At 46.1% G+C, this 144179-nt stretch overlaps 1 long non-coding RNA gene across 1 annotated transcript; it reads right to left on the minus strand.

Moving 5' to 3' along the window:
- Window positions 1–95758: 95758 nt before the first annotated feature.
- Window positions 95759–98784, minus strand: LOC129653675 (uncharacterized). The gene is made up of 3 exons (XR_008715192.1): window positions 98645–98784; window positions 97677–97788; window positions 95759–96040 (listed from the first exon to the last, which is right to left on the minus strand). It is a non-coding gene; the product is annotated as an uncharacterized LOC129653675 (long non-coding RNA).
- Window positions 98785–144179: the final 45395 nt, after the last annotated feature.

Raw genomic sequence — 144179 nt, forward strand, 5'->3', positions numbered from 1 at the left:
ACAAGGACAGATTAAGAGAGAAAGCATATTTAAATGTCAACTCCCCAAATCATAGAGAATGTCCATGTTATTTCATCAGCAAATATACTGGAGATATCAGTTCTATCAGGGGCTTCCCTGGTGGCTCAGTGGTAAAGAATCCACCTACAATGCAGGAGATGCAGGTGACGAGGGTTTGATCCCTGGGTCAGGAAGATCCCCTGGAGGAGGGCATGGCAACCCACTCCAGTATTCTTGCCTGTAGAAACCCATGGAGAGAGGAGCCTGGTGGGCACAGTTCATGGGATCGCAAAGAGACACGACTGAAACAACTGAGCACCCATATGCTCTCACACCAGTGCTATCATTAGACCAACTCAGAGGCATTTTAACCAAACCAGAGTCCAAGACACAAAGATTCCCCTCTTTCCTTCCCTGCTTTCCTCATTGATCCATCTGTTTACCTGTTCCTCTCTTTTTATTGGGTGCCAACTGTGGACCATAGTTGGATATGGTCCATAAATGGATATAAATTCACTTTTTTCTTTCTACCCTTTCTCAAAGAACTTGCAGTAGGGTGCAGAATAGAGTTCAAAGTAGATAGGTATAGAGCGGCATAGTGAGACCCAAGTCTCCTTGGGTAGGCATGGAAGGCTTTTTGGAGGAGACAATGCCCAAGCTCACTCTTACCAGTGGGGCAGGTGTTTGCTGTTGCACAGGTTTAGGGAGGCAGTGCTGAGGGAGAGGGTGTGTATCTTACTGCTATTCGGTCATGATTTCCCCGCAAAGTTCCTTTTTTACCCCTAGTCTCAATATTTCATGTCATGCTCATTTTACAGGTGGGTAAATTAATCCAAGGGAAGCCAAGTGATTATCTGACACCAGAGGGAGGTTGGAGTGAGACCCAGAATTGGGATGAGATCAAATTGCCAACATCCGCTGGATCATGGAAAAAGCAAGAGAGTTCCAGAAAAACATCTATTTCTGCTTTATTGACTATGCCAAAGCCTTTGACTGTGTGGATCACAATAAACTGTGGAAAATTCTGAAAGAGATGGGAATACCAGACCACCTGATCTGCCTCTTGAGAAATTTGTATGCAGGTCAGGAAGCAACAGTTAGAACTGGACATGGAATAACAGACTGGTTCCAAATAGGAAAAGGAGTACGTCAAGGCTGTATATTGTCACCCTGCTTATTTAACTTATATGCAGAGTACATCATGAGAAACGCTTGGCTGGAAGAAGCACAAGCTGGAATCAAGATTGCCGGGAGAAATATCAATAACCTCAGATATGCAGATGACACCACCCTTATGGCAGAAAGTGAAGAGGAACTAAAGAGCCTCTTGATGAAAGTGAAAGAGGAGAGTGAAAAAGTTGGCTTAAAGCTCAACATTCAGAAAACGAAGATCATGGCATCTGGTCCCATCACTTCATGGGAAATAGCTGGGGAAACAGTGGAAACAGTATCAGACTTTATTTTTCTGGGCTCCAAAATCACTACAGATGGTGACTGCAGCCATTAAATTAAAAGACGCTTACTCCTTGGAAGGAAAGTTATGACCAACCTAGACAGCATATTGAAAAGCAGAGACATTACTTTGCCAACAAAGGTCCGTCTAGTCAAGGCTATGGTTTTTCCAGTAGTCATGTATGGATGTGAGAGTTGGACTGTGAAAAAGGCTGAGTGCCAAAGAATTGATGCTTTTGAACTGTGGTGTTGGAGAAGACTCTTGCGAGTCCCTTGGACTGCAAGGAGATCCAACCAGTCCATTCTGAAGGAGATCAGCCCTGGGATTTCTTTGGAAGGAATGATGCTAAAGCTGAAACTCCAGTACTTTGACCACCTCATGCGAAGAGTTGACTCATTGGAAAAGACTCTGATGCTGGGAGGGATTGGGGGCAAGAGAAGGGGACAACAGAGGATGAGATGACTGCATGGCATCACTGACTTGATGGACGTGAGTCTCAGTGAACTCCGGGAGTTGGTGATGGACAGCGAGGCCTGGTGTGCTGTGATTCATGGGGTCGAAAAGAGTCGGACACGACTGAGCAACTGATCTGATCTGATCTGTCCTGATTCACAGCTCAGGCTTCTTAAAATTTTGTTTGGCCATTCCCTATAGCATGTGGAGGAGAAGGCGATGGCACCCCATTCCAGTACTCTTGCCTGGAAAATCCCATGGACGGAGGAGCCTGGTCGGCTGCAGTCCATGGGGTCGCTAAGAGTCCGACACGACTGAGCAACTTCACTTTCACTTTTCACTTTCATGCGTTGGAGAAGGAAATGGCAACCCACTCCAATGTTCTTGCCTGGAGGATCACAGGGACGGGGGAGCCTGGTGGGCTGCCGTCTCTGGGGTCGCACAGAGTCGGACATGACTGAAGTGACTTAGCAGCAGCAGCATAGCATGTGGGATCTTAGTTCTCCAATCAGGGATTGACCCTGGGCACCCTGCATTGGAAGTGAAGATTCCTAACCACTGGACCGCCAGGGGAGTCCTCAGCCCAGGTTTTTTAACCTTTGCTCTGCCTATGAAGAGCCTTATACGGAAGGAGCAAACTTATTCAACACACACTGACCTTCCTCAAGATCTTCTCTCTTTTAAGCCATAGTGAGAAATGGATTGACATAAAGATGGAAATGATCTCAAAGTGAGACATGCAAATAGCTAATAGCAGTGCCATTTAGTTGAGAAGGAGTTTTCCTGGTGGCAGACTGACGCGACTTAGCAGCAGCAGCAGCAGCAGATGGTAAAGAATCTGTCTGCAATGCAGAGACCTGGGTTTGATCCCTGGGTTGGGAAGATCCCCTGGAGAAGTGAATGGCAACCCACTCCAATATTTTTATCTGGAGAATTCCATGGAAAGAAGAGCCTGGGGGGCTACAGTCCATGGGGTCACACACATGACTGAGTGATTAACACTTTTAGTTGAGAAGGGGTAAAGCAGAGTACCAGGGATGCACAGAGGAAGAACAATCTCCTTTGTGGGTTGGGAGAAGACGTCCCAGACAAGTTGGCACCTGAGGAGCTAGCAGAGCTATCTTTGCTGGCATACACATAGCTCAGCTTGCTGCTGCCTTGAAGTAACAAGGAATCCTAAGATTCTACAATTCAGCGTTGCTCCTGTTTGTTACCCAGTGGCCCACCTTCTTATGTGGGCTTCCCTACTGATGAAAACTGAAATTTGCTCCTTATGAAAGTGAAAGTTGCTTAGTTGTGTCCAACTCTTTTTGACCCCATGGACTGTAGCCCACCAGGCTCCTCTGTCCATGGGATTTCCCAGGCAAGAATACTGTAGTGGGTTGCCATTCCCTTCTCCAGGGCATTTTCCCAATCCTACTGCATGCTGAAGCCTTCTCTATCTGTTTCCTTCTGAGCCTGATTCTGGATGGTTGGCAATAGTGAAGGAACCAGGCATGCGTGAGAGCAGGTCTCTGCCTGTGGAAGAGTGTTTTATTATGATTACAAAACGCAAAGCCTCACAACAATCCATATTGGTCATTACGTGCTGAGGGTCGTCAGCCCTGTGCTCTGGAGGGGGCAACATCATTGTCAAGAGCTCTTAATTGCCTGCCTCTGCTTTTACAGCCTTGGCCTGCACCTTAGACTCCATCCTAAAGATCAGTGGGGAACCCAAGAATGAGACTGGGGCAATTCAGAAAACTTGAGTGAGCTTCCCCCACAGACTCCTGCTCCCTGTAGAGATGGGCAGTGGGATGACTCACCTAGAATGGGCAATGTAGGAGACCCGGGTTAGATCCCTGGGTGGGGAAGATGCCCTGGAGAAGGAAATGGCTACCCACTGCAGTGTTCTTGCCTGGAGAATCCCGTGGATAGAGGCACCTGGTGAGCTACAGTCCAGACACCGGGGCTGGAGAGTGAGGACTATAGAGAACAGGACTTCTGGACGGAGAAGTTGGTGCCCAGAGAGGCATCTGCATGCCCAGGCAGAGACTCCGGTTGTTCAACATAATTGCTGTTTCCCCAGCTTCCTTTTGAATTTATTTTCCCATTGGCTAAACACCCTGAAATTCCACCCCTGGACAACCATGGGTTCAAGGGACCTCACTCTTATTTTTTCACTTTCTCTTTTTTAAAAAACACTTTAAAAAATATTCACTTCTACTTATTTGTCCATGCCACATCTTAGTTGTAGCAAGCAGGCTCTTCAGTGTTCATTGTGGCGTGTGGGATCTAGTTCCCTGACCAGGGATCGAACTCAGTCCCCCTGCATTGGGAGTGCAGTCTTAGCCACTGGACCACCAGAGAAGTCCATATTCATTTTCTTTCCTCCTCTTTGTCCCTCACTCCTTCCCTTTCTTCCTCGCTCTTTCTTAACACAAATGTGGGGATTATTTTAGTCCTAGTCTTACAAAACTGAAATCGAATAAATACATTTTTCTGTAACTTGTTTTTCTCTGAACCATATATCACAGAAATCCCTCTGGGTCAATAGATACAGATTGAACAAGACCACATTCTTTTTATTAGTTGAAGAATATGTTATGGTGTGAGTTCTCCAGGGCATTTAACCATTTCCAGCACAGAGTGTGTTTTCACTTGTAGTCACTACCAACTCTGCTATAGTAACCATCCTGTGCACACTCTTTGACACTCTACTTTCATTTCTAGAGCTAGGTGCCTGCAAGTGTGATCTAGGGGGCAAAGCAGATGTATATTTGGAATTTTAGTAGATCTTGCCTGGTCATTGTAGCCGTTCACATGCCCAACATCAATGTTTGAGAAGACCTTACCTCCAGAATTCTTACCAGGGTAAACCCTCTTTTAAAATGCAAATACTTCTGGAAAGGTGTTGAGCTAGCAGCAGAATATGACAAGGCCTTTAATGTATATACTTCTTTTTAGCAGTTTGCAAAGTGTTTTTATCACATGTTTTATCCCATCCACCCCCACGAAAGTCCTTAGGAGTGGTTTTTATAGAAACAGACTTTAAACTTAGAATGCAGAACCATTGGCCCAATGCAGGGCCAGAGGGACCTCAGATCCAGAACCAGTGACTGATGGGACCTTCACTTACACCCACCCCATCTTTACAAGGAAGTGTAGGTGATTGGATCGCCAGGTGTAGGGAACACTGTCTGTCTATGCGCCTGTCTGGGCCTTGCTACTAAGGACCTAGCTGGCATTGGACAAGTTGCTTCACTTCCTGTGCCACCAATTCCTTGTCTCAACCTTGAGCCCAAGTTCTGCCTCTATACCCAGACCCCGGATTGAATCTTGAATACAGTTTGGGTGAATAGTAGAAAGGGATAGCTTTGTTGCTTTGCCAGGCAACGGGAGCTACGGTGGGCTAATGCTGTGTATCCCAACCTGGAGGGGGAGGTGAAGAGTTTATAGTCATAGTTCAAAGAGGCTGTGATCAGCTCATAAATGTTCTTCTGATGGTATGGTGGTGAGGTAAGTGGGAGTCAGCATCACCAACCTTCGGGTTGCAACCGGTCTGGGGTCTCCGTGCTTGTGGGCAGCACTCAGTTAACTTCTCCCATCTGGTGGGGGTTTCTGTATCTGCAAAACAGCTCAAAGATCATTGTTCTGTGTATCCCTTGAGGGGGAAGCAAGATCCTGGCCGCCAAGGCTGCTTTATTGTTTCCTGACTGCTCCTCCCTTAACTCCGTATCCCCCTCCCTTCCCTAATTAGTGAGTGTTTGAACTTGCCCATTAGAACTTAGGAAAGGTCAAGGAAACTGAATGAAGCCTATTTCCTGTAAACAAGCAATGTGGGACACAGAAAGGCTTTTGTGCCCCACAGGGTCCTGCTTGGTTCCAATGTGAGGGGCTGAGCCCGGTGCTCCCCAGCATCCTTCCAGCTCTCAGTGGAGTGGCTCAGAGGAGGGGGTCCTGCTAACAGGGAGGCAGATGCCTAAGGAGAAAGGAATTCTGATGGGGGCAGCGAGCACACTGGGGAAAAGATGTAAGGGCTTCTCTAAAATCATAGGACGGTGTACAAACCACAAGTTTTGTATATTGAAGATTAAAGCCATGTAGTTTGAATATATCCAGCATAATGCCCAGCCAGCAGTCTGAGGCTTGTTCACCTCTGGGCTGACTGATACGGTCCTGGCAGCAGAGCAGGTGAGGCCTGGCAGGAACTCAGGAAACTGGGTTTTTTCTTTCTGCACCTTGAGGCAAATACCCAAATGACGCTGGAGCATGTGTTTGTGAATTATAAATTCTGCCATTTAAAGACTTATTGTGTGCCAGGCAGACTGTTAGTAGCTTCATGTCCATTGAGCTATCTTCTCTGGAGGATGGTTGTATCCTGTACAACGGCTTTCCTGGCAGATTTTTTAGGTCAGATGGGCTTTGATCTGCTCAACCTACCACTGAGGTGACTTTAGAAGCCTCATTTTGAGGCAGGATTGCGGATGGCTGTGACATCCTTGTTTATAGATATGGCAGAGGGCTTCCCAGGTGGCTCAGATGGTAAAGAATCTGCCTGCAGTGTAGGAGACCCAGATTCGATCCCTGGGTTGGGAAGATCCCCTGGAGAAGGGAATGGCTACCCACTCCAATATTCTTACCTGGAGAATTCCATGGACAGAGGAGCCTGATGTGTTATAGTCTGTGGAGTTGCAGCCTGCAGAGGAGGCCCCGAGAATTTTAGTCCCCCTACATGTGTTTCCCTGACTGTCCTCAAGAAGACAATCCAGACTGTTGGGTAGAGAGGTCTTGATTGGTTTTATTTCCCTACGAAAGGTTTCAAGATCTGGGATGACTGGGTTAAAGATACATATTTTAGCATTTCTGCATATTTGTTCAATTTAACTTTAAAACTAAATGTAAGTGAAAATAGTTTGAAACTGAAAAGAGACATCCAAATAACACTAGGATTTATTGTTATTAAATTGAATTTGTTTGGGGACCTGATTTTTCGTCTTTATTTAAATAATCAAGCATGTGTGAATATAGATTAGTTTCATCTGTTTTTTTTTTCATCCATAAAGTGAATATGAGAATAGTGCCCACTTTGTGGTTTTTTCCCTTGAGGATTGAATAAGATAATGTAGAAAAAACTGCTTTGTAAATTGTGAAGTACTAATCAGATATTAATAATAATATTTATTATCAAATTAGTCATCCTGCCTACCTTTCCAGTATCTGAAGACTTTTAAAGCAAGCCTTCAATCCATTTCTACTGAGGAGTATTGGAGATGTCCCAGGAGAGAGAAAGCTGGAGGCTGGTCACAGTGAGTGAGTCCTTGTCCTGTTGATGAATGGACAGAATGGACACATTGATTGGACACATGATTCCCCATCTGACACTTCATGACTCCATGGCTGGGACACTTAGGGTAAGCACCTATAGCTTCCGGATCCAGGTAAAGCATATAACCTGTAGTCCATATGGTGTGTGTGTGTGTGTGCATAAAAACCAAACAACGAGGCTTGCTGTATCATCGTGGCTTGTCAATAATTGCTCTCAGTTGAAGGTTACCCTTGGCTTCATGATAAGAGGCCAATTATCACATGCTTTGGCTGAGCAAGTAGAGCAGGTTCAGACTGACAAGTCAAGGGACCGAGGCTGCTAAATGATGTTTCTCTAAGACACCCTTATACTAAGCTCCTTTTTTTTTTTAAAGACACGAATGGATATTACTACCTTTATTCATAATAATGCAATGAAGCAATTGCTGATTCTGGGAATCATATTATGAGAATCTGAACTTTTTAAACATTCAAAATAGCAGGCAAAGCATCAGAAACCAAGTAGTCTGGGGGGGGGTGGGAAGCTCAGGCAGGGAACAGTGGTTGGCTCTGGTTTTGGTCTTATGCAGGGAGAAGCAGAATCTCACTTCTCAACTTGCATAAAGCTGGCTCTGAACTTGGATTCCCCTTGCAGCACCCTCCTGGTTTGTTATCCTACTGGGTCTGACCCCGATTGGGTGGGGTGGGGTGGGGCTGCCCTAGGACTACAGGGGGCTCCCAGGCAGAGAATTCTGTTAAGTTCAGAGGAGCGGAGTTCCATCCAAGGTCAGGTTTCTCTTGGGCAGGGAGGGTGTAGAGCTCTGGGAATTGAAGCTGTGTTTCTGAGCATCGCGGGCCAGTGAAGCTGGGATGGAAGGGTGGAGACGGCATGGAGGTCAACCCTGCAGAGGGAGGAGATAGAAAGGGAGGCAGATAGAAATCTCTGGCGCCTGTGTTTAGCTGTAATCTAACATGACTTTCCCCTCTGTTGGCAAAGAGGGCCACATGATGTTAACATTCATTATCATGTCATATTCGATTGACTGCCAGGATTTATTATACTTTCTGCTGTTACACCCGGAATACTGACAAAACCCATTCCCGTGCCCAAGAAAGGTCTCTGCTTTCTAATCTTCACAGAATAACAGGGAGGTGGAAGGCCATCAATACCAGAGTAATGAGTGTCAGAGTGAGGCCAGACCAGCAGCACCTTCATTCCAGAAGCAATGGGAAGAGAAGGGAAGAGGGGCTGGGGGAACGTGAGCCTGCCTCCGGATGATGAAGCGTAGAGCTTGGCTGGGTGGCTTGCTGGGTCCAGGGGGGCAGCCGAGGGCTCCCCATGGGGGTGTCGGTGCAGACAGCCAGTGTGTGGCTTTGCAGTATCATCCAGGAATAGTTGTGCAAGCAGAGAGAGGGAGAAACCATTTCCACCATTAAAACAATCCAGCATTTTACCCAAGTTAATTAATTAGCTCTGAAACTGTTTATTGAGCATCCCTTAGCGACCAGGCACTGTACTCAGCTTCTAGGGATCCAGGAGATAAGCAGAAATCTCCAGAAAATAGCAATCTCATGGGGGCTGGGGACAGACAACCTAACAACTAGTGGACAATGTGCTAAACTCGGTCGTAGAGTTTCAGTAGGCCACTCGAATATTTATTAAAGCTGTTTAAGACACTGAGCTAGATGTTAGAAATATGAAGATGAATAAAACAGGATCATTGCGGTCTGGGACATCACAGAGAGTGTTCGGGGAGCCCAGAGCAGGGAGGGTCTAGAGTAGACTCCATCTGAGCAGGGAGGAGAGGCACGGGCTGGTGGCAGGGCAGCTGGTAGCCAGGAGCCAGGCAGGTGTGGGGCAGCCGTGGTTCCTGGAGAGGGACCACATGTGAAAGGGCTCAGAGCCAGGAAGAGAGCATCAGGTTGAGCAACCTCAGTGAGTTCTGGGTATGCTGGAGCATCCGGGTCTGTGCAGGGAGCTGGATGGGGAACCACCAACCCTACCCTGAAAGGTGCCGTCAGGGGAGGTCTCTCTTCCAGGATGCATCTGCCTCCCAGCTGTCCATGTTCTTCTGTTTAGGATTCCTTTTCCCATTTCTGCCGTATCTTCTCCACCTCATCTCCCTTCTCTCCATCTTATCTGTCTCCCTTACTCTACCTTCTCTCCACTCCTCCAGCAGCACTTTCATCAGAGTTAGATATTAGATAACCATAGCTAATGAGCCCAAGGGACTTCCATTTCAGTGGAGATCCCTAAACGTTGGACAACTTCGACCTTTGGATCCCCGAGGCCTGGGTGAGATGTAGTGGGGGGAGGCAGTCAGTTTTCCCGCATCTTTCAAAGTATACTGCCTGGGTGCCAAGTCGCTCAGCCATATCCGATTCTTTGAGACCCTATGGGTCTGTGGAATTCTCCACGCAAAAATACTGGAGTAGGTAGCCATGCCCTCCTGCAAGGTATCTTCCGGACCCAAGGATTGAACCCACATCTCTTATGTCTTCTGCATTGGCATGCAGGTTTCTTGCCACTAGTACCTCCTGGGAACCAAAACTCATCTGCTTAGGGGAGGGAAGTATGAGAAAGTGATTTCTGGGTGCTCAGAATTCTGGTAAACGTGTGATTTCTTTATTCACATTGTCCAAGACCAGAGCTGTGCCAGCCTGAATCTCAAAGGGTGGAACTCAAGCATGGGTTCTGTGTTCCTTCTTTGGAGGGAGAAAATGCCAGAGAGTTTTGTTTTTTCACATTTATCTCAGCCCTGAAGAACATCATGAGGAATCTAAAATATCCTTGATGGGGGGCCAGAGACTCAATGATTTAAATTCTGAAGAAATAGCTCTCATATGGAGAGTTGGGGTTTTATTTGTGTTAGAATGACTCTGATTTGCTAGAGCCCTTGGGATGGGTCAGCTGAGGTTTTCTGTAAACTGAAGGGTACATTTGCATCTTTGTTTGTATAAATTAAAATAATCATTTACATACACATTTGCATACTGTAAGAACTCTGTGTACACAAGATTAAGTTAATTAGTAGCTCTGATATGGAAGCTGTATCTAAAAGCACCGACCATGCTATCTCGTGGAAAGAACTCGGGTTCTTGAAGCCTTTGAGGAAGAATTGGGCCCAGATCCTGCATGCACTACCTGTTGGCCCAGTGGCTTCTCTTTGAGTCTTGATTTCTCGTGGCTCAGACAGTAAAGACTCTGCCTGCAATGTGGGAGACCTGGTTTTGATCCCTGGGTTGGGAGGATCCCCTGGAGAAGGGAATGGCTACCCACTCCAGTATTCTTGCCTGGAGAATCCCATGGACAAAGGAGCCTGGTGGGCTACAGTCCATGGGGTTACAAAGAGTCGGGCACAACTGAGCAATTTCACTTTCACTTTTCTTAGTGCATAAAAATAGGTGAAACAACATCTGCTTCACTACCTGTTGTTTAAGGCCCTGGCAGTTGAATAGTGGATAAAAAGTCCCTAGTGCAACGATGGTATAGGGAGGATGCATGATGTAAGTTGGTTTTTTGGCAACTCAGGATCGTGGCCCAAACTGAGAAGCTGGTGAAGAGCAGTCTGGCAGGCCTCTTTCGGTTTTCTCTAAAGAAAGGGAGGGTGAGCCACTGGGAGCTCATGAGATGAAAATAAGAACAAACTGACCTGGGCGTGGCCTACTCTGCAGTGTCTAGGGACCATCATGATTCCCAGGTCTCCCTGCTCTTCTTCATCTTCTTTTTTTTAATATTTATTTATTTATATTTTTGGCTGTGACAGCTCTTAGTTAGGGTTTGAAGGATCTTCCTTGTGGTACGTAGGCTTCTCTCTAGTTGTGGCATATGAGCTTAGTTGCCCCTCGGCATGTGGGATCTTAGTTCCATGACCAGGGATTGAACCTACATCCCCTGCATTGCAAGCTGGATTCTTAAGCAGTGGACCATCACCTCACCGCTCGTCTTAACCAGTGTGACTCCATGTTTGGTGATGAGTCTGCACCTGAAGGGAACGCCGTTCTGTGGCCCTGCCATCCTTCCTTTATGGTCACCCGGAGGAGGCTGCCCTCTGCTTGTTCATGTGTGGACCGTGATGGAAGCAAGGGCAGGTGTCTGGAGAAGACCCTGACCGTGTCATGTTAGCTGGAGTCACTGAGAGGCAGCTGCCAAGCTGGAGCTTTAGGTGGGTGGGCAGGGCTGATCTCTCTGCAGGATGCAGCAGGGAGGGGTCAGCAAGGGAAACTTGCAGAATGGGAGGGGCCTGCCACCCCTGGCAGGGTAAGGAGAGCCTGAGATTATTCAGAGAAAGGCTTGGCCGGAGCAGTCAGGAGCCCTGGGGCAGTCCTGCCAGGGGCCACCCTCCACTCAGCCACTGGCTCGGTACTACCTGGAAGAGCATGGCTTTGGCTTAGATGTTCTGTCAAATCCTGAAAGCACTGCACGAGGAGCCAGTCAGGGAGCTGCCCTCCTCCAGCTGACCACAGGTTTTCTCTTGAAAGGGAGTCTGAGTGACACACCTCCCTGGCTGCTGCACAGACTGCTCCCGAGGTTCCTTTAAATGAAGACCAAAAACATCAAATGGGGCTTTAGCGCCGCTGGCCAGCCCTACCACACGCCCCTCGTCAATGCACTATCCCCCACCGATATGAACACTTCACATCCTCATCGCGGGCCTCAAAGTTCTGAAGCTCTCCGACTCTCAGATAATTTCTACACTTTATTACCCAGAGGCACCATTGGAAATAACCCAACACCTGAGCTCCATCACAAACCCTGCGTCTGTACCCAAGTCCTGCCCATCAGAGGGGCTGTGCCTCTCCCGTCTGCAGCCCTCCCCTCACACGCGTGCCACATCCCCTCCACTGGACGCTCAAGACTCTCAGTCTCGTCCAGCCTCAGCCCGTCAGTTCTTCTGTTCTCAGCCTTCGTTATGGGCAGACTCACACACTTGTGGCTTTGGTGAACAGACTTGCACTGGTTCACAGACTCAGCCTAGCAGCTGAGGAGGAGAGACCTGTTGATCCAGCTGTTATACGTGTTTATTCTGAGCAGAGCAACTGTGGTCAGAAAGTGGAGTCAGGTAAGAACACAGTGGGTCACGTGACCAGTACTACCAGGGGAAGTAAGGAGATGGTTCTCAAAGAAGGGCTGAGCCCTGTTGAGTGGACAGAGAGCTGCTGAAGCCCCCTTCTGGGTGACACTGACCCATGATCACTACTCTGATGAATGGATGTAGCTGTGTTTGCTTCCACATGGTCACATCTTGGCTGGACCCTTGGCTGGAGGGCAATCCATCTATATGCTCTGTAAGCTATGCAAGAGCCCAAAAGGAAACATGGGGCCGAAGTAAATACGAGACCGCCTTACCTGCCTTCTGAGAAACCTGTATGCAGGTCAGGAAGCAACGGTTAGAACTGGACATGGAACAATGGACTGGTTCTAAACTGGGAAAGGAGTACATCAAGGCTGTATGTTGTCACCCTGCTTATTTAACTTATATGCAGAGTACATCATGTGAAATGTCAGGCTGATGAAGCATAGGCTGGAATCAAGATTGCCAGGAGAAATACCAATAACCTCAGACATGCAGGTGATACCACCCTAATGACAGAAAGTGAAGAGAAACTAAAGAGCCTTTTGATGAAGATGAAAGTATGAAAAAGCTGGCTTAAAACTCAACATTCAAAAAACTAAGATCATGGCATCTGGTCTGATCACTTCATGGCAAATAGATGGGGAAAAAATTGAAATAGTGACAGACTTAATTTTCTTGGTCTCCAAAATCACTGTAGACAGTGACTACAGCCATGAAATTAAAAGATACTTGCTTCTTGGAAGAAAAGCTCTGACAAACCTAGACAGTGTATTAAAAACCAGAGACATTACTTTGCCGACAAAGGTCTGGGTAGTCAAAGCTATGGTTTTTCCTGTATTTCCTGTATGTATGTATAAATTTCATGCCTGAATGTGAGAGTTGGACCATAAAGAAGGCCAAGTGCTGAAGAAGTGATGCTTTTGAACGGTGGTATTGGAGAAGACTCTTGAGAGATTCCCTTGGACTGCAAGGAGATCCAACCAGTCAATCCTAAATGAAATCAGTCCTAAATATTCATTGGAAGGACTGATGCTGAAGCTGAAACTGTAATACTTTGGTCACCTGATGTGAAGAACTGACTCATTGGAAAAGACCCTGATGCTGAGAAAGATTGAGAGCCAGAGGAGAAGGGGACAACAGAGGCTGAGATAGTTGGATGGCATCATTGATTCAATGGACACGAGTTTGAGCAGGCTCTGGGAGAGAGTGAAGGACAGGGAAGCCTGGAGTGCTGCAGTCAACGAGGTCGCAAAGAATCGGACATGACTGAGCAACTGAGCAACAGCAAATTATATTTTAGGAAGTGTGGAGCTGGTAAATGTGAAGATCGAAGGAACTTGCATGGTGACAGAAGCTGAAAGGCTGTCTTGGAGATGATGTAGTGTAGATTTGGACTCAACAGCCAAAGCCACATGGTGCTCCAAGTTATCAGGAGGAAAAGCCAGATGTAAGCAAAGGGAAAATGCTCAGAGGCATAAGGCTGGAGTTGAGACACAAGCAGAAACAGATGGCCGTGACAGAGGTGGAGAGGAGAGATGTGACCTCCCCCGGAGAAGAACTAATTCTTACCTCTTACCTGTCCCTGGCATCCAGGTGCCCCTCTTGCTGAAAAAGAGCAACCTTCGCCCACGCACCTTCTCTCTGCCACTCGGCTGGTTTCAGCTCACGTCTGTGTTCTGGGCCTTCCCTTCAGTCTGAAATGACAGGAGAGGTAAATGGTTCCAATGTGGCACGCCCCAACTGTCTCTTTCCAGCAAGGTAAGATTATCCTACAGGGACTAGTCTTCCAGTCTCTCTACCATGTCCTTCCTCTCAGCAAACAGATTAAATTAATTCCTTTTTGCACCTGATACTAGCATCATCCTTTAGATTCTTCAGTGAAAGAACACTGGCGATTGTATCAGAGGGTTAGCACTAGGCTCGCTCTTTCTCTCTGAAACAGTAAAACATTAGATCTACTGAACATTTAAAATGGAATCTGAGTAAAGGGGAACACTTTTGAAACACACTTACACAGCAGTTTTCTTCCATCATACTTGTCTGGTTAGCAGGAAGCCTTAACTGATTGTTTTCTTGGCATAAGCTGTTATTTTTCCAAGTTGATAGGAAACTGAGCAGAGCAATGCAACATTACCAGCCCTTCCCCGGGACCCTGTGAGGTTTATTCACATGCATGTGCTGTCTAGGGGGCCCCTAGCTGTCCTTGTCATCAACAGTCTCCTTCTTGCCAATGTCCTCATGAGCACTATGAAGGCTATTTCTCCTGAAACACTGAAAAAGCAAGAGATAAAAAGTAAGTATTATGGCTACCGTTCTTAATGTTCAGTTGCTAAGTCATGTCTGACTCTTTGTGACCCCATGGACACCAGGCTCCTCTCTCCTCCACTATCTCCCGGAGTTTGCTCAGATTCATGTCCATTGAGTCAGTGTGCTATCTAACCATCTCTTCTTCTTCAGTCCTGTGGCTAATGTTAGCCTTAAATTAAAAATACCACTTCCTCTCCCATCACACACACACACACACACACACACACACACACACACACACACTCACACACACATATACACTCACCCCCATCCCCCAGAATTTTTTTTAAAAAAGAAGTGTGTGTCTAGTCAGGATTATTTATGTAAATGCTTTAAAGAATGGGCCTAAAGATATTTTTCTTCTTAGCAGCCTTTTGAGCAGTTTCTATCTTTTTCATCTGTTTTCATCTAAGCTGTACTTTAATGCCTTTTAACTGTATAGTTTTATGTGTCACCGCTGATGCTAGTCGCCAGATAAATACAGCAGAGAGCTGGCATAGATCTTCTTTATGGGGGAAATATATACAAAGTGGCTTCCACACTTGTACACGTGCTCCATATTTTTGGAACCTGAAGCTGACAGGAGAAATAATAAACCAACTTTGTAAAGTAACAGATTCCCAATAGTTTAAGGCATTGAAGAAATCTTGACAACCCTCTTTATTATGATGTATCGACAGCATTCATTCAGCAACAAACATTTATTTTCTTGCTACCAAGTTCTGGGCACACTGCTAGGCATAGTGGATGCTCCCTTGACTATGATGGGCCAGGCTTGAGACTTTTAAGGTCTTGAAAGGCAGGCCTGGGTATAAATGAACCGAAACAAAGAAATGTGATAATTTAGAGCATTTTAGGAGGGCACAGGAGAGAGCAAGCCACATTTTCCAGGACTGAGGCTGACAGAAGCTTCAGAGCATGACCAAATTCACGGGCTTCCTGGGAACAGAGAGTTAATGTCGGTAACTTCAGTGCTGAAAATAGCATGTATTCTACCTGAAAAAATAGGACAGTAAGTGGGTGATAAATTGCTCCATGTTTATTTCTTCCTTAAGAAATGGAAATATTACAAGCCACTGTGAACCATTTTTCGTGCTCGCTGAGGTCTGCCCTTAGCTCATGTGGGAGAAAAAAATAATGAGAAGTAGAGATGATAACTGCCTTCAAATATTTGAGGTCCTGTCAGGTGGAGAAAGAATAACACTTGCTGAGAGCTACTTCAGAGGGTCATGGCGGGGCCCCCAAGGCAACGGGCAGAGAAGGGAGATTTTAGCTTCCTGTGGAAAAGGAAGTTGCCTCGTGGAACTGACTGCCTTGAGTGGCAGTGATTTCCCCATCACCAGGAAGATTTGAGCAGATAGAGGACTGTGTCTGGAGGAGTAAGGAGTCTCACTTTCTTCTACCCTATTGAGTTTTTCCAGTGGTCTGTATGGATATGAGAGTTGGACCATAAAGAAGGCTGAACGCCAAAGAATTGATGCTTTCAAATTGTGGTGCTAGAGAGGACTCTTGAGAGTCCCTTGGACAGCAAGGAGATTAAACCAGTCAATCCTAAAGGAAATTAGTCCTGAATACTCACTGGAAGGACTGATGCTGAAGCTGAAGCTCCAATAATTTGGCCACCTGATGCGAAGAGCTGACTCATTGGAAAAGACCCTGATATGGGAAGATTGAGGGCAACTCAGTGGACATGAATTTGAGCAAACCAGGATATAGTAGAGAATAGAGAAGCTGGCATGCTGCAGTCCATACTGAGCAAAACAAGTGAGTTCTTCACTGGATGCCTGCTTTTCCACTGAATTCGAGAGTAGAAGGAGGTTTGGGTGAAATGGTGGGGTTTAGGACAAGATCTCCAAGTGTAAGAATTCTCCTGTTATCTACTTAAACTTCTTCACAGAAAACTTTCTCCATGGGAAGGAGGCTTGGATGTCATCATTCCAGTCCCACAGAGGAGGAATCCTCTAAAACTCAGCGAGGAGAATGTCTACCTTCCATTAAGGTCAGTACAGGAGGCTTATTTCATTATGAGATGGTGGGGCTTACAGATGCTCAGAAGAAAGGGAAGCAGAAGGTAACGTGGTGTGTATTTATAAAGCCGGATTTTGCATACACGCCTGCTGAGGATTTAGTGCCATGCTTCTAGTGAATAAATCCCTCCAGTGTCAGAGACATAAGACGTTGTCAAGCTGCCTCTGAGACAATGTGATCATAAAGTCTTAGAACCGAAATACCTCCAGTCACCTTGGTAAGAAAATAATCCTCTCTCAAGTGATGCTTTGAAGTTTAATGGAGTCTCTCCCTCTCTGGTAGATGAGCTGTGCAGGTGCTCTGTGGCCGAGGTGTGCTCCCAGGAGCAGGGCTGCGAGCTGAGGAAGGTCGCTTCTTTCTCCCTCTTCCCGACTCCCCCCCAGGCTGACCCCAATCTGCTTTTATAGCCCCATTGCCCATAACTGTCCTCCACGAAACACATGCCTCATCCAAACAGCCTCCTCCATCTGCCCAGGAAGGCTGTGGTGAAGAGTTTCAGTCAGTGGAACCACCAGGTAAGGGCAAGGAGCACCCCATCTCTTGAACGTGGGTTTGACTGAACAGGTAGGACAAAGGGGAAATGAAGGCCAGGCTGCATTTTTTTTTAAACTTTTTATTTTATATTGGAGTATATCCTGGCAGGCTACAGTCCATGGGGTCACAAGGAGTAAGACACGACTTAGCGACTGAGCACACACAGGCACATAGCCTATTGTGATGGTTTCAGGTGGATGACAAAGAGACTCAGCCACGCATATACATGTGTCCATTCTCCCCCAAACTCCCCTCCCATCCAAGCTGCCACATAACACTGAGAAGCGTTCCCTGTGCTGTTCAGTAGGTCCTTGTTGGTTATCCATTTAAAATATAGCAGTGTGTACCTGTCCATCCCAAACTCTCTAACTATCCCTCCCTTGTCCCCCATCCCCTATGGGAACCATAGCTCCTTTTCTAGGTCTGTGAGTCTGTTTCTGCCTTGTAAATAAGTTCATTTGTATCATTTCGTTTTAGATTCTGCTTATAAGACATGTCATACAATATATTTCAGGTGGCATTTGTTTCCATAGCCAGAGTTGAAGTCGATGATTAAAAGTGCATCTATACTGTCTCTGTCACAGTTGCCCAACCATTACGGCACCAAAGCTATAGATAGTATATAAGCAGGTGGGCGTGGCCATGTTCCAGTAAAACCTTATTGGCAAAAACACAATCACTGGCTTCAGCCCAAGGGCCCTTGTTTGCTGATCTCTGATTTAAGTGGAAGAAAATATTGCAGCTATTAAATAAATAAAATTTCCTTTTTGGTTCTAGTATACTGCATTCTAAAAACAGAACAATAGGAAGCACTAAAGGAAAAAAAAAAGCATCAGGCCAGGTTACCAGGGGTAGGAGCCTCGGAGGAAAGACCCATCCCGACCGTGAGCTCCTGGCCCTGACACAGTTGAGTCTGTGTGGGTACAGAGAAAGGGACAGGGGACTAGGGTGTAGTCTGAGGTCAGGAAAGAAGTGTTGGAGGCAAGAGATGTGGTATCAGCCAGCCTGGGGTCCATGGCAGTCATGCAACTCACCCCAGAGATAGGAGTTTTCCTGAAAGAGCCTTGAAACCAAATGCCCTCTCAACATGGCATTGACCTGAAGGGAACTCAACCTCATTAAGACAACATTCTGAATGGAAGTGAAGACCACACCTGTTCCTGCCGCCGCTGTGGGACCCCATCTTGACTCCAATCATCAGGAAGGATCTGACCTCATGGACCTGGCAGCTCAATGTAACAATAGCCAGAGAGATTCTTTAACGTGGAGCTTTGTGGAAGTGACAAAAGGATTGAAGTGTGACAGAACTCACAACATGTAATGAGAACTGCCTACAGTTCATCTTACACTGTAGCGTAGAGTGGGGGAAGAACAGTGGCAGCTTCTTTTCACTGAGGAATTGATGATAACCCTTACTGTGGTTTAACCCTTTTGGTTTTGATATAATCTGGATCCCTCTTGAGTATTTCTCCTCTTGACCTTAACTCACAGTACTTATGCTCGTGTTAATATTCCTCACTAAAGGAGTTTATTTGCCAATGCACTTGTTCCAAAGGACAGTGTTTAAGGCCTGAGTCATTATTAGCTGAGTTCTATGGAAAGCTAAACTTTTCCAATATGTCTCTTTAGTAGCTGGTTGTGCTGACATGTCTCTGAGGTCCTCTAGTCTGAACACCCTTGGACCCCTACCTGAGATGGATGAGGCTGGGTAGATACACAAGCGCCAGACCAGAAAGAGTCTGCCAGACCCATGTTGAAGACCTAGCCTTGAGCTGTATTATGGGCATTGGGAGTCACTGAAGGCTATTAAGCTGGGCAGTAGAAGAACCTGGAAGGAGAACACTGAGAGTTGATGTACAGAAATGAAATCCTATGGAATTGTTGTTGTTTAGTTGCTAAGTCATGTCTGACTCTTTGTGACCCCATGGACTATAGCCTGCCATGCTCCTCTGTCCATGGGATTTCCCAGGCAAGAATACTGGAATGGGTTACCGTTTTCTTTCTCCCAGGGGACTTCCTGACCCAGGAAATGAATCCATGTCTTCTGCGTTGCAGCTGGATTCTTTACTGCTGAGCCACCAGAGAAGCCATGAGTTAGGGGGTTCATTATTAGATTTCTCTTGAGTCTGGACTCATTTCATGTATCTTTCTTCCACAAGCAGCTCATCTCCCAAGCAGAGCAGGATGCTAGCTGTGAAATACCAATTGCTTTCATAGCACATGGACATAAGGAAAAGGTTTTCAAATACTTGAATTTGGAGCTTCAGAGTAGAAATGAATGAGAAAAAGATTTTGAGGATGCCAGTGTACTTGGTGATGGGAATGGAGTTACTTTTATCTTTGAAATGTTGGATTAGAAGGAATGATGACACAGAGAAGCAAATTGTTCTCTATTTGCCTGGGAACTGATGTTTTTGATTTAAACCCAGTGCAGTTCTTTGACCTTCTGAAGCTTTTGAAACTTCACATTTCTAGGAAGAGTCTGTCTGTGGCTGGCCCCATGGTAGAGCCATGGAGGAAGTAACCTGACTGCAAAACTTGTTCTCTTGTTGTGTGAAAGCCCAGATGACCTTACAAGAGATAAACATGGTGCTTGGTTTGGAGAGCCATTCAAGGTCATTAGTCCTTTCTGTCTTCAGCCCAGGATGAGGAGGATAGGATGGGTGATAGAAGTTGTAAAGTGTAGATAGAGACACATTTCTGTCAAAGCTGGAAAACAAGCAGAGGCCCTTAGATCGAGGTGATTGGCTGGGGTAGCTTTCAGAGGTGGAGTGTTTCTTGGATGAACAAGCAGAATTTCTTACTAAGAATAAAGAGGGACATCTCACGAGTGTGCCAGTGACTATAAAACTGATATTGTTGCCTCTGTTATAGGTGGTGTCAGTGATAAAACAAGCCAGCTAGGGTCAAGTAGAGTTTGGCAATGATCAGAGGAGATTTAAAGATTCCTAAATCCTCCTCAGGCTCAAACAGATCTTTCAGAGATATTTTGGGTACTTGGGCATGTTCTTGATGGATGGTCACTAGATTTCTGGTGCTGATATCCAAAGCATGAGTTTGAGCTAAGGAGGCAAGGCGTAGGGGGTGATAATGAGTTAATTCTCAAATATTCTTACAAAGAAAATGCTGTCCAAAAGCCCAAGAGAAGAAATGCGGTATTGCTTTCAGCATGTCAAAGTTGTGACATGGTCAAAGAATCATGAGAAATAGGTTCATGAAAATCCTTGTAGGTCATTTTAAATAATTTAAGCAAGGAAGATCTTTAATACACTTTCAAAGTGGAGAATAAAGTGGCAGATTTGGAGTTCTGGAAGCTAAGGTGATGGGGGATTTGAGATGGGGAGACCTTGAAGAGACCCTGGAATTGCACATTCAGAGAAGATGACTTTCTGAGCTCAGGCCTCAGCTGCAGTCATGGAGGAGATGAGACTGATCTAGAAAATTGAAAGTATGACTGGCCTGACTTGGTGGTTGAATTAGTCAGGGTTCTCCAGAGAAACAGAGCCAATATGATATATGTGGAGTTAATAAGGAGAAGACTTATTATGGAAATTGGCTCACATGATTACGGAGACCAAGAAGTTCCATGATCTGCTTTCTGCAGGCTGGAGCCCCAGGAAAGCCAGCAGGATAATTCAGCCTGAGTCAGAAGGTGTGAGAATCTGAGGTCTGTGGTGTGAGCCCTGGTCTGAGTCTGAAAGCCCTGGTATCCAGTGTCTGAGGGCAGGAGATGCTGGGTGTGTCTGCTCAAGAGAATTAACTCTTCCTCTGCAGTTTCTGTTCTATTCAGGCCATCAGTGGCTAGGACGATACTGCCTTCATGAGGGAGGGTGGTCTTCTTTACTCAATCTACAACTCAAATGCTTATCTTTTCCAGAGCCGTTCACACAGACACACTTAGGAACAAAGTGTGCCAGCTATCTGAGCATCTTTTGCTCCAGTCAATATTAACACAAGATTATGTTAAGTCAAGACACATAAGATTAACCATCACTGTAATGAATTAATGCAATTAATTAGTTAGAAAAGTGAAAGTGTTAGTTGCTCAGTCACATCTGACTCTTTGCGACCTTATGGACTGTAGCCCACCAGGTTCCCCTGTCCATAGAGATTCTCCAGGCAAGAATACTGGAGTAGGTTGCCATGCCCTCCTCCAGGGAATCTTCCCAACTCAGGGATTGAACTCAGGTCTCCTGCACTGCAGGCAGATAAAGATGGTGGCCAGGTTTCTGATTTGGATGGTGGGCCCATCAAAGCAGATGCTGGAACAATGAATGAGGATAAGAAAATTAGGCAGAGAAGAAAGTTTTGGGGAAAGAGAGTCGTCCTCATTTAGATATGCTGAATATGAGGTCTTGAGGGACAAGCTAGAAAAAATATCCATCTGTAGCTGTGGTGAGAAGTCCAGACTGGAAATCTGGGTTTAGGAGACATTAGTTTATGAGTGGTAACTGAGATAATAAAAGGGGATGATGTGTTGTCTTAGGGAAAGCCTCAAGCATGTAGAGACAGAATACATTGTGTCTGTGGTGGTCAGGTGATCTGGGCTTTGAAGACTCATTCCCTCGTTGTTGTTGTTTTTTTTTTCTAATATTTATTATTTATTTATTTGGCTGTATTGGTTCTTAGTTGTGGCATGTCTCTGGGTGAGGAAGGTTGAGGCTGCCTGTTCTCTGCCACTGCTTTCTTATAGGGTTTTCCTCAATCACTCTTTTTTTTTTTAAGTTTTCAAAATGGGATACTGGTGTTGGTGGTGGTGGCGGTATTGAGTGTATGTGTGTTTGTGTATATGTCTGTGCCCACTTTGTATGTCATCTATCCTTACCTGAGGGCTTCACTGGTAGCTCTGCTGGTAAAGAATCCACCTGCAATGTGGGAGACCCTGGTTCGATCCCTGGGTCAGGAAGATCCGCTGGAGAAGGGAAAGGCTATCCACTCCAGTGTTCTGACCTGGAGAATTCCATGGACTGTATAGTCCATGGGGTCACAAAGAGTCAGACATGCCCGAGTGACTTTCACTTTCACTTTATATCCTTACCTGACTTGGGGTAAGTAGACTTAGGTCAGTGAAATTACCTCAAGACTGAGGTTCTGGCTAATACACCCAGGACTCACTGGGAAAGAGCCGGAGATATTAGAAGCATGTAATTTATTCCAATCAGAAGTCAGTATAGGATTTTATGCAAGAGGATGACATGGTTTTCAATTTTCTTTTGTAGGATTGGCATGAAATTCCATAATATAATGAAAGTAAAACCCAGACCTTTGAAGACTGTCTTAAAGGAGAAGGTCATGGTAAGAAGGGTTCCTGGAACTCAGGGCTCTGATTTTTCTTCTGGAAACTCCTTTTGCAAATTTCTTTCTGATGTCCATCATCTTGGCCAGTTCAGCATAATGGGGACCTTTTCACTCTCAGACCCTTCCTTTCACATCCCTTCCATACAACCCTGCAGCAAGGTCCAAGGCTCTCATTCATTGTTTCAAAAAATGTTAACCACTCAATGAAATTTACTAAAATTAAGGAATTTTTTTAAAATGACAAATCTTTTATAGCAAATCACTGTGGGGTGTTTACTCCACGCAAGGGGTTATCTGGAGTGAATTGCATACAATAACTTATTTGATCTTCCCTGCAACCCCATGAGGTAAATGCTGTGTTTATTCCCATTTTAAAGATCATGAAGGGAGGCAGAGGGAGACTAAATAATATTTCCAGGAGGACTCAGCTAATTAGTGATGGAGTCAGGATATGAAAAAGAGCAGTTTGCCTCCAGGCTCTGGCCCTTAACTACTCTGATACATTATCTCCAAGAAGTAAACAGAAAATAACCCACCTCAGGAATCTTGACCTCAGTGGCTTGTCCTTATGAAGAGGATTCTTGTCCAAAGAATCCTCTTCATAAACAGTCAAGGGCAGGTAAGAAGTAGCTCCTCCCTTTGCCTCTAGACTAATACCTTGTTCTGGACCTCAGTCAGTGCCCGCTGTTGTAGTTGTTTAGTCGCTAAGTTGTATCCAACTCTTGTGACCCCATGGACTGTAGACCACCAGGCTCCTCTGTCCATGAGATTTCCCAGGCAAGAATATTGGAGTGGGTTGCCATTTCCTTTTCCAGAGGATTTTTCTGACCCAGGGATTGAACTCACATCTTCTATGTTAGGGAATGGGTTCTTTACCACTGAGCCACCTGGGAAGCCTTCAGCCCAGGCATATATACCTGGATTGCGACTCCTAGAAGCCCAGGCCCTAGAGACTGAAGACCAGACAGGGAGATAAAGGAGCCCTTTCTTCCCCACAGCCTGCTTTCTATAGTCTGGAGTTCAGCCTGAGGCACCTGCTCTGTCTGGGAGATTGTCAACTGCAATTATGTCCCTTTTCTGTGTTGGCCCTACCTACCTTCTGTCTCAGCCCTGCAACTCCATCCACAGAGCAAACCCCAGTATAGACGGGACTTCCCACTTGCTCTCCATCATTGTGTAGGTTGCTATGTGGGCTTGTTGGGAGTTCTCTGATCTCTCTAGGTAGAACTTCTCTCTCTCCGCCCCCTCCCTTTGACCTTGACCGTAGCTGCTCCTGATTCAGTCATGGTGCCTGCTGTATTCTCCTCCAGGCTACTCTGTAGGCAGCTTGAGGACTGTGATTTGCTGTCTGCTTCTGTTACACCTCTTGCTTTTCTAGGTGGTTCTTACAAAGTACGCATCCAGTGGATGAATGAGTGAACCAGTCAACTTAATGCAGTTTTGTCCTATTTTTAAACATCCAACCTCCTGCCCTCAGGTCCCTCTCTCCAAAGGTCTCCTTAAGTTTTTAATCTCTTGAATATTCTAGAAACTACATCACACAACTCAGTGGTAAAAATATATTCCTGTAGACTCTTCTATTAATTAACTTAGAGATTTAGCCACCCTGGACTTTATTGTCATTTTACAGTGCTTTGCTAATCCGTCATTTTAATTCTCATCCTATTTCCCTGCCCCTGAATCTGAAATAATTTTTACTACCTTCTGTGCACTGCTTTTTATCCCTTGTAATCAATATCAATTTCATTCTAAGATCATATTTGGAGATGGAACTGTTTGCTTGGTTCAGGTTTGGAGATCAAGAGGTAGTTTGTGAAATCTGTGTTTTCAAAGGAAATTTATTAAGATAATTATCTGCCAGGTTAGCAGGAAAAATTCCATCTCATTGTTGCACAGCTCACACTGATAGGTTTCTGCTTCAAGGTGACTGGGTCACTGTTGGAGGGAGGTTGCCACAGCCTGGGCAAAGGGAGCATGTGGGGCGGGCGGGAAGGAGATCCAATAAGCAGGTGGCGTTGGCCCCGGCACCCTGGATCTATGTACGGTTGGCACGGCGGGGCTTGGCGTTGGGAGCCCGGAGCACCGCTCCAAACTCTCAGAAGCATTTGACACTCTGCGTGGAGTGAAGGTTCTAGGATCAAAGCCACCAATAGGAGGGGGCTGATGGGGGAGGAAAGTGGGGGATGCAGGTGAGCAGATTTCAAAGCTAACATTCAGGAGAATCACAGCGATCTCAGAACACCATTTAGAAATTGGTGGGAACCCATGGCCCCACATTCCAAGTACTTTGTTAATTCAAGACACCCCATGTGTCATGAAACTTAAAAGGGTTTTGGTATAATTATTTTTATTAAGATGAATAATAGGAATTACTGATCTATCGTTTATTTAAAAAGCCAGGGTTTTGCTATACAATTGCAGTAACGGGAGCCAAATAAGAAATCACTTCTGTTCTGTCTGGAATCAGCATTCTGGAAATTCAGAATGAGCCTTTCTTTTCTTGGCTTTTTTTTTTTTTTTCTGTTGGGAGAATGTTATCAATTGAGTAATTATGCAGAGGTTTCCCATGGGGTAAATGTTTAAAATGGAGATAGCTCTTTAAAAAGGGAACATAAATAGCACCATGGCTTATTCACAAAAGAGTCCCTCTGTTTCATAAATAGATCCAGGAGATGATGGGACTGGAGGCAAAACCCATATCTGGAGGATGGGAATGTACCTCCGTCTGTTTTCTCCATGTTCACACATTAATCTGTTTCTTTTTCCCGTTCTCTGAACAGCTGAATGACGCCTGCTCCAGCATCCTGCCTCTTCCTCCCTCCTCCTCTTTCCCATTTTCTTCTCCTTCCCCTTCCCCTCATCTTCCTCCCTCTCTTTCTCTCTCTCCTGTTCAATATTCTCTCCCAGTTTTCCTCTCAGATTCCTCCCAGAATACAAGCTAATTTAAAAATTTACATTATTTTCTTCAGGCTTTTTTTTTGGAGTGGGCTCACATACTGATATATTCATACGGCATCCGGTCCCACCGCATCATGGGAAATAGATGGGGAAACAGTGGAAACAGTGTCAGACTTTATTTTTCTGGGCTCCAAAATCACTACAGATGGTGACTGCAGCCATGAAATTAAAAGACACTTACTCCTTGGAAGGAAAGTTATGACCAACCTAGATAGCATATTCAAAAGCAGAGCCATTACTTTGCCAACAAAGGTTCGTCTAGTCAAGGCTATGGTTTTTCCTGTGGTCATGTATGGTTGTGAGAGTTGGACTGTGAAGAAGGCTGAGCGCCGAAGAATTGATGCTTTTGAACTGTGGTGTTGGAGAAGACTCTTGAGAGTCCCTTGGACTGCAAGGAGATCCAACCAGTCCATTCTGAAGGAGATCAGCCCTGGGATTTCTTTGGAAGGAATGATGCTAAAGCTGAAACTCCAGTACTTTGGCCACCTCATGCAAAGAGTTGACTCATTGGAAAAGACTCTGATGCTGGGAGGGATTGGGGGCAGGAGGAGAAGGGGACGACAGAGGATGAGATGGCTGGATGGCATCACTGACTCGATGGCTGTGAGTCTGAGTGAACTCCGGGAGTGGGTGATGGACAGGGAGGCCTGGCGTGCTGCGATTCATGGGGTTGCAAAGAGTCGGACACGACTGAGCGACTGATCTGATCTGATCTGATCTGAGAGCAAGAGATGCCCACTAATAGCATCTTTTAACTGTGCTTTTGCTATGAAGGTCCTATTCGGGTGTATTTTGCCTTCTATTTTCATTATTGACTTTGATCTTCAGAAGCATAGAGAGTGAAGTAAGTTAGAAAGAGGAAAACAAATATTGTATGTTAACACATATGTGTGAAATCTAGAAAAGTGGTACAGATGAACCTATTTGCAGGGCAGGAAAAGAGATGCAAACAACAGACTTGTGGACACAGAGGGAAAAGGAGAGGGTGGGATGCGTTGGGAGAAGAGCGTTGACATATATACACTGCCATGTGTAAAATAGCTAGCTAGTGGGAAGCTGCTGTGTAGCTCAGGGAGCTCAGCTCAGTGGTGCTCTGTGCTTTGTGATGACCTGGGGAGGGGATGGGGGGTGGGTGGGAGGCTCAAGAGGGAGAGGATATATGTACACATAGAGCTGATTCACTTCTGTGTACAGTAGAAACTAATACAACTTTGTGAAGCAACTATGTGAAAGTGAGTGTTAGTCGCTCAGTCATGTACAGCTCTTTGTGACCCTTTGGACTGTAGCCTGCCAGGCTCTTCTGTCCAAGAGATTTTCCAGGCAAGACTACTCGATTGGGTTGCCTCCAAGGGACCCAGGGATTGACCTTGTGTCTCTTATGTCCCCTGCATTGGCAGGTGGGTTCTTTACCACTAGCGCCACCTGGGAAGCCTTGTACAGTCCTGAAGCTGCATCTCCAGCCCCACTCAGCTCTCTGAGGGCAGGGCCATGTTGCATTTCCACTTACCTGTCCACCTCCCCACATGGTTGCTAACGTAGCAGGAATTTAAGTAATATTTGCAGAATAAATGAGCTGTACTGATGGTTAAGCAAAGTCAACCCACACCCATGTATTACAAGAGGAACTCACTGAGCTAGTGTTCTGTGAGGGCTGACGGGTGACAATGGGTCTCAATGCCACAGAAGGTCCCTGCAGCATCTTTGGTTCTCTCTCCCACGTCTACATCTGCTTCACTAAGGGGAGGTGAACAGTTAATCACTGGACTCATAGTTCTTATTTTTATCATCCCAGATGGATTTCATCTCTTCCATTGTAGGGTTTGGTGGAAAAGTGGTGGCTTTTTCGCCAAATGCGTCTGCTTCTTATATCATCACTTATCAAGTCTGTGTCCTTCCACAACTCTCCTGGGCTTCGGATGTCCCATCATGGAGTAAGCAGAACAATTTCTTCTTCTCAAGGTTGTCACATGGCCCATGAGATGGGGACAAGTTTCACCAGCGTGTGAGTGTCCCCTGCCCCAGCCACAGAAGAAGCCATTGTCTTTATCCTTAGCTGCAGGACTCTCCTCTGTCCTTATGAGAATTCAGTCTCTGACAGTGAGTTCTGCATTTTTTTTTTTTTGTGATGCCGAATCAAGTGAAAAGATAAACAGAGATGTTACTGGAGACCTAGGAGATGACAAGAAAGGAACAAAGGACCAGGCAAGTCCTGTGGCCGGAGTGCGGATGTCAGGGGAGAACGTGGGGTATCAGAGAGTCTCCCCAATCTCAAGGCAGCAGTGGGGCAGGAGAGAGCTGGAGCTGAGAAGCAAGGTATTTTGTTTGTTCGTTTTTAGGAAATAATGCTCTGTCTTATGAACTGAATTCTCTTTACGTTATTTAAGAGGGTTGAAATTATAATTCTTTCAAATGCTTATTTATAATTTTTGGACTGTGATCCTTTGAATACATCACTCTCCCAAGACTGGACCACCCAGAAGACCAGACCTTAATGGACATATCCTTAGATGCCAAGGATGAGAGGCCCCACAAGCACAGCCTGGAGCATAATAGATACTTAATAAGTTACACCCATGTTCCCCACATCCTTGGCCATATGACACTTCCTGGGTCAGGTAGACAAAGTAATGAAACAGATGGAAGAAGCCGTTGATGTAGTTCACCTCAGAGCCCCCATGGCTGCAAGTATTCTAGTGTTTCCAGGGGAACTGTGTTTGGAGCTTGAATTATTTAGATAATTGATCTGAGTCTCTGGTACACTTGCCCTCGAGTCAGAAAGCTCTGCAGGGCTCATTGCAAAGTTGGCTTCTGGGGTTTACTTCTCTTTCCCAAGTTGTTTATTGAAAATGCTGAATAAAATCTGATGTCTTCCAGCCAGCTGCCAATCACAAGAGTGATCTGAGGTCCGATTGTCTAACCTTAAGTGGACGTATGGGTCAGCCTCGGGCTGGTAGCGACGTGTGGATGCTCCAGACTGCCAGAGCCAGACCGACCTTTCCCACTGACATTGGCAGGTCCTCTGTGGAGAGGATGGCGCTCTGAATGGCAGTTAAGACAAAAAAAAAAAAAAAAAAGGGAAGAAGGAGAAATCAAAACATGAATAAATAAAACACAAATAGATAGAGGAAATTTCAACTTCAAAGGAAATAAATACTATGAAAGATGAAGAGCTGTTTATGATGGTTCAGACTCCGTTGGTGGCTCCTGTCCTCTCCCTCTGTGCCTGACACTCCTCAGTATTCTGGGGGAAATGGAGGGAAACTGAACGATGCTTCATATGGTAATCAGCCCTTTCCAAGGAGGATGTACGTGGAAGCACAGCCCAGCAGCAAGGATTATCCAGTCCCTAATTGTCTCTGATTTTGGCTCAGACCAAAAACAAAACAAAACAAAACAAAACAAAAAAGCTGGAGGAGAGAGGGGGAACTATCCAAATAGGAAATTTTCATCATGTACCAAGAGGCGTTCTGGACTTCCCAAACCACAGGTGGCAGAGTGGGTGGTGGAGAACTGGATGAATCCTGGATTTTTACGTTGATGCTCACTGAAACTGACCCTGGATCATAGCTTTCCATAGCTTGATTTCCCTGGATGGACGTGGGCATTTACTTAGAAACCCATGTTGAATCCCAATCAGCCAGTCTCCCCCCCAGGCCTAATGGAGGAGGTGTCAAAAGGCTGGAGGGATAACCCTGGAATGGGAACCCCTGCCTGTGAGCCCGGCTCAGGTGGCCTGGCCGTGGCCTTGCTGCTGACCCCTTCATGACTGGTTTAGGGTTTTCTCTAGGCTCATAAAAATGTGCCTTTACTCCCAGAAGAGGATGGAGAAGTCCTTTCAAAACCAAGCCTTGCTCAGGAGCCCTTGATGGCCTCTCGCCATCATCACCTGCCCATTCGGCCCTGTCCATGAAGAGGACATGAGGCAGAGAAAGCAACCTGTGCTTCAGAGCCAGTGACCTGCTCTGTTACCCACCAGCTGTGCCACCTTGGGAAAGCAAGACAGTTCCTACCCATTAGGCGGGACTGCTAACTGCAGTGCATACCTTTCTAGAGAGTAGACTGACCCAGAGAGTCTACTGGGGTAGAGAGAGAGTGATTGCGCCTAATGCACTGTCTGGCATCCAGCAGGCGTCGCTTTCGGCAGACACTGAGAGCCGGCTCCCTGCTGGTCACCCGTCCTAGCACTCAGGTCATAGGAGGAGAAGTGTGATCCCATAGAGAATTGCCGGGAGTCTCAGATTCTTCTCTGTCTCTTGCACATGGACACCATAGCCTGCACTTCTTCGGGAAGGTGGCAGCCGGGCTTGGAGAGGGATGTGTAGCCTGAGAAGCAGGCATCAGTCTTTGCTGTGTTAGTGATATTCTTCCGCCACAAGGCTTCTTCCGTGTGCCTCTGAGCCAGTTCACATCGCTGGTGATTCAAGAAGCAAACCCCTGGGCTTGTAATAGGCGTGTTGTGTGAGGGCTGCTATTGTGGAGTATACAGAAAGCCCTGTGCGTGACACAGAAGGTCCATGGGCAAATCTGATGCTATCATTCGTGAAAGGTCTGCAGAAATTTGAAGCCTGCAGAAGTGGTACTCTATTACTAATGTAATATTGACTCTATATTGCAACCTTTTTCAAAAAACATTTCTAGTCTTGATTGAAAGGTGATTCATGTATAAATTGCAAGCATCCCAGGTGGTGCTAGTGGTAAAGAACCTGTCTGCCAATGCAGGAGACCTAAGGGATGCGGATTTGATCTCTGGATCGGGAAGATCCCCTGGAGGTGGGCATGGCAACCCACTCCAGTATTCTTGCTTGGAGAATCCCATGGACAGAGGAGCTTGGTGGGCTACAGTCTATGGGGCCGCAAAAAGTCAGACACAACTGAAGTGACCGAGCACACATGTGCTAGCATAACTTAATGGAAGGAGATATTTGGTGGTGGGAAAGGGGTTAGGGTCTTTATTGCAGGTCCCATGCTTCCCTGATACCTCAGATGGTAAAGAATCCACCTGCAATGCAGGAGACCTCGGTTAGATTCCTAGGTCAGAAAGATCCTCTGGAGAAGGGATAGCCTACCCACTCCAATATTCTTGGGCTTCCCTGGTAGTTCAGCTGGTGAGGAATCTGCCTGCGATGTGGGAGACCTGGGTTCAGTCCCTGGGTTGGGAAGATCCCTTGGAGAAGGGAACGGCTACCCATTCCAGAGAATTCCATGGACTGTATAGTCCATGGGGTTGCAAAGAGTCGGACACAACTGAGTGACTTTCGCACACACATACATGCATGTATCATTGCTTCTGAAATTGCATTGTATAGGGATCACTATGGAATTTTGTTAAAATGCAGATTCTGAAACAGTTGCTCTGGGGTAAGGCCTGAGAGACTGCTTTGCTCAAGCTACCTTGTCTGCTGGTCCATGGACCACACTCTGAATAACAGCACAGAATTTCAGTGTTTTGCCTCAGCTCCTCCCCAGGGTCCTGAAGACCCCTCTCTCAGAAACACAAACAAATACCGACTCTGGGGGCTTCTGTCCAGAGCTTGGTGGGTGAGAGATGCCACAGCTCCCCAGGGTGCCCCCCTCAGCAGGAATTCTGTCTCCAGGCTGCTGCTTTTCCTGAGTTTGGACAACGATGATTAAAGGCCCACACGTTTCCAGCTAAGTGTTGGAGACTGGCTGGCAGGCTTGAAAACGCCAACCTTTCCAGAGGTTGATAAGCACCTGGGAAATAATTTTCATGCTGAGCAGGACTATGGGAATTGCCCAGTATCTGGAACAAATTGCTGTATGGGTAACCTGGGCTGCTGAGGAGCAGGTGAGAAAAGACTGCCGCCAGACAAAGAGAGAGCCTCCCGATTGCAGGCAGAGGAGACGTAGCTGCAGCCCACAGGGATGCGGCCTGACCTGCGTGTTAAGTGGAGGGAGCAGCGTCTCTTGGTGGAGCTAGTCCGTTCGCTGGCAGCTCAGGGAGGAGGGGTGTGCAGAGTGTGGGACAACATGGATTCTCATCACTACCGATTAGAGTGCACGGACCATGCTGAGCCCCACGCTGCACAGGTGACAGTGGCTTGAGCTAACATCTTCCAGGGCCCTCCATATTCCAGGGCTGTGCCCTAGTCCTGTATGTGCTAGACTGTGAATCCTCAGTACAGCTCTTTGAAGTAGGCAGTTTCGTTGTTATCCCCATTTTATTGATGAAAAAACTGAGGCCTAGAGCCATGAAGTGAGTCACTCAGGAACATACCCCTGGTGGGTGGAGTTGAGGAAAATCACAGCCTCCTGTGAACACAACAGATGGCAGAGAAACAGAGGAGGGGCTGCCGACAGGGTCTTCCTCGAGGTACGTCCTCCAGCTGGCAATGCCTGCCTCCATACTTGGGGCTCTCCGGCAGGGACTTGTCTTCTCCTCGCTCATCCCTCTCATCCCAGGTCCACAAAGGCTGCATCCTGCTCTTGGTCCTTTTTCCTCAATCCCACCCACACCCATGGCTCCTGGAGACCTGCACATCCTGCTGTCCTTGCCTCTTAGCTGCATCCTCTGAACTGAGCACAGCGACCACTAGCATGGCTGATGGTGCTGGTCCCCGCTGGACCCCTGCTGGGAGTGGGCTGGCTCAGGCCACCCTGACCGTGTATCCTCATCCCCTGCAGGGGGACCCTTGTAGAATCCGATGCTGATAGTGCTGCTGCTGCTGCTAAGTCGCTTCAGTCGTGTCCGACTCTTAGCGACCCCATGGACTGCAGCCTACCAGGCTCCTCCGCCCATGGGATTTTCCAGGCAAGAGTACTGGAGTGGGGTGCCATTGCCTTCTCCTGCTGACAGTTCCACTAACTAGCAAAGCTCCAGTCCTGAGTTAAGGATACACAGGGTTACTCTCACCCTGGGTCAGCAGGTGGAGCTGCGGCATAAAACCCAGTAGCTGCAATGATAAGGGCTTCCCTGGTGGCTCAGACGGTAAGGGATCCGTCTGCAATGCACGAGACCCAGGTTCCATCTCTGGGTTAGGAAGATCCCCTGGAGAAGGGAAAAGCTACCCAGTCCAGTATTCTTGCCTAGAGAATTCCATGGACAGAGGAGCCTGGTGGGGTCCATCAGATCGCAAAGAGTTAGACATGACTGAGTGATTAACACTTTCATTTTTCTGAATGGGTCACATTGTGCCCAGATATTTGCCTAAACATTATGACTGTGTGTGTCTGTGTTGAATCGATAAGATCACCACCACCCACCGCCCCCAGATACGGGAGGGCATCCTCCACTCCCTTGAGAGCTTAAATAGGCCAAAAGAAGGGGGAGAGTCTGCCTCTCTGACTACCTGAGTAGACATCAAACTCCTCCTGCCCTGAGACTCTGCTGATTTTCAGGTCTTAGACTCAGATGGAAACTAACCACCAACTCTCCCGGGTCTCTAGCTTGTGGACCGCAGACTGCATGGGACCTCTCAGCCTCCATAATCAGGTTGCTATTGTTCAGTTACCCAGTCATGTCCAACTCTTTGTGATCCCATGGACTGCAGCACACCAGGCTCCTCTGACCACTATCTCCAAGACTTTGCTTAAACTCATGTCCATTGAGTCGGTGATGCCATTCAACCACCTCATCCTCTGTCACCCACTTCTCCTGCCCTCAATATTTCCCAGAAGTAGGGTCTTTTCCAATGAGTTGATTGTTTGGATTAGGTGGCCAAAGTATTGGAGCTTCAGCTTCAGCATCAGTTCTTCCAGTGAATATTCAGGGTTGACTTCCTTTATCTATGATCTGCCTCTCTATCTTCTATCAGTTCAGTTTCTCAGGAAATTCCTGAGTGATTCAAATGTCTATTTTTGCCTTCTCCTCTGTGCATCTGTCTCACGAGGTCACTTATGACTGGATTTGGGCCTAACTGGATAATCCAGAGGAATCTTCCTTTCAAAAAATTTATCTTAATTCCATCTTTTGCCCTATATGGTGATATTTCCTCTCTTTGCCATCTAAGGTAACACTTCCAGCTTCCAGGGATTAGGAGGAGAATATATCTTTGGGATGCCATGTTTTCAGCCCACCACATGGGGAGCAGTGTACCTCCAGGCAGAGGAGAAGAACTCAAAGGAAATAGTTAAAGGAATGGAAAGGATTAAAATACCGGAGAGAAATTCTAAGAGGTGGGGAGCATCAGGAGAAGGAACTGACCAAATGTAGGTAAAAGGCTGGGGGAGCAAGTTAACTTCTGAGAAAGTGAAAGTTTTAGTGGCTCAGTTGTGTCTGACTTTTTGCAATCCTATGGACTGTAGTCCACAAGGTTCTCCAGGCACAAATACTGGAGTGGGTAGCCATTCCCTTTTCCAGGGTATCTTCCCAACCCAGGGTTGAATCTGGGTCTCCTGCACTGCAGGCGGATTCTTTACCAAGTGAACCACCAGGGAAGCCTAAGTGACACAGAAGATTATCCATAATGACATATGAAAGTGATACAGCCATGAAGCAAGGATGCCAACTGCCCCCCGAGGCTGGAGGAGGCAAGGATCAGGTTTTCCCTCAGCACCTCTGGAGGGAGGAGAGCCCTGCTGACACTTTGATTTTGGAATTCTGGCCTCCAGATACCTGAAAGAATACATGTTCATTGTTTCAAGCTGCCCTCTTTGTATAAAATCATCTTTCTTACATGCTGCCTCTCCTCGAAGCTGCTGACTCTCTCCCACTTTCAGGACTCATATTTAATCCTTCATGGCCCCCTCCACCTCTGCACCTCCTGTGCTTCTCCTTGCTGCCCTGCATGGGGCTTCTCCCCCCTCAGACAAGGGGACCAGCATCGTCTCCACGGTCCAGCCTGCATTCCTGCCACCTTCCTCTCTGGTCATGTCTGCTTCTCTCTTTCCTTCTCGTGAGGCTGCTCCTTCCTCCTGGCTTCCCTTCTCCTACCAGCCTTTGAAACACGGTTCCTGGGTCTGGATTCCTACCTCTCCTATCAGTCCCCCGGGGACCCCCCAGGTTTGAGCTACAAGGCAGGTGGTTGTTTGAGAGGGCTCTGCTCATGTCCTGTTCCAAACCTCAATCACTTTCCCCCTTCCACTTCTAACTTGCACAAACCAAGCAGACTTTACCTCCTCTAGGTTTGTTAAAATCAAAAGGAACAATCACACATGGCCACTAAACTAAAGTGTATTCAGTTGATCACAAGAGACTATTGACACAGCAGGATTCATATGCACAGCTTTAATCAGAGCCCTGTTGTCAGCTGTCCGTGCTTTCCGAACATTCTTTGTCCTACGCTGTGATGGCACAGGCAGAGGGGGGACCAGAAATAGCTCCCCTGCAGCTGGGGTTGTGTGGGAATCAAGTGGAATCACAAGGTAATTCCATCGGTGTTTCAGGCTCTTTCAATTGCTCTGAAAAACAGGATGCTCTCACAGGGGCGTGAGCCCAGCTCACTGGCCACTGGCTCCTCTGACCATGTGACCCACCCACTCCTCCAGCTGCTGTCAAACGAGAAAGGATCAGCAAGAGGACTTTGAGGGCACTGAATAAGGGGGTCAGCTTCTGTCCAGCTCAGCTGGAGAGGTGGTCCAGGACCCTGGGGAGTACAGTGATATGTAACAGGCCAGGTGGAAGCATTTTCTGCATTGAAACGGGCTTCTGTGATCAGGACAAGCTACCAGCTGTGTAGGGGTGACTCCCAAGTCCTTTCTTCTTCCCGAGACACCTCTCTAAGCTTTGTCTTTCCCCTGCCTGCCTGGGTCCCCACTTATACCTCATGCTCAAGGTTCCAAACTTAATTTATTGTCTTTCTCCTCCTACATTTTAAACTTATTTCCTAATTTAATTACCATATTCGTTAGTAACCCTATCCCCCAGTGACTGTGTGGACTACCCAGGAATCATTCTTGATTCCTACCCACTCCTTAGCCTATCTATCAGTAATTTATCTCAGCTGGTCTTCTAAAAATCCCACGGACAGAGGAGGCTGGCAGGCTACAGTCCATGGGGTCACAGAGTCAGACTCGACTGAGCAACTGAGCACGCATGGCCTTCTAGATCTTCCTTGAATCCTCCTCCTCTTCTTCTCCACCTGTTTTGATTGTATGTATGGCCTGGAACAAGCTCTTGCCCTCTCTGTGCTCTGACACAGTGAACACATAACGTGGAGGTCAGTTAAGGCCACAGGGGCTGCTGCTGGAATGCAGAAGGCTAGCATCCTTGGCTGACACAGGTCTGGAAGGCGAGATTGCTGTGGGGGTGGTCACATGGGCACAGCTAAAGGGGTGAGCACAGCACCTGGTGTGGCCCCAACTACAGTAGATGGTGGGGTAGAGAGTTTCTACTCAAGGACATCTTCTGTCCTGGGCGGGCATATGAGACCAGTCTCCCAGCCCAGGAAGGCACATGAACGTGAGCAGAGCAGGGTAGCGATGCCACTCGGTTGCTAGGTGGGGTATGGAAGGCCACTCAGTCCTGGCAGGAGGGATAATCAGCCAGAACCAGGGAGAGGTCACCCAGGCAGGCTCTCTGGCATCTGAGCCCAGCATGGCAGGGACAGCAGTTGGGACAGACCAGGGTCATGTGATGAGTATGCCCTGGGCTGTCCTAAGGTGCTGTATCCCACAAGGGAGTGGCAGCTGGAAGCCATCTGGAGCGACAGGGTGGTCATCAGGCAGCTGGGTGGGTGCTGGGTTCTGGGTTGGTGAAGGCGGCTAATTCCCAACTCCACTGGGTTTCGGGTACACTGCTGATGGTCATGGTTTCTGGTTCTTAGACACAGTGTTGTCTCGGTGATAGGTTGCAGCTTCATGGTTTTTTTTTTTTTTAAGTTTTTTTTAAAAATTTTATTTTATTTTTAAACTTTACAATACTGTATTAGCTCCGCCAATCATCGAAATGAATCCGCCACAGGTACACCCGTGCCCCCCATCCTGAACCCCCCTCCCTCCTAAAAAATAATTTTACTTATTTATCTGTGGCTGTGTTGGATCTTTGCTGCTATTCTCTAGTGGTTTGAGGGCTTCTCATTGCGGTGGCTTCTTTTTGCTGAGGAACACTGGCTCTAGCTCTCAGGCTCCATAGTTGTGGCACAGGCTTGGTTGCTACGTGGAATGTGGGATCTTCTCGGGCCAGCGATTGAATTCGTGTCCCCTGCATTGGCAGGTGGATTCTTTACCTCTGAGCCACCAGGGAAGCCGGCAGCTTCATTTTGAAAGTAGCTTCTTTTCCCTGGAAGATCCAGGGAAAGAAGACACACTTCCACATGGAACGAGCACATGGATTGTGGGAGGCGTCCTGATTTCAGAAATATTCAAAAGTTGTCCAGGGAGAGGCATGGCAGCTCTCATTAGCTGTATGATTTGTGCCTCAGGAAGTGGGACAAGATGGTCCCCCAGTGGGCTTCCCCATGGGGGAGGCAGAGGCAGGCAGCCCCCGGAATTTTTCTGTGCCAGGGCTTGGGGGCCCTTTGGTGTCAGGGGGGAGAGTGAGGAAGATGGGGAGCCCCCTGCCCTGGGGACCCTTCCATCCTGCTGTGCTCGCTTCTGAAGCCTGACTTGGTCCAGCTGCCAGGCCCCAGGATGTCCCTGCTCTCTCTCCTCCCTCCAAGCAGTCTGGGCAGTTTCTCCTTCTGCAGTGATGCTGTCCAAGACTTCCGGGAGGTGCCATCGTCTTCATTGCCTGTCCAAGGGCTGTGCATTCTTCTTTGCCAGAGACAGGCTTCCCCATCTCCATGGGCTGCTGTGTGAGCTTAGTCGTCTTCTATGAGGAACCCCAGAGCAGCTGTCTGTCCCTCTTTAGGGGTGTTTTTATGCTGGGTCTTCATCTTTTCCTGGGTTCACTGCCCCAGTTGATGGATATTCCATAGGAGCCCTCTTCACCTCCTGTACACTGTCAGGGAAGCAATTTATCACTGTATTTTAAAAAATCCTCATTAAGGCAAATTAAGGCAGCAAAGCCAGCAACAGAGGGTTTTTGAAAAAAAAATAGTGTTCATGAAATATTTATTAAAACAGCCATTGTAATAAATATTTGAAAACCAGTTATTAACATTAAATCATATCAGTGTCAAGCATACGTTATACGCCGTCTGTTCCGCTAATTGAGTGTCAGGGTCAGACGCTTCGTCTCCCAGAGGGTCAGTGGGAACTGCACGTCCATGTGCTCTGGTGGCTTCCCTGAAGTCTCCACCAGAACTGAGTTCACCCTGAAACAGAGCAGCTCCTGGGATGCTCCCTGCCCAGCCACAGACAGGAGGATGGAGCAGCAGCAAATGTGGCCACATCGGCATCAACGGGGTGGGAGTGTGGCAATCAGGGGTCCCCTGAGACAGAGGACTGTATCTTCAGCGTTTATGATTCATCTGGAGATGAGATTAGTAGCCTTGAAGAACTATCTAATGCTAGGAAATACTGAAGACCTATTTAATGCTAGGAAATACTGGAGACCATGTGGACAAGCCGTGAGCCCAGCCTGGTGCGAACTTTGCTGTATTGAACAACCTTGTTTTTGCTTCCATTTGATTTGCCTTCTTTTCTTGTAAATGTAACGTGTCCATCCAAGACCCCAGCCCTGCGCATCCTGCCTCTGCCCACGTGACATGCTCGACCATCATGAAGACCACACATGAGCCCTGCCTGCATGTCCCCCTGCTCCGCCCCTCTGTGTCTGTGCTCAGCTTCCTGGGCCACTGTCTCTTCCACATCTTCTCTTATTTCTATCTTCATCTTCTGCTTGGTTGTTTGTCTCCTTCTTTAATGAAAAATAATTGTGAAGAGGAAAACTCACACAATCCATGAGCCCCTCGCCAAGAACGAACCTTGCCACGTGACCCAGCTCCATGGGTGTTGTTGATATTGCTGTGGGCTCCCTCTGTTTGGACCTCGGTCTCATGGCCTCTCCCCGCTGCAGTGTCCTTGACCCTTCTTCAGTTCCTCATGCTCTCTGAGCTCCTTCCTGCACTGGGGCTGTTTCCTTGGCTGGAAAGTTTTTCCCTGCATCTTAGCCAATAGCTTCCTTCTCCTCCTTGGTCAGTCCTCTGCTCAAGTGCTGCCTCTTAGGGTGACAGCCCTGTGATGGGCTTTCAGAGCTCTTAGACCTTACTTATCACAGCTGTGGTTTTGTGGTTGTGGGACTATCCCATCAACATCTGTGTTTCCACCAACTTCTGAAAGATCCACGAGCAGAAGAATCTTGTTTTACCCACTCTTGGAACTTCAGCACCTACTGCAGAACCTGACACCCGCTTGAAGATGCAGTTGCAAAACAAATACTTGTTGAGTGGATCAGTTGAAGGGGAATGACTAGGTGGACATCTCCCAGCTATGATCCCTCTGAACATTTTGCATGAGCTCCTACGTTTTGACATCATATAAACCACTATAGATAATATTATTTATTACATAAAAACCAAACAATAAGTATATTCCTGTGTTTAGCCTACCTGTGAAATATTCCAGTGCAAAAGCTATAGTGAATATATGTATATAAATATTGGTTTTGTAGTGATGTGCATAGACCTGGAGTCTATCATAGACAGTGAAGTAAGTCAGAAAGAGAAAAACAAATATTGTGTATTAACACATATATATGGAACCTAGAAAAATGCTACAGATGAACTTATCTGCCGGGCAAGAAGAGAGATGCAGGCATAGAGAATGGACACGTGGACAGAGCAGGAGAAAAAGAGGGTGGGACAAACTGAGAGAGCTGCAGTGGCATGCACACACCACCATGTGTAAAACAGAGAGCTAGTGGGAAGATGCTGCACAGCACAGGGGGCTCAGCTCAGGGCCTGTGATGGCCTGAGGGTGGGGGTGGGGGTGGGAGGGAGGCTCCAGAGGGAGGGGACATAGGTATATGCATATAGCTGATTAACTTTGTTGTACAGTAGAAACTAATATGACATTGTAAATCAATTGTACTCCAATAAAAAAATAAAGAAAAAAGATTTGCTTTCTCGGCGCTATCTTCTCCTCCAGTCACTCTCTTGATCACTTCTTATGAAACCACCCCACAAGATGTCTTGCATTTGGCCTAACATATGTTCCTTGCATCCATTAAAGCACAAGCCAAAGACAGTGAGAGAAAGTGGATCGGGAAAGTGGAGCATTGGTGCCCTTTGTATTGTTCAAAGCAGACGAGGCTCCAGGAAAGCCAGGAGTGGGAACTTCCCTCAAATGGATTCAGCTTTCTGAGTCCCTGACAGTTCCAAAGGCTGAAAAGATGTTATCGCATTGCACCAGCAAATATAATAACAATAAAGCCGTTCGACCTGATGAGGGGGCAAAGCCAATGATTATTTTTCAATACAATATAAGCTGAATGATCTGCCAGTGGGACAAGTTAATTATCCTGTGAGCTTTCCTGAAAGGCGAATAGCACACATTCTATAAACTACAATCTCATGCAAAGCAAAGGAAGAAAATAAATCTTAATGTCAGGATAATAACAGATACAGTAAAATCAATATTGATTATTTGGAGGAAAAGGCAGTAAAAGTGTTAAGTTCTAAGGCTAAAATTATACCAAAAAGCTGGAGTTTAAACACAGAGTATGGCTCAGGAATGCATATAAAGCATTTTCTGAGAGCTGGTACAGATGTTTTATTTCTGATGTCAACACACTCTGCTTTATGGGAGGAAGAGGCTGCGTGTCTGGGGCCCTCGGAAGTGGAAGCGGGGCATCACCCAGTGGCTTCTATTAATTGGGATCTCGTGGGGTCTATAAATCTCTTACCTTTGTTTTTGGCCCTGTCATATTTCTCCAGGGCTACGGGGGAACGATGAAGATATATGTGTCCTTCATGTTGATATAAGCAGCAAAGAAGAAATGAAGAGTAGGAACAGCCAGGAAGAAGGTAAACTCAGCTACTCCTCTTGTGCCATCTGACATCAGGTGGGTCACCATTCGACTCTCTTCCTCTGGGAGGCAGAGTTCTCTCACCTGCAGTAGGATGAAGGACCGTTTCTCCACGAAGGCTCCAGGATGGACAGAGAGGGCCCTGAAGACCAAGCAGAAGGAAAACGCCAGAAAATTTGGTTTACTTTGAAAGAGATAGTGGCCTAAAGCAGATGAAGCAGATCCAGTTCAACAGGAGAAAACACCCCCTAGTTCAGTGAGTCAGAGCCCTGTTTCCTAGAATGTGCCATCTGTGTTCCCTCACAGCGCAGGGGAGTGAAGGGAGCCAGGCAAAGGGGAAGAAGAGAGAAAGGCAAGGCTCACAGAGTGGACTGGCAGGGCAGGGATGAAAGCGAGAGAGGGAGGCAGCCCAGCAGTGGGAGAGACACAACCCAGAGAAGTGTGCTGGCCACCCCCACCCTACCCCTGTGACCAGCTGGTCTCATAACCTGTCAGTCAGTCCCCCAGGGACCCCAGTGTCCTCTTCCCTAAAGCAGGGGAGGAAGGGCAAGGGAATGGCTGAGGACTCCTCAACCCCACAGCCCTAGAGACTGCAATGCTCTGGACCACAGCCTGCCCATCACCTGGACCCTATGTCTCAGAGATGCTCCCTGTCAACTCAGTTTCTGTTGAGAGGATACATGCATATGGTAATAAATCCAACTGTGTAGAGGGCTGATGGTGCAAAAAAGTCCTCCCTGCCCCCTCCCCTCCATTCCCAATCCCACTGATGTCCTTTCAGGGCAGAGACTGTCAGCCTTGACGAGCTCCTCCAATCACCTGATGGATGAAAAAAAATCTCAGGGAATGATAGCAGAGTTGGACCAGACATCAGTGATCTTTGCAGCCAGCCCTCTCTCCCAACCCCCAGTGATTGTCATGTGACTTCGAGATTGAGAGTAGGTTCTAATCTAGAGTTTAACAGTGACTAGGACATACATCTAAAACTTGATTTATTGATTTATCGATTTTAGTCAATATTCGTTTACTTCTTATATGCGTGCATGCAAAGTCACCTCAGTTGTGTCTGTCTCTTTGTGACCCTATGGGCTGTAGCCCTCCAGGCTCCTCTGTCCATGGGATTCTCCAGGTAAGATACATGCCCTCCTCCAAGGGATCTTCCCAACCCAGGGACTGAATTCGCATCTCTAACATCTCCTGCATTGACAGGTGGGTTCTTTACCGCCAACACCACCTGGGAAACCATGTATGAATGGTGAGAATTTCGATTCTGGATGCTCCCCTCTCACACATACACACACCTCTCAGTGTTTGAAATGTCCAGGGCAGGAACAGAGATGCAGACAGAGAGAACGGGCATCTGGACATGGGGATGGGGAGAGGATGGGATGAATTGAGAGATTAGGACTGACATATGTACATGACCATGTGTAAAACAGATAGCTAATAGGAACCTGCTGTACAGCACAGGGAGCTCAACTCAGTGCTCTGTGATGACCTAGAGGGGTGGGATGGGGGTAGGTGGGAGGGAAGCTCAAGAGGGAGGGGATATATGTATACATATGGCTGATTTACTTTGTTGTACAGCAGAAACCAACACGACATTATAAAGCAATTATATCCTGATTTTTAAAAAAAGACTAAGCAAAATTGCTGTGCCAAAGTATAAAATAAATGTATATATATCTTTGACAAGCCTGATACATCATTTACATTCGGATCTGCAACACAAACAAGACTTCTTCTGGTTTTTGTCCACAGGTTTTCTTTAAAGGTTGAAAACTAATCAAGAGCATTTACATTATTGTGACCATGAAAACTATGATTCAATCTCTGGCCAAGGAGGGGGCTGAGACTACATTTCCTTCTCTCTGGGAGGGCCCTTAGGAGACTGTTCCTAGATTAGAAGTTGAATAGATTCTCTTTTCTCAGACCCTATCATTTACTGAAACCCGTGCCTCATTTGACACTGCTTCCTATTTAGAACATGAATGTCTTATGCAATATTGTCTCATGAGGAATGAATGACCTTGTCTTGTACCATTGCCTTTGTCATGCCTTCAATTATTCTTCAAACTCTCAATGACACCTGCCCTCCTGGGTCCCCGTTTTCCCCACTCACCTCCACCTGCTCCTCCATCCTCCTCCTCAGTCTCTGTGGCTGATGCTTTTGGCTTCACACACAGCAGCTGTCATGAAACATCCTTTGTTTCTCTCTTAAATGAAACCCTCTGTGTCTTGGATCATGCATTTGTCTCTTCTGGAGTTATGGAGCACATTCCAAAATAATGTTCCCCCAAAAGGGTAGTTTAGAAGTAAACTTTTTTAGCCCTTACATTTAAAAAATGATCTTACTCGACCCTAACAGTTGATTGACTGTCTAGGTAAGCATGAAGTTCTGGATTAAAATTATATTTCCTCTGAATGCTAAAAGCATCACTACACTAGTATCCTGCATCCAGGTGGCTAACTGGGAATCAGATGATTGCCATGTCTGAATCTCATAGCTTGGTGGGTACTCTTTCATTGACTCTCTGGAAGTTTTTACAGTCTTCTACCTAGAAAGTGACAAATAGATTCAAGGGATTAGATTTGATAGACAGAGTGCCTGAAGAACTATGGATGGAGGTTCATGACATTGTACAGGAGGCAGTGATCAAGACCATCTCCAAGAAAAAGAAATGCAAAAAGGCAAAATGGTTGTCTGAGGAGGCCTTACAAATAGCTGTGAAAAGAAGCGAAGTGAAAGGCAAAGGAGAAAAGGAAAGACATACCCATTTGAATGCAGAGTTCCAAAGAATAGCAAGGAGAGATAAGAAAGCCTTCCTCAGTGACCAATGCAAAGAAATAGAGGAAAACAATAGAATGGGAAAGACTAGAGATCTCTTCAAGAAAATTACAGATACCAAGAGAACATTTCATGCAAAGATGGGCACAATAAAGGACAGAAATGATATGGACCTAACAGAAGCAGAAGATACTAAGAAGAGATGGCAAGAATACACAGAAGAACTATACAAAAAAGATTTTCATGACCCAGATAACCATGATGGCATGATCACTCACCTAGAGCCAGACATCCTGGAATGTGAAGTCAAGTGAGCCTTAGGAAGCATCACTATGAACAAAGCTAGTGAGGTGATGGAATTCCAGTTGAGTTATTCCAAATCCTAAAAGATGATGCTATTAAAGTGCTGTACTCAATATGCCAGCAAATTTGGAAAACTCAGAGTGGCCACAGGGCTGGAAAAGTTCAGTTTTCATTCCAATCCCAAACAAAAGTCAATGCCAAAGAATGCTCAAACTACTGCACAATTGTACTCATCTCACAATAGCAAAATAATGCTCAAAATTTTCCAAGCCAGACTTTAACAGCACGTGAACCATGAACTTACAGATGTTCAAGCTGGATTTAAAAAAGGCAGAAGAACCAGAGATCAAATTGCCAACATCCGTTGGATCATCGAAAAAGCAAGAGAGTACCAGAAAAAAAAACATCTATTTCTGCTTTATTGACTATGCCAAAGCCTTTGACTGTGTGGGCCACAACAAACTGTGGAAAATTCTTAAAGAGATGTGAATAACAGACCACCTGACCTGCCTCCTGAGACATCTGTATGCAGGTTAAGAAGCAACAGTTAGAACTGGACATGAAACGACAGACTGGTTCCAAATTGAGAAAGGAGTACATCAAGGCTGTATATTGTCACTCCTGCTTATTTTACCTATATGCAGAGTATATCATGAGAAATTCTGGACTGGATGAAGCACAGGCTGGAATCAAGATTGCCAGGAGAAATATCAATAACCTCAGATACGCAGATGAGACCACCCTTATGGCAGAAAGTGAAGAAGAACTAAAGAGCCTCTTGATGAAAGTGAAAGAGGAGAGTGAAAAAGCTGGCTTAAAACTCATCATTCAGAAAACTAAGATCATGGAATCTGGTCCCATCACTTCATGGCAAATAGATGGGGAAACAATGGAAACAATGACAGACTTTATTTCTTGGGCTCTAGAATCACTGCAGATGGTGACTGCAGCCATGAAATTAAAAGACACTTGCTCCTTGGAAGAAAAGCTATGACCAACCTAGACAGCATATTACAGAGACATTGCAGACAAATGTCTGTCTAGTTAGAGCTATGGTTTTTCCAATAGTAGTCATGTATGGATGTGAGGGTTGGACTATAAAGAAATCTGAGCGCCAAAGAATTGTTGCTTTTGAACTGTGGTGTTGGAGAAGACTCTTGAGAGTCCTTTGGACTGCAAGGAGACCCAACCAGTCCATCCTAAAGGAAATCAGTCCTGAATATTCATTGGAAGGACTGATGCTGAAGCTGAAACTGCAATACTTTGGCCACCTGATGTGAAGAACTGACTCATTGGAAAAGACCGTGATTCTGGGAAAGATTGAAGGTGGAAGGAGAAGGGGACATCAGAGGATGACATGGTTGGATGGCATCACCAACTCAATGGACATGAATTTGAGCAAGCTCCAGGAGTTGGTGATGGACAGGGAAGCCTGGTGTGCTGCAGTCCATGGTGTTGCAAAGACTCGGACACGACTGAGCAACTGAACTGAACTGAACTGACCTAGAATCTAGCTGGAGTCTATTTTGGCTAATTTTTTTGTTACTTACAAGATTTTAGAATCTTCTCTTTATCACTGATAACGTATCTAGATGTAGATCTTTTTGTTTTTATATGAAAAACTCATGTCCTTCAGCTCTGGGAATTCTCATCTGTTATTTCATCAATAATTCTTTCCTTCTATGTATTCCATTTTTTAATGTCTAGGGCTTGTATTAGTTGGACTTTGTGCTTAGTCGCTCAGTTGTGTCTGACTATTTGTAGCCCCACAGACTGTAGCCAGCCAGGTTCCTCTGCTCATGGAATGCTCCAGGCAAGTATACTGGAGTGAGTTGTCCTTTCCTTCTCCAGGGGATCTTCCTAACCCAGGGATGGAACCAAGGTCTCCTGCATTGCAGGAGGATGCTTCATCACCAGTGCCACCTTGAACTTTAAATCTTTTGAATTGTTACTCTTCAGCTCTTAGTTTTCCCTCATAAGTTCTTTTCTTTAACTTTAAGAAAATCTGGGAGATTTTCTTAATTTTGTTTTCCATTTATAGCACTTAAAATGTGTCAGTTGTATGTTTAATATTTATGAGCTCATTCTTATGCTCCAATTACTCTTTTTCATAAAGAAGAAAGTATCTTCTTGCTTCTCTCTGAGAAGATGATAGTGATGGTGATGAAAGTTCTTTTCTGTTTTCAAAATCACGTCTTTTTCGTCCATGGTTCTTTTTTATTTTTCTGTTTGGTTATCCAAGCCTTACTCTTTTGCTGCTCTGGTTCACATATTCTAAACAATCTTTGCTTACCTATTAATAAGTAAGAGAATTACTGGGGATTCTGACTGTGGTCTCTAAGCAATGTGGGGCAGAACCACAGAGTACCAACCTGATTAACTAAAAGCCTTAACTTTCTACAGTCTTCAAACTCTTGAGCATTTTTTCTCATTTGTTTTCAGTCTGACTTTTCCTTCACTCCCTCTGTTGTGCCTGCTCACTGCCTGCCCAGGACCACGTTGGCCTCCACGGGACAGCGGGGCCGCATTTCACTGTAAGCCCCTTGTAGGCTGTGGCTTTGGTATTTTCTTCATTACCGAGCCCTGTTCTCCAGATGCATTGACGTGTCTGTTAGTGGCATTCTCATATCCAAGCGACCCTTCTCATGGCTCTTCCACGTGATGTTACTGCTTGTGACATTTCAGTACTTGTATTTCAACTGCATCTTAGAGGGAACTGAAGGCATAGTGTTCCATTTTAACCCTAGCTGAATTCTTTAAGATGTTAAATTATTGCTGGATAAAAGGTCTTCAATTCCAACTTATAGTTCAGTCTTCTGAGTTTCTGTTCTGCATCAGATGGCTTTCTGAGAAAGAAACATTTCTGGACTCAGTTGTCAGGGATCCAAATGATATGACCCAGTCAAGATAAAACTCAGTCAAGGACTAGCACCCGCCAGTCACAGAACCGTAGCCCCAGAACCAGAGAATCAGACAGAACTGCTCAGATTATCTGGTGATAGCTTCTCATTTTAGTTTTTCGTTTTTGGCTGCATCATGCAGTATGCAGAATCTTAGTTCCCTGACCAGGGATCAAACACTCACCCCCTGCGCTGGAAGCACAGAGGCTTAATCACTGGACCACCAGGGAAGTCTAGCGTCTCATTTTAGGAATCAGAGAAATTAACAAACTACCCAAATCACACAGCCAATGATCCTCAGTCTTCTTTCCTTTCATTGTCCTTTCCACTCTATCTCCCTTAATTTTAATTAAACTGGTGTTGTGAGCACGTGCTAAGTCACTTTAGTCACGTCTGATCCTGTCTTCCAGGCTCCTCTGTCCATGGGATTCTCCAGGCAAGAATACTAGAGTGGGTTACCATGCCCTCCTCCAGGGGATCTTCCCAACCCAGAGATCAAACCCACGTCTCATTATGTGTCCTGGGCTAGCAGGTGGATTCTTTACCACTATGCCACCTAGGAAACCCTAAATTGGTTTTGATTAAAATATAATTCAGATGCTCTACCTGGTTAAGCTTCCCAGGTGTCTCACTAGTAAAGAATCTGCCTGCCAATGCAGGGCACATGGGAGATGTGAGTTCAGTCCCTGGGTTGGGAGGATCCCCTGGAGGAGGACATGGCTACCTGCTCCAGTATTCTTGTCTGGAGAATCCCAAGGACAGAGGAGCCAGGCAGGTCCATGGAGTGGCAAAGGTTTGGACATGACTGAGCACTCATACTTACCTAGTGGTTAAAAGGTTATCTTTGAATAGGCCCAGCTCAAGAAGCACAAATGAGATCATATAAGAGAACCACAAATTCTAACAGTCACTTTTTCTCAAACTTTTTTAGTATGTTTCTGTATGGACCTCACGGTGGGTTCAAAATGTAGTAGTCATGACTCTCTCCCCTGGTTGCAATGTGGCATTTTGGGCACCTGCTCCCACAGCGTAGTCAGGGCTGGAGGTGGCCTCAGCAGAGCAAAGCTGAGTGGTCCAGAGATGCTGGCCGTAGCCGGATGAACACAGCACCTGGAGGATGGTCCAGGAAGGCGCCTCTAAGCAGGTGGCAAGTGCCATCAATGAGAGCAGAGACCATGGGTCCCAGGAGTCCCAGGAGATTTTCTCTAAAGGAAAGTGCATTTGTGTTATTTACAAACCAAATCATCTGAGGCTGCTGGAGATTCCATTTTTTTTAAGTCCAAAAAAAAAAAAAAAGAAAAAAGAGGATAATGAAGCCCAGCCCAGGCCTGGCTCGCAGGCTCACATAAAAGCCGAAGTAAAACAGATTTGCAGCAGCACGCTGCCGTGCTTTTATGTGAGGCTGAAGCTAAGGAGGGGCCCATCCATCTCTGAGGAAGCTGAAGTGAGCGAGATTTAAAAGGCGGCCTTTCTTTCTTCCATAATAGGTTGGACACTTCAGAGTAAAAAGAATCAAAAGGTGTTAAGCATGATATTTATAACAGCAACACTGCACACCTATTTTGGTAATAGGCTTTAAGTACTTAAGACAGAATCACCTTATGTTTCATGTGCTAGGCTGTGTCTCTTCCTTTGTCAATTTGACACACAAGAGTTGATGTCAACACAGCCTGCCAGTAAATGGTTGTTAAACCTGAGAGTTGATGTCCAGGGCCTTCATTAGCTTAGTATTCAAAAGGCCTTAAATTCCAGGGTGATTCAGAAGGCGTATAACTAACTGGATCGTTTCATGGGAGAGAAGGGCTGATCTAAAAAAATGGGAAAACCCTGGGTCATAATTACAAAGTTTACATAGCCCTCCAGAAGTTTAGTCTACCTATCATTGTTCTGGCGTGCTGCGATTCATGGGGTCGCAAAGAGTCGGACACGACTGAGAGACTGATCTGATCTGATCATTGTTACTGAACCCAGGGCCGCTTCTTGCCTCTCTAAAGCCAATCAAGAGGCCAGGTTGGTGGAAAGGGAAGTTTGCTTTATTTTGGATGCTGGCAACCCTGGGGGAGGGGAGGGTGGAAGCCTGTCCAAAGGCCAGTTCCCCCATCTCACAGTCAGTTGGCAAGAAATTTTATAGATGGAGGGAGGGGGCTACATGCAGAAACAGCACAGTCAGCTCTGACAGTCATCTTGAAGTTGGTCATCCGTGGTCTGACCAGCATCATCTTGGTTGTTTAGGGTCAGTTTGTTTCCATTTCTTGAGGCCAGTTGTCCAAATTGTGGAGCTTATGTCATGGCTACAGTCTGGCTAGTCATCGTGTAGTTTACTTTTCCACCTGGTAGGGGTTTCCGTATCTATAAGAAGACAACTCACAGGATACGGCTCAGAATATTATCTAGAGCCCTGGAGAAGGAACTAAAGGTCCTTGACTTTGCAATGACTGCATTATTATTATTTTGTCTCCTTTGTTTCTGCATTTTCTTATTTCTCTGAATAAACTTACTCTTTGGCCAAAATTTTTCCATAGACAAAAGGCAGGCTGAGGATGTGTGTGTGTGTGTGTGTGTGTGTGTGTGTTGGGCAGGGCTGGTGGGGGGCGGTGGTCAAGGACCATAGAGTCCTGCTCCGTTTCATCATGAAATAAATTGGATATGAAAGTATCCCCCCTCGACGTTTTTTGTTAACCATGTAGACAGAATTGGAAAGCTCTGCAGTGGTTTTTACAGGAAGGTTATCGCTTCGTAGGTGTAGTTAGACATTTCTTCAGAGCAGTCACAAGGTCTGGGCATCACTGTCACCAGTGACTTTGGACGCTTGGGTTTTCTTTCAGGTGCCTGAGAGAGGAGGGGCGGGGCTGTTGAGTCCAGAAAGGGAAACTGAGAAGTGTTTCCTGGTGTGACCCAGTGCGAGATGAAGCTCCAGTATTGCGCTCACATCCTGAAAGAAGCTGAGCATTTTCCCCATTCATTGCTGCAAAGCTAAAGGCAGGTTTTGCTGGATGAGGTGAGAGTGAGTTTCAGAGTCAGATAAGGACACCTGAGCTTTGTAGGGAAAGTTGAAATGAGAACAATGCCTTTGTCCATATTGAGTGCAAAACAATTAGGTGAGACAGCAGAGGAGATAGGCAAAGACATACTAAGAGAAGAAAAGTTGATTAATTTCCCCACTTCTGGTGTGAAAAGTTCATCAACTGAAAAGCCAAGAGTGCATGAATAACTAGGGAATAATGCATTTCACTGTCATATGATGCCTACTTCAATTCATTCCTCCCCTACCTACTCCTCCCTCCTGTCTTAGGTTTATCGTATTAACATACAGTTTTGTGTGTCTCTTTGGATCCCTAAGTTTTCTTTTTACAACCTCCTAGCAAGGGTCAGTGTCAAGTTCCCACTGTTAGAAAGAGAATAAAAATATAACACAGCTGAATAAAACCAGATCCACCCAATATTCCATAATAACCTAAATGGGAAATGAATTTGGAAAAGAATAGATATGTGTATATGTATAACTGAATCCTTGTGCTATACACCTGAAATTAACACAACATTGTAAATCAACTATACTCCAATATAAAAGAAAAATTAAAAAAAAATCCAGACCCGCCTAAGCCTGTGCTGTCCCACAGGCCAGGCGGAATCATCTAAGACAGTGGTCCTCAAGCTTTTTGGTGCCACTGAATGGTTTCGTGGAAGACAGTTTTTCCACGGACCAGGGTGAGGGTGATGGTTTCGGGGTGATGGTTTCGGAGTGATGGGGATGATTCAATCATTACATTTATTGTGCACTTTATTTCTATTATTACTACATCAGCTCCACCTCAGATCATCAGGCACTTGATCCTGGAGGTTGGGGACCCCTGATCTAAGAGCACCAGACAATCTTGAGGGCCTTAGTGATTTCTTCACATGCAGAGAGGGAATATGACTTAATACTTTTTTTTCCTTTTCCTATAAGAATCTTCAGCATACCACGCTTTGGGCTTACAATGAGAGCCCACAAATGTATATTAATAAATCTATGTATGCTTAAAATTTTGCATAAGTTTAATGCCATCTTCCTTCCTTGTCAGTCATGGATCCAATAATAGTAGCAGTGAGCATAAGAACGATGCGTGCTTTTATATATGTAAGAGTCATATCCTCTTTTTCTGGAAGATTTCTGAGTAGACAAGATAGCTATTAGCCTACCTTCATCTGTAGTTCTCCGTGGTGAACTAAGACCAGATATTCATAACCTTAAACTTCAGTATACATTTGGTAATTTGGCCAGGAAAATATTGGATTTTGCTTGGTTGGGACAGTTCTGGATATTTTGCTCTAGTCTTGTCCAGCTTGGGAGAAGGACATGGCAGCCCACCCCAGTATTCTTGCCTCATTAATTTCGTAGACAGAGAAGCCTGGTGGGCTACGGTAGTCCCTGGGGTCGCAAAAGAGTTGGATACAACTTAGTGACTAAACAGTGTCCTGTTTCAGCCCTGAATGTCTCTCCGAGTCACCCTCAGGGCTCACTCTCATCAATTGATGTCTCATCTCTCTTTGGTTCTGTGCCTAATAATTGCTCTCTTGCTTGGCCTGTACATCCCCCAGGTCCCCAGAAGGCTCCACGCACACCTTCTGCTGTGTGAATAGCAAGGGGAGTTTCATTAGAGCGACAGAATTTAATTATCCATTTTTAGAATTGGGCGAGGATGTGGGGCTAACAACTCAACACTCGCCACGAGTGCCCAGGGACCATCTTCTCCGATGATGAGCCTGTGTGGTGTGTTCAAAGGCTGGGTTTTCCCGATCCTTCTTCAAACCCACACAGGCTGTTCCATCCCCGCCACACTCCCTTCTAACCCTGCTGAGCACTGAGCCTGAGTCCAGGGCAGAGAATCCCGATCCTTAGATCTCAACAGAGCTTTTATTTTGATCATGTTTCCATTTATCTTTTTTTTTTTTTTTTTTGGTCGCATGCTCTTTTATCCTCAGTCCTATATATGACCGGGTCGGTTTATGCCGCCTTCAATCGCTGAGCTCCGTTTTTCTTTGAGTTATTATTATTATTTTTTTTTTACAGCTGGATTAGCTAGAGTGAGGGAGGAAAGAGAATCATTTCAGCTCTGCCCCCGTTTGAACTTGCTCTGTGCCCCCGCGCCTCCCACTGAAGCAGTGGGCTGGTGTGCTGCTGTGTTTGACGCCGGGAGAAGCTGCCTGCCTCGATGGAGGGCTGCCAGTGGCCCCGCCCAGTGAGGCCGCCCTAGAAAGGCCTTTCCTCCCGGCTCCCGGGCTGATGTTCATGGGCTCACAGAGATTGAATAGCACATAACATGTAGGCACAAGGGCGTTTAAATGTGCCACACTTGTTACGATGCTCTTGGTTCATGCATTTCTCCCTGACAGTCTGTTTGAGTTTTCTTTGTGCAACCTTTGTGATGTTGTGGGACAAAGGGAAAAGAAAGGGCCTTGAAGTTTGCCAGAGTCCCTTTTAAAAATATCTTTGCTTCTGACAATTGGGATAACTCTTGACTTCAGAGCTCAAAGCCCTAAACTCTCTCCTGAACCTCAGGTTCGTCTGCTGTGTTTCCTAATAGAAGTTTCTGTGTAAGGGTCTACAGGCCTCTCAAATTGGACGGTTTCCGGCATCTTCATTCTCCCCACCAATCCTGCTCCTTCCTGGGTCATTTTCTTAGTAGAGGGTACCACCGTTGACTCAGTTGCCCAGGCAACTATATCTAATTACATAAGTGAGGATGTCTCCTTGCTTCCTTGTTGTCCTTCATTTCATTGCCCCAAATACAAAATCTAACAGCAAGTCCTATCAACTCTATCTCAGAAATATGTTCCCAAATCTCTCTCCTCTTTACCCCCCTGCCACTTTTGTCCCGTAAAATTTTATTGAGCCTTCTGCAAGAGCCCCTCATCCCTCTTCTGCTCTCTCATCTACCTATCAATCATTTATTGACCTAATTTGAAAATAGAGACTAAAAGAACATTTTCTTGTGGTATAATAAAGCATAAAGGGGCATAAAGTGCAATGCAACTCACAACACTGTTCCATAGCTATTCTCTCTCCTTTAACAGATACCAAATAAATAACCAGAAAATGAGTAACTGCTTGGGTCAAACCATATGCAATTGCCAATGTCTGATCACTTTTGACCTCTCAAAATGCAATGGAATATGATTTCATCTATGTGTTTCTTGGTCTTCCCTGGTGGCTCAGTTAGGTAAAGAGTCTGCCTGCAATGCAGGAGACCTGGGTTTGATTCCCTGGGTCAGGAAGATCCCCTGGAGGAGAAAATAGCAACCTACTCCAGTATTCTTTCTTGGAGAATTCCATGGACAGAGGAGCCTAGTGAGCTTCAGTCTATGGTGTCACAAAGAGTTGGACACAACTGAGTGACTAACACTTTTCACGCGTTTCTTACAGTTCCACTTAGCTCTTATGCAATGTATAGACAAGCAAACACAACAAAATGTAATTTGTGCCCCACTCCTTCATTTTACACAAAAAGCAGTATCTTTTACAATCTGGTTTGTACCAACTCTTTTTTCATTTAATAATTATCTTGGGGGTATTTTGTTAACAGCAAGTGAAGTGACTTTACTTTTTTTCTAAACAACCACTGAGCAGTTCCATTATATTGATAGACCCTTATCAATTGTTTTTCTCTGCTCTTGATGGGCATTTAGGCTTTTCCCAATTTTTTGCCATTTGCAATGCTGCAGTGAATAACCTTGTATGTACATTACTTTATAAATGTAAATTTTTAGCCGAGTTATTTTCTGTTATTCTTCACTTCCTCCAATCCATTCTCTAACAACCAAGGTGATGTTTTTATAATTCAAATTATAATATCCTCGTGCTAAAGACCTTCCAGCAACTTCCCATCACATCCAAAATGAAACCCTCGATTTCATGTCAGGCTGACCTAGTCCCAAGTGACTCAGCTTCTGATGATCTCCATCCTCATCCTGTAACTGCACCCCCAGCCCGTCCCCCGACCCTGGGTCACTCCAGCCTTCTCAGTGTTCTTTAAACACACCACATTCATTTGGCATCATAGGGACTCCACATCAGTTTCCTAGAATCCTGTCTCCTAGATTTTCCCACCGCTGTCTTCCTGCCACTTAGGTTGTAGTTTAAATGGTTGGTGTTCAACATCCAGCTTTCTGGGGGAAAAAAAAGAAGCCATGATTTGTGCATTGGAAGCATAGTATTTGTAGATTTGTGGCATTGACTACATGATGCTATTCTGTTTTGGCCTACTTAAAGCTGCCAATGTAATGTCAAACAGCTCACACAACTGTGGAAATATCTTCTTTTGAATTGGTAGCTAGCTGCAGCATAACAGGGTTTTACATGTTTCTTTTCCAGAGCACCAAATTTAGATAGAGTATGCTCCAATCATCATTAAATGGGTTTCTTTTATGTTTCACTTTAATCATACCACTGTCTATCTCATCTTTTCTTGTTTCTTTACTCATTTGACTGTTGAGTGATTCCTGAGCCTCCTCTCACCCAACACACAGATGTAAAGAAAAGTGGCCATTTCTTTGATGGCTTCAGTAGAGGACCTCAGTACTCTGCTCCCATGTGGCTGTCCAGTTTCACTCTGGACTACCCTCCACATGCAGCCACTACCCCGTGGGCTAGGTCTGCTGGGCACTGCCGCCCATAAAGAGCTATTCTGCTTCCGTGCCTCTGCGTTGTAATATTTACCCAGTCCTATTCCTACTCCTAGTTGAACATTTCCTCCTCTTCCCTTTTCTATTACAGTCTTTCACAGTCCAATTCAAATCCTATTTCCTTCTTGAAGATTTCTCCTTGCACTTCAACCCACGCTGATAATTCCTGTCTCTGAACTTGTATCTACAGTAGACAAAATATCAACCCTTGACCTAAAAAAGAGGGTGCACCTTTCTTTTGGTTAGTTTTGTTTTACTGAAGCATAGTTGATTTACAGTATTGTGTTAGTTTCAGATGTACAGTAAATTGATTCAGTTATTCATGCATATATATATATATCAGTTCAGTTCAGTTCAGTCGCTCAGTCGTGTCCGACTCTTTGTGACCCCATGAATTGCAGCACGCCAGGCCTCCCTGTCCATCACCATCTCCTGGAGTTCACTCAGACTCACATCCATCGAGTCAGTGATGCCATCCAGTCATCTCATCCTCTGTCGTCCCCTTCTCCTCCAGTCCCCAATCCCTCCCAGCATCAGAGTCTTTTCCAATGAGTCAACTCTTCGCATGAGGTGGCCAAAGTACTGGAGTTTCAGCTTCAGCATCATTCCTTCCAAAGAAATCCCAGGGCCAATCTCCTTCAGAATGGACTGGTTGGATCTCTTTGCAGTCCAAGGGACTCTCAAGAGTCTTCTCCAACACCACAGTTCAAAAGCATCAATTCTTCAGCACTCAGCTTTCTTCACAGTCCAACTCTCACATCCATATATGACCACTGGAAAAACCATAGCCTTGACTAGATGGACCTTTGTTGGCAAAGTAATGTCTCTGCTTTTGAATATGCTATCCAGATTGGTCATAACTTTCCTTCCAAGGAGTAAGCGTCTTTTAATTTCATGGCTGCAGTCACCCTCAGCAGTGATTTTGGAGCTCAAAAAAATAAAGTCTGACACTGTTTCCCCATCTATTTCCCATGAAGTGATGGGACCAGATGCCATGATCTTCGTTTTCTGAATGTTGAGCTTTAAGCCAACTTTTCCACTCTCCTCTTTCACTTTCATCAAGAGGCTTTTGAGTTCTTCTTCACTTTCTGCCATAAGGGTGGTGTCATCTGCATATCTGAGATTATTGATATTTCTCCCAGCAATCTTGATTCCAGCTTGTGTTTCTTCCAACCCAGTGTTTATATATATATATATATATATATATATATATATATATATATAATTTTCTCTATTCTTTTCCATTATACTTTATTACAAGGTATTGATTGAATACAGTTCCTTGTGGAGGTGCATCTTTAACATAAACTTTTTAATCTGGTGACATTAATGGATTAATATTAATTTTCTTAGGGATTATATGGAATGTCTTTATTTTTGGAAGATACATACTTGAAGTGTTTAAGAAGGCGATGTCATGATGTCTACAATTTACTTACAAATTATTCTTGATATGGTGGAGAGAGGAAAAGAGGGGATGAAGAGAGAGAAAATGGGGAAAAATGTTAATATCGGTGCATCAAGAGGAGGAGGATGTAGGTGTTTGTTATTGTATTATTCTTTCATTATTTCCATAGATCTGGAAACTTCAGTATGGGATGTTGAAAGGTAAAGATGAATAGGGAATATCTATTAGGCTTTGTGACACACAATTGTCTGGGCTCCACCCCCCCCAAAGATTTGTAGATTCTGATTTAGTAGCCCTAGGTGTTTAGATCCAGGTGTAGGGATTTTTATAAAATTCTACAGATGATTCTGACATGCAGTGTCTTAGCTGGGCTCCCAATAATTCTGCTGTAAGCCCAGCTCTTCCCTCGGGAGGGATGTCAGAAGGAGGGGTATGAGGAAAGCAGGAGAGAGTAATGGTCAACGCTAAGAAGGATGTGATCCGGCAAGAGACTGACCTCGGGTTGACCCCATGGGAAAGCTCTGGAGCACACATCACCCTGCAGCTCAGTCCCACTTTGGGGCAAGGGTTTGGTTTTTTTGCATCCCCAGTTACTTTCTCCCTGCTGTGGTCTGGTCCGGAAGCAGGGTTGATGGTGGGAGGGAGCCTTTCAGATGAAGATCTGCCCTGGGTACCTCTCTGTAGGAGACAGAGGGCTGGGGGACACAGCAGCGGGATGCAGTGAAGGGCACCTGGGTGGGCCCTGAGTGTTGAGAAGCACCATTTAGGTCAAATCCTCATGGATTCAAAATGTATGGCTCCTTGTTTGCTATGTCCCGTCTCCCCAGACCAACAGCAGGGACCACGCCTTCAGCCATGAACTTTTACAGAGGTTAGCATGGTGTCAGGCACATTATACATAACCTCTAACTTCATGCTAGCTTAATGACTTGGCCTAGCTCCACACACTAACAGCTTCTCTCCAAGCCGTCAGAGAAGTTCCCTTAGGAAACAGAACTGTGTAAGTGGCCCAGTGAGGAGGAGGCTGTGAGATGAATCATAGAGAGATAAGAGATACAGTTTTCTACTTGCATGAGAACCCCATCTATGGCTGCCAGCTCCTTCTCCTTGGTTGCTCTGTGTGAAGTACCCTGTTCAGAACAATTCATGTTATCTCAGCTGGGGTCTCCTCAGAAACAAATCCCAAGAGATGGATTCAAGGGCAAGTAGATTATTTGGGAGGTGATTTCAGGACACACTAGTAGGAAAGTGGGGACCGAGTCAGGAAAGGGGAAGCAAGTTACTGCCACGGTGCCTGGGAAACGCTGGACCCAGCATGGAATGTGAACTTCAGTGTTTTCACACCCAAGAGCCTAGGGATCCAGAATGTTTAGCTGCCAATCATGCCCATTGTTGCTGAAGGTCTCTTCCTGTGGGATTGGGAGGCTTTGATGCTCAGGACCTTCTCTCCAGCACTTGGTGGGAGCATAGCAGTGTCCTGCCGTGAATGAAAGCCCTGAGGCAAAGTGATACCCAGACAGAACACTGGCAAGGAGCGCAAGTGCAACTCCCAGCCCAGCTCAGTTTACCTGCCCAGCATCTTGTCATAGGAGGCAATTCTCTCCTCTCTTGTAGACCAGGAAAGGGAGATCAGGAAGGTGGCAGCTTCCTGATCTTGCCTATTTCATAGTTGACAAAGCAGAATCTGAACCCTGATCCCTGTCCTAGCAGTCTGTGCTCTTACTTCTAACTGAGATGACCTCTTGACACACAGCAGCAATGTAGCTGCCACTAGTGAGTTTGTTGATGGTGCTCTCGAAGATTACTGCTACAGAATGGATGGATGGATGGTCTAGGACCCTTGGCAGCTCTCTTGAGGTCAGAACTCAATGGAGAATAAAAATCCACTGAGTGTCAGTTATTTAAAAGGAGTTTAGAGGCAGCACACACCCTACTCAATAGCAAAGGTCAGCCTGTCTGGAGAACCACTCACCCAACAGCCGGTGGCTCTGAGTAATTTTTCTGGAACCTCCTAAGGCTCTTGGGACATGTGTGATTTCTCCTTCAGTGACAACTCTAGCCTGCTCAGGGTTCCAAGGGCTGCTACCCACCTTCATGTGAGTCCAGAGTCAGCTCTTCATGTTCTTCTGCATCTCTACCAGCTCTGTCAGCACCCAGTTATTCTCTTCCAGAGGCGTCAGCTCAGCTGTGCTGATTGAAGACTCTGAAATCCATAGCACAAGGAAGAAGACTCCTGGGGAGGGACTGAGGCTGGAAGAGCAGAGCAGAGCTCCAAGCTGACTCATGAGGCTGGCGGGCTCAGGCTGACCACACTTTCCCCGTGCCTGGGGTTTTTGTGTTCAGAGTGTGCACGAGTTCTGATGTGTCCTGATGACATTTTGTGGGTTTCTCCAGGGCTCAGTGCCTGGCCACCACATTGACCAGTCCTGAGGCACCTGGGGCAGGAGTGTGTATCCCCTTTACCTTGACCCTATAACCTGTTTGCTGAGGCAACTGGGTGTTCAGTGCTTCAGTGGGCCTGCAGCTGGGGTATGTAGATCTGAGTCCTAGAAGAGAAGTGGTTAATGGCTCCACTGCAATAAAATAGGGGCCAAGACGGAAGAGCTGCAGACTGAGTGCTTCAGAGCAGGCTCGAGGTCAATCCTAGAAATCCTAGCAGGGCAGACAGAAACGGGAAGTTGGATTGTTGTTCAGTCGCTCAGTTGTGTCTGACTGTTTGTGACCACATGGACTGCAGCACACCAGGCTTCCCTGTCCTTCACTATCTCCTAGAGTTTGCTCAGACTCATGTCCATTGTGTCAGTGATGCCATCTAATCTAATCTAAGTTGGATTAGATGATCACTAAATTTACTTCTCAAATCTACGGTCCTATAATTCTATATCAAAGAGAGGATTTTAAAAATCTCTATCTGTAAAATAAATTTGAGAAATGCCTTCTACATATTTATCTTTAAATTATGTATGTATTATTGTACTGATGTGTGGTTTACATTATAAAACTCATGGGTGCATGTATTTTCAAAGGATGACATTAAAACATAAATCAACATAAAAACAAATAGACATTAAAACATAAATAGACAAGCTGATATCTTCTTCTTGGTTCCTGTTGGGTATACCTAACACTTCTCTAGAGTTGTAAGCCTTCCTGTTTGGGTACTTCTGCTATCGATACAATACTTCCTTTTGCTATTTTACCTAATAGCATTTAGTAGGACCAAAAGGATTTAGACAAAACAAAGCTTACAAGTGGGCTGTATGCAGAGCCATTTAGAGCCAGGTGCTCTGGAGTGAGAGACACCAAGGTTTAAATCCTGGCTCCACTAATATTTTCCATGGGACCTCACATTCGGAGAAGGCAATGGCACCCCACTCCAGTACTCTTGCCTGGAAAATCCCATGGACGGAGGAGCCTGGTGGGCTGCAGTCCATGGAGTCGCTAAGGGTTGGACACAACTGAGCGACTTCACTTTCACTTTTCACTTTCATGCATTGGAGAAGGAAATGGCAACCCACTTCAGTGTTCTTGCCTGGAGAATCCCAGGGACGGGGGAGCCTGGTGGGCTGCCATCTATGGGGTCGCACAGAGTCGGACAAGACTGAAATGACTTAGCAGCAGCAGCAGCAGCAGACCTCACACTGGTTACTTACCATAGCAAACCTCAACTTTTTCACTTGTAAAATAGACCTGATTATGATCATCATACCAACTTACAAGATTATTAAGATGAATGGAGATAAAGTCTGGAAAATACTTAGTATTATGCCTGACACAGAATCACAGTACAAGTGGGAGTTCCCTGGAGCTTCAGTGGTTAGGACTCTACGCTTTCACTGCCATGGCTGGGATTCAATCCCTGGTTGGGGAACTGAGATCCCACCAATCATGCAGCCCAGCCAAAAAAAATTTTTTTTAAAAAAGAAAGATACAAGAAACGACAACTGCAGCTTTAAAATGAGATTTTAAAATTAGTCTTTGCTTCCCCTGTCCACCATCACCTTCTCCAGCACACGTCGTGAGTCATTGTTCTTAGAAAGACTCAAGCATCTGAGTGTGCATGGAAGCTCACCACTGTGAAGCTGGTGGTCCCTGGTCTTGTGCACCTGCTGTTCCATCCTGAAGCCCTCAGTTCAGTTCAGTCTCTCAGTCATGTCCGACTCTTTGCGACCCCGTCGACTGCAGCACGCCAGGCTTCCCTGACCATCACCAACTCCCGGAGTTTACTCAAACTCACGTCCATAGAGTCGGTGATGCCATCCTACCATCTCATCCTCTGATGTCCCCTTCTCCTCCCGCCTTCAATCTTTCCCAGCATCAGGGTCTTTTCCAATGAGTCAGCTCTTCACGTCAAGTGGCTGAAGTATTGGAGTTTCAGCTTTAGCATCAGTCCTTTCAATGAATATTTGGGACTGATTTCCTTTAGCATTGACTGGTTCGATCTCCTTGCAGTTCAAAGGACTCTTGAGTCTTCTCCAGCACCACAGTTCAAAAGCCCTGAAGCTCCCTGAAAAGGGCCTCTAGGAAAGTTCCCATGAAAGCATCTTCAGGTGTGGCTTCTTCCTGCCCATGGCATCACCATGAAATTCACTGAAATTCAGCGTTGTGGAAAGAGAGTAGAAACTCTTTCTGTGCAGCAGATGGGCCTGGTGACACAGAGGAGGGGAGAGCTCCTTGATTTTGGAGATGACTCGAGAAACTCTATGCTGCCCCCGTGGCTCCCACTCAGAGGCCTTTCTTCACAGAGAGTGAAGTTACCTCTTTTCATTATCTTTTTTATGCTTTTCTGGAGCACCACACACTACATTTTTTCCTGAAAATTTTCCCTGGCCAAGACGAAAAACGAAGAGGTGGAATCAGAATTTGCCACTTACTAGTTGTGTCCCATTGGGGAAATTATTCATCTAAGTATCAATTTATTCATCTGTAAACTGGGGATACAAATCAGAACAAAAATGGGTGATGTAAGGAAAAGTGCTTTGTATATATTTCCATACATATGTCAGGAATTATTTTGGGTTCTTCCTCTGAGGGGAAATGGTATGATAAAATTGTGAACGACCGAAGATAAACTCTATTTTGATATTCTTTGCCTCTGTGGGTGCTATCGTTGAGAGAGAGAGAGAGAGGTGGAGAAAGATTTCTCAGTGTAATTTAAGTAAGCAGGCGTCAGAATTGGAGGGGAGCAGAGTGAAGGGTGAGGAATTTATTATAATTCTGATCTATTGCACCATCTCAAAAAGACATCTATTTGAACTCATGTACAAGCAGCAATTACCTGGAAAATAAATGTAATAAGGATCTCCTTAGTTGGCAGTAAAATTAGCATCACTGAATTTTAATTAATAGTCCAGCTTGGAAGGAATATACTTCTCCTTAGATGAAAAAAGAATGCCCTTAGCTATGGAGTGAGCTCACCCAAATCAGCGCTTTCTACAGATTTTTTTTCCCCTCTCTGAGTTTCCTGGAGAAATTTTGCACCCCCAATGTCACTGAGAGCTCATTCCAAAGAAATGATGTCAATCAACACCCTCCCCTGTGAGCCTCCCTTGTGAAATGGTGGAAGCATTGGGGAAGGATGGGGAAGACTTGACCCATCACCTCTTGGGTCCCTTTTAACTTGAATGTGCTCTGTGTTTTGATCGGGACATGTGATACTTCTGGGTCTCTCAGTTCTAAACATTGTGGTGATAATGGCCATTATGCAGATGGTCACCGGGACAGGGGTTTATTGAGAACCAGGCTGTGCCAGGCACAGAGTGAGGAGCTCTGAAAGCCTTATTAACGGTGGTTTCCTGGTGTCCTTTGTGGTAGCTATGTGTATGTGGTTATGTGTATGTCCATTTTACAGATGAGGGGAAAGATGCTTAGTTGAGCCTTGCCTGAGGCCTTCCAGCTGCACACCAAGTGGCCATAGGTGGTCACGGGGTGATAGACATGAAGTGAAGGTTTTTCACTGCAACTGTGTGGAGTCCAAGTGCTTTGAGAGTTAGAGGAACATCCTGTTTCTGGGACTCAGGCTTAGCAGGGCCAAGACTCTCACAACATCCATGAACGCCTAACGCATTACAGGCCCCTTCAGATTCCCTGCTACTTCCGTTTCCATCAAATAAGTGCAGTTATTTTCTTATTCTATTAATAGTACTCTGGGCAATTGGAGATCACCTTTGGTGATTTCTCCTTCTTCATTCTTCATATCCAGGCATTCATCAAGTTCTGTTCTTTCATAACTTCATTCAGTGATAATGTGTCAGAGGCTGCATGAGAAACTTAATAATAAGAGCTCCTTTAATTTATATAAGTGCTATAGCGAAGACTCCTGAGAGTCCCTTGGACTGAAAGGAGATCCAACCAGTCCATTCTGAAGGGGATCAGTCCTGGGTGTTCTTTGGAGGGAATGATGCTAAAGCTGAAGCTCCAGTACTTTGGCCACCTCATGTGAAGAGCTGACTCACTGGAAAAGACTTTGATGCTGGGAGGGATTGGGGGCAGGAGGAAAAGGGGATGACAGAGGATGAGATGGCTGGATGGCATCACCGACTCAATGGACATGAGTTTGAGTAAACTCCGGGAGTTGGTAATGGACAGGGAGGCCTAGCGTGCTGCGATTCATGGAGTCGCAAAGAGTCGGACACAATTTAGCGACTGAACTGATAGCGTTTTCAAAGGGCATCCACATGCTTTATCTTATTTAATCCTCACAAGTTCCCCAGAAAGAAATGATTTGCATGTTACTGATGAAGAGATGGAAACTCAGAGAGGACCCCACATCAGACAGCCAACACGAGGAAGAGTTGTGATGATCCCAGGCTCCATGGTTCTCCACACTGTCTCCTATATTTGTCTTCTGCTTTTTGTTTCCACACTTTCTACCCAAGTCTGAGTCCACATCAGCTCAGCTCTGCTTTCTGTAACAGCCTTAAGGTCAATATCCTTGATTTCTGTCGGTTGACTTCAATCTAGATGTAAATCCTAGTTCATGGTTTTAAACCTCCAGGGGCTTCCTGTTGTTATTTAGTCCCTCAGTCCTGTCTGACTCTTTGCAACCTCATGGACTGCAGCATGCCAGGCTTCCCTGTCCTTCACCATCTCCTGGAGCTTGCTCAAACTCATGTCCATTGAGTCAATGATGCCATCCAACCATCTCATCCTTTGTCGCCCCCTTCTCCTCCTGCCCTCAGTCTTTCCCAGCATCAGGGTCTTTTCCAATGAGTCGGCTCTTCACATCAGGTGGCCAAAGTATTAGAGCTTTAGCATCAGTTCTCCCAGTGAATATTCAAGGTTGATTTCCTTTAGGCTTCCTGTTACTTGGATCTAAGTTACTCTCCCCCAGACTCTCAAGGTTCCCATAACCTGTCCTTCCTCTACCTTTGACCTTTGCAGGTACATGTCTCACCTTCCTCTCTTATCACATGGGTCTTCCCATCACCCTCCTTACATCAGGCCATTTGCTGTGTGAGTTATTTACATAAGTGCTTCCCGGCAGAAGCACTGGTTCATCTTTGCATCCCTAGCACATGTCACTATGCTAGGCACATGGTAAGCTCTTAGCTTCGTGAACACAAGAGCATGACCATTTGCATTCTGTTCTTATCATGAAAAGCCTCAATTCCTAAGGACCCAACTGCATCACACTGGGATAATCCTAAATTCTGGGCAATATTTGTAGTTTATATCTTTGCTATTCGAAGTCTGAACCAACAGGATAAAGATCGCCTTGAAGTATGTAAGAAACACAGAATCTCAGGGAGCCTCATCCTTAATCAAGGTCTACATTTTAATGTGGTCCTAGGAGACTGGCTGTCACATTAGGTCCTGAGACACATTGAACCAAAGGTTCTAGTCCTGCTGTGACTAGAACCAAAAGTTCTAGTCCTCATTTAAAAAAGCCTGGTTTGAATTCCAACTCCACCACTTACTAGCTGTGTGGCCCCGAGCAAACTTGTAAAATTCTTTGAGCCTCTGTTTTCTTATATATATTGATGGAGGTTGTTGTAACTCACCAACGAGGAGAGAGGTATTCTGTATGCATTATCACTAACCAGCACAAACACTTGCATCTTGAATATTTTTACCCCATTTTAGAGCTGAGAAAACTGAGGTGGCTTGGCACTGGCCAAGTAACATCACGCATTAGCTGGCAGAGTTGCAATTCAAACCTACTACGTGGTGATAAATGTCATCTTCACTCCACTCCGCCATCCTGTTCTCCGCATCATTGTCAGGTGAGATTACATATTATGGTGAAGGTTGAATAGGACTCAGGTTGTTATGTGCTTTGTGCCCTGCAAAGCCACATACAGACATCATTAGTCATTAGTTGTATTACTAGCTCGAATTGTTCTGCAATTGCCTTAAATATTTTACTTTGTTTCCTTGCAGTTAATAGTGTTCTTCCTTATTGCCTGGGTATTTGATGAATTTGAGGTACCGCTTCTTGCTGCAAACAAGAAATATCAAATACACCCTGAATGTACATGTGGATGCTTGCATAGGCTGATGAGTGAAGAGCAAGAGAGGAAATGAAAGTAGGCAGAAAATAGGGAAGAAGAGGATAAATTGGCATTTGATTTATCAGGGGGATGGGAAAGTGCGAAAGAAAATTGATTAGAAGTAGGGCTAGGGAAGTGAAAGAGATGAATTTGGAGTGTTTGGGACTATTGAAAGAGGAAGTTAGGATTCTTGAGAATGTTCTTGGTGGCAAAAGCTTGAAAGGAGCTTGTCATTGGGTTTAGATATGGATTTCTGTAAGCAGAGTGTGGTACTTTTCTGCGAAGTTGGGTTTTCTCATGCCATGCTATTGTCCTTTTTGTGTATCAGTGTGTTATTCACCCATTGATGTTGCTGTGAGAGTTTAAAATGAGAAGAATAATCCAGTGGTCAAAATAAGACCTTGGTAACATCTAGGAAATAGAGGGAGCTGGCGTTGTTTCTGTAATATGGAAGACCCAGGTTCGATCCCTGGGTTGGGGAGATCCCTTGGAGAAGGGTATGGCAACCCAATCTAGTATTCTTGCCTGGAGAATCCCATGGACAGAGGAGCTTGGTGGGCTAGAGTCCATAGGGTTGCAGAGAGTCAGACACTACTGAGCAAGCAGGCATATATACTGTCTAATCCTTGTGATTTTTTTAAAAAATAGATACTATGATTGTACATTTTACAGATGAGTAAATTAAGGCTTAACAAGATAGAGGATGAGATGGCTGGATGGCATCACTGACTCGATGTCAGTCTGGGTGAACTCCGGGAGTTGGTGATGGACAGGGAGGCCTGGTGTGCTGCGATTCATGGGGTCGCAAAGAGTCGGACACGACTGAGTGACTGAACTGAACTGAAGATGAACTAACTAACCCAAAGTGGTAGAGTTGCTGGACGACAGAGCCAAGATTGGAAGTTCCATCCGTCTCTCTAACTAAAGCCTGGGCCACCTTGGCCTTTCAGTTTCAGCATCCTGAGGGAAGCTGGCCAGCGACCCCAGGGATTTGACCTGTAATAATGGAAGGGAGAAGCAGAGATGTTGGATGAGTCCATCAAGTCACAGACCAGCATCTTTGGAGGCAATGGCCCTTTGGATAGGGGGGCAGTGAAATTTAGATTTCAGATAAATGATCTAGAATATATACAAAATCTGCAATATACTTATATAAACATTATTTCTAATATATTTTTTCATTTGCTAAATCTGGCAGCCCTATCATAGAAAGGCATCAGTCTCCAAACTGTTCCGCATCTACCAGAACCTAAACTATAATTTAGTTGTAGGGCTTGGCTGGAATCTGAGGAGTGTTTCTGGAAGAGGGAAAGATGAAGGTCAGTCACTGCAGTGGGAAGGGCTAGACTGAACTTCAGGACACCTGCTTCCAGCCCCAGGATGCCCTACCTAGACAGGTTGCTCCCTCGCCCTCGGGCTCTGCAGTCCCTGCACATCTTTCCACAGTTCCTGGCAGCAGCATTCCTTTTATACTGGACTCTGGGGCAGAAGGTGCTGGAGACACTGCAGTATAAGTGGCTGCTGTTTCCAGGAACCAAATGTTTGGGCTGAGAAGTCGCCTTGAAGCCGGGGATCTCCCAGGACTCTTCCTAGGAGCCAGGGGTGTGGAGAGAATTAACATGTAAAGACAGAAAACCAATTCATCCAGAGCCAATTTCAGCTCAGACTAGGGGGAAAATTGCTGTTCAAATTGGTATTTCCATTGCCAGGTTTATTGACAAAATGAAATAAAAAGCCCTCTTTGTTTTATGAATTTGTTGTAGATTACAAAAAAAAAGGGGGGGGGCTAGGGTGCATTTAAACTTTCCAGTGGGTGGCAGGCTGGGTTTTGACAGGCCTTTCCTAAGAGCAAAAATGCTCATGGACATCAGGATGCAAACCACTCCATGGGGAGCACACCACTCGGGTCTCGGATGGAGTCTTTCCTGGTGCATGCATCACTGAGTTCTGCCCTCCTTTCTGGAGGCTGGAAGCAGTTTGTCTTCACGTCAAGATTGGGGAAAGCAGGAGATCAGGGAAGCGACTTTCTGAAGGTCACAGGTGGACACAGGGGGTGGAAGCAGCTGGGCAGAGCAGACGTGATTCCTACAGCTGGCCCCAAACCCCCTCCCCTACCACCCAGACCCCCCACCGGACCTGAGCAGGAAGCCTAGGTTGACTCATGCTCCAGAAACATCTGGCTTGTCCCCAGAGCTCTCTCAAGTTTCAGCCACCTTAAGGCCTGGAAGATTGCTCCTCTCCCCGAAGTTCCACCATCTCCAGCCCTCTCTCACTGGTGTTTTGCCATCCTTCCTGGCTTCTTTCAATCTGGAATGTGTGGGGATCATAACTCGTGGGGTCGTACAAGACGCCAGCAGCCTTTCTGTAATTGCCACTGACGTGGAAACACAGGAGCAAATGAGTAGCAATTCTTATGTCTCTGCGTGACAGAACAGAAGCCTCTACTGAGGAATTAAAGCCATAAATATCCAACAGGGCCCCTACCTGCATGCCAGCTCCCGACATCTGGAATGGCAGCTCGCTGGAGCTGCTCCACTATCACCACCCTGCTGCCCGCCGGCTGCGGCTCAGCTGTCAGAGCAGAAGGGACGGGATGGGAGGTGTGGAAGGAGGGGTGACCGATCAGAACCTGGCAACAGAAAGGCCCCCTTTCCTACTGCGACCACAGTGACAGGGCTGCCCCACCCACCCCTGCACGGAGGCGCTCAGAATTCTGCTGTGACAAAGGCCCTGTCCTTGCAAGAGGCATTAGCCACTTTGTGGCTGTTCTCCCATGTAGTTGATAGGTGACAGCTCGGAGTTTGTGCTCCTGGAGGGAAAATCACTAGGGGCTGAGCAGAGGGAGAAGTTGCAGAGGTGGGTCACCCACGTGGCCTTGTCTGGGTCCCTGAGAAGCATGTCACTGGCAGGGGTAACTGAACCATGCAGAGAGCCCAGGAGAAATTTAGTTGGTGATCCTTAGAAATGGGGGACTTGCAAGGGGGGGTCATCTTGGGGCAGAGGCATCCGCTTTCTGGAGGTGGGAGGGATGTTGATGAGGGTGAGGGGGGTGCAGATGGCAACCCTTGGTTGAAGCAGCTGGTAAAATGCAATTGGCCTTTGGGGGCAGGGGTGGGAATTCCCAGGGCTGGAGCTTTTTGCTGGGACCCACAGTCTTCACCAGTGAATCCTAAAGGAAATCAACCCTGATTATTCATTGGAAGGACTGATGGCTGAAGCTGAAGCTCCAATACTTTGGCCACCTGATGCCAAGGGCCGACTCATTGGAAAAGACCCTGATGCTGGGAAAGATTGAGGGCAAGAGGAAAAGGGGGTGACAGAAGATGTCATGGCTGGATGGCATCATTGACTCAATGGACATGAGTTTGAGCAAACTCTGGGAGATGGTGAAGGACAGGGAAGCCTGGTGTGCTGCAGTCCACGGGGTCGCAAAGAGTCAGACACAACTTAGTGACTGAATAACACAAAATAGTCTTTGCTGAATGAAATGGATCCTTAGCTACTCACAGTCATTTGCATGGGGTTTTCTGGGCCTTGAGCTGAGAGTTGGCTGAAGACCCCTCCTATTTCCTTACCTTCATCTCCTTTGCCCCACATCAGCCTGCATGCTCCCGCAGTGGCCCCTGTGTGCAGCCCAGCTCTAAGGAGCCACACTCAGAAGGACAGCCTGATGGTCCTCGGAAACTCTGTCTTAGGTCCTTTGTGCCTTACTTTTCTTGTTCACAAAATGAGAAGAAAAACTGTACACCATCTTTGAGAGCTAAAAGGATGAGTCAGAGTCTGAGGTTTAAGACCCAAAGTCTTCATCCTCTAGTTTACCCCGATGAGAGGCTAGTGAGAGGAATTTGATGGTATAGATCGGGAATCAGAGGAAATGATTTCACCCGGGCGCCCCTGGTATCTTTTGAATTTTGAACTATTTGAATGTATTGATTAGCTATTCAAAGCAAAAATAAATAAAATGAAAACTTAAAATAGAGACTGTACCTAGTGAAATATCAAAGTCGTTTCTGTTAACTTCTAAGAAGTAACTTTGATATTTGTAAAGCATGATATGGCAAATGTACTTCAAAGATAAAATGTCGATTTTGGTTAAAGCTCAGAGAAAATCACCTTTTTCAGGTCTGTTACTGGGCTGTCTCGTCAAGCATGAGCCTCCAGAAGCAGTCATGGTGCCCCTGTGAATTCTGTGCATGTGGGTGGGGAGCTGGCCTGGTGAGGGCTCAGCCCCTGGGCAACTGAGGTCTTGGGTTTGATGCCTCCCTGGCTCTTTAACTCCCCTTAGTTCTCGGGACACAGATGGGGCCCTCACTGTGATTTGCTGACCATGGATATAGCCATTGACCTTGCAGTGACAACCCTAGAAAGTCTGGAGATCGATTTCCTTACTGAGTAGAAAGACAGCTGAGGAGTCAGAGTTGTTGGGGATGAATGTCAGAGCGGTGGTGTCAAAGGTGAGAGGACCAGGGGAATACTCGAGACTTGGCACACAGACATCGCCCATGACAACAGAGGCCCCCAGGGTATACCCAGAGTCTCCTTCCGTCCGCACGTGCCTCCCCATTCCATTCTATTCCTGTCCTGGATCTTAGACTTGATAGCCAGGAATGGGGCCAGTGCCTGAGTTGGATTGGGGATGGGGCTGTGGCTAAAATGTCTAAAAAGCTTCAATGGACATTCAAACTAAATACCTGACCATATGTGTGGAGTCTTCAGACCTGGTGTCAATTCCTCCTCTGCATTCTGCCTGGGATCAGAGCGCCTGATGTTTTATGCATGAAAAAGTTTTGCAAGAGTGGTATGCCATGTGTGTGTGTCTATGTGTGTGTCTTTGTGTGTCCATGTGTATCTATGTAGGTGTGTCTGTGTCTATGTGTGTCTGTGTGTCTATGTGTATGTCTGAGTGTGTCTGTGTGTTTGTGTGTGTGTGTGTATGTGACTGTGTATCTGTGTCTATGTGTGTGTATCTGTGTCTATGTGTTTATGTCTGTATGTCTGTGTGTCTGCGTGTATGTGTGTCAGTGTGTCTGTGTATGTGTCAGTGTGTGTGTGTGTGTGTGTGTTTGGGGGCACGTAATGGGGGAGATGCAGGGTGAACATCCTTTACTTCCTGTCTTAGTACTGAAGGTTTTCTAGATCCCACCAGGACTGGGAGCAGAGGGCATGGGAGTGGGTTCTAGTCCTTGTCTAACCATGTCTGCCTCTCCTACAATTTCCCATAGAAGATTCCAGGCCCCCAGAGTGTCAGCCAGGTTGGAGTAATAGTTTTAATAACATTTGTGAAACGATTGCTATTTCTGGTCCTGCTCCCATGTTAATTGTTCCAGTCCCTAGACTGAACAAGCCCACAAAACAAGCTTATCTCCATTTTGCAGATAAAGGGACTTGGCTATTCTCAAGTGTGGGTCAGTGGAGGGATGAAGATTCACAGAGCGCTCCTGGTCCTTAAACGTAGCTGGTCCTTATATACAAACACGATGTCCTGGGATGCTTGATGTTTGTGCTTTGAGGTCTGATTACAAACCAGGAGGGCACGCTGTTGGCAGAGAGCTTGCTCAAAAATGAAATGATATTCTTTGAAGAAAGTTTTCATTAGCGCCGAGGTTTAAGCCAAAGTCCAGGCCAGTTCTCATTTCACCTGAACTTAGTCTCAGTGGCTACCTGTTAGTGTTCAATGGTGCTCACCTAGCAGGAAGTTATTGGTAAATATCATGTGTTTACCCGTAATTACACAGCCAGGCAGATTACTCACTAATTACGCTCAGCAGGTGCAAAAGTCATTAGCACAACACATCCTGGGTACTTGGGGCAAAGGAGACATGCCATTCTGTATTAATTTGGTAATTGCATATTATTTACCATATCAAGGGTTATTTTGCTGCAGAACAATAGGAAGAGCTGTGCGGTTCACCTGCTGAAGCCATTTGGCAGAGCAAGTCAAGGGCAGTGTGGTGGCTCCCTGCCATCCTCCTTGAGTGAACTCAGGGGCGGCCAGCCTGGGAGGGACACTTGGACATCTCAGCCCAGTCCCATGGCTGAATAGCCGACTTGCTGTTACCCGTGTATGTCTATCCCAAATAAGTGAAAATCCTAGCTCAGCCTCCCTAAAGCCCAGCGTGTTCCTGAGCTGCTATGTGCTCAGGGAATTAAGACTAATTTTAATATTAGCCCTAAGCAAAGCATAATTAGAAAGATAAATCTTCAGCAACTCTTTCCTACCCAGACCTCTCCACTGCCACCTCCCACCCACATCCCACCCCGCTGCCACCATGCATTATGAAGCCAAATACAAATGGCTCTGAGATGATCTGTAAGAACATGGAACACATTTGTTCAGCTAATTGAACACTGGTTCCGATGTCAGGCAGACACCAGAGGTTTGACATCTGTGAGGGTGGGACAGCCCTGCCTCCCACCCTGGAGGGCGGAGGGGTCCACCGGGCATGGACCTCCCCCTGCTCGTGCCTTTGGCTCAGACACTGCACATCACTTGTTCCTGGGGCAGCTACTCGCTTATCGTGGCCTCAAGAACCTATAAAGCCAATGGTGAGATATTTCTTCTATGAAATGATGTTACCTTGGACTTCAAATGCCCATCTTTCTCTCCAGAAATAACTGTTCATCTTTCACAGCTTTTTATCACTACAGAAGGACTCGCCTTGTTTCTGCTTGAGAAGCACAGGCAGGTAAGCAGACAAGTGCCTGATGACTTAAGAAGAGAGGGGCCATGATGGCCAAAGGATCGGCCATCCCCCCCAGAGGCAGGAAACGTGGTCTGGCCTGGTGGTCAGTCAGTGGGCTGCCCTCCACCCCTGAGGTCGTGCAGAGCTGAGTCTGAGCGGACAGGACGACTGCTGGACCCTCAATTATGGAGAGAAAAGAAGGTACAGGATTTAGGAGAACTTGGCTTGTGGGTGGGCTGCCTTTGAACTTTCTGCTTTGCTTCTGTTGAAAACAGGCTTAGCTGGTGAGAGCAGGCTGTCTTGGTTCAGAAGACAAAACTCCACTTCTCGTTATTTATATTTCTTTGAGGAGTCACTAAACGACCAGCACAATTTGCCATCACTGAAGTCTCAGGGAAGGTGTCCTGTTTTGGAAAGTGCTAAGTACCTTGCTGACAGCATCAGTGTGAGTCTGCAAAGCAGATACTAAAGGCGGGCGTGAAGAAGGCAATGCAAGAAGAGAGCCTGGCAGCCAGGACCCTGGGGTCAGTTTCTGCCCCCTGGAGGAGCGTGAAAGACCAAAGTCACCCCAGGCTCTGGCCCGTTTCCCCAGGTCCCTTCTGCCACCCGGTCCCCAGGCCCAGCTTCTGTGGTTTCCTGTGGACACCTCACAAGCTACTAATAGCCAAGCAGAATTCTGAGCCTTCTGTTCTTCACATATTTCCACACCTTTTTTACCCTGCAACTGTCATCTTTGGCTTTCTTTGTAAATTTCTGCTCTTTATATTTATTACAAGGTGTTAAATATGGGGGTGAGTTGGGGGAGCAGGGCAATGGATCAATTCGAGAACTGTGTAGCCAGCTTGCTCCCTGCTGCCAGCACCCGCCCATTTCTAACCTGCCCCAAGTTCAAGTTCTAAACCTGGAGGGTCCCGGTCCCACCCACCCACCTCCGAGCATCCTCTTTGGGGCATACCCCCAACCTTGCTTCTTAGATCCCTGGTTACCCCTCATCTCACATCGAGTGGTAAGCACTCTAGAGCGACATAGAGCTGGGAGCCTGTGAGAAGGCAGGCCTCTGAAAAGGCTGCAGCTGATGGGGGTACACACACCCCACTTCACCCCTGCTCCCTGGTCTTTGTTTTAGGTGCTTCCAAGGGACTCATAGCTTAGATGGTATAGAATCTGCCTGCAATGCAGGAGCTGGGTTCCATCCCTGGGTCAGGCAGATCCCCTGGAGAAGGGAATGGCTACCCACTTCAGTATTCTTGCCTGGAGAATCCCATGGACAGAGGAGCCTGGCAGGCTACAGTCCATGGGGTCACAAATAGTCGACTGAGTTGCTAACACTATTTTATTTGTAATCGTTTGTGCCTCTTACTCCCCAACCCTGTCTTGCTCCTCTCCATTTCCCTCTCCTCACCTCAGCTACAGTTGTTCTCTTTATCTCTGGGTCTGCTTCTTTTCTCTTATATTCACTGCTGCTGCTAAGTCACTTCAGTCGTGTCTGACTCTGTGCGACCCCAGAGACGGCAGCCCACCAGGCTCTGCCGTCCCTGGGATTCTGCAGGCAAGAACACTGGAGTGGGTTGCCATTCCTTCTCTAATGCATGAAAGTGAAGAGTAAAAGTGAAGTCGCTCAGTCGTGTCCGACTCTTTGCGACCCCATGGATCGCAACCTACCAGGCTCCTCCGTCCATGGGATCTCTGTGTCTTATATTCACTAGTTTGTCATATTTTTCAGATTCCACATATAAGTGGTGCTGTACAGTATTTGTCTTTGGAAATTTCTGTTTTTTTCGAGGGACTGTGTCCTGACCAGCTGTGATCCCTGCCTTTGTCACTCTCTCCCCAGTGACTTCTAGCCAACTTTATCCCTCCCTCCTCTGATTCCCTGTTGGCTGAAGGCACAGACAGAGTGATGGAGGGTGCTTTTTCTATTAGTTTGCAGGCTTCTTTTTTACTGCAGTATAGTTGATTTACAGTGTTCTGTGTGTTACTGGTATGAAGCAAAGTGATTCAGTTATATATATATGTGTGTGTGTGTTCTTTTCCATTATGATTTATTATAAGATAATGAGTATAGTTTCCTGTCCTATACAGCAGGAACTTGTTCATTTTATCTATAGTGGTGTGTATCTGTTAATCCAAAACTCCTGATTTACCTCTCCCCATCACTTTCTTTGTTGGCAAGTATAAGTTTGTTTTCTTTGTGAGTCTATATTTCTGTTTTGTAAACAAATTCATTTGGATCATATTTTTTTTGATTCCACATATAAGTGATATTATCATATGATATTCTTGTCTGGCTTACTTCACTCAGTGTGATAATCTCCAGGTCCATCCATGGCATTATTTCATTCTTTTATGGATGAATAGTAACCCATTGTATATACAGACTGTGTCTTTCTGCAGGGTACTTTTTGAGATCTGGATTCTATCTTATTTGTTTTAACATCCTTGGTGCCAAGGATAATACCAAGACACAGAGCAGACCCCACGTGAGGTCAGAGGGAGCCTAACTCACAAGGTGAGCAAGACTCTCCAGTGGCCGAAGGTCACGTTGACCTTTCTAAATACTAGGGAATCTGTGGGTAGGGGCTTGACACCTCTTAGTACCTGTGCTATGCTATGCTTAGTCGCTCAGTTGTATCCAACTCTTTGTGACCCCATGGATTGCAGCCCGCCAGGCTCCTCTGTCCATGGGGATTCTCTAGGCAAGAATGCTAGAGTGAGTTGCCTTTCCCTCCTCCAGGGGATCTTCCCAACTCAGGGATTGAACCCAGATCTCTCGCCCTGCAGGCAGATTCTTTACCATCTGAGCTACCAGGGAAGCTCCCTGTTAGTACCTAATATGCCCTAAATGCTGTGGGAAAGTGAAAGTCATTCAGTTGTGTTCGACTCTTTGCGACCCCATGGACTATACAGTCCATGGAATTCTCCAGGCCAGAATATTGGAGTGGGTAGCCTTTCCCTTCTCCAGGGGATCTTCCTAACCCAGGGATCAAACCCAGATCTCTCACACTGTTAGCCCCTCACATCTGTTTTTCCATTTAATTCTCAGGGTAAATGACATAGGTATTTCCACCCCCTTTAACAGGTTGGGGAGGCTTGAGAGGTTGAGGGAGCTCAGGCTAGTCAAAGGCAGATTCCTGTGCAATTTATGTTTTCACTGACTGGAGAGCACAGGTGTTCCCACCACCTACCTGCCACGCTGCCTCCCCGGGGAGGACAGTGGGAAGAGGTGTCTCTCTCCACCAGGAGCACCGTCTCCTGGGAGCTCAGCCGTCTCTTCCAGCCTGTGGGGATTTGCTTGTTTTCTTTTCCAGGGTCACAGATCCTGCCTGAGGGAAACCAGGTATCACCCACCTTCTCCGTGTGTTATACTCTCCGATGAAGGGTCGGATTCAACCAAACAATTTCTGACCAAATTCCAGGCTTTGCCGTGTGCACTGCTGTCTCTGTTCTGACAGTCTCTGCAAACAATGCTCAGGGCAAGTCAGCCTGGCTCCGAAGCAGTGTAACCAGGAATTCACTCTGAATGTGGGGAATTCACTACTGCTGCTTGAGAACACGTTAGTTTCCCAGACACACTCCCTCTGAGCACACCCACCCTCCCCAGTTCCCTTGTTAAAATGACATTTGCTGGATTTCTCAGCCACATACAGGTTTTATATGATCTATTATATTCTGCTTTAATTGCTGCTGCTTATTATGATTGTATCTCAATTGCTGAGGCAAGCCAACGCCGAGTTGGCAAAGGTACCCAAGGATGGGGTCATAGCCTTGTCATCGGGGCTGCAGCGGGCTTGGGTTATGACCTGGAGGGCCTCGAGGAACAGCCGGACAAGAAGGGACAGTTCAGCTGACCCAGGCATGTAATTGTGAGTCTACACGGGTTGCTTGTGAGGGGTCTCTGTTTAGAGTAAGTGGTCCTAGAGGCAAGAAGCCGAACATCTTTCTGAACTTTGTACAGCACTTGAAGAATTGACTTAAGTCAAATATGCTGTAGTGCTTTTCCCAAAATAACACTCCCAATCCGGTCTCAGTGTTTCCTTCTGCAGTAAAGATGGTGTTGTAGGAGTCCAGCTACGAACCTTCTCTCCCAGTATCTCCCCTATCCAAGGACTGGGTGAAGTAAAAATGTCCCACATGGCAACATCACGTCCCACCGGCTAACCTCATATTCGAAGTGGCCATCGCCATGCAGCGTTCATTTATGCTGATACCCAGCCCTCTGTGAAAGGGCTCTGCTCAGAGCATACAAGCCAGGCCATTACGGGCCATTTATCCCCTAGGGACTTGCTCAACTTTTAATCCACACAAGCCCTGGGCCAGCTACCCCCTCCCTGCCACCATCCTTGGTGATATTGGATAAGGTATGGCTGGTGGGAACTGCGAAGAATGAAGAGATCGGGTTCCCATCTCCCTGGAGCTTGGGCTGGTGGGTGGGTGGGAGTGGGAGGGGACAGACACGCAGATCCGCCAGCAGTAGCATCGCACGGCAGGCGAGCGGCCTTGCCTGCTGCCTTCTCTGGACTCCAGCACTGCTGTGCTACTAAACAGGTCACATCAACATCCTCAGGTGCAGAACCACGATGTCCCTGTGTTCCCTGAGTCCTTGTGTCTGCTAGGAGGAAGGACCAGTAATAGTCAGCTCTTGGAGGAGGTAATCTCTCCACTTGTTTACTGTTTCAGAGAACATCTGGGTTCTTCCCTTGGTACCTTAGACTTATTGATGGGAATAATACTGTAGGAAAACTGTAGATCTACCTCAATGGGATGAAAATGTGGACAGAGAGGTTGGGGGCAGGAGAGACGGAGAACAGGGACAGCCCTAGCAGAAAGGCAGCAGTCTCGGGGGTGATGGGCATCAGGGAGCCCCAGGATGGGGTGTGCTTCAGGGAGAGCATGAGGAAGTGGCCGTCTGTGTGCAGAGTGGCTGGGAGCCAGGCCGGCACGGGGAATCTTCAAGGGGATAAATACTAAGAGATTTCCATCCCTTTCGGGATGAGTGCCAGGGAAAGAGGCCAAGATTCCAGGGAACACAGCCAGCACAGGGCTATTATAATCCCTGGGAGGATTCATTTGCCAGCTACTAAAGCAAAAGCAAGCAACACCCTGAAATGGAGACTCGCTATTTCGGAGCAATTAGACACTGGTGCCTGCTGCTGTCTTTGGAGAAACTCCAGAAGCCAGCAGGGTAAGGAGGAGGGCAGGGAGCTGTGGTCGGTGGCGGGGAGATGACTCTTCCTAGTACCTCTTCCCACCTGACAGCACCCTGTGGATGCCATACAGGGCTCCAGTTTCCTCTGGTCCACCCCTGCCCTCAGGATGACAATGAGTCGTCACGGCCTCAGTCTACAGGATGCTCCCCACAGCTGGGAGCACATGGTCCAGGTTAGAAAAAAACAGGTCAGATTCTCTGCTCACAGCAACCACTCTCCGCCTGAGACTTTCAGGTAATTTGCCCACATCTGACCCTCAAAGGAGCAGTAACTGTGCAGGTGACCCCATCTCCCAGTCATGGATGGCTGTGTGTCTTTTACAGTGAATCACCAGAAATTATTTATAAAAAACAAAGAGAGACTGCAGAGGTCCTTACTGCCCACATGCTATAAAAATGTGTGCTATAATGTGCTATAAAAATGTAGCTCCCCACCAAGACCGCTTCAAGATGAGCCAGCAAGACATGGACATACTGGGGTGGAGGCAGAGGTGGGCACAAGTTGGATGTAAAATCATTAAATCTCTGCTAAGTACAGAAAATGTATGTGTGAGACTCTTTATGATCCCATGGACTGTACCTCTCTAGGCTCTTCTGTCCATGGGATTCTCCAGGCAAGAATACTGGAGCGGGTAGCCATTCCCTTCTCCAGGGTATCTTCCCAACCCAAGGATTGAACCTGCATCTCTTGCATTGGCAGGCAGGTTCTTTACTACTATTGCCACCTGGGAAGCCCTAGTATAGGAATGGACACTGCCTTTTCTTCTCTGAGTGTTACAGGGGCTCTGGCCTTACTGATTGGAGTGCCTGGGCTCCTTCCTGGCTTCTCAGGGCTTAGTGCTCCTGAGGACACCTCCAGCTCCAGTGCCTCGATCTGGGACCCTGCATATTCCTGGATATGTCCTGTGTCCACTTACCTGACTGTCCCCTAGGCCTTCCTGTGAGCTGTGGCTGCTTCCTAGAAATAAATCCATTGGACCAGAGAAGGATTAGTCTCACTAGAGTTGAATAATTAGCAACAAAGTTCCAACATTATGAAGCAAAAGAGGTAGTCCATGTTTCCTTCAGCCTGAATCCCTGCACTGAACATGGGAAGAGCTAGTTTCATGGGAGATGCTCCACCTGCCCAGGTAGATGAGCAATAGGGGAAGGAAGAGATGGGATGAATGGACAGGAGCTACCGTTAACAACATTAAGTGTGAATGCAGGTGTCCCCAGCAGCTCTTAAGGCAGGGATCTCCTTTGGGAACTGAAAAATAACTTCCCAACTCTTTCCTGTGTGCAGGAACCATTCTTGGTCCTGGTCTTTTCCCCACCCCACCCCACTATCAGCCAGCTCTCCCAAATACTCAGGCACTGACCAGAGGCAGGGCTGGCATCAGGGTGGCCCTTGCTCCAAGTTGAGAAAGGATGTCCTCTTCCAGACCTTTTGTGATACGGTCATTGGGGTGTGTTAGCATCTTACTAGCCTGAAGGTGAACTTGAATTGCCTTTTGAGGGATATGTCTCTGTGGACGTCTGTCGGGAGGTGACAGAGGTAACAGAGACAGACCATGAAACCAGCTGCAGACCCAGGATCGAGCCTCAGCATGGAGCCCCAGCAAGCTCAGTGCTGGATGTTGTAGCAGGGAAGAAAGAAGAGATATCTGAATATCCCTAAGGGGTGTAGATGGCCCACCCCCAAAGGGCTGCCCCACAGAAGTCCCCACTCCAATTGCTAAAGAAGAGTGGGACTCTCTCTTCACTGGAAAGAGGACAGGTGGGACCCTCATAGGGATCCTTCCAGGCCCGCAAACACAGTCCAGTGTGGGCACCTGATACTTCTGTGTGCTGTCCAGGGTCTCTGAGATTGGATGGGGGTGGGGAGAGACCTTGGAGAAGGGGGCAAGGGAATGACTTCACTGATGTCATTGTGACCCTCAAAGGAGGTAGTGACTGTGTGGGTGACCCCGTCTCCCAGTCATGGACAGGTGTCTGTTTTTTAACCTTTCCAATCCTGTTTCCCAAGGACTTAAAGATGTTAGGATTTCCAAAACACTCCTTGTTTGGAAGGCAACCCTAGGGAAAGGCAGTCTGGGATTAAACCTGAATTTTTCAAGGCCTAACAGAGGTAAGTTCTCTGCCCATGGGCAGAGTCTAACCCTTTTCTGAAAACCCCCGGCCTTAGTACCAGTCTCCCCACTGCACCCAGTGCCTCTTCCCTGAACGGCTACTCTTTTCTGTGCATGGACCCCAGCCTCCTCTGCCTGATCCCAGTCTCCTGGGTGCAGAGGCCTTGCTAGGCTTGTCCCCCACATGACCTGGTGCAGGATCGTGAGGGGCTCAGGCTGAGTAGCGTGAGGACATGGGTAAGTAGTTCCTTGGTCCTCCTCTCCTGCCCTATGAGCTCCCCTTCACCCATAATCCCTGGCATTCATATGTAGGATGACAAGAAGATGATGAAAGGCTACCCATAGGACATGTGGACAGGAAGGAGAGCAGCCCTCATCTTTGCTTGCAAGATGGAGGTGCTTCTGGTACGCAGGTGGTCCGCCATCTCCCTGTGTTGATGGTACATCAGCTGTTTGGCTGGAGGATGGCTTACCTGCTCCTGGGGACACTGTCAATTCACCTGCGGGACCCACTCTGCCAGAGTCATAATTAAAAGATGGCTCTAGGCTCATGTAATGCCCAAGATAGCACGTTACCTCCACATGCTCTAGCATAGCCACCAAAGGGCCCTTGGGAACCCTGGGTGAGTGCAGAATGGGCAGGGGACAGGGTCCTAGGATGTAGCCTCAGGTCAAAGAGGCAGCGGCTGGGGTTCTGGGCGGAGCTTTGGTGAGGCCACGGCCACCAGCCAGCAGGGCCCTTGCTAACAAAAGAGAGCCTGTGGGCAGGCCCAGCTGAGCCCGGCTGGCGGACAAGCGCTGATACCCTCTAGGACCACAGGCAGAGGGCGAGACGGACTTGGAGAATTCAGAGGAGAGGCTGGCAGGAAACGAAGAGGCTGCAAGCCTGTCAGGAAGCTGGAAGCCAACATGGGCCGAGTTGCCGGCCTCAGTGGGGGTGGCGTGGGGGCCCCGCATGTGGCAGCATCATCTGAACAACTTGATCTGATGCTAATTGAGCAGCCGACACAGCAGAACCATGTGACATGGTGCAGCTGAGACCTGAGGCTCTGTTCCCCTGGCTCCCGGGAGCAGGAGAACCACCTGCCAGGGCTGCGGGGAAGGCTGGTGGCGCCAGGGAGAGCGGGCCGGGCAGGCCTGTGGGCCAGCACGCCCAGGGCCTGGCCGCAGTCCCGAGGAAGGCCTGGCTCCAAGGCTTCACTTCCCGCACAGGCCCTCTGTCCAGCTGGCGGGCATCTTCTGAGCCATGATGGCGATTCCAGCCCAGGCCCCCTCCTTGCTCTGTTTGTGCAGTCTGATGCTGTCCTGCTTCATCCTCCACCACTCGCCCCATCTTAGGGGTGAAGTGCTTCAGGGCTTGGGATGGTTAGGGGACAGCTAATGAGCAGTCAGACTGCAGCGATGTGGTCCCCATGGTTCTTGGTGCCAGAAATGATGCTTGACAGTCTCAGTGTAATTCAAGAGAAAAAAAAAGGATTTGTCCTTCTGTGATTGGCTTATTTCACTCAGCATAGCATCCTCCAGGGTCATCCATGCTGTCCCATATGGCAGGATATTTTTTTAAGGCTATGTAACATTCCATTATATATTAACATTTTCTTTATTAGTTAATGGTAAAGAACTTAGGTTGTTTTTCCTTATCTTGGCTATTGTGAATAACACGGCGGTGGACATGTGGGTGTCATATCTTTTTGCCTTTTCATACTGTTCATGGGGTTCTCAAGGTAAGAATACTAAAGTGGTTAGTCATTTCCTTCTCCCTACAGAGAGTCATTTCCTTCTCCCTACACGCTGTGTTGGGTGGCCCTACACAGCGTGGCTCATAGTTTCACTGAGTTAGACAAGGCTATGATCAGTTTGGTTAGTTTTCTGTAATTGTGGTTTCCATTTTGTCTGCCTTTTGATTCATAAAGATAATAGGCTATGGAAGCTTCCCGATGGGAGGGACTGGCTGTGGGGGAATCTGGGTCTTGCTCTGATGGACAGAAATAATATGGACCTAACAGAAGCAGAATATTAAGAAAAGGTGGCAAGAGTACACAGAAGAACTATACAAAAAAGATTTTAGTGACCCAGATAACCACAATGGTGTGATCACTCACCTAGAGCCAGACATCCTGGAATGTGAAGTCAAGTTGGGCCTTAGGAAGCATCACTACGAACAAAGCTAGAGGAGGTGATGGAATTCCAGTTGAGCTATTTCAAATCCTAAAACATGATGCTCTGAAACTGCTGCACTCAATATGCAGGCAAATTTGGAAAACTTAGCAGTGGCCACAGGACTGGAAAAGGTCAGTTTTCATTCCAATCCCAAACAAAAGGCAATGCCAAAGAATGTTCAAACTACCACACAATTGCATTCATCTCACACGCTAGCAAAGTAATGCTCAAAATTCTCCAAGCTAGGCTTCAACAGTATGTGAACTGAGAACTTCCAGATGTTCAAGCTGGATTTAGAAAAGGCAGAGGAACCAGAGGTCAAATTGCCAACATCCATTTGATCATAGAAAAAGCAAGAGAATTCCAGAAGAACATCTACTTCTGCTTCATTGACTATGCCAAAGCCTTTGACTGTGTGGATCACAACAAACTGTGGAAAGTACTTAAAGAGATGGGAATACCAGACCACCTGACCTGCCTCCTGAGAAATCTGTATGCAGGTCAAGAGGCAATGGTTAGAACTGGACATGGAACAACGGAATGGTTCCAAATTGAGAAAGAAGGCTGTATATTGTCACCTTGCTTATTTAACTTATATGCAAAGTAGGGCATGTGAAATGCCAGGCTGGATGAAGCACAGGTTGGAATCAAGATTGCCAGGAGAAACATAATAACCTCAAATATGCAGATGACACTACCCTAATGGCAGAAAGCAAAGAGGAAATAAAGCATCTCTTGAAGAAAGTGAAAAAGAAGAGTGAAAAAGCTGGCTTAAAACTCAACATTCAAAAAACTAAGATCATGGCATCCAGTCCCATCACTTCATGGCAAATAGATGGGGAAACAATGGAAACAGTGACAGACTTTATTTTCTTAGGCTCCAGAGTCACTGCAGATGGTGACTGCAGCCATGAAATTAAAAGACCTTTGCTCTTTGGAGGAAAAGCTATGACAAATGTAGACAACATATTAAAAAGCAGAGACATTACTTTACTGACAAAGGTCTGCATAATCAAAGCTATGGTTTTTCCACTAGTCATGTGTGGATGGGAGATTTGGACCATAAAGAAAGCTGAGTGGTAAAGAATAGATGCTTTCCAACTGTGGTGTTGGAGAAGACTCTTGAGAGTCCCTTGGACAGCAAGGAGATCAAACCAGTCAACCCTATAGGAAATCAGTACTGACTATTCATTGGAAGGACTGATACTGAAGCTGAAGCTCCAATCCTTTAGCCACCTGATGCAAAGAACAGACTCATTGGAAAAGACCCTGATGCTGGGAAAGACTGAAGGCAGGAGGAGAGGGGATGGCAGAGGATGAGATGATTGGATGGCATCACCAACTAGATGGACATGAGTTTGAGCGAACTCTGAAAGTTGGTGATGGACAGGGAACCCTGGCATGCTGCAGTCCATGGGGTCCCAAGGAATTGGACATGACTGAGTGACTGAACTGAACTGGACATGGGGGTGCAGATATCTCTGACCTCAATTCCTTCTGGATAAATATCCTGAGGTGAGGTTCTATGATTCCACTGATACGAGGTATCTTAAATAGTCCATCTCAAAAGGGAATCCTCTGACACTGTTGGTGAGAATGTAAACTGGTGCAGCCACTATGGAAAAAGAGTGTGGAGGTTCCTCAAAAATCTAAAGATAGAGTTGCCATATGATCCAGCAATCCCACCCCTGGGCATTTATCCAGACTAAACCATAATTTGAAAAGATACATGCACCCCAATGTTCAGAGCAGCAATATTCACAATAACCAAGACATGTGAACAATGTAAGTGTCCATGGACAGATGAATGGATAAAGAAGATGTGGTACATGCACACAATGGGATACTACTCATTCATATAAAAGAATGACATTCACAGCCACATGGATGGGCCTAGAGGTTATCATACTAGGTGAAGTATGTCAGACAAACACAAATACTATATGATATTGCTGATATGTGGAATCTAAAGTGTGATATAAGTGAACTTACCTACAAAACAGTAACTGACTCACAGATATAGAAAACAGACTTGTGGTTGCCAAGGGGGAAGATGGGTGGGAGAGGGAAGGATTGGGAGTCTGGGATCCTTGCAGTAATGCAAACAATTATATATAGGATGGATAAGCCACAAGGCCCTATTGTATAGTACAGGGAAGTAATTCAGTATCTATGATAAGCCAAAATGAAAAAGAATATGAAAAATAATGTATATATGTATAACCAAATCACTTTGCTGTACAGTAGAAATGAGCGCACATTGTAAATCAACTATACATCAATAAAATAAATTAAAAGTAAAGTACAATAGTCCATCTTATATAGAGTGAGAGACTAGAAAAAGCAGTTGCCTGGGGCTGGGGAGTGGGGACAAAGGAATTGTTCAACAGTTGTTCAATTGTTCAACATTTTAGCTGTGCTGGTAAGTTCTAGAGCTCTGTCTGTAGATGACACTGTGTCTGTAGGTAACAATACTGTGTGTGTGTGTGCGCGCTCAGCACTCTATTGTGCATTTAAGCAGCTATAAGAGGGGAGGTCTCATGTTAAGTGCTCTTACACGATAAAATAAAATTTTTAAAAAAGGACAGAAGGAAGGAGGGGATCCACGGTGACCCCCTCTGTCATAACGTTCATGGATTTCTTTAAAACGTTTTGATTCTAAACATAAGTAGGGACAATTTGGGGCACTGGAATATCTCATGCTCATCTGATCCTGAACAGTGATCAGGAACAGCAGCCTGAACAGTGCTTTGGTCTTCACTCTTCACAAGGTGGATATTTTCTCCATTTTTTCAGATGTGTGTAAACGTAGGTTCAGGCACTGATGAGGTTCCCCTGGTAATGGAGTGGGTGCCCACCACTGGAGACGAGCTCAGGTGCCACATGTTGTCATCGCAGAGTCATCATGGGAGTGGGCACTGATTTCTGAGCCTGAAATCAACCCCCCACCACCGCCCAGCTCTGATTTGGCCAACAATCATGCACCTATTCCAACCAGGCATCCATTTTTGTGGTTTCATCCTTCAAGTCCATTATTTGTTCCGTTATTTGACTAGTCCAGGGGATTAGGCCAGCATAGGAGGCTTTGATGCAGCGGGAGGAGTGTTCAAGTGTCTCTGTCCCCCTCTCTCCATATCTAAGTGCTTCTCCCTCCTGGTGGCCCGAGGAATGGTGGGCCTGGCTCACACAGGTGCAGGAGGGTCCGTGTGCAGCCCTATGTGTCCCTGTAGATGAGAAAGCCAGCACAAATGAAGAGAAAGGTCTGGACTCTCACATTTTTTTCATAGAAAGTGAAAAATCAATTCATGACCTTAAATAAGTTTATGAATTCCTAGCTTAGGAATCAATGCACATTGATTTCTGTGCCTCTGCATGGCTGTACATGTACACCATCAGATGATGAAAGCTGTATTTTGTTGGGCTTGGAGTAGGGATAAGCAGGTGCCATTTCTGCCAGATCACCAAGAGTAAAATAGGAAAAAAAAAAAAGTCCATTCTGCCACATCTCAATCTAAATCCTGGGGCCTCTGGTTGTGACCTCCCAGTCCTATAGCCAGTTCAGGTCAAGGGGTTAGCAGTATGAATTCCTGAGCCTGTCACAGCCCACTCCACCCTCCAGTCCTCTTCCTCATACCCCTTCCTCTGAAGGTCCCTTCCCCCAAGACACCTGCCTTTCCTGAGATGGTTTTTAATGTAAGAGTTGGACCATCAAGAAGCTGAGTGCTGAAGAGCTGATGCTTTTGAATTGTGGTGCTGGAGAAGACTCTTGAGAGTCCCTTGGACTTCAAAGAGATCCAGCCATTCCATTCTAAAGGAAATCAACCCTGAATATTCATTAGAAGGACTGATGCTGAAGGTGAAGCTCCAATACTTTGGCTACCTGATGTGAAGAACTGATTCACTGGAAAAGACCCTGATGCTGAGAAAGGCTGAGAGCAGGAGGAGGAGGGGCGACAGAGAATGAGATGATCAGATGGTATCACTGACTCAATGGACATAAGTTTGTGAAAACTCCAGGAGGTAGTGGAGGACAGGGAAGCCTGGCGTGCGGCAGTTCATGGAGTCAAAGAGTCGGACATGACAGTGACTGAACAACAACAACAGATTTTCAGGTGAGGAATTGCTAAGGAAGAAAAAGGTGGGAGCAAGACAGACAAGCACGAAAAGTGTCACGTAAGGATGGCTTGATAGGTTACATTTGAACAGGATAATGCCATTGAAAGAACGCTTTCCCATACATTATGTCATCTGATTGCCCGCCATCCGTGGTTGTTGGCCATAGAGGTACCATTGTCATCACTCCGCAAATAAGGGAGCGGGCACTAAGAAAGCTTGTGATGTACCCGGTGTGTAACACAGCCAGCACTGACAGGCGGTCTCTGTCCCCCACTCTCATGTCCCAGGGTGCCTGCTCCAGTGTCCGGGGACAGGGCAGCTTGTCCATGCCCAAGCATGCTGGGACCTGCAGGCAAAGGAGAAAACTCTATTAAGATACTCAAAGGGAAAAGGTACAGACGTGCACGAAACACTGAAAGAAGGTAATGCAGTTGAGTCAGTAGAGCAATAAATACAAATGTCTGTTGGGGGGCCCTGAGGTGGGAGAATCTGTGCAAGAGAAAGAGACTAGTGGACCTGGGGTCCTGCTGGGCCAAGGATGCAGAGCCCCCAAGGGCTCTAGGACCATCAGCCTGAGAGGCAGCTGAGGGACTGGGACCCCTGGGACCTGACTGTTCCCAGGTGATTTCTGCAACCTTCTGCTCCCCGTCCCCCCACCCCACCCCTGCACATGCTCCTGCTTCTGCTTTGACTTACAGCTCAATTGCTTCAGCTTGTAGCTCAGTTGGTACCATCCGCTGCTTGCCTGGTCCTGGAGCCCAGAGCTCTCTCCCTTACCCTCCGCCTCTGTCAACCACCAGCTGTCATTTATTTCACTTCTTACCTTTCCTTGAATCCCTTTCTTTAATTCCTCCTCTCTCTCTCCTAGCTCAAGTTCCCCAAATTTCTTACATAAAGTATTGGTGTCCCCTCCTCAGATAGGTATATTTATTTGGTTTTTAAAATCCCAATATTGCTCAGCCATAAAAAGGAATGAAATTAAGTCATTTGCAGTGATGTGGATGAACCTGGAGTCTCACACAGAGTGAATTAAGTCAGAGAAGCACAAATACGGTATATTAACACATATATGTGGAATCTAGAAAAATGGTACAAATGAACCTATTTGCAGGGCAGGAGGAGAAAAACAGATATAGACAATGGACATGTGAACACGGGGGAGAGAGGGGAGGGTGGGGTGAATTAGGACAGTAGCGTTCACGTGTATATTAACACATATATGTGGAATCTAGAAAAATGGTACAAATGAACCTATTTGTAGGGCAGGAGGAGAAAAACAGATATAGACAATGGACATGTGAACACGGGGGAGAGAGGGGAGGGTGGGGTGAATTAGGACAGTAGCGTTCACGTGTATGTGCCACCGTGTGTAAAACAGAGAGCTAGTGGGAAGCTGTTGTGCAGCACAGGGAGCTAGCTCAGCGCTCTGTGGTGACCAGGAGGGGTGGGATCGGGGATGTCGGGAGGGAGGCTGAGGAAGGAGTATATCAACATGTATACATAAGAATGATTCTCAATATTGTACAGCAGGAACTAACCTAACATTGTAAAGCAACTATACTCCAAGGGGGGTGGGCGGAAGCCAAGGTGGCAGAAAAAGTCACTTTTGATCTTAACTGTGACTTCTTCCCTTTCTCTCTCCCCCTTTCCTCCCTAAACACACAGGTCCCAAGCACCAGCCAGGACCATGGACTCTAGAAGTAACCAGTGTGCAGCAGAAATGGTCTGGAATTGCTGGAGGACTCCCCAGACCTTGGCATGGTCCGTGGGACTGCAAATCTCAAAAAGACGGTTGTGGAAGCTTTCTAGTAACCTGGTCACACAGGGAGCTTGAAAGAGAAATTAAGGTGAGTTATACAAAGATATATTTCTTATATACACCTAAATTTGTGGACTGTGATTCATAGACACTAGCCCTATGTATTGCCAATAAATTTCAGAGACTTCCAGATTTCAATTTTAAAACAAAGCCATGTTTCATGTCTCTCCCTACAACTCCCCCTGAGCCCCCAATAGCTGCCTGAGTGACTAGCTTAAATGTGCATCTGATCATTTCATCCCCAAATTGAAAACCCTTGGAGCCTCTCCATGCTCACAGAATCAAGTCTGAAGGTCTTAGTGGGGTTGTCTGTGATCTCCACACCATCCTGGTCTGGAGGATGCTGGAGAGGTAGGTGGAGAATAGCTTTCAGCAGAAGCCTGCCTGCTCCCTCCTCTTCCCATCTCAGGAACAAGTCGGAGGTGGGAAGTGGTGGGTGGAGTTGAATTCGAGGCCCTCCATGGGTTGCCTTCCACTAGGCTTTCAACACTGAAAAGAAATAAAAACTGGTAGCTTAAAAGAGTATATGAAATGAAAGGTCAAGGTGTAATAGTTTAACCAAAGTGACTTCTGGCACAAAAGGTCAGTACTTTGGAAATAAAATTTCCTCTATTTCTCTGGGGCTTCTGCATCATTTTTTTAGCTGAAGCCTAGCTAGACTGGGCTCCTAGAACCTCAGAAAGAGACAGAGAGAGCCTGCCCCACCTTTGTGCCCCCAAAGGAGTTAGCAGGCTCCAGAGAAGGGGGAGGAGGGGACCCACAGGCTTCTGTCTGTAGTGGGGATGCTCCTGCACCATCACCCGGTCCTTTGTTATCTCCCTTAGACTTGTCGGCACCTGAACACAGGGACGAGGGGGTCTCAAACTGGAAAATGTTGAGCTGATAGTACCTAGTGGTCCTGGTCAGTGCTCATCACTACATCTTCTTGATTTCAAGGGATAGATTATGAAGAATGGTTTGAGGCAGAGACACAGCATGAAGGCATCTGGGTTGGAGGGATGGGGGATCAGCCTCTGAGCTCCAGTCCTGAGTCCTGCAGGCAGAACCAGCAAGGAATCCCAGGTCCCCTCAGGGAGAAGCCAGGCTTCCTCCAGAACCTTCTAGGAGGCCTCTTGTTTCCTTCTGTCCATGTGTGGGTTTCTCTGTCTGTGGGTAACGTGTGCTGTGTTCATACACATGCATACATACATACGGATGAAGAATCATGAAAAGCGGGGCAGGTTGTTTCCATCCTCTTCTTTCACAGGTTTCTGTTTGTTTGGTCTGAAGAAAGCATCAGTTGAAGGATGCCTGCTCAGAATGCTGCAGAGTCTTCTGGTAGCCACTGTGCTCCCGTAGAGGGACAAGAGGCAGGGTGGGTTTCAACCTGATCTGCAAAGCCAACTGACCCAGTCAGAGCAGCCTGTTATAGAGGTTGGTTTGCAAAGGTGAAAAAAGGACTCCCTTAAAGTCCCTGGAAATAGGGAGCCACATCTGCTTCGTGGTCAGCAAACAGTCATCCTTGGGGTTCAGGGGAGGAGGTAGTGAAGGAAGGGAAAGGAGATGACAGGGACGGTAGGTGGGGCAGTACAAAAAGCAGCAGTGAGAAGAAGGGGTGGGCCCAGCAAGATGGCAGGGCGTCTTGCTTTATTTTATGAAAAAAAAATTCATGCAAAGACATCATAGGGAGGAAAATAAACAAGCTGGAGCCAGAAGGCGTCAACTCCTCACAACCAGTCATTTTAATCATGATGGAGAAGGACTGGGGTCAGTCTCTCCAGTTGGCAGTCAGAGGGTGTCCCATAGGGTGGATATCTCTGCTCAGGGGTATTGATTTTAATCTATATTCGAGGAGGGGGAGGGATCATAGGAGAGCAGAACTCCTGCTCATGGAAGGAGTTCTCCTATTCATGGAACTAGACAAGTGCTTTTCAACCTTGGCACCTTTGGCATTCTGAGCAGGATAGCTCTTGGCTGTGGGGGACCAGCCTGTGCATTGTACAAAGTTCAGCAGCACCCTTGGTTTCTACCTACTAGACGCTGGTGGCATTTGCCTCTCCCACCTCACTGTGACAACCCCAGACTTCCTAGACATGATCAATGTCCTCTGGGGCAGAATCAGCCCTGGTTGAGAAACCCTGTTCTGGGCACTCCACCCTCGTCATCTCCCATAATTCTGATCACACACAGGTCTCTCTCCCACCCTCATTGGAGACAAGAAGCCAGACTGGGACTAGGCACTGGATCTATCTGACTCAAAGGTCTGGGCTCTGTGCTCCCCCAGCTCCCACTGGAGTGACTGGGAGTCTATGCCAAGTCCCCCAACAGAGGATAGTCTCTGTGCGGGGAAGATCATGCAGAGACCCTATAGCATCGCCTTTCTATGGCCCATTGACCTTGGATGTGACTTTATGAGCATTTAAAGACCTCCTATCCCTCTTCCCTCTTAATGTCAGCCACACCAGAGATTTGAAGATCAGAGTGTCCATGGTCCTTCAGCTCATGTTAAATCTTGGTCTGCAGCAGGGAGGGGAGGGAGCAGAAGAGGAGGTGCAGAGAAGGACAACATGTGAGGCCAGTTCACGTCTCAGTGTGAATAAACCCACCAGATCCAAAGTCACCAGAAAGCAAGTGCCTTTCTCTACCAGCTCCTATTTAAATCAGAACGAGGAGACGTTTTAGGCAAAAGCAGAGCAGCATCCTTTCCTGCTGATAATGGGAATGTAAGAAAAAAAATGCCGTGTGCATTGGTTAGGTTTCCAGACGAGCTTGCTATTTTAGTGTGGGTAGTAATACTGTTATTATAGTGAAATTAGCACTCCTGGTGGTGTGCTGTGTGGTTCATTATCAATGAGGAAACCATGCGTGAGAATCAAACACTTCTAAATGTTCATCATTGCCATTTATTGCTAGTTTTCAATTTAGAGCCTTACCTATTCTTACCTGTAATTTCTGAACCGTCGCTAAACAGGTTCCCTGACTCCAGGCTCCACCCTATTTATCCATTCTCTCTCCTCTTTATTATGTGAGACTGATATTTCCTTATTTCTGTCAATCCTTCTCCTCTTTCAGTACCCCAAAGGCTCACTCTCAAACCTCAGGATAAAGTATAAATTACTTGGCATGACTCACAAGATTTTCTGAATATGATTTAGACCTATGACTTGCCACTCCTACACTGAGCTTATATTTCAATCACAAAGAACTAGTGGAAATTCTCCGAATGCTCTTGATTTCTTCATTTCTCTCTAAACCTTTGTATCTGCTGCATACTTTGGCTGGCTCATCCTTCCCATTTTTCTCCAGCTGGTTAATTTCTTCCTGTACTTGAAGACTTAGCTCAAGGATCTCTTCTTTCTAGAACTCTTCCTTAATGCCTTCCACCTTTGTCTACTGTTTGTCCCCACAGTATCCCATGCGGGCCACAGTGACATACTAAGTCATCTGAAAACCATATGACAGCTACTTGCTAATTTCTCTGTCTCCTGCACTAGCCTTGAGTATCTCAAGGGCAGGGAATGTATCTTAGTTATTTTACTCTCAGTGCCTAGCACACCTGACGTAAGAAACATTCAATAGATGTTTGAGAGATGCTTGGCTGACTGTACCCATTCATCATTGATGGCTCAGCTCAGTCATCTACCATCTCCCGTACACACCCTAACTTAGATAATATTCATATCTTAAAATCGATCAGAAACCCTCTCAACCAGATCTTACGAAACTAGTAAACCATTATGGCAGGGGCCAGTTATTTTTTATTATTCCTTTGTCAAGTATTGAGTGACTGAGGCCTCAATGTTCAGTCTCTTTCACCACTCAAACACTCAAAAGCCAGAGGGACAAATGTTTGGACACCAAGGGGGGAAAGGGGAGGTGGGATAAATCAGGAGACTGGGATTGACATATGCCCACTACTATGTATAAAATAGGTAACTAATGAGAACCTGCTGTTTAGCACAGGGGGAAAAAAAGAAGGTATAACATTTGTAGAATATATATTGGTGGTGATGGTTTAGTTGCTAAGTCATGTCCAACTTTTTTCAACACCATGGACTGTAGCCCACCAGACTCCTCTGTCCATAGGATTTCCCAGGCAAGAATATTAGAATGGGTTGCCATTTCCTCCTCCAGGAGATCTCCCCACCCGAGGGACCGAACTCTGATCTCCTGCATTTTTCAGGTGATTCTTAACTGACTGAACTACCAGGGAAGCCCTTAAGACATATATTAACTTTAAAAATGCATTTCAATATACATTAGCTGCACACAAATACTGTTTGATTTCACTGATACAAGGTACCAAGAATAGTCAAATTCATAGAGTCAGAAAGTACTTTGATAGATGCCAGGGGCTGGGGGCTGGGGGCTGGGGAGTGGGGAGGGGACACGGGAACTTAGTGTTTAATGGGGACAGAGTTTCAGTTGAGGAAGGTGAAGAATATGGGAGCTGGATGATGGAGGGAGTTGCACAACAATGTGAATGCACTTAGTGCCACTGAACTGGACAGAATATGGTTTAAATAGCATGCTTTGTATTACGTGACTTTTATAAGAATTTAAAAAATAACATTTAAAAAAAGCCAGAGGAAGTAAGCTGAAAACACAGTAGATGTCAGGATTAAAGCAAAGGGAATGCCTTCTGCCTTTGTTGGCTTTGAAGTTCCCCTCTGACACAGGCTCATTGTTTATTATTTGTGCTGCACTTTACATGTTCAGAAAATTTAAGGACCATTGCCATGGGGTTCAGGACATCCCAAGAGCCCTTTGTCTTCCCAGTTAGCTACTTTTCTCTTCATCTGGACCAAGACGATCCTCTGTGTACAGTAGGTGCTCTGTAACTGGATCCACTGCCTGACTGCCATTCGCAGCATGTTCTGCTCCAGGGCAGGGAAGAAAAAGAAACCTCCTTAGGCTGCTTTATTCTAAGACCCATCCTGGTATGCTTTCCAGCTGTGCTGAGCTGAGTATTCTATGAAGAAACTACTTATTAATTTATTTAGCCTGCCCACCCAGCTTTCTCACAGCTGTGGATTAGGAAAGGTGTTAGAGAAGTGTTAGGAGCAGAAGGTTTGGAGCCTTTTCAGCTATCCAGAGTCAACAGGGGTACCCCAGTGGCACCCAATATTAACCAGTGCTGGTTGGAGCACAGTCCCCAGCAGCTCTGCCACGGGACCCCCTCTCTCTCAGGCTCCGTTTTTCACTGAGGGCTACTTTCCTGGTGGGGGTTGTTTCCAGTCATCAAGCGAAACCCCCGATGGCTCCGTGGGTAAAGAATCTACCTGTAATGCAGGAGACACAGGAGACACAGGTTCAATTCCTGAGTCAGGAAGAGCCTCTGGAGAAGAAAATGGCAACCCACTCCAGTATTCTTGCCTGGAGAATCCCATGGACAGAGGAGCCTGGTGGACTATAGTCCATGGGGTCACATAGAGTCAGACACGACTGAGCGCCTGAGCAGCAGGAGAACCAGACTGTGTGATAGGATCCCAGGAGAAATCCTGTGTCTGCTGCTATTGGAGGGAAGACAACAGTTCCTCCTTCACTACAGCAGATCTATTTGTGAGCCAAATGTGGGGCCAACCTGACAGCCCAAAGGGTCAGAGTGTGAAGGGGCTTGATGAAAACTTTGTAAAAGCACATGAATCTAATATACAAACTATTGATAACAGGTTGATTAGATTTTGAGAAAGTAACTGGATTTTGTATTTCCTGTCCCTCCAACCTCAGGAAGATGCAGATGTAGTGACATCTGCAGAGTCTTTTTGAGGAGGATGGCGTGGCCTCATTCCAGAAGTGGAAGGCATGGATGGTTGGTGAGCATCACAAAGGAGGAAGCCGTACATTCAGAGACCGACTTGGAGCCCTCCAGACAGAAGTGAGCGAAGGGACCAGTTCCTTGCCGCATCCCAGGTGTGAGGCTTGGATTCTACAAGGAGGATTGTAGTGGAGGGACATCTTCAAAGACCAAGGGATGGATGGCGGATGACAAGGACAAGAGCTGGTGCTGAGGGATGACCTTCGAAAGTGCCTGTAGCCATAGAAAAAGCCAAGAATGGGACCATTCTAAGAGTCCATGAGGGGAGACCCCAAATTACTGAGACTGATAGCTGGGAGCTCACAGCAGATCAAGTCTGATTCTGAGAAATAAAGTGATGCTTCTTGGATTTTGCTAACAAGCCAGCTACTATTTTTGGAGAAGCTGGGAACCTCCTAGAAGCATGGGAATAAAAATAAACAGATTGTTGATTAGGCTCCATGCTACACGAAGCCACTGTACAGAGAGCTGCCTATTTTGGCTGCCAAAATGGGGCAACATGGCTTCTGTCTTCGAAGAACTTGTACTCTGAGAATTTCTGGTAGTCTGTGTTTTTATAGGAGTTGGGCTTCCCTGGTGGCTCAGATGGTAAAGAATCTGCCTGCAATGCAGGAGACTCGAGTTCGATCTCTGGGTCGGGAAGATCCCCTGGAGAATGGAATGGCTACCCACTTTGGTATTCTTGCCTGAAGAATTCCATGGACGAGGAGGCTGGCAGGCTACAGTCCATGGGGTCAAAAAGAGTTAGACACGACTGAGCAACTAACACTTTCATTTTCAGAATTCGTTTCTTCTCTGGCATGTCTCCCTAGGAAGGTAAGGTGGGAGAAAGTCGTTTTTCAAGCCGTTATAGTCTTGACACTGAAGCCTCTTTCAAGCCTGACTTCCGTGGGATATAAACATATAACCTAGAATTCACTGCCTGCAGCCTGGAGGCTCTAGCTGGGAGCACTTGCTCTAGAGTTGAAAACAGGCCTGGGGTGCAGTCTCTACTCTGCGATTCATGGCTGTACCACCTTGGTAGAGCTCCTTGCCCCATAACCTTACAGCAGTGTCTCCATCTGGAAAGTGCAAGGTTTAGGTTTTTTTTTTTTTTTTGGCTGCAAGACTTGGCATGCTCCCTGCAGTGGAAGCATGGAGTCCTAACCACTAGACTGCCAGGGGAATCCCTAGAAAATGTAGTTATTAATTGTATCCATCTCCTGGTGCTGCTGCTGAGAATTCCAAATGTAATGGAACACGTATCTGAATGGAGTATATAGGCTATTGACAAAGAAATATTTATTCTGATGTCAAATAGTAAAAAGTGCTGCAAAATTGAGACAGAACCAGGATGGGTGGTCATTTGTAGTTTTGTGGGAAAGGCTGCCTCTTGGAAGATGGTGTTGAGTGGGCGCAAGGTGAAAGTGTGAGATGGTTCACATGAACATACTTTCAGACCCCAAGCTGAATGTTCCAGAACTGCTCATTACTCTCTTGTTGAAACACACAATAACTGATTCAGGACTGAGGCCCTGCTCATGAGAACAGGCATTGATGGGAGACATGGCAACTCTCTTTCTTATATTGAGTCTGAGTCTGCAAGGCACTGGCAATAGACAAAGCGAATATAACTCTTTACCTTGGAAGACACTTTAACTATCGGGACAATACCCTTAAAAGGAGATGTAAAGAGTGAGACGTAAAAGAACAAGGGATTTACTCAGGGTAGAAAAAAAGTAAGCATACAGCAATAGGTGTGTGTGTGTGTGTGTGTGTGAGAGAGAGAGAGAGAGAGAGAGACAGAGAGAGAGAGGAAGATACCAGAAAAGAGGAGAGGTATAGAAAATAAGAGATGCTTTTTATAATTTTTTAGTAAAGGATATATTCTGAGTTAATGGGTTTCACTGGGTCTCAGTGGGTTTCTGAGCCCAGAGTCTCTTATAATGCATTAACTGGACCATATAAAGAATTGGCTCCCAGAAAGGCTCAGTCATTTGTACTCAGATCTGTGTGCTCCCCAACCCCTCCACCGCTTGATGTTAACTTTTGACATTTTCTATCGGGCAATTTATTCACTGTTACCTGCCAGCCTTCCCATAGTAGTCGTGCTTGTTTGATCTCATACAAACTCCCCTCTCCGATCTGTTGATGAAATAATAAATCTGGGGACCTTTGAAGATAGTGCTTGGTGGGAGACCACAAATGGAAATCTTTTCTGGACACTTAAGCATTCTGAATGCTGAGTCCCCAGTGCTGGTGAAGCTACATTGTGCGCCTCTTTTTAGATACATTTACACAAATCCATCAAGCAGGAGTCCCTAGATGCTTGTACTTTTCTGGGCAATATGGGAGATATCACATTGGTAATGGAAGAGTCTGATAAAGCAGTGTGATCCTAAGCTGAGTTATCTATTTATTTGAATTAAATTGTTTTAAGCCCTTCTGAGCTCCTGGTGTGATAATAGGAATTTTGCGTGATTTAACTTAACGACACAGACCCAACTCTCAAAAAACTTAAAAGTTCCAATAGCATGCTTCTTTAGGATATTAATATTTCTCAAACACTTTTTGGTATCTCATAGTCCCGGGTGAACATCTTCAGGGACTCCATTGGCTGCTGAATACATTTAGGCTCTTTAACCTGGAATTCAGGCTTCTCCAGGGGCTTTGCAGCCTGTCACCCACTTCCCTCCTGTAAAAGCCCCGTTTTCTGACCGCCCCCCTCCTCCCTGCCTGACTCCCAGGCCCTGAGCACTGCTGGACACTGCAAACACGGCCTCTGTCTTTCATGAGAACTCACATCTCCATTCCTGAGAACTCGCTTCAAACACCACTTCTTCCAAGCATTTCTTCATCTCTCTCTTTTTTTTCTTTGGAGAAGGAAATGGCAACCCACTCCAATATTCTTGCCTGGATAATCCCATGGACAGAGGAGCCTGGTGGGCTACAGTCTATTGGTTCGAAAAAGTCGGACATGACTTGGTGACTAAACAACAACTCTTATTATTATTTTTTTTAATGACATTCTTTTTTAGAGAAGTTTTAGGTTGACCACAAAATCAACCAGAAAACACAGAGGTTTTTCATCCCCAAGCTCCCCCCACTGTGGTGCCTTTGTCACAGGTGATGACCCTGCACAGACACACCACTGTCGTGTGCATGAAGGTTCCCTCTTGGTGTCACTTATTCTGTGGGTTTCGACAAATGCGTAATGACACGTGTCCTCATCACAGCACCATGCAAAGCGGTAATAGTTTCACTGCCCACAGCCCCTCCCCTCTGGGCTCCATCTAGTCATTCTCCCCCTCCTTCAACCCAACAACCACTGATCTTTTTCTTGTCCCCATAGAATCGGCCTTTTCCAGAATGTCACGCAGTTGGAATTGTACAGTGTGTAGGCTTCTCATATTGGCTTCCTTCCCTCAGTAGCAAGAGGCATTTAAGGCTCCCCCATGTTTTCCCCCTGGAGAATAAAATGGCAACCCACTCCAGTATTCTTGCCTGGAAAATTCCATGAACAGAGGAGCTAGGTGGGCAACAGTCTATGAGATTGCAAAGAGTCAGACACGACTGAGAGACTGTGCACATGTCTTCTCATGGCTTGACGGGTTACTTCTTTTTAATGGTGACACCATTCCACTGTCTGGATGTGCCATACCTTACCACACCTTTAGAAGCCTTGGTAATTCTTAACATATAGACCTGTTCTGTCTGATGTATGGGCTGCTAGCTATATAACATTGAAATAAAATGGCTATTTAGATGTAAAATAATTAAAATGAAGTCAAATAAAAAATTCAGTTTCTCAGTCACATTAGCCACAATGAAACTGCTTATAAAGAAGACATGAGTGGCCGGTGGCTGCTGTTTTAATCCAGATATGTAGAAAGTTCTGCTGTGTAACCGTGCTCTAGACTATTGATCTGGTCGCTAGGCATGTTTATTTGTTTGTCATTTGGCTGCACCATGCAACTTACAGGATCTTAGTTCCCAGACCAGAGACTGATCCTGGTCCTTCAGCAGTGAAAGCGTGGAGTCCTAACCACTGGACCGCCAGGGAATTCCCACTAGGATGTTAACATATTGAGGTTTGACTGTAGTTTGATGCCTTAATATGACAATAACTATTTAATACATTAACTATTTATTCTTGTTCACATCTCTATGAGGGTGGTGCTATTACTGTTCCCATTTTACACAGAAACAAATCTGAAGGTCAGAAAGGTGAACTGATACATTCAAAGTCGTAGGGTGAGTGGTATAGCCAGGACGGGAGTCAAGTGTTTCTCATTGCAGGACTCTGGTCTCACATGCTCAGCATCCTCCTGCTTGTCGGCTCTGACAGCTGCTCCTTCATCTCCGATCCTGAAATCCTCCATCAGTAGGGCCTGCACATCATCCACCCAACACTCATTTATGGATGAGAAAACAGAGATTTCAAAAGCTGAGTGATGGTCTGCGTCACAGAGGTGAGGGCATCGGCAGAACAGAGGCTGGATGCCCAGCCCTTCCCAGCCAGGCTGGTGGCCTTTGTCCCACCCCTGTTTTCTGGGATGCAGGGGCTGTGGTCCACTTTGGCAGTCCCACAGCAGTCAGCACGAAACCTTTGGCAAAGCTGGAATCTCTACTTGCTGAGGGACTTGGAGAAAAGAGCCCCCAGTCTAGCTTCCTCCCCTCCCCGGGCCGAGAGAGAGGTGTGTGAGATGAGTCTTTCGCACGTCTTCTGAGAAGGACAGGGAGCAGATGAGAGGTGGTGAGACAGCACAGGGGCTGGCAGGCTGGAGCAATGACTCACTCATTCACCAGCACCGGACAGACATGTGTTGAGCACCCACCGCATGCCAAACCCTGAGACAGGACTGGCTCCAGATGTGAGCCAGAAGCTGGGAATGAGATGTGCAAATTCAAAGCTGCAGCCAGAGACAGAGGACGAGCTGGGAGCTGCAGCCAAGCCATGGCGGGATGGGAGGGAGGAGGCTGAGCCAGATGCTGTCTTTTGCAAAGACAGACCTCGCAGCTGATGAAGTCGCCTCCTCAGAGAATGCCTGGTAAATGCTAAAAGCAAGATCAATTTCTGACTTTTTCTCTGTGCAGAAGAAGCCTCCTGACCTCAGTGGAGGTGCCCGCAGCTACAGAACCAACTGTGACTTCATATTTACAGCTGAAATTTACATGCAGCTCTGCCCTCCCATCACCCCCAGATGGCCACGGTCCCTTCAAATGGACATTGGAGGTTGGTCTGATTTTTGGTACTTCCTGAGGAGAGATAAGAAAAGCATTGGGAGGATGGTGGTGGAGGGAAGAAGCGTCTGGCTTCAGGTCCAATGAGAGAGAGTTGCTGGGTGGTGACCATTATAGATGTGCATGGCCCCGGCTGGACCACAGGGCCAAGGCAGGTGGGAAGCAGGGTGGTTTTCTAGAAGTCCTGTATGGGCTTTGCCCACCACGGGAGCCTCCGCACAACAGCTCAGAAAGAGCTGAAGGACACGGCGGCCGCTGTCCTGAGTTTAGCGTGTGGCCAGCATGGTTGCCCCGCCCTGGTCAGACCTCATTTCCACCCACTGCCGCAACTTTGTGTCCTTCCTGCCCTGGAAACCTGACCGCTGCTGCTCCGGGCGCTCCCTTTCCCACTCTGGGGGCCCAGCCTGAGCCTGGAGCCCTTTCTCCTGCTTGCCTGCTCCTCTATACCTGCCCTGTTCAGTATCCCGTCCATCTTTCCTAGAGCCCCCACCCTCCTCCAGGTGTTTCTTCCTACCTGCCTGGTAGCAAGTCTGAAGACAGAATCTCAGATCCCACTGGCTGAATGGATGGGTTGTTCCCTTGCCTCCCACCCCTGCCCTGTCTTCAGACATGGGTGACCCTTTTAAACAGCAGTTGCCTCTTGTCATTTCTTGACTCGTGGCTCTAATGGCTGCCATTCATTCTGAGAGTGGAGGCCAAGCTCCCTTCAAGGGACAGCAAAGCTTTACATGACCTGACCCCGGCCCATCACTCTGCCTCTGGCCACACTGGCCCCCTGGCCTTTCCTCGCATGTACCAACTCACCCCAGACAAGGGCTGCCCACTCCTCCTGTCTCTGGGGGGCTCTTCTCCTGGATACCCATGCCCTCCCTCTTCTGCTGCTTTCGGTGTGGACCAGCCAAGCTAGACGGAAATCCTGTGAAAGGATGAGATTAGAAAGACATCCAAAGTCACCTCCTCCCCCTCCTTCCTGGCAGACTCTAGCCTCTTTACTCCATTTGGTTTTGTTTTTCTACAGAGCACATGCCAGGCCTGGCTGAATCCAGGGCTCAGCCCCCTCCGATATCCCTCCCATCTCATGACTTTCTTCTCGTTCAGTTTCATGCCTTTCTCCACAGTGCTGGCAAAGTAGCCTTTAGCCTCTCTGGGCTTCAGCCTCCAGTTGGCAAACCCAGTGCAAAGACCAGGCTTCATCTGCAATATTTCCTGAAAAAGAACAAGGGCTCATTCTCACTGGACCAGCTTGAGACTTTGAATATTTTTGAGCCAACCTGTGTGGTCAGGGGAGGGGACCCTCTTGCCTGGAGAGTTGGGGTGCAACTGGCCCTGCCTGAAGCCCAGAGCTTGAAACGGATGAGAAATGGTTCCCAAAGGGAGACGCAGGCACAGGTCCCAGGAGGAGGGGAAACAGAAACAAGGGATGTGAGAAGAGCCTGATCCACTGGGTTCCCCCCAAACACTGCCTCATTCACTTTCTGACTCTCCCCCTGCGGCCATCTTGTCTACATTCAGCACTGGTTTTGAGCTCACAAAATACACTGTGTGATCTGTTACTTTCTTGTTAGGAAGTCTTCGGTGCCTGGAAGTGAAAGTCCAAACTCCTTAGACCAGCATTAAAAGCCACCACAGACGGGCCTTGTCTTTCCTGTCCTGTCTTCTTGACTGCTCTCAACCTGGCCCAGTGGGGCTCCTCACTGCCGAACCCTCCCCACCCGCAACGCTTTCTGTGCCTGAGCCCCCACTTGCCAAAGGATAGTGGTGTCACTTCCAACCTGGCCGTTTCCTTCCATAACTGGACGCGCTTTCCTGAAGCCCTCTGGTATTCATCACGTCCGGCCTTTCCTATACATAGTCTTACGTTGTTAGGTATCCACTCGTGACCTCTTCCTCCACTCCTCCAACCCTATTGTAAGTCACCAACTGCGTGACGCCCCGCCCCCTGGAGCTGGATGACGCCCGGCCCCCTGGAGCTGGATGACGCCCCGCCCCCTGGAGCTGGATGACGCCCCGGCCCCTGGAGCTGGATGACGCCCCGGCCCCTGGAGATGGATGATGCCCCGCCTCTGGAACTGGATGACTCCCCGCCTCTGGAACTAGATGACGCTCCACCTCCTGGAGCAGGATGACGTCCGGCCCCCTTGAACTGCTTGCTAAGCATTGATGTGATCGCAGAAGTCCTGAAAGAAAAAAATTTGTGTTTGGCTTGATGTAGCTGAATTCTTGCCAGATTCAATAGGTAGGACACTTTTTTGAGCACAAGCAATTGACACTCCACAGAGCTGTTGTTTCTCAGAGCATGTCATCAACCACACAGAGTTATATCCAGCTCCATGCTGGGCTCTGGGAACCTAGAAGGCATTCATTCATTCATTCAAACATATTTTTGATCCCCTACCGTGCACCAAACTCTTACACCCCAGTGATGACAAAGACAAATTCTCCATCTCATGGAGCTTACTTTCTCCTTGGCAGACAGGCGAAAAACAGATTTGTAAACCATTCGGCACATTGGATGGTGATAAGTATGGTAAACAGTGGTCCCCGTCTGTGGAGAAGGTCTGAGGGATGGATGGGCACTTCAGCTGATGGGGTGGGTAGTAAGTCACTGGGACATTATCCCAGGAGAGGAAGCATCAGGGCGTCCCAAAGGATGGGGTGTGCCAGCTGGGTTTGAAGACCTGCCAGGAAGCCAGTGAGCTGGTGAGGTGTGGGGGTGGGGTTTAAGGCACATAAGGAAGAAGGGGCCAGAAGTGTTGGAATGATCTGGCAAGAGACTCAGAGAAGGGGGAGTAGGGGGGGCAGGGGTGGAGGATGGGTAGAAGAAAGACCTCTGGGCATTCCATGCATGGGGAATGATCGTGAGGGATAGAGGCAGGTGGAGAGCACAGTGCAGGCTCTGGTCTCCATGTCACAGGACCTGGACTCAAGTTTCCCCCAGACTTCAGCTCCTCAGTTACAAGGTGGGAGAGCTGCAGTCCTCCCCAGGATGCTGGGGGCTATCCATTTTGCTGTGAATATCTGTGTGCCAAGTGCCAGAGAGAGGGGCAGTTCCCATGGAAGCAGGTACTTGGGCACCTTTGCCAGAGATGATGTATGAACTGCTGAGTCCCATCACAGTTCAGGTGGAGGCAGAATGCTGGTCTCTAGGACCCACTGGGCACTCTTCTTGCTCTTAACACCCTCTCCTAACCTCACCCCTTGAAGAGATAAGAAACAGGCACTATTGTCCATCATGCTTTAGAAACAGGGAGACTGTGAGAGCAGTTAGGAGTTCTTCCCTTAAGTCAGCACTTGAAAGAGGAGTCTAGATTGAGCTCCATGATTGTCCATTCTGCTTAACATGACTCATTTCCAAAAGCTAGCCATGCTTTCTATAAAAAGTTTTAACTGGGGTAAAATTCACTTTAATATTTAACCATTTTAAAAAGATTTTTTGATGTGGACCAAGTCTTTTTATTGAATTTGTTACAACATTGCTTCTGTTTTATGCTTTGGTTTTTTGGCTGCAAGTCATGTGGGATCTTAGCTCCCTGACCGGGCATTGAACCCGCACCTTCTGCATTGGAAGGTGAGGTCTTAACCTTTGGGCCACCAGGGAAGTCCCCATCATAACCATTGTTAAGTGTTCAGTTCAGTCTTAAGTACATTCACATTTTTGTGCAATCCATCTCGAGAAGACTTTTTATCTTACAAAACAGAAAAGTGTTAGTTGCTCAGCCGTGTCTGACTCTTCGTGACCCCATGGACTGTAGCCCACCAGGCTTCTCTGTCCATGGAATTCTCCAGACAAGAATACTGGAGTGTGTTGCTATTTCCTTCTCCGGGGAATCTTTCCGATCCATGGATTGAACCTCAGATTCTTTACGGCCTGAACCACCAATAGAAACTGTCCATTAAAAAAGAACTCCCCTTCCCCAGCCCCTGGCAACCACCATTCCACTTTCCGTCTCTATGAATTTGATGACTCTAGGGAATCTCTGATAAGTGGAACCGTACAGTTTTATCTTTTTGTGACAGGTTTTCTTCACTTAGCATAATGTCCTCAAGGTTCATCCATGTTATAATATGTGCCAGAATTTCTTTCTTCTGTAAGGCTGGATAATATTCCATTATATATATTTATCCATTCATCTATCAGTGGACACCTGGGTTGCTTCCTTCTTTTGGGTGTTGTGAATAATGCTGCTTTGAACCCGGGTGTACAAGTATCTGTTTGAGACTCTGTGTTCAATTCTTTTCCAGCGTAGAATTGCTGAATGAAAATATGGTGATTCTATTTTTCAGTTTCTTAAGGAAACTCTATACTATTTTTCATAGAAACTACACCACTTTGCATTCCCACATATAGGACATAAGAGTTCCAGTTCCTTTTCATGTGATTTTTGGCCGTCTGTATATCATCTATTCAAGTCCTTTGGCCATTTTTAATAGGGTTGTTTGTTTGCTAGTCAAGCAATTTTAGTGATCACTGGAAGGAAGGAAGGATGGTGCTCAGTCGTGTCTGACTCTTTGTGACCCCGTGGGCTGTAGTCCACCAGGCTCTTCTGTCCATGGAATTTTCCAGGTAAGAATACTAGAGTGGGTTGCCATTTCCTATTCCAGGGGATCTTCCCAACCCAGGGGTTGAACCTGTGTCTCCTGAACTGGCAGCTAGGTTCTTTACCACTAGTGCCATGTGGGGAGCCCAGCGATCACAGGAATAAGATAATAAATATAAAGGAATAGGGTGAGCTGGGCTAAGAGTATATAAGCTCTGAATCCAATATTCCAGGTGGTTGACCCTCTCAACCTGTCTGTGGACATGGCTAAACCTCTTGCTCAGTGGCTGTTAACACTAGTGATGAGAAATTCCTGCCTCTCAAGAAACGATTGGAGAGAACTAGGGCTGACTTCAGAGTTATACCTTTCCCCCAAACTGAGATTGAAGAAGAAATAATTTCTGTGTAAAAAAAAAATCTTGTTCTTTCCCTTTTCGATTTTTCAGCCCCATCTGTAGTATGACTATCACCACAGGAATCACAGAACTAAAATTACCACCCCCCTGACCACCACCCCCTGCTACCAGCATGGCTCTCCAGTTCACTGTGGGCCACATCTGGTGTCCCCATGGCTGGAATCCCTCCGTATTCAAGTCCCTGGGTAAGAAGTAGCCAGCCATTAAGCCACCTGATTGGCTAAACATCCTAAGTGTCTGAAAATGAGAAGAAAATGTGGGTCTTTCTTCTCTTTTTGTTTATCATCCATACCAGAGAGTAATGAAGCAGTGGTTGGAAATTTTAAGCAGCAGCTTCAGTCAGGCCGTATGGTTTATAGAGATTAACTCACCCCCTTGGAGTCCTCAGCAACCAACCAGAAGGCTTTCCCAAGCCAAGCAATTTTATAATTAAGTGATAATTGTTTTTTGGAGGTCTTTTTTCCCCCTGCCCTGGGTAGCCTTGAGAAAGATAAACAGCTGCAGGAATCAATAAGCATCAAGGTCATAGGCTGAATTATTTACTGATTCTCTGCTATTTATCTCAAATTTCTCTCTCTACAAGAAAAAACTGTGTCTACCTCACAGAAGATTTAGAACATACGTGGGTGAGTTTCACAGTTATTACCGTCTTTACCTTTTTTTATGACCGAGCAAAATTGCTGTCTCGCTGACAGAGTCTAGAGAATGGGAGCATGAAAGGGCCCGAGGCCAGGGTTCCTTCACTGGGCTGGGCCCTGAGCTGTGGCGGTGCTTGTGTTATAGGGGAGGGACAGCAAAAGATGCAGGCTGTGTGCACCTGTACACACCTGTGTGCACTTATTCCCATATGTGGCTTATTTTCATGATGACTATAGCATCTCCCTAACAGGCCTCCTAACCTTCTGGTTTTGTCCCGCCCTCTATGGATTCTGCAATCTTCAGTCAAAACGATCTTTCCTAAACCCAAATCTTCCAATTCTCTATGAAGAAGTCTTTAGGGTCGTCTAAATCCACATTCCTTATGGATCCGGCAGCAGCGTTCACCTCTGTGCACACCTGGCCTTATTTCTTGCTACTCTCTGTTTTCTTCCATATTTCTTGGAGTTCCTCAAACATACCCTCAGGGTCCCCTCAGCTGTAGATCCGGCTGGAATAATATTATTCTGTTTCCCAGGGCAAGCCCTCCTTTCAACTAAGTTCTACCTTTTAAGTCGGCATGATTGCCACTTCCTGATCTCCTAGAGCACACTTCCCAAGCCCCATGAGGTGTTCTGGGTCATTTATGATGAAGGACCATGCTTATACGAGCATGTATTATATCACTGCTGCTGCTGCTAAGTCACTTCAGTCGTGTCCGACTGTGCGACCCCATAGACGGCAGCCCACCAGGCTCCCCCATCCCTGGGATTCTCCAGGCAAGAACACTGGAGTAGGTTGCCATTTCCGTCTCCAATGCATGAAAGTGAAAAGTGAAAGTGAAGTCACTCAGTCGTGTCTGACCCTTAGCATGGACTGCAGCCTACCAGGCTCCTGTGTCCATGGGATTTTCCAGGCAGGGTACTGGAGTGGGGTGCCATTGCCTTCTCTGGTATTATATCACTAAGAATAGCTCAATGTCTAGTCCATGATAGATAGTTAGTACCTATTTGTGTGGTTGGTGAAGGAAAACTCATAAGTTACCGTGGGCCACAGGGAAGAAGACAGGACTCAGGGATTGTGTCCCCTGGCAGAATGTTGCTGTGAAGTTGTAGCTAAGCTTCTCTGAGTAGCACCTTGCTTGCCTGTGGGTGAATCACACACCAACAGAAAGTAGTTGTGAAGGTTTAAAGAAAGCACAATACTCTATACAAATTAATATTAAAAGTCAATATATTGAGACTTGGTTATCTGTTTAGAAGATTGTTACTCCTCTCAGCAAACTGCCCATTTCCATGTATTTTACTCTTGAATCAATTTTTAAACAATTTTCAAAGTATATATTTGTTTGGTAAAACAACAATACATCTGCAATCAAAATATGTATGTACTCTGGGTGAGTCCTTCATTCTTTCAGACCATTAGCATATTCATTAACAGGTACAGGAATAAAAAGAGATTCAGGGAACAATCTAGGCTAGATAGATGTGCTTGACCTCCACCAATTCTGAGTTGAGTTAGAAGCAAATGCACTCCAAAACAAATTGACTTAATGTTATTTTATGTCCTTTGCAGGCACATTTTCAGTTTTCCTTTTCTTTGGCAGATAAAGCTGGTAGGTAACTTAGAGTCACCTCTATACATTTATATGATGCCAAATATTTGGATGGAAAGCTATGAGATAAAATTGAGCTAAGTATCTGGGTAGGTAACTCAGATGTTCCTTTTCATTTGGAGTTTTGAGGATTCTGTAGACAAATCTAAGACACATGGCTTCCTATCTGAGGTCCTTCATCTTCCTGAGGCCTTGGATGCTGATCCTGGCTCCAGGCCAGGGACCAGACGCTCTGGCTCAGTGCATTCACAGGGCTGTGAGCAGCTTCGAAAGAGCTTCTTGACCTCTATTAAGGGTGCAGATGCCAACGATGCATTCAGTTCCCTCACTTTCTCTCTCTCTCTCCACTCCAGCAACTATTAATGAACTAGAATCAATCTGGCTGCTTGGTGAGATTAGAGGACTTTCTTTTTCACTCACCTTGCGACTGCTGCTAGGAAAAGCCACGTACAGCGTTGGTTTGTCATACACTCTCTCTCTGCATCTCTGCTGTTGATTAAGTAACGCTATCCTGGGGCTTGTTCTATAAAGCAGCTTTGTAGAAAGCCAAGTAATGGGTCTCCACACAAGCCCAGTTATTATTCTCCACCCAGGGATGGCTTAAGTAAGGCAACATGTTGGTGCTCAACAGTTCCTCTGGAGAATCTTGGTTTTAATCTGAGACAGTGTTTATTCTGAGAGATTTTTCAGAGGTTATGTAGGGCCAAGCCTACAGAGAAGTTGAGAGGCTGGACAGGATGCAGCTCTGGCTGTTTGGAAGGATCCAAATAACTTGACAGCAGGAACTTGAACCAGCTCTGCGGGATGTTCCAAGACTATCTTCATCATTCTGATCCTAATGGCCAGAGACTGGAGGGTAGCAGTGTCTTTCATGAGTTTCACTGGAAGGGAAATGCTGAGAACAAATGGAAGGTTCTGGATATAGGAGCAGCAGAAACTGAGAGCCTGGAAAAAGCTGGTTTCGGACTAGGGAAATGGTTAGGCAATTAGGAAATCCTGTGCAGTACAGCGAGCAGGCATGTTCATTCTTCTTCCACTGATTAGACACCAACAGAGGTTTGGAAGGGCAAGAGCACATCACATACCACACAGGTTAACACTTGAATCTATATATGTGTATTATTTTCTCTTACTGCAAAACTACATTTACCCTTTATCTCTTGAGCGTCTCTACTTTCTTAAAGACTGTCAATAAAACTGCCCTGTTTTTAAACAATGTGTTGACTCTATCACAGACAAAAGTTAGCAAGCATTAAAGTAGGGAGTGGATTCTCTTTTTAAAGTCCCTGTCCCCACTTAAAAAGTTATTGTTGTTGTTTAGTCACTAAGTCTTATCTGACTTTTGCAGCCCTATGGACTGTAGCTCACCAGGCTCCTTTGTCCATGGGATTCTCCAGGCAAGAATACTGGAGTGGGTTGCTATTTCCTTCTCCAAGGGGTCTTTCTGACCCAGGGAATGAACCTGGGTCTCCTGCATTGGTAGGTGGATTCTTTACCACTGAGCCACCAGGGAAGCCCTAAAAAGTGATAGCACTTTCTAATTGCTTGTTGTAAATCAGGATGACACAAGGATGGCATAAGAAATTTGAAGTACTATGCAAAGTTGCCATAGTTGAGCAAAGAACAACTTTGCCCAAGTTGTTCTCTTGGGCAAAGAAAATTGCAGAAGTGCTGTATTAGTTGGGATTTATTCTAAGCTGCTATTACAAAGAGACTCACTAAATATAGTGCTTAAATGAGAATAGAAATATCAGATTCTTTATTAAGAGTGTTTTGCAGCCAGTAGATAGATGCATAGGACACACATACCCTTCCTTTTAAGGCACACCAGGAAGTGGCAGACCTTAGTCACAAGGTCACACAGCCAAGCAAGGCTGAGAAACCAGCCCTCAACTGGGTACCAGTGTTCCCAGGTAAGACACAGGAACTCTGTTATTGAAGGAAGAAGAGTCAAGTGATACTGATGGACAGTTTGCAGGTTCTTCCTCAGATACACACACAGAAGAAAGGAAGGACAACATGGAACTCAAGATATTAAACTGCTGCTTGGACTGAGATAGTAATTGAAGTTATAAAGAGGAATAAAAGCAACTTGAGGCAAGTAAAAGGCAGGCTTCCCAGATAAAGGAAATCAAATGTCGATGTGTATGTTAGAAATAGAAGAGGAAGAGAGTGTGTAGATCATTTTATATTTCTTTCAATTTGGTCCAAACTGGCTTCAGTGGGGTGCAACTTGATTCAGTTGGCAATCCGATATGGCAGTTCTCTTTAACCAGACTGAATTTGAAAATTTCAATTCTTTAGCACTTTATTTTGAAATGTCCCTGGATATTCCTGGTGATATCACTTGTTCTGATGTCTCCATTGTCTGAGTTAACATCGTCTCTCCAGCCTTCTTATTGTTAATGTTGGCTTAACATATATTTTTTTAAACATATGTGTCTGTGTCTTCAGATGTAAAGAGGTTTCTTGTAGACAACAAATAGTATGTATTCAGTCTAATGATTTCTGTCTTTTATTTGATGCATTTAGACTATTCATATTTAATGTGATTATTGATATGCTTGGATTTAAGTCTACCATGTTGCTTACTTTTTTTTGTTTTATACACTCTTTGATCTTAGTTCATCATTTTCTGCTACTTTTTGGATTAATTAAGGATTTTCTATTATTCCATCTTATGTCCACTACTGGCTAGTTACATCTCTCGCTTTATTTAATTTTTATTTTTTAGCAGTTGTTCTCAGGTTTATAATATGACCTAAACTTATCATAGACTGTCTTGAAATAAAATTATATCATTTTTTATATAATGTAAGATTCTTAGAACAGAACACTACACTGTCCTGTTCATCCTTTGCTATTTGGAAGGTAAATTTTACATCTACATATATTATAAATCCCATAATACATGACAATTTTTTTGTTTGAACATTCACTTCTGTTTTGGAGAAATTAAAAGATGAGGAAAAAAGGAAATATCAATATGTTAAAAACCCTTTAGTTCTTTATGTAGATCCATAATTCCACAACTTTTCTTCTGCCCAAATAACTTCCTTTAATATTTCTTGTAGGACTGATATACTGGTAATAAATTCTTTCAGCTTTTGTTTATCTGAAACAGGTTTTATTTTGTCTTCATTTTTAAAAGCTATTTTTCACTGAATATTATGAGATCATACAGAAAGAGTAGTTATGAGTTTTTTTATGCTCTGCTATGCTGTGCTAAGTCACTTCAGTTGTGTCCGACTCTTTGCGACCCTGTGGACTGTAGCCTTCCAGGCTCCTCTGTCCATGGGATTCTCCAGGCAAGAATACTGGAATGGGTTGCCATTTCCTACTCCAAATGATGAACTGTGAATATTTACTAAAATGAGTTGACCAAAATATTTGTCTGGCCAACATATTGGTTTGTACACCACTGGCCAGCTGTATTCCATGGCAGGAATACTATAGAACAAAATAATTTTTAATGGAACTTAAAAGATGCACCCATTTTTCTCAATTTTTAACAATGGTTTCAGTTCAGTTCAGTTCAGTCAATCAGTAGTGTCCGACTCTTTGCAACCCCATGAATCGCAGCACGCCAGGCCTCCCTGTCCATCACCAACTTCCAGAGTTTACTCAAACTCATGTCCATGGAGTCGGTGATGCCATCCAGCCATCTCATCCTTTGTCGTCCCCTTCTCCTCCTGCCCCCAATCCCTCCCAGCATCAGAGTCTTTTCCAATGAGTCAACTCTTTGCATGAGGTGGCCAAAGTATTGGAGTTTCAGCTTTAGCATCAGTCCTACCAATGAACACCCAGGACTGATCTGCTTTATTTATTTATTTAAATTTTATTTTATTTTTAAACTTTACATAACTGTATTAGTTTTGCCAAATATCAAAATGAATCCGTCACAGGTATACATGTGGACTGGTTGGATCTCCTTGCAGTCCAAGGGACACTCAAGAGTCTTCTCCAACACCACAGTTCAAAAGCATCAATTCTTCGGCACTCAGCTTTCTTCACAGTCCAACTCTCACATCCATACATGACCACTGGAAAAACCATAGCCTTGACTAGACGGACCTTTGTTGGCAGAGTAATGTCTCTGCTTTTGAATATGCTATCTAGGTTGGTCATAACTTTCCTTCCAAGGAGTAAGCGTCTTTTAATTTCATGGCTGCAGGCACCATCTGCAGTGATTTTAGAGCCCCAAAAAATAAAGTCTGGCACTGTTTCCCCATCTATTTCCCATGAAGTGATGGGACCAGATGCCATGATCTTCGTTTTCTGAATGTTGAGCTTTAAGCCAACTTTTTCGCTCTCCTCTTTCACTTTCATCAAGAGGCTTTTGAGTTCCTCTTCACTTTCTGCCATAAGAGTGGTGTCATCTGCATATCTGAGGTTATTGAGATTTCTTCCGGCAGTCTTAATTTCAGCTTGTGCTTCTTCCAGCCCAGCATTTTTCATGATATACTCTGCATATAAGTCAAACAAGCAGGGTGACAATATACAGCCTTGATGTAATCCTTTTCCTATTTGGAACCAGTCTGTTGTTCCATGTCCAGTTCTAACTGTTGTTTCCTGACCTGCGTCTGGGTTAGGCGGAGCCTAAAGTGCCCAGAATGAATGTTTTGGGGGTTTAATTTAGTCTGGGAGTTGAAGGATGAGAAATGAAAAGTGAGAAGTTAGGAGGAAAGGGGCCAGGGTGGAATGGATGTCCAGAACGGGAGAGGTGGGGTTTCCCTGGTATCCAGTGGTTGGGACTCTGTGCTTTTTCTGCATATGGTCCAGGTTCCATCCCTCACTGGGGAACTAGGATCCCACAAGCTGCAAGGTGCCCCTAACCTCCCAAAACAGAGGGGAATAGCTTGATTAAGTTTGAGGAAAGTGAAAAGGCCAATGTGCAGGGGCCAGAGGAGAGAGAGGGAGATTGTATGGTGATGAGGTATTGATTAGGGACTCAGTCACTTCAGATGAGGGAAACCATTCTGAGGAGTTGGAACTTTATTCTAAGGTGCCTGGGAAATCACTGAATCCTAAAATATGACCGTGATATGATCAGATCTGCCTTTTCAGAGGAAAATGGGCTGGAAAGGGGTAGGAATGGCTGCAGAAAGGAGTTGCCGGTTGACACTGAGCTAAGATTTCCATACTGTACAGAGGATCTCAGCCATTTTCCTGTCCTTCTGCATGCTCCAACCAAATTAAACACTCTATTTTAACACTTAGGGAAAAGAAGTCCATTTATTAGGCAAGCGGACAAGGGAGAAAAGAGAAAAATGGCACAAATTACCTGCTCCTCCACTGCCATTATGCCAGCTCTTCCTCATCAGGAATGACTTGTGGGGCTGGTAGAGTTCCCTTGGACCAGGGCCCCATATTTCTCATCCTGGAGAGAGTCAGGGGAGTAGATATGGGTGTCAGGGGATCATCATGATGAATTCGGATATTACACCAACCTCAGTAGTCCTCGTCTGCTGACGGAACTTTTATAATTCCTCTCCTATTTCTGCCTTTCGAACGAATCTAGTTTTTCACTATGTCTCTATCCTGAGTTATCTCAGAAACATGGGACTTTCCTGGTGGCCCAGTGGTTAAGAATGAGCCTTGCAATGCAGGGGACAAAGGTTCAATCTCTGGTTGGGAAACTAAGATCCTGCATGCCATGGAGCAGCTAAGTCCTCACGCCACAGCTGGAGGATCTGTGTGCTGCCACAAAAGAGCCTGCACAATGCAACAAAGACTCAATGCAGCTCAATAAATAAATGAATATTTTAAAGAAGAAATGGGGGACTTGATCGTCAAGATGTACCACAGCCCCATGATCCAGGAACGGAGGTGGGGGAAACTCTAGAGTCTAACTCTTATCGGCTCAACGTGTCTCCCCTACTTAATCAAGTTTACAGAGTTAAACAACAACAGTAAAACAAACCAAAGACCCAGTCTTCTATCAAGGGCAGATTAACCAACAATACGTTTTTTCTGACTCGTATTATTTCCAGCCAATCTATGGAATGTCTGCACTTCAGTACAGACAGAGCCTTGGTTTTGGTTGTGCTTCGATTCTGCTTATTTTGTTTTGCTTGTGTGTTTCAATGGTGGTGATAATCAGCAGAGGAAAATTCCTGTTGAGAGGCTCAAGCTTGCTTTATGATTTTTCTTCCCATCATCCAGGGTTACAAACCATAGAAACACACTTTTATAGCACTTAGGGTAGAAGATGTTTAAATAATATCTTCTACAGGAGACCTGCTTCATGATAGGATCATTCGAGACCAAAATTATCCCTGCTATGCTCAAGCTTAGTTTTCATTTTTCATCTCAGAATATCTCCAGAAGGGTTTAAAGTGATGCTACTTAAGTGTGGTCTGTGGACCCATGCCAGGCCGTGAAACGCTTGTCACTGGTCTGTGATGAGATGTGTATGCAAACTGAAAATGAGCATTTAGAAGTTTTCATAAATGTTTCTGTAACTTTTCATCTGCTCTGTTGAATCTTATAAATAATTCAAGCTAGTATTTTATGCCTTAAAATTTTTTTTTCATTTCCTTGTAATTAATTTCTGTTGTATTTTATAATAGCGTTTAATCCACAGAGGTTTGGAAAAAGAACCAATGCCCCCAGTCCTTGTCCTCTCTGTGTTATTCAATTTTTTACAACTTCTTATTAACCTCTAATGATTTTAAATAAAAAAACTAAAAAATGCAAAGAAACATGTTCAAAAAAATAGCTGGTCTCACATCATAATTAGAGAAGTGCTAGGCTGAAGGAATAGCCTTGAACTGAATCAGCTAGACAAACACAGGAAGAGTAACTTTTTAAGAAATTCTTAAGTTCTCGATCAGTAGTTATAGTTGGACACATGAGGGTGTAATCTATTGCTTTTAAAATCCATTATCTATAATTCTGTGTGGGAAAACGAAGCAAATATACAAATCCCAGTGGCATAAAGCAGAGAACATTCATTATCTGTTAGCTCAGCCTGGGTGGGGGGCCGGGGGGGAATGTGGCTGGTCCAAGAAGGCCTTGGATGCAGTGGCCCAGCTCTGGTCCACAGGATCTCAAAGTCTCCAGGAGACCAGCCTGGGCTTGTTTTTTGAGAGCACAAGGGAGGTAGCAAGCCCCTCCAGGCCTGGGCTCAGAACTAGGCAAGTCACAAGGCCTAAACAGCTTCCAGAGGGTAGAGGGACAGTGTCTATTCCATAGGATGCTGGATGAAAAAAGGGGGAAAATTGCTAATGCAAGTTTATGTCCTGGATGCACAGTGAGGCCAAGCAAACTGAAACGTTGGAATTTGAAGCAGACAAAGGTTTGTTGCAGGTCTATGCAAGGAGACAGGTGGCTCAGGCCCTAAAAAACCCCATGCTCCCCGAAGAGTTTTAGCAAAGCACCTTTAAAAGGCAGGTGAAGGAGGGGAGTCTCTGGGGCTAAGATCAGCTGGTGCACAATTCTCTGACTGGCTGATGGTGAGGGAGCAGGGTGGTATCACAGGGGCTATCTTTATTAGTCCTCAGGCTCCAGGAAGCCTGTCGTCCCCCTGTTGCCCCCACCAGAAGGCCCCAAAGGGTCCTGCTTTGTTATAGAGTCTGGACCATTTTACAATCAACTTACCAGATCCTGGTAATTGTACGAACTTCCACATTTTCTAGAAAATCAGGTGATCTCACATTTTAGATGCTAGTGCCTGACTTCCTGGCCCTAAGGGCTGTTGATAAAATACTGCTCTTCTCCTTCAAGAGTCCAAAATGGACACCATTAATTGATCAGTATACTCTGCTGTTGAACTTGGAAGTGACTTTAGGATCTTTAGAATTGGATTTACAAATTGAAATCTATCACTTGGCACCGCAATTATGGTCAGGAGTAGCTTGGGAGTCATGGCCCTCAGAGGGCAGTGCATGTAAGTTCCATGATTAGCCACAGGTGGCTACCTCCTTGGCTACTAAACTTAACCCTTCACGGTCATTGTAGCCCGATTATAAGGCCCATAGAGATCTGTCTACAACCTGAGAAGAGAAAGAACAGCCAGGTCTCTGTCAAGGTATGTTATGTTCTCCCATCGGTGGCAGGTAGCATCAGGCTGCACATGGGGTCCTTGGAGCTTCTCTGGGTTAACATACAGAGCAGTTTTGTTAGTCTGGGGATTATCAAGGATAATGGATGTGGCTAGAATACTAGAAATTCTCAGGAATGACATAAATGAAGCCTGAACACACTAGGTAACATCTTGGGTCTGAATTCAGGTTGTGGATGAAATCATGTTTCAGATGCTCTCCTGTGGTCCTGGAAGACTGAAGGAGGAGAAGGAGGTGAGATGGGAGGCAGATATTACCCCCCCAATCCCCGCCCCCCGCCCCCTGCCAGGGTAAAGCAATTGAACATTCATTCCTAGTGGACCAAAACTCCAAGACGAAAACAGCAGGACAATTAAAGGAGAAGGCTGGGCCTTGCCCAGACCACATGCTTGTCATTCCTGAAGTCAGGAGGCCTCCCAACCACACTTGGGCAGACCAGTTCCTTGCAGGCCAAAGGGGGAGCAGTGTGAAGGGTTGCTGTACCCATACGCCTTTGCCATAGAGTCCATCTCGGCTAAGAGCTGCGTGTGCCTACCTCAGAGGATCTTGAGATATATCAAATATGGACTCTGCTTTAGGCAAAACAAAATGATTGGCCGAAGAAAATCTGGAAGAAATGCCCCATATGAGTGATTTAAACTGCCATGAGGGTACACCTCAGCAGTGCTGCCTCTGAGGCTGCCTGTGTGTCTATGCACACTCATGGTGCTCTTTTTCCTCTTAATAAATACTTTACTTGCTTCACTACTTTCTGTCTTTGTGGAAATTCTTTTCTGCAAAGCTGAAGGGCCAGGACCCTAAGTGGCTAGGATCTGGTGCTTTCAGCACCGCAACCCAGCCTCAGTCTCTGGCTGGGAACTCAACTCCCCTACGAGCCACTGCAGGCTGGGACCACCGGAGATCAGAGGTAACTGGGAGTTGCATGGGACAGTGAGCATATCCCTGCTGCAGGAATTATGTTTCTTGCCCAATGGGCCATAGGAGAGGCCATGGCTGAACCCAGAATTGGGGAACCCCGGTGATGGGCTGGAAACCTGGGGAAAATTCTTGACAAAGCAAAAGATGTCCTGAGCTTGGCATTCATTGAAATCTGTCTCTGTAACAGTGATAAAGCTTCCAAAGAACAACTGTGGAGCCCTGGGGATGTAAAAGAGGCAGAAACTATCCATCAACCTTCCTTCAGCAGCATCTCTGTGCTGAACCTTGTGATAAAAATGTCACATTATTCTATTGAAACTTTATACCAGTTCAGGAAGACTGTAGCCCATTTTACAGGGAGCTGAGAATGGCTAAGAATTTGCCCAGGGTTCTGTGGAGGATCAGTTGTAAAGCCAATATATAACTCAGATACAGGACATTAGAGCCTGATCTCTCAGGATGTGAACGCTTTGAAAAGGTGGGTATGGAGTCCTGCCCCAAGGCCACAGGAGTGAGGCTTACACGAAGGCTGCAGGAGCAGAGCCCAGAACCAAAGTTACCTCCAAAGCTGGCTGAGCCCCTTTGTAATCGTTGTCAAAACCTCCTCCCCCATCATCACTAACCAGGCTTCCTGATCCCGAATTAGGCAAAAATGCCCACCCCAGCACCCTAACCAGTCACCTAATGCCACTCTTCCCGCAGGAATTTTCTTTGTCTTGAGGTTATAAAAATTGGCTACTAACACGAAAAGCATCAACTTTCCTTGGTCCATCAGGAGGTTGGTTCACTGCATTTGCAGTGCCTTCATTAACTCTGCTTCTTGGTCTTAATAAGCTCACCCCCTTCTGAAATGCTCTGTGTCTGGAAATTCCTCTCCACCCTGTGCTCGGGCTGCCCGGACAGCAGAGGTCAGTCTGGTTTATTCCAGGGATAAGGGTGAGTGAGCCTCGATGGAGAAGCAGTGTGGTTTGGATCCAGGTGGGGACCAAGGCAGCCGTAGCTAGATCAGGGGCAGAGTGTGGGTCTGACCACTTCCCGCAGAGTCCCTGAAAGACCCATAGGACCTAGTGACCCACCGTGTGTGTTTTGGTGGCTCAAGAAAGACCCAGCCCACCTAGAGCCAGGCTCCAAGAGCAGGTGGACTGGGAAGGGTATGAATTTGGGGGCTCAGAATCATACAAACCTTTAGGGGTGAAGAATTGCCCATCAGTCACATGGGTGCAGTAAGAGGGAGTGGGGTTGGGAGAAAAATATGACTGGGGAGGTATCAGCAGTGATAGGGAATGAAGGGACAAAATAGGTGATTGATACTTAATCCTACTAGGGATTATAAGTAAAAAAAAATATGGGGAACTCCTGTAAGTTAAGAATTATGTAAAAAAGCACAACTGAAGCAGGCTTGTTTAACAACAAAACCATGCCACAGAAGCATGGGACATGTCCCAAACGATAAAACAATGGTGGCGTGAGATCTACAACTTGCCCAGTGAACTCAGCAAGTTAATAACTCACAAAAAAGGCTCTGTGCACACCAAAGTCATTTATGGGAAGGTGACTTTTCAAAATGAAAGACCCTCATTGTACTGAGACCTGAAAATATTTTTCCAAAGTGCCGTGACAGTCCTGGTCTGACCATCTAGGGAAGGATAAGCAAGCTTCCCTACACAGCCTGGGGGAGGAACTGATGATAGAAACATGATGTCTACTCAAGAAAGAAAAAGAAGCTCTTCTCCCCCTCCCTACTTCTCCTCTGATTATAAAATTATAGCCCACTAAGTTCTTGGGGTGCAGCATTTCTCACCCACCCACTTGTAAGCCTCACAGGCATCCTATTCTAATAAATCACTTCTTATCTACCACATTGCTCTTGATGAATTCTTCTCTGTGCTGAGACATAAAGGACTGTGGTACCCAAGCTCTTTGGAGCCCCGGAAATGACACCAGTTGGGTTCAACAGGTAATAGAAGTCCACCTGGGCAGGCAGCCTGGAATGACGTGACAGGTGTGGGCAGGCCCTGCCATGGAGGGGGACACAGTGGCAGAGCCTGGATCTTGGGGGCTGGGTGAGGCTCCCCAAGGAGAAGGTAGATAATGCAGACACAAGAGACAAGAGAGGGCTGACTGCAAGATATACCCCCTCCTCAGCCCCCAACACTCGCACCCCATTACCACACCCAAGACAGACCACCAAAGAGAGGACAGGCTGGGAGCAAGTCAACTCGAGGATGCTGGATGAGGAGTCCCTAATTGCTCCATCGAGGACTATACTGGTCCCACCCCCGACTCAGGCCTGAACAGACAGACACCGAAGGAGCAGAGTCACTCACAGCAGAAAAGGCTCAGGGCAGGGAGATGAATGGGAAATCCAGACGGTTTGAAATTAAAGGACACTTGTTCCTTGGAAGAAAAACTATGACCAACCTAGACAGCATATTAAACCGTTACTTTGCCGACAAAGGTCTGTCTAGTCTAAGCAATGAGTTTTCCAGTAGTCATGTATGCATGTGAGAGTTGGACCATAAAGAAATCTGAGCGCTGAAGAATTGATGCTTTTGAACTGTGGTGTTGGAGAATTCTTGAGAGTCCCTTGGACCGCAAGGGTATCAAAGCAGCCAATCCTAAAGAAAACCAGTCCTGAATATTCATTGGAAGGACTGATACTGAAGCTGAAACTTTGGCCACCTGATGAGAAGAGCTGACTCATTGGAAAAGACCCTGATGCTGGGAAAGATTGAGGGCAGGAGGAGAAGGGGACAGCAGAGGATGAGATGGTTGGGTGGCATCACTGACCCAATTGACTTGAGTTTGAGCAAGGTCTGGGAGTTGGTGATGGACAGGGAAGCCTAGCATGCTGCAGTCCATGGGGTCTCAAAGAGTCGGACATGACTGAACTATTGAACTGAACTGAACTGAAGGAGAGAGATTTATCAGTCTTACCTCTGCCCCCATCTCAGGCCCTGCTTCAGACTCAAGATTTCAGAAACAAAGCTTGGACAGCTCTAGTAATTTTTTTTTTTTTTTAATATTGTAGCATTTTGAACAGTAAATTGTCACAGTCTAATAGGGGGCTGGTGTCAAGAAGGGAAACTTGGCCAGATTACAGGAAAGATTTGAGTTAGATGCAGCAGAGAACTTCCTAGTCGGAAGGACACTAACAATAGAGTTATCTCTGCTGCTGTCATTCTTGTTTCTTCTCTCCGCCCTGTCCCTTCTCTCTTTGGAGCATTTGCCCCCCTTTCCTCTTGCATTTCACTCGTTGATTTTCTCAGGAGCCAGGAGAGAGCTCATTACTGCGGCCTTGTTCCCGACTGGGGGGGACTGACACTGAGATGCTGGATCCTGCGGGTTGGGAGTGTAGTGTTGACAGACTCATGTTAAATTTATGCGTTCTCATTTTTGTTGAGGATGACTATATTTCTGTACATTTTATTTCACCCTTTAAACATTTATGTTCCTGTGTTATGATTAATTAAGCGTAGTAAAATGAAGTGTTTGCAAAGTTAAAAAAACCCTCACTTCTCAGGAGTCTTTGTAGTTCACCTTCCTTTTGCTATTGTCAGTCCCTATTTCTCTTTGTTCTTTTCTCCCATTTGTCACCTTTCCTTATTTCTTTCTTTAGGTCCTCAGGGCCAGGTTTTTTTCCCCCCCGAGATCCCCAAGCCAGCCAAGAATCTGTTGATGCTGAATGCTTTCGAGAACACAGTGGGTTATTCTAACCAGAGAACTAGCCCTCTTCCCCCTCCCACCCACCTCCATTCTTGGACTCCCTTCCCCGCCTCTTCCTTTCTTTCCTATTCTTCTTCTTTTTTTTCCTTCTGGCCACACCACAGGCTTGTGGGATTGTATTTCCCTACCCAGGGATAGAACCTGTGACCCCCACTGTGGAAGTGTGACGTTTTAACCACTGGATTCCCAAGGAAGTCCCTCTTCTTTTTTTTTTTTAATCCATCTCCTCCCATTTTCCCATCTCATCCAGTCCCTCCCATTATAAGAGTTTTATCCAGAAAAGGACAGTGATGAGTAGAGTCAGCCCACAAAGTTACAGGCCCAGGGCAATCCAAGATGCCCAATCCAGAGTGGGCATCTCTGGGTCTATGTGTCCAGGTCAGATAGGACGACGAGTGATGGACACAGGAAGAACACTCTGCGGTCACCATCTCTAACTCACAGGCCAATAGTCTTAATGAAGTGACAGAATATGAATGACAGTTACCCTCAAAATTGATTTGTTTAAACCTTCTGACTCTCCATTCGAAATTGGTCAGAAGAAGGGCTTTTTATGGCACTGGCTCAGAGATGCCCCTATTCAAGGTTTTGCTGATTTACTAAAGGCTTTGGGAGCAGACTTAAAAGTGCCCTTGGACAAATATTCATTTGACTAAGTCAGCGGTTCTCAGACATCCAGGCTCACTAGGTGCTCCACTGAATGGAGGTTCTTGGATCTCATCTCCAAAGATCCTGGCTCCGTGTGTCTGGAAAGGGGTCCTAGAAGCTTCATTTTTGAAGGAGGAAATAGATCAGCCTTTATCTTGAAAGCAGGACTCCATCTTGGGCCTGACTGGACTTTGAGCTACATGCCCAGTATTTATGGAAGCGACATACCAACTGGAAAACCAGGCCCCCAGAAGGAAGAGCCCTAGGGCTCTCCATCGCCTAAAAGAATACCCTAATTATCTGTGTAACCGAATAGAATCATACATTCTGTTATGCTTATTGCAGTATGATGACCACAAGCCTATTGATAATTGTCCACTGTTAACTTCCTAGGCTTAAGGCTTATGAATCACGGGTTAACTTTGATTGTATCTTTCTTTTTCCTTTGTTCAGACTAGTTTCAGGGAATTTTGGGGAGGTGGGTTTGGACACATCCACTTAGGGTATATAAGGTTTTCACAAAAAACTGGTTGGGGTCGTTGGCTAAGAGGAGGCTCTGCTTTGGGCCCTCTGGTGTAACAAACTGCACTCTGCTATCTGCATTGTCCTTCTGAGTGAGTTTGTTTCCCGGAACGTGTGGCTACAACATTTTCAGCAAGGTCTTCGGTGATTCTAAAGCAGACCGTTCCTGGACCGCACGCTGAGAAACACTGCTTACAGGACTAAAGGCTGTCGTTGTTCTTGAGATGAGGGTGAGGAAAAAATTGTGAGTGATTTGAGGTTATATTAAGTGTTTGTGTCCTCACTGTATATGAAGTTCTGTTCAGGACCCTGAGTGGGAGACAGGAAATAGAAACCGAAGTCTGCATCAGCCATCTTTTATCTTTTTTTTATTGGCATATAGTTAATTTACAATGTTGGGCCAGTCTCTGCTGTACAGTCAAGTGACTGTTATACACATATATACATTCTTTTCAAAATATTCTTTTCCATTATGGTCTATCCCAGGAGATTGGATATAGTTCCCTGTACTATACTGTAGGACCTTACAGTCTAACTCTCTAAATGTAATAGCTTGTGTCTACTAACCCCAAACTCCCAGTCCACCCCTCTCCCTTCCCTCTTTTTCCTGGGCAACCCCAAGTCTGATCACTGCATCCAAGTCCTCCTTCTGTCTTTAACTGCTCCTCTAAGGTTTGAACCTGGGGTAATTTATCCACATCACAGTGTGATCAGGTATCCTCTTTTCCTATATTCGCTTCCTTAAGTCTTATACTAGAAGTTTACTGTATAAACACACAAACAAGCCAAGAAAATAATAAATACTGTAGCAGTAGTAGCAGTAGTGACACCTGAATGAGGGTCCAGGGCTACGTGCAATCAAGGGTTTTCTGTGGTCTACATGGAAGTGATGTGATCACACTGCATAGCGAGACCTTTCTTCTAAAGAAGGGCGGATAAGGCGTCCGTGTTCAGAACAGCATTTGTATGCAGCCTCATTGCTTCCAGTGGAGCCAGAGTCTCAGGGCCTCGCACCAGAGTCTTAGGTGAAAAACCCAGGGTATTGGCAAAGCTCCCATTGAGAGGGTCACCTTCATGTACTTTAAACCTCTCAACCCCTTGCTTTCCTCCTCCCTTAATTACAGTCTCGTGGTTGTGGATGGGTGGGATCATTCTTGCTCCCTTCTCTGGGCAAGATATTTTCCTGCCCTTTACTTCACCTGCCAACTGAACAAGTAGCCTGGGGCAATGCCAGAGCCCGGGAGATGCGTTGAAAGACTCACAGGTTCCTGGGAGGCAGGAGGCTGCAGACACAAACTCTGCCCTTACAGCTGCCATGGGGGGTGGGAGGAGCTTTGAGCCTGGGGCAGTGCGACAGTGTGTGCGTATGTGTGTGTGTGTGTGTGTGTGTGTGTGTGCGCGCGCGCGCGCGCCCGCACACGTGCATGCCCACTTAGGTTTGTAAGAGATCTGACTGTAGATAGATGGAGTCGACCTCTACTTTATGAAGAGTGATTTCTTAAAGGATTTTTTCAAATCAGCCTTTTAAAATTAAATAAAAGAAGTATCAGAATGTTCTCTATGTAACACCTGACTTGGAAATTTTACAGGTTTTAAATTGGTTTGCCATCAATATTCTGTTTGGAATAAGTCAGTTTAGCTTCATTTCTTTTTGGAGGTTCACAAATCACTCTCACCTCTGCCCTGGAGAGAGCTATGGATGCGATGCTCATGTGAACTTAATGCATTATTTTGTTTAACTTTCACAGGATTATGATTCCTGAAAAGTCCATCCACTCGCTCCAGGTTAAGACACATTTTTGTATGTCTTGAGTATAAATTGGGGTCAAGACCCAGAAAAGGACGGTATCAGAAAGGAGTAGACCCAGTGTGGGTCACAGAGCTGATCTGAGCATCATTAACTGAAAGCTACGCAGAAACTGGGAGTTGTTTTATATGATATTTTAGTGATTTTCATTCTAGTCTGATTGGGATTGAAGTGTACATGAGAAAAAAAAAAAGAATGATAGCTGTTTAGAGTAAAGACACCTATATTTTTGAGTGCCTGATATTTGTATTTTTTTTCACAATGATTCTGATTATTTGTATCCCCTTTTTGCAATGAGGAACTAGGCTCAGAGAGGTTAAATTACTAACCCAAGATCCCCCAGCTAGTGACAGAGGTACTGATCTTGACTTCAGGTGGGTTCTCCACCTTGTGGGCTATGCTGTTACCTGGACCACCTGTTGAGTGGACTGCACAGTATCACAGGGCTGGACAGGAGGGCAGCCACTTGGAGTGCTCACTGACCCTCACATTAACCAACCCCATGTTCCCTCGTATAAATGAAGAGCTGCGTAGAGAAACCAGTGGAATTCCTCAGTGGCCATCAGGCAGCGCTGGAGCCCAGGTCAGCACGCGCCCCTCTCTGGGTGCGTGTCCAGGTTTTGCCTCATCCCACCTCCCACCTCAATACCCACTGCCACCTCCAATCCCATCCTGCCCCTCTGCTGAGCAGCATCTTCAGCAGAACAAGCCGGCCCTCTGCACAGACCCAGCTGCTCCTGCCCCTGCGTCTCCTTGGACCAGCCTTGCCGAGATTGCCCTGATTTCAGGTCATGTCCAAGGAGGTGACTCTCTCCTCACCATTTATCACACAACAAAAACTCTTGAGGAAAAATAAATTAAGTCTGGGCCAAAAAAAAAGCAATCCTTTCCTCCAAGTTAATTAATTTGAGCACTATTTTCAGGAAAAGCGTTTCTTAAATCCCTATCGCTGAAGGCAATTTTCTTGCCACAATCACTCAGTGTTCCTGACAGAAGGTGACTGGCAGAAGGAAGGCTAAGAGGAAGGCAGATTTCTGCAGCCTTGAAGGACCCGCTCCCCGATCCCAGGGAGGCTCCAGTGCCTAATAAACGTGGGTCTCTCTGAAGGGAATAGTGACCACATGGTGTGGGGCGGCGTGCACACGTGTGTGCACACATGACTATGTATGTGTGTGATGTGTACGTATGTATGTGCACATGTATGTATGTATGTGTGGTGGATGAAGGAAGTATTAATAGTAGGATTTTTGTTTCTACAGGGACCCTGGGCATAGGGCCCCTGACCTCCGGTGTGCCCAGCTCGTTGGACAGATGGGGCTGCCCTCCAGAAACCTGAGGGGTCACTCGTTTCAGGTAGTTTCCATTCCTCCTTCTGTATCTCAGCATCCTTTCAAGCCCAGGTCCATCAGGGTTGTCTTCAGGGCGTGGAGTTGACCATTACTGATGGGAAACTATGATAGAGCTTTCTCTGTGCTTGGAAATGGGGGTAAAATATAAGGTCATGGCCCCGGTTCCCTTAGCCAGGAAGGGTAATGACAGCTTCCATTCATCAAACAGCCAGGTGCTGGGCTGAGAGCTTTCTGCACTGGCAGGCATTTCTTCTTCCCATCTCTCCAACACCTCTGACAAGTGGCTGTTTGCATCACTGGTTTACAGGGGAGGAAATTGAGACTCAGAGGCCACAGGACTCCTGGGTTCACATAACACATAAGCTTGGAGCCCTGGTGGCTTTGACTGTCAGGGCCCAGTGCCAAACTGCTGCACTGCCCTGCCCTGCAGCCCGTTTCTGGGCCCTGGGTTCCCCTCTGGTCGGACCTCCTGCTACAGAACCCGTGGTCTGAGGACAACCTCAACTGGGAAGAATGTTAGAACCAGGGTTTCTTTCTCCCTCTAAGTCCTTCCAGGGACTTCCCCAGCTGGAGGAAAGGCCCCACACCCGCTCTGAGGGGTGAGGGTGATGCCGAGGAGAAGTTGTTCTGAGAGAGGCAGAGGGTTGGCCTGAGCTCCTTGCACACACAGGGCCTGGGCAGAGTGGTGGCCTCAGGGTCAGCTTGTCCCCCACGCCTTTGCTCCTCATGGCTTGCTGACATTCTCCTGGAGCCTGTGTTCATGCAGGAGTAACTTGAGGACGAGATATTTGTCTCTCAGGGCTTTGTGAGCATTAAATGAGAAACTATATTTAAATGACTTAACTCAGTGCCGGGCTTAGAGAGCTGTTCAGGAAACAGTAACTATTATTATTAATGATTTCCTCCTCCAAGTGGCAGGTGGCTAACCTGCATTTCTTGCTGCAGGACAGGACTGTGAGCATCAGGGTGTTCGCGGATGTGGCTGGTCCCACCTGTGTCTGATGCTGCCATTCCTGTGATACCTGCACAGCTTCCTGGGACTCCTGTTCCTCACTTGCAAAACAAACAAGTTCCTAGTACCTGTCTCATAAGGTAGTGGGGAAGAGATGAAGGTAGGAGAGGCTCTGCCTAGGGCATTCTGTCTGGTCCTGGCACAGAGGAGGGGCTTGGCTAGTGGTAAGATGCAGATGTTGATTGCAACATTGTCATCAGCATCACCACCATCACCATCACCATCACCATCACCATCATCACCATCATTACCATCACCATTATCACCATCATCATTATCACCACCATCACCATCACCATCACCATCATCATTACCATCACCATCACCATCACCACCATCATCACCATCACGATTACCATCATCATGTCATCAACATCACCACCATCAGCACCATCAAGACCATTATCACCATCATCACCATCACCATTACCACCACCACCAAAATCACTGTAATCATGATTATGTTGGTAACTCACTAAATTCTGTAGGAATTCTCCTGAGCTCCTGTGGAAACTCAGGCTACAGTGCATTTTCCTCACCTGGAAATGAGTGTATCCACGCAATTCAGAGTTCATTAGAGGAGGCTGTGTCCTGCTAAATGAGGCCCCTGGGAGTTGAGGACGTTTCTAAAAGGCATTTTAAGTAAATCTGTGGATCTAAAGCAAGGACGGAGAATGTCTTTTTCCTGAGGCCTCCTTTGTGCTCACTTTGGACCAAGCACACGCTGCATCTGAGCTGACAGTTCTTTCTTCTTTCTAAGTTACATGGCCTGGAAGCACAGCTCTGGGGTAGACGTGTATCCCCTGAGAAAGCATCCGCTGAGAGGAATAGAAGACGGGCTCACCTTGCATGTGGCTTTGGGATTTTATCTCTGTTCCCCAGCCCCTGTTTGTCAGACCAGACCAGATTTAAGGGTTCTCGTGCTTTTGGTCTCTTTTCTCCTACTGTCTTTATTATTTATTTATGTTTTAGGCCCCTCTCCAGGTCTGACAGATTTCCTTTCAGTCAATTCATCTACAAATGTTTGTCTAATCTGGTGGCCCTCAATCTAGGTTAGAGGTTAGAGTCACTTGGGGGAACTTTTCAAAAACATTGATATATTGATATATATGCTACTACGTGTAAAGCAGCTAGTGAGAAGCTGTTGGATGGCACAGAGTGCTGAGCGCGGTGCTCTGTGTTGAACTAAAGGAGTGGGATAGGGGTGGGAGGGAGGCTCGAGAGGAAGGGGGTATATTTATACATAGAGCTGATTCACTTTGCTCTACAGCAGAAACTAATACGACACTGTAAAGCAATTATACTCCAATAAATAGAAACAACAGCAACTAAACAAAACAAACACAGGTACCTGGAAGCTAGGGTGGAGAGGGGCGGGAAGGGGTGCTATTAGTCACGGAACAGACTTTCAGGACCTGATGTACAGCATGGGAGCTACAGTTACAAGAAGGTGTTGGTTACCTGGGATTTGCTACAAGAATAAAGAATAAATCTCAAGGTCTCTTATTACACATGCATGCACGCTAAGTCGCTTCAGTCATGTCCGACTCTGAGACTCTATGGATTCTGAGACTCTGATTCTCCAGGCAAGAGTGCCAGAGTCAGTTGCCATGCCCTCCTCCAGGGGATCTTCCCAATCTAGGGATCGAACCCATGTCTCTTGCATTGCAGGCAGTTTCTTTACTGCTGAGCCACTGGGGAAGCCGGTCCTTAGCACACACAAAATGGTAACTATGCAAGGTGAGGGATATGTTAATTGATTTGATGGTGGGAATCATTTCACAGTGGATGATACATCTTAACAAACGTTGTACACTTTAAAAAGATATACAGTTTCTGTTCATCCAAGAAAAGGGAAAAGAAAAGAAGTAGCAGGAAAGTTGTATGTAGGGAATGGAAAAGGAGGGAGTAAAGGTTGGCAGAGTGTGAGGTATGTAGGGCTGGGCAGTCCTGCAAGGGAGCCTGTAAGGAGGATTTAGAACCAATACGGAAGTTGTGGGGCACACGATGGGGTGGGGGGTGGGGAGAGGGAAGGGATTTTAGCAAGCTGAAGTGAAACATGGTTTCTTTCCTTTTTAAAAAATTTTTCTTGGAGGATAGTTGCTTTATAGTATTGTGTCAGTTTCTACTGTACAGCGAAGTGAATCAGCTGTATGTATACATATATCCCTTCTTTTTTGGATTTCCTTCCCATTTAGGTCATCACAGAGCACTGAGTAGGGTTCCCTCAGCTATATAGTAGGTTCTCATTAGTTATCTCTTTTATACATAGTGGTGTATATATGGAATTGGAGATTCCTTTAAAAACTACAAACAGAACTATCAAATGACCCAGCAATACCACTCCAGGGTATATACCTGGAGAAAACCATAATTCCAAAAGACACATACTCCCCAATGTTCATTGCAGCACTATTTACAATAGCCAGGCCATGGAGGCAACCTAGATGTCCATTGACAGAGAAATAGATAAAGAAACCTGGTTTCTTTCAAAAGCAAGTTTAGCCAACTATGGCCCGTGAGTTGAATCTAGATTTTTGTCTGTTTTGTACAGCCCAGCTAAGAATGTTTCTTCATTCCTAAATGTCTGGAAAATAATCAAAAGAAATATCTGTGAAGCAAGAAAATTGTATAAAGTTCAAATTTCAGTATCCATGGGCAAAGTTTTCTTGCAACACATGTACAAAAAAATAAAAAGTTACTGATTCCCAAATGCCATCTCAGATCAACTAAAAAACATTGAGCATGAGGAGGAGGGGTCTTGGCTTTTTGTTCTTTCAAAGCTTCCAAGTGACTATGTAACCCAAGCTGAGAATTAGTAATCCAGTTCTCACTCTATGCTGGTGAGAATTACCAGGCTTGTGGGGTGGATGAGAAAACTGGAAATACGCTGGGTCTGCAGTTGTTTGTAAACCAGACAGAAACAAGCAGACAGATGCTTCCTGCTGCCCTGGGCTCTTAAACAGAAGTTCTCGGGTTGGATCCCAGATGTGGGCGCTGTACGTGCTCCATGCAGTCCCAGCCCCCCACCCGCCTGCTGTTTGCACGTTCCCTCCTCTCCAGCTGGCCCCAGATGTCCTGAGTTGGCCTGCACCTGCCTTGGGGTGTCCCTGGATCTGGCTGATGTTGCAGATGCTCTAGCCTCAGATCCATCCCTGAGGCAGGATGGAAATCTCAAGTTCATGTCACTTGTAAACTGGTCTGACTTACTGTTGGACAGGAGATGAAATGGTCCCTGACAAGCACTACTGTGACCCTCTGAGCTGCACCTTGTCCACCCAGGGCTTCCCTTCCTAGAAGCAAGCCCCTTGGCCGGGCCCAGTGGGCAATTACCTATGGCTGCACAGAGATCCTGCTCCCTGCAGCTGTGTTCATCAAGTCAGACAGCGCCTGTGTCAAATCCATTGTCACACGGTGCTACTACGTCCCTGACTCCATATGTGAAATCAATTACCACACATTAGGGCGTGTTTCACACCATAATGGAGCATTTTTCTGTACCATTGTTTGCATAGAGAGAATAGGAAGAATCATTATCAAGTGATTGGAAATAGATTTTGTGTCTGCACCAAGGGAGGAGGGTGTGGAGCGAAGGTAAGAGGACTCAGCGCTGTGAGGGGAAGCCCTTGGAGTCCCTGTGCCTGGCTCCCGGGGATGGAGTGTTCAGAGAGGTTGCTGGGGGAGGCTCCTCCAGGAAAGGAAGGAAATATGCATTCAAACCTGGAGGGTAAGAATAGCTTCCTCTGTATCTTTTAGGTTCTCTGGGGTCCTCTAATGCCAGACAGCTGGCTCCTGTCCATCGTAACCCACACACAACATATCCCCTCCCCACAGGAGAGAGAGAAGCAGCCTTGAAAGCTTAGGCTTGAAATCTGACCACCTTGATAGAAATCCCCATCTGGCCACTTCACTGCTGTGGAGCTCTGTCTGGACAAGGCACCCACCTCTAAACCTCATTTTCTTTATCTGTAAAATGGGGATAATAACAGCCCCAGTCCAACAGGCTGTTCGGAGAATCAGAAGAGATGATGCGTGTATAAAACACGTAGTCCTGTACCCGGTACTATTTTATTTCATAAACCTTGGGCTGCTGAAACAAAATCCCACAGATGGAGTGGCTTATTAACAATAGCAATTATTTCTCATGGTGTGGAGGCTGGGGAGGCCAAGAGCAAAGTTCCAGTAGGCTCCCCATCTGATTCAGAGATGCCGTGTCCTCACATGTGGAAGGGGCGAGGGAGGTCCCCGAGGTCTCTCTTACAAGGGCACTGCCCCCCTCATCACGCCCATGGGCCCTGTCTTCAAAGACCAGCACATAGGGCAACCTGAACTGATTTCCTGGAAGGCAGCTTTTCCAGAGATTGGGAAGGGGATGATTTCAGGATGATTCAAGTGCATTACATTTCTTGTGCACTTTATTTCTATTGTTATCACATCAGCCCCACCTCAGATCATCAGACATCAGATTCTGGAGGTTGGGTCTCCTGACATAGGGGATTAAGTTTCAGCCTTTTAGGGTGATACATTTGGTCTTTAACCCTGAATTTTCTGTTTAGTTGCTTAGTTGTGTCTGACTTTTTCACAAACCCATGGACTGTAGCCCGCCAGGATCCTCTGTTCATGGGATTCTCCAGGCAAGAAAACTGGAGTGGGTTCCATTTCCTCTTCCAGGGCATCTTCCCACCCCAGGGATCGAACCTGGGTCTCCTGCATTGGCAGGTGGATTCTTGACTGCTGAGCCACCTGGGAATATTTTATAATAAAAGTTTTCTTCTTCTGCCTCCTCTAATCACAGAGCCCCTTGTCCTTCAATCATGCTAAACACCTTCTCAGAATATCATCTCCTGAAGTCTTTTCTTCTTTCTCTCCCTCCTGCACATCTGCCGGGAAAGGAGCTGGTCTTGCTCACCTTTGAAACCTCCCCAGCTCCAAAGTCCTAAGTGTGGCTGGTGAATTCAAATAAACACATACACATACACACAGGCTGCCCTTGCAGGCACAAAGACAAAGAAAACAGATGAAGGTTAATTTTTTTGGCCTCTTCTCATAATGACTCATCCATAACGATTTCTACGGGCTGTATTTTCTTCTGTGACAGAAACAATTTACTGCATTCCTGCAAAGCCCATTTTCTCAGCGTGATCTAGTTGTGCGGTGGTTTGGGAAGTAATTTACCGATATTTTGCTTCAAAATATCTTACAAAGACAAAGGGTTCTGTTGACACCGAGGTGCATTCCTTATGGGCTAGAAAGATAGGATAAAACAATTTTAAAAAGTAAAAACATGGTATTACAGTCACTTTGAACTTGGGCTGTAAATCACATGCCCCTGGTTGAGACGGCCCTCTCCTCCCCATCATTTCCGAGTCTTGCTCTGAGCGCTAGGATGCTCTGTATGTTTGCATGGGCAGATTCACTTTCTGCTTTGTTGGAAGCATGTTTTCCTGTTGGATCTTGAGCCTGGTCCTCAGGATGCCAGTGCACGCTTTTCTTCTGTGTTCTTCCTGCCTGTCACATCTGTGGAGGCAGGTAACCCTCTCCAGATCTGTAATAAAGGAGCCCCACAGACCCCTGCCTCCCTGGCTGCCGCCCTAGGTCCCAGTTCTTTTTTTTTTCCTGAACATTCCTCAGTCTGGGAGTGTTGATGCCCGGGAGGGTTTCCCGGGGGCTTCTCCGTTCAAGCTGCAGACTAGAGAACTTTCAGGCTGACCCTGGCTGGCCCCTGGCTTTGGGCAGAAACTGTGAGGCTGTCCTCCGGGTCCAGCGCCCCTGCGAGGGAGGCTCCTCAGCTTCCCTGGATAATCTGCTCCAAGCTGAGCTCCTTCTCCAAATTAGACAGGATTTAGACTTCGTCTTGTTCTTAGTGCTGGCACACATTTGTTATGGGTTTTACCCAAGATTTTAGACTCCTTTTAAAATTAATAATGATTTTAGGATTTTATAATGGGCAAGGTTTATGATCATCAGTCTAATCCTATAAGCCTAATCCTAAACCAACATGAATTATGCTCAGGATGGCTTCAGCCAGATGCACAGATCTTTGATTTCCTGAGCAGTTGACATGAGGAGGGGAGAGAGAAGACAGCCACTGTTAGCTCCAAATCCCCAACTGAGGGGACTCTGTGGAAATTTACTTCTAAAGGAGAGGACTTCCTGGACCTTTATGTGTGCTAAAGATGAATTTAAGTTACACTAAGGTGGCTCAGAAGGTAAAGAATCTGCTTGCAATGCAGGGTATGTGAGCTCGATCGCTGGGTCAGGAATATCCCCTGGAGAAGGGAATGGCAACCCACCCCAGTATTCTTGCCTGGAGAATTCCATGGACAGAGCAGCCTGATGGGCTCCAGTCCATGGTGTCACAAAGAGTTGGACATGACTGAGTTTCTAACACTTTCCCGTTTTCAATAAAACAAGACCGTGATCCTCTCCATAATTTTAAGCAAATGTTGGATTACTATACTACATTTCTGGGCATTTTAGAGTCCACTCTGTAATCATTTGCTCACTGAAGACTGACTCTGTGCTAGACATTGTGAGAGAGATTCCAAAGTATTTTTTAAATCATCCTTCCAGTTTAGTGGAGGATGTCCACATTCTCAAAAATACTTTTTCCTTTCTATAGTTGTAATTTTCTGCTCCTTTAGCTGGCTGATTAGAGCTCAGAAGTGATGGGGATTCCCAAGAAATGCTGCTGTCTTCATAAGAATAATGTTCCCATCCATTTCTGCCTCCTGACGCCTTGACTGTTCCTTTCTCCTTTCTGTTTCTGCCAGGAGAGGAAGATGTATGCTTCTTTTTAAACAAAAGTATCCGTGACCCATGAAACAATTCAAGAAAAGGTCAATTTTCAGAGAAGAAGCCCAGAATCCAGCCGGTGTCATTTTTTTCTGCTGAGTCCTGGGCATGTGCTAATTTGTAATTCATTGTCATAGTGACGATTGAAGTCCAAGAACAGAAAGTTAATTCTCTGTTTCAGAAGTCTCCAGAGCTAGACAGTTGGGTGCAAAGTCCAGTGGGTCTTCAGAAGGGATATGTAAGGCTTGAACTGTGCCATCTCTAGCCCACCTCCATGGCTGGTAGCCATGCCCTGGAGAAACCTGGGCAACTGGGATCACATGGACATCACTGGGCCTCTCCTGGGCCACCTGGTCACATTCAGGTGCTGAGCACAGCTAAGTGTCCTTGGGACGCTGTGGAGGAGGCTGAGAATCCTCTTGATCTGCCAGGAAGCCCAGGAGAGACATGTGTCTGGTTAATAATAGAACCAACTACTTTTCAAGGCTCTTTTAATTTATTAGAAGGAGGCTTCAGATGGCAGGTGGTTGAAACTGGGAAGGAAAAAAGGGGGCAAATAGTACTTCTTTTTGCTCATGGCATCACCTTTGGAAACAACTTCCACCCCCATCTCTTTGGCCTGTTGGGGGCTGGGCTGATGATCACCTATAGGAGAAGACTTAGGCATAATCCCCTCCTTCCTCTAACTGAGACCATGCATTTTATTTAATTGGCATCACCCCATGGCCCTACGACATCTAGAATCTGTCTCTGTGGCCTTTCTTATGCCCCAGGAAGGATTCTTGAGGCCAACCCAAAAGGGCAGCTCTGGCTGTTGAACAGGCAACTCCATTAATTTGGGATGAACTGAGTGTCAGCAAATTGAGTTTCAAGGGCAACCCAGGAACCTGTCAATCTGAAGCAGTCTGCCATGTGTCCAGAGGATCCTAGGAGCTGGATTTTGGAGGCTTGTTTACGTTGGTATATGTAATAGCTACAATCCCCCAGGTAGATTAAGTAATTTCTTCATTTAGAACATCCAAACCTGGATGACATTTGAGAGATTTCCTCTGCCTTGTCAAGGGCAAACTCTCGCTTTATTGCTTCCCCTGATTCTTTACTTAAAGACAACAGACGGCTTTCTCCCTCGCGGCGACTACAGGAGCAGAGGTGAGTGAAAATTACCGCAGATGTTTTATGATGTTCAAGCTCTTGCAATTGCACTTCCCAAACAGGCTAATAGCTTCTCTCCCGTGTTTTCTCATTCTGTCTCCTGTAATTTGGCCTATATTTTCTTTCCAAGTCAAGATTTTTGCCCTTTGCATGAAGCATAATAATACTTAGCATTTATGCAATGCTCTGCATTTTAAAGACCCTAAATGATCATTAATGAGCTAATCCACACAAGATATGATGCTTGTACAGCAGGCCAGCTGCCACCCCATTGCACGGATGGGAAAACTGAGGTCCCTGTGGACCGGCTCAAAACCCCAAATCCTTCTTGTACATCAGAGCCTCTAGCTTCAAGTGAAGGTTCCCTGCACACTTGGACTCCAGAAGTAGAGCCAAGAGACAGAGAAAGACCAGAAATTGCCTTCTCTATTAAACAACCTGTTTCCATTTTCAATTATTTATTTTTTTGGTAATCTGAGCTGTGGAAATTCCAGATCTGTCCAACAGACAGTGCCTGCTCTGCACTTTGGGGTTTCCTCCTGGCTAATAAAAAGCATAGACATCACTTTGCCAACAGAGTTCTATATAAAAGCTACGGTTTTTCCAGTAGTCATGTATGGATGTGAGATTTGGACCATAAACAAGGCAGAGTGCCAAAGAATTGATTCTTTCAAACTGTGGTGCCAGAGAAGACTCTTGAGAGTCCCTTGGACAGTAAGGATCTCAAACCAGTCAATCCTAAAGGAAATTAACCCTGAATATTCACTGGAAAGGCTGCTGTTGAAGCAGTAGCTCCAATACTTTGGCCACCTGATATGAATAGCTGACTCTTCAGAAAAAACCCTGATGCTGGGAAAGATTGAAGGCAAAAGGAGAAGGGGACAACAGAAGATGAGATGGATGGATGGCATCACTGATTCAATGGACATGAACTTGGGCAAACTCCAAGATATAGTGAAGGACAGGAGAACGTGGTACGCTGAAGTCCATGAGGTCGCAAAGGGTTGGACAGGACTCAGTGACTGAACAACAATGACATGGCTAATAAGCCCATCCTAAAGTGTCACCCACACCATCAGTGGAAATCAGAAACAGTCAGGACTTGAGACTGATTCCTAGCCAATGCCTTTATTATGACTTCCTCTCAGTGTCCACCTTCCCATGTGGTTGCCTAGGCTCTATTTTACTAGCTTATTCATGAGCATGTCATGTGGGGCAGAATCAACAGTTTCTCTGTAGACAAGCTGCAATATGCTTACTGCTTCACCATTTCTACAAGGCTCATCTTTCTTTTGGGGATTGAATTGGTCAGGCATGATGGATTCCTTTTAAAGCCACGTTGGTAATTACTTAATACCTAGTCATTTTTCTCCCCATTTATTCTTTCTTCATTTGTTGTGAGAGTCTTTTTCAGGGACAAGTTAGGTGTTGTTACTAATCTCTTGCTTCTGTGTCCTTTTTCTCCCTGTCTTTCTAAAAACATATGTTATGTGGGTCTTTTTCTCGTCTTTGGAAATCTTACATGCCTTTCATGAGTTCTCAAAAGTGGGATTTGTTGAAACTAAAATTCCACCCATCAATTTTTAACATCGGTATCTGCTAAGTTATAAGATTTTGAATGGCAGGGGCAATAATTTATTCAATTTTAAAAAATTCTTGATGGTGCCCTGGCAGATTAACAGGTGCTTAAAACTGGTGTGAAATATACCCAGCCCTCTGGGAAATGCCGCAGAATATATTGATATTATCTGGCCCAACCATCTAGCAATTTTCAATTTAATTGGGCAAACAGGTCTTACACCCATGAATATTTTAGAAAATAGTGAACGACAATATGATCAAGGGGCGGCGCCACCATAAAGGCTATGTGTATGACGTTACAGCAAAGAGGGTAACTAAGGCTGGGCTGTTGTAGCCCCCTTGCCCACTGGTGGGCTATGAGTAGAGCTGGAGGCAGTGGGGGCTTCCTTGAGAGCTCTGGAGTCAGACAGATGTCGATCCCAACTCAAGCCATCTGCCACTGTGTAGCCGTGTGAGGTGGACGAGTTGCTTGACCTTTGCAAGCCTCAGTTTACTCATCTCTAGTACAGGAATAATAATGTTTCCAAAAATACAGAGGAAAGAGTTCTGTTCCTTTTGTTTGCTGTTGTGCCCTCATTAGCTAGAAAAGCATCAAGCACAAAGTGAAATATCAAAAAATGTTTGTCAGAAAACAATGGGCCTCACCAGATTTTCTCCAGTTTAGGTAACACATGTATACTAAATTTTAATACAGTATTTGGCACAGTAGGTATTCAGTAAAATCTTTTATCTTTGTTATTATCATTTCACCTGGGCTTAGGACCCCAGACTTCTGGACATGGAGGATTTGAGTTCTATTTTTCCTGTAGCAATGAGGTAGCAGCCTTTTTAAAAGAACCTCAAATCTGTAGAAAGTTGTACACACATTCTAACCTGTTCCATGTTAAGTTACTCTTATTTTTCTGTTTCTTGTACCCAGAAACCAAGTCCAGCTATTCATAACTTCTCCCAAAGGGGATCCACTGGTCCAGAGGCCACTTTTCACGCATCGAGTGATGCTCAAAAAACCAACTACTTGCAACTAAGTCTGGGTGTGGCCTGTACTTTCAGACACTCGGGGTGCTGGGAGCTGCAGAGGGTTCTGAGTAGAGTCCAGACCTGCTCTGACAGCTGAGACCACAGCAAGCAGCACGGGTTAGGGTGTCCTAAGAGGGGCTGGAGTGAGGGGTGCAGAATCTCAGCACAGAATCTCAGTGTGGGGCAATTCAGAGGTGAAGAAAGCTGATCAGAGCTAAGGAATTGCCTGAAGTTGTCCTGGAATGCTGCCTGGACGTTGAAAAGTGAATCTGGGGTTTGGGGGAGACAGAGTGAGGATTTTGCTGTCACAATATTGTTTAAAAAAGGAGGTTTTCCTGAACTAGACTACCAGATGTTTTCGGGGTGATATATATATGAGGACATGTGTGCTACCTGGCAGTCAGGAGATCCCACTAGCCCAGCAGAAGGCCATGGTGAGAGCGAATGAAGACCCATGGAGATGGCGGCTCCATTCCCATACTCCCAGGACAGAAGCAGGGCTCTTGACGGCCCTGCAGGTGGCATCTGGCAGCAGGGGCACTGCGACAGGTGTGCAGGAGGCTGAGGACACAAGTGCGCAGTTGGGGCTGGTGCCTTTCACAAACCTGGGCACGATTCATGGAAAACTTAATGGGAAAGTTCCCACCTACAGTCCACCCAAGGCGGGGCTTCCCTGGTGGTCCACTGGTTAAGACTCTGCCTTGCAATGCAGGAGACACCTGTTTGATCCCTGGTCAGGGAGGATCCCACATGCCCTGGATCAGCTGAGCTCATGCACCACAACTACCGAGCCTGTGCTCTAGAGCCCAGGAGCTGTAACTACGGCAGCCCACGTGCCTAGAGCCCATGCTCCACAGGAGAAGCCTCTGCAATGAGAAGCTTGTGCACCAGCAGCCCCTGCTCGCTGCAACTAAAGGAGATGCCCACGCAGAGCAATGAAGACCCAGTGCAGCCAAAGAATAAAACAAATAGATACATAAATAAATCTTTTTTAAAAGGTTAAAAAAAGAAAAAGTCCACACAAGGGGGCATCCCCAAGTGTGGGCCGTCCTGTATGGTGGTTCTTGTCCAGTCCCTGTATGCCCTGGAAAGGTGCTATCTGCATAAAATAGGCCCACAGACTCCACACCATCAAATGAGATGGGTGTTCAGAAGTGCTTGCGAGGTGAAGGACCGGGGTGTTCTACTTAGAACTGTGACTTTATCACCACTACTCCCTTTGTGTGTCACTTGTGGCAACACTGCAAAGTGCATCATGCATTGATCATTGCTTGGAACCCCTCCATTCAAAGTGGCCATAGGCATGTATCTCTTGAGGCTGCATGGGTTGAGATTGTGTTAAAAGTGGGTAAAAGTTCCCCAAGTTGTCTTCACTAACTACTGCTACTACTAAGTCGCTTCAGTCGTGTCCGACTCTGTGCGACCCCATAGACGACAGCCCACCAGGCTCCCCCGTCCCTGGGATTTTCCAGGCAAGAACACTGGAGTGGGTTGCCATTTCCTTCTCCAATGCATGAAAGTGAAAAGTGAAAGTGAAGTCATTCAGTCGTGCCCGACTCTTAGCGACCCCATGGACTGCAGCCTACCAGGCTCCTCCGTCCATGGGATTTTCCAGGCAGAAGTACTGGAGTGGGGTGCCATCTCCTTCTCCTTGTCTTCACTAAATTGCCCATTAAAAAACCCATTCCTTCTCTTTCTTTCTTACCTTCCTTCTGCTTCTTCTTTTCCCTTCCCCTTCCCTGATTTTCTTTTCTCCTTCTTCCTTCTGTTGGCAGTGTGCATGCTAAGTCACTTAAGTTGTGTCCAACTCTGTGAACTCATAGACTGTAGCCTGCCAGGTTTCTCTGTCCATGGGATGTCCCAGGCAAAAATACTGGAGTGGGTTGCCATTTCCTCCTCCAGGGGATCTTCCCAACCCAGAAGTCGAACCTGCATCTCTTACAGCTCCTGCATTGATGGATGGGTTCTTTATCACTGAGCCACCTGGGAAGTGAAAGGTATGAAATGCCTTCAAGGAGCTCTGGCCATGAGTACTGCCATCAAGCTGAAGTCGTGTTTGGATTCTGATCTCTTCCTCCTCTTTCTTCCTGTATTTTATTGCTGATGCTACTTTTGAATCTTGACTTGGTTTATCTCCATGGATCTTGTTATGTTTCCTTTTTTTGGAGTCTTTAACATTTTTTTTACTATAAGATTCTATATGAAATATCTTTTACATGCTTAACCTAGCACACATGGACAAATATACACACACATACACGTAAAACCAACCCAACCAGTGCTAAGCAATATTTAACCATATATGGGTAATGCACTCTGACATTCTATTCTCCTCTATTTCATCCCATCGATCTAATTTCACTTAAAAATAATTCATTAGATTCATTTCATAAGTAATTAACAGATCATAATTGGTAGTTTGAAAAGCTCTTTTCAAAATGATTATGGACTTCTGAATTAGTTCCATTTCCAAGTGGTCTTTGATTTCTACCTGATTCCTGAATATTCTTGAGTATATTGTCTTCTTGAAGTCCCAGCCAAAAATGATGAGACTGATAATGTGTATTAAAGAGCAAGTAAACAAGTTTGAAATGATTTTATGGAAGCAGCTACATGAAATTAGTTTAAAACTATAGATCTCATATTTTATTCAACTTATTTTATCTTTTTCGATTATATTATAATCTCTGTGGATGAGAATCTGGGCAACCTGTTCCTTTTTGCTCCCTATTAGAGAGGTGTGCACACTGGCCAATTGGCCTGGATGCTGGCAGTGAGTTATCCTTGTGAGGGTACCGAGGACCCTGCTCAGTGTCGATTGCTTCTTAAGTAACAAACCTTCTATTTAAGTCACAAATGCAATCTGATTTAAGAAATTAGAATATGCCATCTAGCAGAGAAAGACAAATGTCATATGATAGGCTTGTAAGTGCAATCTTAAAAAATGATGGAAATGAACCTATATACACAGAACAGAAATAGACCCACAGATATAGAAAACAAACTTTTGGTTATCAAAGGGGAAGGCGGAATAAATTAGGAATTTTGGATGAATAGATATATATTCCTGCTTCTGCTGCTGCTGCTGCTAAGTCGCTTCAGTCGTGTCCGACTCTGTGCGACCACAGAGACAGCAGCCCACCAGGCTCCCCCGTCCCTGGGATTCTCCAGGCAAGAACACTGGAGTGGGTTGCCATTTCCTTCACCAATGCATATATATAAAATAGATAACCCAACAGGGACCTGCTGTATAGCACAGTGAATTATACTCAGTATTCTGCAACAACCTGTAAGGGAAAAGAATATGAAATATATATATATATACGTATGTATATACATATATATATATGTGTGTGTGTGTGACTGACTCACTTTGATGTATACCTGAAACTAACACAACATTGTAAATCAATGATACTTCAATTAAAATAAAAGTTAGCCTTGAGAAATAAAGAATGCCCATACCAGAGCATTCCAGTCCATTAAAAAAAATGGTATCTAGGGTTTTCTTCACAATTCTGAACTTGATTTAACATCACATCACGCTGTGGTCAGCATGACAGTTGCCTGGCTCTTCTCGCATCTCTGCATCTCGCCTTGCAGAAACCTCTGATGGGGGTGGGCAGGGGACTGGAGAGGGAGGCGTGGTCCTGGGAATGGGCCCTGCTTTCCACTGGGGAACTGGGACCTGCCAGCTGCACAAAAAGGAATGGCTACCCGCTCCAGTGTTCTTGCCTGGAGAATTCCATGGACTGAGGAGCCTGGAGGGCTACAGTCCATGGGGTTGCAAAGAGTCCAACACTGTAACATTATATTTTACTAGCTGAATAAAAAGGTATAGGCCCTCACAGGGAGAAAGATGTGAGAGGTCCCAAGAGGTGGGAATGGACATGGACCCTCGCTGCCCTGTTCTCGGGCAGGATGCTGCTTCCCTGGCCTGGCCCTTGTCTGGCCATACGACGCTGAGAGTGCAGGCATTTCTGAGGGCCCACCGTCTGACTGACCCTTTTCCTGTGCATCCGACAGAGCTCTGCTGTCCCTCACACTGATGCCACAGTCCTAGCCGCCTCTCTGGGAAAAGAAGTAGGGACACTCCTATCCTCCAGGGTGTGTCTGGAAGCATGATGACAGCCCTTTCTTAAAAACCAAACAACAACAACAAAAACCCATCTAATCTTCCCTTGACCCTGTTATGTCTTGAAAGCAAGTGAAATGCTCAGAGTTGTCTGGTGAGCTTTCATTCATTTCCTTTGGTAACCTTCATTCCTCTGACCACTTACTTTGAAATTTCCTACCTACAGTATCTTGACACCTCTGCTAAAACTTAATTTTTCTTCCTGCTACTTCATGAAAATTGTTTAGAATGACAGGGGATTATAACCAAAAGGTAGGTCTTTTGCATCATAATCTTTTGTGTTATTGTAAACCAGGTCAAATCAGTCAACCTCAAATAAAATAAGTCTTTTGTATTACTTAATTATACCTTGCTTTACAGTAGATTTTTTCCCCCCAAAATCCATGTAAACTTGCTCTCTGAATAATCTTTTTATATTTAAGATTTGCTACTAAAATTACAGAAAAACAAAAACCTGTAATCCAATCTTTTCTGTATTCACAATTGGAATCTTAAGGCAGGTATTCCAAGAAAAGACGACATGATATCCTTTTTCTCAGTGACCACAATAGTACTTGGAAGGTTAAGGAAGTTCCCCACCCCTATTCATCTCCCCACCCCCCGCACTCCACCTCACTGCACCAAACTATAAAGTAAGGTGGGGAAGAGGAAAGTCAGCCCAGTTAAGCTATGGATGCAGGGAATTGAGTCAGGCAAAGAAGTTATCACTGTGTTGCTGGGGCTTGAACTGGAGAGAATGGGGCTAAGGTTGGGGAGTCCATAAGGATGCAAGAGAACCTAAGACCTTCTGTGTTCCAAGCTCCCCATCTACTCTTTCACTGTAGCCTGGCCTCCAGGTAACTCTGTGTGTCCTGGTCTCTCTGCAGCCAGCTCACTCCTCTTCTCTCCTGGGTCTTACAGCCACTGATGGAAAGACAATTGTCATTTGTTTTCAGCTTTTAATTTTGTATTGGAGTATAGCCAACTAACAATGCTGTGATAGCTTCAGGTGCACAGCAAAGGCACTTGGCCATACACACACATGTATCCATTCTCCGCCCAACCCCCCTCCCACCCAAGCTGCCACATAACACTGAGCAGAGTTCCCTGTGCTGTACCGTAGGTCCTTGTTGGTTATCCATTTTAAATATAGCAATGTGTACATGTCCATCCCAAACTCCCTGTCCCTTTGTCCCATTTTTCCTCCTTGGCAACCTTAAGTTCATTCTCTAAGTCTGTGAGTCTGTTTCTGGTTTGTAAATAAGTTCATTTGTATAATTTCTTTTCAGATTCTGCATATAAGGGAAGTCATGCGATATTTCTCCTTCTCTGTCTGAATTGTCATTTGGTTTTGAGCCAACCTTCCAGGTGGCAATATTACCCTATTTTTATTTTGTTTCATGGTGATTGAAGTATTTTTACTGTTCAACAGCTACTACTTGAATAATGAACCTTTGGTTTGGGGGATGGGATCTCCCAGGCAGAGATGATATGGAAACTCTTGATAGAGTGTAAAGGAACTAGTATAATAAGTATAACCTGAGGGGAAAAGATAGCTATTTTAAAAAATAAATGACTTCATACACTTGCGCATTATAAGGGACTGCAGGTTTTATCTCAGGGAAACTGGCTCTTTCATTTAAGAAAGCCAATTAATAGGCCTTTGGGTTAGGCACCAAAGCCTAGATTGCAGTGGCAGCTTGAGACAAAGGAAACTTAAATCTCTCTGCATAATAGAGCAGAAGCCGTGACCCACGTGATCTGACCAGAGCTGGGCCACGTTAAAGCAGCCCAGTTGGAGCTGGAGTCCCCAGTTCGCATCTCTGGAGTCCGTCAAGGTCTAAGAACAGGGCCTGTGGTTCTGGAGCACTGGGGCCCTTCTTCCCCAAACGATTCTAGGTCACCCATCAGGGGACCCTCTTCACTGCTTTCTCCCTGCCCTTCCTCCTGCAGGACCTCCTGCACTGGTGTGTCCAGCCCATAGAGCAGCAGCCCCGGAGGGTCCAGTCTGTTCTCAGCAGAACTGTGGTTCTGAGAACCATCTCCTAGGCTACGGGTCATCCACAAAAGTAAATAATTCATCTCCAGAAATGAAGAGTTGTCTCAGTTCCTGAAGTCAGCCCTGGGTCCATCCCGCCCTTATGTGAGAGGGGCAGGTGTTCAGTATCCTTGTTGCAGGAAGGGGGACCTCTTCCAGGGCCCAAAACTGGCCTCTTGTCTAACAACTTGAAAATGAATTGTCTGAGGAGACACATGTGCTGACAAAGCAAGAGATTTTATCAGGAAAGGGCACCTGGGCAGAGAGTAGTAGGGTAATGGAAACCAGGAGAACTGCTCTGCCACGTGGCTCACAGTCTCGGGTTTTTTTGGTGATGGCATTAGGTTCCGTGTTGTCTTTAGCCAGTCATTCTGACTCAGAGTCCTTCCTGGTGGTGCATACCTCGTTCAGCCAAGACGGATGCCAGCAAGAAGGATTCTGGGAGGTGGTTGGACATGTGGTGTCTCCTTTTCACCTTTCCCAACTCTTCCAGTTGGTGGTGGCTTATTAGCTCCGTGTTCCTTACCAGGACCTCCTGTCGTGAAACAACTCAAGCAAATAGTTACTATGGTGCCTGGCCAGGGTGGGAGGTTTCAGTGAGTGTGCTTCCCCTAACATCCTCACCCTAGCCTTTTTCCCCAGAGGCTGTCCCATCACACCTTTCCCCCAGAAGGCTGTCCACATCACATTATCACAGTCAGCTGCACAGGTAGCATCCTCTAATGACCTGCAGAGAGCTGCTTAAGACAGCATTTCCTCTCCATAGTGGATATGCGTCCCCCCTCCTCTCTCCGTCTCTTTCTTTCTCCCCACTTTCTCCTCTTCTTTTGACTGATTCATTTGACAGCCCAAGGCAATCTTTCACTCCCAGGTTTTCTTTAAACCTTCGATTTATTCTCTCCACTTTTAACTTTTGTGTAGTCTCTTCCAGAAAATTACTTCTTTCTCTCCCTCCAGTCTCCCTCCTTGTTTTTCACCCCCGCCCCTCCCTGTCTCTCTTGCTCTTTGTTTCAAAGGGTGAAGGAAAAATAAAACTGACTCTAATTATGGAGGATGAGCATAAGTAGTGTTAGGGATACACCTGTAGCGAGAGGAAGGCAGTCCGCGAGTTTCTGAGCGAAATGACACCTCTTGAAGAGCCATGTCATCAGCCTCAACAGCCCTTGAGGTAACCCCAAAGCCTCCTTCAAGAGCACCACACAGGCTCCATCTACTTTCTTCTCTTTCTTCAATTAATCTTACTTCCCTCAAGAACGAATGATCACATCAAAAAAAGAGACACATTTCATCGTATTGTTCTACTGTTTGGTTTAATTACTGGTATTGCACAGTGATTGTTTTCTGCAAAGTTTTCTTGCAATTGTAGAATACTGAAAGCACAACCCTGGTTGGAGAGGCATTTGTGGTCTAGGCCAGAGCACTATTTATAACATCAGCTCTGCAGGAAAGTTTATTCCAGGTCCCAAGCAACTCACTTGAAATGAAATTTTTGATCATGACCTGGAACAAAGCTTATGCCTGGGGAAGTGCTTGGTCATGCATACATGGGATAAGCTTGTGCTGGCTGCATCCAGGTGTGTTTCCATCAGCACAGGCTCTCCTACCTGTTCTCAGCAACACAAGGCTACTCACCATACTCTGGGCAACTTACTGGCTAAGATGCAGAATCATTTGCAAAAAGGCAGGGGGATCCCTGCTTTACCTAAGAGGCTCCCATTCAGCTCATGTGTATCATCCCTGGGGCTCTTCTTCTGGACATGAGAGGTGAGTTACAGGGGAAACATGGTTGATTCACAGGGAATAATCCTCCTGAGGACTCAGAAGTTAACTTGTTTTCTGGAGGACCCTGGGGCCAGGATTTTATTTTGAGACACAAGTGCTCTTTCCATGGCCTCTGTGGGTCATCTTGAGTGAGTCTCTTAGCTTTTCAACCCCCTTCATAGCAGTTATTTGGAGAAAATGTATAATGAGCATCATACACACACACACACATACACACACCCATACCCCTCCCATTCCTTTTCCCATCCCTTGTGATCCCTTGTCTGTACTAGGCCAGGCCAATGGAAGATATTTTCTGAACCTAACAGGAGTTTGTTTTATGGATAGGGAACTTTTAATCTCCGGAGAGTATTTACCTCCAGTGATGGTCATCTGGGGGAAAAGAAGCTGCCAGGGCAGCTCTGCCCCCAACCCCCACTCCCGGAATGAGTCCCCTGCGGAGAGCCATTTACACTTAGGAAGAAACGTGGTCATCTCATGCTTACCGTGGTGTTTGGGGTGATTTGAATTGTAATGCAGTGTATCCAATCCACAGAGTAAAGGAAAACTGAACCAGTATCATTTAAGCTCTGAGGGTTGAAATAAGTGGCATGGGTCTGGCTTTCCTGGTAATAAAAAAATTTAGCAGGTGGTAGGGGAATAAAAGAAGCCCTACTAAATGTTGGCTGGGCAGGCTTCTCTGTGGATGATCTAGGGTGAGTGTGTATGTGCTGTGTGTATGTGAGTCTATATGCACGTACACATATGTATTTTTTCCTCTGGTCATTGCTTTTTTTTTTTAGACATATGATTTGTTGGAGGAATCAGATTGTTTCCTCCGAGGGGCAGGAATATTCACAAATTCCTCTAAATTCCTTTCCAACTCCCCTTGAAAGATAAGGAGGCAATGTGCCCACCAAGGCTGTTGCAGAATTGGGTCCACACAGCATTAACACCACCCCTGCTTCCCCTGATCCACAGGCATCTCTGAAGCTGCTGGCAGGACCGCCCTTAATAACCTTCTTCTTTACTCCTCTTTACAAAGTGCTTGTGGTTAAATATTTATGAGGCCTTGCAAGATGGACCCCTATCACTGCCTGGGAATATATAAATGCCATGCTCACCAGCATCATATGGGGCTACTCTGCGGAAGGGGGAGGGGCGAGTCTTTTCACTCCCTTCTTTGTGGCCCTGGAATGCTCTGGGCAGATGACGTCACTGACTGCATCAGTGGAGGGATGTTGCCAGGTGCCGGCTGCAGAGCCAGAGTGGGACGGGGTGGGGTGGGAGGGGGAGGGGAGGACTCTTCCCAGCTCAGCGGGCCTTGCTCCTACCATCTAAACTTTATAAATATTAATAGGAGCCAAAAATATATTCATAAAAAATGAACAAAACTAAAATAAAAGGAAAAGCAACAGACGAGGGGACATTTGCAGTAAAGATGACAAATGAAAGGCTAGTATCTCTTTTCACCAGCCCCACTTGGCTCAGGTAGACAGGTGTTCAGCAGGAGAGCACAGCCACTTTCCTGAGCTGGACTTTGTCTATGCAGCCCCTGCAGATCCTGCCACCTGAAGCTTCGGGTGCAGTTCAGTTCAGTTCAGTTCAGTTGCTCAGTCGTGTCTGACTCTTTGCGACCCCATGAATTGCAGCACACCAGGCCTCCCTGTTCATCACCATCTCCCGGAGTTCACTCAAACTCATGTCCATTGAGTCAGTGATGCCATCCAGCCATCTCATCCTCTGTCGCCCCCTTTTCCTCCTGCCCCCAATCCCTCCCAGCATCAGAGTCTTTTCCAATGAGTCAACTCTTCGCATGAGGTGGCCAAAGTACTGGAGAACACCCAGGGCTGATCTCCTTTAGAATGGACTGGTCGGATCTCCTTGCAGTCCAAGGGATTCTCAAAAGTCTTCTCCAACACCACAGTTCAAAAATATCAATTTTTCGGCACTCAGCTTTCTTCACAGTCCAATTCTCACATCCATACATGACCACTGGAAAAACCATAGCCTTGACTAGATGGACCTTTGTTGGCAAAGTAATGTCTCTGCTTTTGAATATGCTATCTAGGTTGGTCATAACTTTCCTTCCAAGGAGTAAGCATCTTTTAATTTCATGGCTGCAATCACCATCTGCAGTGATTTTGGAGCTCCAAAAAATAAAGTCTGACACTGTTTCCACTGTTTCCCCATCTGTTTCCCATGACATGATGGGGCGTGGGCATCTGCATTTCTCTCCAGCCCTCGGGTGAAGCTAGGTTGTGTGGGTCCTCCTGGGGAGGCAGGGCCCTTGCCGTGCGGTGATGACTGAAACAGTCCATATCTGTGGTCTCCAGTCCAGCACAGTGGCCACCGTCACACGAGGCTCCTGAGTCCTCAAAATGTGGCTACACAGCTAGGGAGCTGACATCTTAATTTTATTCCATTGTGACTAACTGAAATGTAAATAGTCTCAAGTGACTGTCGGAGAAGGAAGGAGGAGGTTCCTGCCAGGTGTCTTGGTGGCCAGTTTTCTTCAGTGAAAGGTGATGTCTGGAACTTGTCTGTGCCCAAGATGAAGACGGAGACCGGGGAGCCCAGTGAGCCAAACGAGGCAAGGCTGCGGCTTAGCTCTCAGCAGCAACCTGCCTCCCTCCTGCCCACCTTGCCCTGGGGGATTAGATCAGGTGCCATATAAGCCGAGTGCAGCCTTGTCCTGCCCAGGTCTCATGTCCCTGTTACTGTCCCAGCATTGTGGTGCTGAGTACCCGTTTGCAGACACCCACCTCACAGAGCCCGTGTGTCCACATCAGCCTCCGCAGCACAGGGCTCCTTCCCTCCTCGATTCTGCTTTGGGCTGTTGACAGCCCTCTCATGAGCCGTGAGGCTGCAGGGCATGGAGAGCACACAGGCACCAACTTCAGACAAAAAGTGAGAGTGTGAAAGCATTGGTCGCTCTGTCGTGTCTGATTCTGTGTGACCCCATGGACTGTAGCCCTGCAGGCTCCTCTGTCCTTGGGGTTTTCCAGGCAAGAATACTGGAGTGTGTAGCCGTTTCAGTGTGGTCTTGGGCGGTTGCAACTTTCCTGAGCTTCAATTTCCTCACCTAAAAAACAGCTATGACAGTGCCTACCTTCCATTAATGTTGTGAGAACTAAAGATAATATCTACAAGATGTCCTTAATAGTAGCTGCTAATAATAATAATAATAAATTCTGTGCTTGATTCCTTCAGCTAGACCTACTGGCTCCATCTCCACTTACTCAAAGCATTATTCTCTTCTTTCAAGGAGCCCACAGTTGATGTCCCCGAACATTTAAACACAAAAATAAATGGAGATGGCTTGTAAATTCTTAAGAGGAATTGCTGGATTTACTTTATTAAGTAGAGCACATGTGGGAGAAAATACAAATAGAAAAAAATCTTGGAATTCTTTCGAGTCCTGCTAATCATTGAATAAATGAAAAGAAAATTGCTGCTCAAACTATTAAAGCGTCTGTAAGAGCAGTATAACTCTGTGCTAGTGGCATTGAAAACGGGGGTAATAGTTTTGTAGAGTAATCTGGTAAAAGTCATTCATTCAGGGAATGTGTGTTGAATGCTGACCAAGTTTCAGT

This window comes from Bubalus kerabau, chromosome 5 (assembly GCF_029407905.1).
Source record: "Bubalus kerabau isolate K-KA32 ecotype Philippines breed swamp buffalo chromosome 5, PCC_UOA_SB_1v2, whole genome shotgun sequence".
NCBI lineage: Eukaryota > Metazoa > Chordata > Mammalia > Artiodactyla > Bovidae > Bubalus > Bubalus kerabau.